Source organism: Solanum stenotomum, chromosome 5 (genome assembly GCF_019186545.1).
Source record: "Solanum stenotomum isolate F172 chromosome 5, ASM1918654v1, whole genome shotgun sequence".
Lineage (NCBI taxonomy): Eukaryota > Viridiplantae > Streptophyta > Magnoliopsida > Solanales > Solanaceae > Solanum > Solanum stenotomum.
In genome coordinates this window covers 62,283,992-62,411,932 of record NC_064286.1, presented here as the reverse complement: position 1 = coordinate 62,411,932, position 127,941 = coordinate 62,283,992, and the positions used below count along the sequence as shown (strand labels likewise).

The 127,941-nt window shown below is 32.3% G+C and overlaps 11 protein-coding genes, 1 non-coding gene and 1 pseudogene across 19 annotated transcripts; 10 read left to right on the top strand and 3 right to left on the bottom strand.

Annotated features, from left to right (window-relative positions):
* Positions 1 to 2,996: 2,996 nt before the first annotated feature.
* Positions 2,997 to 10,061, top strand: LOC125865550 (glucomannan 4-beta-mannosyltransferase 9-like). The gene is made up of 9 exons (XM_049545757.1): positions 2,997 to 3,382; positions 3,491 to 3,589; positions 4,151 to 4,403; positions 7,255 to 7,365; positions 8,261 to 8,397; positions 8,539 to 8,652; positions 8,759 to 8,958; positions 9,357 to 9,551; positions 9,652 to 10,061. Exons 1-9 carry the CDS (start codon positions 3,053 to 3,055, stop codon positions 9,812 to 9,814), a joined length of 1,602 nt encoding a protein of 533 aa, XP_049401714.1. The 5' UTR covers positions 2,997 to 3,052; the 3' UTR covers positions 9,815 to 10,061.
* A 937-nt stretch (positions 10,062 to 10,998) lies between these two features.
* LOC125865164 (peroxiredoxin-2E-2, chloroplastic-like) lies at positions 10,999 to 11,928 on the top strand. Its single transcript, XM_049545352.1, has one exon. It carries the CDS (start codon positions 11,091 to 11,093, stop codon positions 11,772 to 11,774), a length of 684 nt encoding a protein of 227 aa, XP_049401309.1. The 5' UTR covers positions 10,999 to 11,090; the 3' UTR covers positions 11,775 to 11,928.
* Positions 11,929 to 15,720: 3,792 nt separating this feature from the next.
* LOC125864336 (splicing factor U2af small subunit B-like) lies at positions 15,721 to 20,096 on the top strand. 5 transcript variants are annotated; one of them, XM_049544293.1, is made up of 6 exons: positions 15,721 to 16,064; positions 17,438 to 17,524; positions 17,607 to 17,688; positions 18,239 to 18,365; positions 18,496 to 19,057; positions 19,771 to 20,096. In XM_049544293.1, exons 1-5 carry the CDS (start codon positions 15,828 to 15,830, stop codon positions 19,013 to 19,015), a joined length of 1,053 nt encoding a protein of 350 aa, XP_049400250.1. In that variant the 5' UTR covers positions 15,721 to 15,827; the 3' UTR covers positions 19,016 to 19,057; positions 19,771 to 20,096. The 5 variants fall into 5 exon arrangements, with proteins under 5 accessions (XP_049400250.1, XP_049400252.1, XP_049400254.1 ...); XM_049544295.1 differs by having other exon boundaries at positions 19,700 to 20,096; XM_049544297.1 differs by having other exon boundaries at positions 19,691 to 20,096.
* Positions 20,097 to 21,100: 1,004 nt separating this feature from the next.
* On the top strand, positions 21,101 to 21,221 carry LOC125866446 (U1 spliceosomal RNA; annotated as a pseudogene).
* A 17,553-nt stretch (positions 21,222 to 38,774) lies between these two features.
* Positions 38,775 to 49,383, top strand: LOC125866294 (DNA glycosylase/AP lyase ROS1-like). 2 transcript variants are annotated; one of them, XM_049546633.1, is made up of 21 exons: positions 38,779 to 38,898; positions 39,001 to 39,020; positions 39,341 to 39,969; positions 40,623 to 42,506; positions 42,579 to 42,974; positions 43,328 to 43,418; positions 43,561 to 44,671; positions 44,916 to 44,995; positions 45,084 to 45,168; positions 45,254 to 45,345; positions 45,416 to 45,484; positions 45,693 to 45,729; positions 45,812 to 45,894; positions 46,422 to 46,889; positions 47,041 to 47,077; positions 47,167 to 47,224; positions 47,464 to 47,603; positions 47,702 to 47,767; positions 47,868 to 47,982; positions 48,065 to 48,103; positions 49,026 to 49,383. In XM_049546633.1, exons 3-21 carry the CDS (start codon positions 39,516 to 39,518, stop codon positions 49,157 to 49,159), a joined length of 5,439 nt encoding a protein of 1,812 aa, XP_049402590.1. In that variant the 5' UTR covers positions 38,779 to 38,898; positions 39,001 to 39,020; positions 39,341 to 39,515; the 3' UTR covers positions 49,160 to 49,383. The 2 variants fall into 2 exon arrangements, with proteins under 2 accessions (XP_049402589.1, XP_049402590.1); XM_049546632.1 differs by lacking the exon at positions 39,001 to 39,020 and having other exon boundaries at positions 38,775 to 38,898.
* Positions 49,384 to 59,403: 10,020 nt separating this feature from the next.
* On the top strand, positions 59,404 to 72,319 carry LOC125864837 (serine/threonine-protein kinase CTR1-like). Of its 3 annotated transcripts, XM_049544923.1 has the most exons (17): positions 59,404 to 60,168; positions 62,647 to 62,948; positions 63,038 to 63,182; positions 63,424 to 63,527; positions 64,607 to 64,815; positions 66,049 to 66,459; positions 66,634 to 66,674; positions 67,037 to 67,105; positions 67,262 to 67,362; positions 67,455 to 67,539; positions 67,625 to 67,723; positions 68,808 to 68,876; positions 68,983 to 69,114; positions 71,205 to 71,299; positions 71,392 to 71,589; positions 71,677 to 71,864; positions 72,078 to 72,319. In XM_049544923.1, the coding sequence occupies exons 1-15, from the start codon at positions 59,650 to 59,652 to the stop codon at positions 71,498 to 71,500; spliced, it is 2,490 nt and encodes an 829-aa protein (XP_049400880.1). In that variant the 5' UTR covers positions 59,404 to 59,649; the 3' UTR covers positions 71,501 to 71,589; positions 71,677 to 71,864; positions 72,078 to 72,319. The 3 variants fall into 3 exon arrangements, with proteins under 3 accessions (XP_049400880.1, XP_049400881.1, XP_049400879.1); XM_049544924.1 differs by lacking the exon at positions 71,677 to 71,864 and having other exon boundaries at positions 66,058 to 66,459; XM_049544922.1 differs by lacking the exon at positions 71,677 to 71,864.
* A 634-nt stretch (positions 72,320 to 72,953) lies between these two features.
* Positions 72,954 to 76,564, bottom strand: LOC125865676 (ribosome production factor 2 homolog). Its single transcript, XM_049545881.1, has 7 exons — positions 76,498 to 76,564; positions 76,336 to 76,410; positions 75,761 to 75,964; positions 74,039 to 74,284; positions 73,710 to 73,952; positions 73,555 to 73,620; positions 72,954 to 73,473 (listed from the first exon to the last, which is right to left on the bottom strand). The coding sequence occupies exons 2-7, from the start codon at positions 76,402 to 76,404 to the stop codon at positions 73,348 to 73,350; spliced, it is 954 nt and encodes a 317-aa protein (XP_049401838.1). The 5' UTR covers positions 76,405 to 76,410; positions 76,498 to 76,564; the 3' UTR covers positions 72,954 to 73,347.
* Positions 76,565 to 81,244: 4,680 nt separating this feature from the next.
* LOC125865668 (uncharacterized) lies at positions 81,245 to 91,909 on the top strand. The gene is made up of 7 exons (XM_049545874.1): positions 81,245 to 81,898; positions 84,116 to 84,217; positions 84,529 to 84,783; positions 87,258 to 87,359; positions 87,443 to 87,847; positions 88,575 to 90,491; positions 91,338 to 91,909. Exons 1-7 carry the CDS (start codon positions 81,515 to 81,517, stop codon positions 91,371 to 91,373), a joined length of 3,201 nt encoding a protein of 1,066 aa, XP_049401831.1. The 5' UTR covers positions 81,245 to 81,514; the 3' UTR covers positions 91,374 to 91,909.
* Positions 91,910 to 92,962: 1,053 nt separating this feature from the next.
* Positions 92,963 to 94,498, bottom strand: LOC125865679 (putative phytosulfokines 6). The gene is made up of 3 exons (XM_049545885.1): positions 94,319 to 94,498; positions 93,857 to 93,924; positions 92,963 to 93,269 (listed from the first exon to the last, which is right to left on the bottom strand). The coding sequence occupies exons 1-3, from the start codon at positions 94,416 to 94,418 to the stop codon at positions 93,159 to 93,161; spliced, it is 279 nt and encodes a 92-aa protein (XP_049401842.1). The 5' UTR covers positions 94,419 to 94,498; the 3' UTR covers positions 92,963 to 93,158.
* Positions 94,499 to 97,095: 2,597 nt separating this feature from the next.
* TRNAL-AAG (transfer RNA leucine (anticodon AAG)) lies at positions 97,096 to 97,176 on the top strand. Its single transcript has one exon. It is a non-coding gene; the product is annotated as a tRNA-Leu (tRNA).
* A 2,121-nt stretch (positions 97,177 to 99,297) lies between these two features.
* On the top strand, positions 99,298 to 104,260 carry LOC125865674 (fructose-bisphosphate aldolase 6, cytosolic). Its single transcript, XM_049545880.1, has 3 exons — positions 99,298 to 99,502; positions 102,832 to 103,059; positions 103,190 to 104,260. Exons 1-3 carry the CDS (start codon positions 99,475 to 99,477, stop codon positions 104,008 to 104,010), a joined length of 1,077 nt encoding a protein of 358 aa, XP_049401837.1. The 5' UTR covers positions 99,298 to 99,474; the 3' UTR covers positions 104,011 to 104,260.
* Positions 104,261 to 107,002: 2,742 nt separating this feature from the next.
* On the bottom strand, positions 107,003 to 110,188 carry LOC125865672 (trihelix transcription factor PTL-like). Its single transcript, XM_049545878.1, has 2 exons — positions 109,651 to 110,188; positions 107,003 to 108,077 (listed from the first exon to the last, which is right to left on the bottom strand). The coding sequence occupies exons 1-2, from the start codon at positions 110,058 to 110,060 to the stop codon at positions 107,261 to 107,263; spliced, it is 1,227 nt and encodes a 408-aa protein (XP_049401835.1). The 5' UTR covers positions 110,061 to 110,188; the 3' UTR covers positions 107,003 to 107,260.
* A 12,586-nt stretch (positions 110,189 to 122,774) lies between these two features.
* Positions 122,775 to 123,356, top strand: LOC125865677 (ethylene-responsive transcription factor ERF024). Its single transcript, XM_049545882.1, has one exon. The coding sequence runs from the start codon at positions 122,775 to 122,777 to the stop codon at positions 123,354 to 123,356; it is 582 nt and encodes a 193-aa protein (XP_049401839.1).
* Positions 123,357 to 127,941: the final 4,585 nt, after the last annotated feature.

Genomic DNA, 127,941 nt, shown 5'->3' with positions numbered 1-127,941 from the left:
TATATATATATATATATATATATATTATTTATGTGTTATTTATTGCTTTTTTTGGGAACTACTTGAGTGTTTGTTAATATTCCAAATCTATTAAAGTAGATGAAAAGTCTCTTAACAACCTTGACAGTATAGAAAATATTTCAAAGTATCAATTTCTTACTTTATAATATACGATTAAATCATTTCCTAGATGATTAATTTTCTTGGCTATGTGGAATTTAGTTCCTTCTATAGCTCTAGAATTTAGACCTTTTATGATAATGTTTTCCTAATGTGTGCATGTATTAGTCACTCTTTTTTAAGTAAATAGAAAACTGATACTCAAGCGTCTGAATATAGATTTGGTTGAAATTTATATATATAAAAAAGAAATAATTTTAAGTCAGAAAGATGTATTTGGAAGTTATTATAGTTGGACATAAATAAAAATCAAAAGATAGCTCATCAAATAAAAAAAATTGTTCGATCTGCTTTTGAATTATAGTCTTACCTCATCTTCACCATGATACAAACTCCAAATTTTTATGGCAAAACACGAGAAAATTTATCATATGATGATTGAAATGAAAATCAGAAGCATGACTAATATCTATGTGGTCTTCTAATATCATATAAGAAAATCAAATAATCCATCACTTGGATAATTAAATAGTGGAATAATAAAAAATTATACTAAGTTTACCATATCAGTAAAAAAAAAGTTAAATTTTATTTATAATTGAAATACCAAAAATACTATTAACCCAAAAATTTAATATGATTATGAATTCCAACCAAATCCTGGGGTACAATTGGTTTGAAATGACTTAATTATTCCTCAACTACTCCAAAAATATTGTATAAATTTGTTTTCTTTAAGAGAAAATTCAAGAGTATTATAAAATCATTACAAGTACTTAAACCATATAATTTGTTTTAGTTGATTAAAATAATGTTCCCGTAATTCCAAAATTAAGAAAACAATTTTGACTTCGACACATAAGATTGCATTTGTTATATTGATTATTTAATTATAACAAAGATTTCTTGTCGGCAAATGAGACAATTATTTTATATTACTATTATATAAAACAACTTTAGAGTCCTTAATTTTTATTTTTATTTTGTAAAAAAGGTACTAATTAAATATATATAATATGTCCAAGCAACATCATAATCATAGGATTCAGTGTGACAACAGCAATCAGACATAGATTTTTCCGAAATAAAAAATAAAAATATAAATTAAGATATTAGTATATACATAAAATTGTTTCTCAAATATAATTCATGTAATTATATTTACCGTAGATTCTCATAAACCATACAATTCAGACTGAGATAATCAACAAACAATGTCATAACTCACAAGTAAGAATTTTTATATTCTTAATTAAATATCTTAGATCTGAGTCTCGACTTCAAGTCATTTTTAAGAGGAAGAACTTTACTCCATAAAGTGATTTTTCTTTTTACATAAATTCGGATCAACCAACCCAAAGTAAGTACCAAATACTGAGTTAAGAAAAAGTCACTTTTTGAATTCTGGACATTGTTAAATTCAAAGTAGTTAAACTTTAGTTGGTTTTCTCCAAATAAATAAATAAATATATTCTAAATAACAATACAATTTATTTTGCAGAAAATGAAATCTCTATTTTTTTTTTAAAAAAAAGGAAAATAAAAATATACCACCAAAAATGCAGTTGAACTGTCATAGTCTTGCAAACTGTACAGAGTAAGCTGAGACAAATAATCAATATATCATTACTTGAATTAATCCACTTCATTTACCTAATTTTAAGAATGTAAACATTAATTACTGTTGTGTTAATGATTGATTACCAACTAATGTTGTTTTAGCTACAGAGTAGATTATATACTTAGTTTTCTTGGTTCTGCAATTTCTATATGGAGATAAGTTATGTATACTGATTGTCAGTGTAGAATTTTCTTTTCTACACTAAATAAAAATCTGTTATATTATTTTTACCATCTAATTTTAATTTTTATCGTGGAACTAATGTTTGAGTCTTACGAAGTTAAAAGAACAGAAGAAAGATTTTTAAAACCTATATTATAAAATATATTGGATTATACTGAATATACTAATTAATGGTCTATCGAATATAAGCTTTCAATTTTCACTAAGTAGAAATAAAGTTGTGTATATACTATTCTTCTTAGAGTAAGATTATAGTTAATCTGATATTGTTAATGCCATAAACTTTTTCTGTATGCGTACATTATACGTGCAAATTTTGATTTAATAAAAAACTTTTACGCTATCAGAATAGTTAGTACTCTCTTCATACTAATTTATGTGACACAATTTGACTTAATATAAAGTTATTTTTTAAAAAAGAAAAAACACTTTCAGATCTTTTGCATTTCTATAAATCATTTCATTAGGTATAAAATGAGAATTCTAAGTTAATTACTATAAAAATATAACATTATTTTTTGAAAATATGCCAGATAATTTAACACAAATATAGTAAAAATTAATTGTATCATATAAATTTTTATTTTTTAAAAATTAATTTAAACATTTCTCAATCAATTTTTTGTTTACTCCCTGTTACTCCACCAGTCCCAAACACATGAGCCAAATTATAAAAAGATGCCTTTATTCTTCTCTTTCTCATTCCACATTCTCCTGTGCTTCTTCTTTTTCTCTCTGGTTTCTTCTTTCACCGCTTATTCTCTATTCTTACTATCTCATATCTGCTTCTGCTTTCTCATTGATTGCACAAGCAGAAATCATTATTTCTTACCCCATTTTAAATTCCAAAAAAAAAAAAAAAAAATCTGTCCTCATTTGATTATGAGTTCAATTTAATCTTTTGTGTTTCTGACATTCCACCATTGTTTTGCTTCATCTAGACGCAAAAAATCCCAGAAAAAACACACATTTTTTTTCACTTTTTGCCTTAGTTAAAAGCCTCCCCTGTTTTTGTTCTGTTTTACTCTGTTTTGTTTTTATTTAAAATAGGCTCTTTTCTCTCTAATAAATCCCCTGTTTCTGCTCTGTTTTACTCTGTTTTGCTTTGTTTTGTTCTGTTTTTCTGAAATGGATCGGTTTTCGTCGACGACTCTGTTTCCTGATACACTAGCTGGTACAAGAGATGATTTAACAGAGCAATGGACGATAATTTGGGAACAGATTAAAGCTCCATTGATTGTTCCACTTCTCAGAATCGCGGTGTTTTTGTGTCTGTTAATGTCGATTTTGCTCTTCATTGAGAGAGTTTATATGGGGATTGTGATTACGCTAGTGAAAATTTTCGGTCGAAAACCAGATAAACGTTATAAATGGGAATCTTTAAAAGATGATGTTGAGATTGGAAATTCATGTTATCCTATGGTTCTTGTTCAAATTCCAATGTATAATGAAAAAGAGGTTTGTATTAATTAACTTCTGTAAATAATTGCTTTTGTTTCATAATTATTTTTTTGGTTAATGTGGAGTTATGGATAAATATTGATTGAATTTGCTGTTTTGTTATAGGTTTATCAGCTTTCAATTGGTGCTGCATGTGGACTTTCATGGCCTTCTGATCGTATTATAATCCAAGTTCTTGATGATTCAACTGATCCTATTATCAAGGTATAACCAAATTCCTTCGAGTTATATATACTGACAGTATAAAATGAATTTTATAATATCAGGTCATCTAAATAGAACTACAAGTACTTAAATGACATAGGCATCGACATAAGTTGTGGTGCAGTGGTAAGACTACTTTATACTTAACCAGAGGTCTCAGATTCGAGCCTTCTGTATGAAGAAAACCATGTTGGGAGCATTATCTCCGAATAGACCCTGTTGTGTGTGATCTGAATTTAGTCAGGCTCCAAGTAGATTCTGGACTATTGAACTTTGGACACCGCATGGAAACCAAAAAATTTGATGTGGGCAACCTACTATAAGCATGTTGAATGACAATGGATCATTGGACTCTGGACATTGAGCGGGAAACAAAATAAAATGATGCGGGCAACCTACTATAAGCATGTTGAGTGACACATATAGTGTCAACTGTCAACTATCAGTGTATATAAGTTATATTCTAAATGGCACACATAGTGTCAACTTGCTTCATTTCGTGTCATTTTTAATGAAAATTTTGACTCCGCTGCTATTTTTGCTGTTTTGGAATTGGTGTAGAATTTGGTGTCAATGGAGTGCCAGAGATGGGCAAGCAAAGGGATAGATATAAAATATGAAATAAGAGACAACAGAAATGGGTACAAAGCAGGAGCATTGAAGGAAGGATTGAAACATCCATATGTAAAACAATGTGATTATGTTGCTATATTTGATGCTGATTTTCAACCTGAGCCTGATTTTCTCTGGCGTACCATTCCATTTCTAGTCCACAATCCTCAACTCGGACTTGTTCAGGCTCGTTGGAAATTCGGTAAGTTACTCGTTACTCTATATAATAGACCCTTGTGATTTTCCCTAACTCTCGCGTAGCAAAAACTTAGTACATCGAAATGTCGTTTTCCTAATCAAAATCACACTTGTCATAACAAGAATCATTAAATTAAGGGGTCATTTGGTTGGTCTAGTGAGGAAATTTACTACTAACATATTTGGTGAAATTTTCAAAAATTATTTACTTTGAAGCATGTTACATTAGCAATTTGTGTTTGACTAATAAATTTGAAAAAATAATATTGCAATTTGTGTTTGACTAATAAATTTGAAAAAATAATATTAAAACAACAATTTATGCTTGATGTTTCAAAAATGCTTCTGAAAAAAATATACCTTTTTGGTTTCTAGAAAACAATTTCTACTACTATTAAAAAAAAACGCTTATTTTCCAAAATAAATAAATAAATTGGAAACACTTCAACCCTCTAGAATAAACATTCTTAATTTTCAAAAGTTTTTCTAAACAAGCTATTAATCTCCACATAAAATTCGAACCATTAATTAATAATAGGGATAAGGGTCTGAAAAATATCTCAATTTTGGTCGGATTTGCTGTTGCGATACTAAACTTTCATAAGGACCTATTACCTCCCTAGACTATTTAATACCGTATTTTTTACTCCCTAAACTATTTAATAGTATATTTTAAATGTATATATATGCCCACGTGGACACGTTACTATTTATAATTTTGCATTATTTTTTATGCCCACGTGGGCAAATATATATGTTTAAAATACGGTATTAAATAGTCTAGGGAGGTAATAGGTCCTCGTGAAAGTTTAGTATCGCAACAGCAAATCCGACCAAAGTTGGGGTATTTTTCAAATCTTTATCCCTTAATAATAATACCTACATAAAATACAAGAAAATCTTATATAGTATTATTTTGTCCGGAATGGAACGTAAAACAAATATGTTGGCACTTAAAACATCATAATAATAAATAAGCTTTTGTTTTATTCAAAAAGTAAACACATAAATATATAAATTTAAATTTCATATATACAATAAATAGTAACATGTAGTACTATACAAAAAAAATTAATTCGTGCATTATAAACCACGTATTCCTAATTACAGAATAAAACTTTTGTCACTAATTATTGCTTTAAAAAATCACGTGTTATAGTATCATCTTCTAGCAAAATATAAAAATTAATTTTTATAGCTGTCGGTGGCTTTAGACAGCTATTTTCTTGTTGTGTGTATGATGATTTAGGTAACAATCTTGGTTGGTCAATTTAGTTGGGCCACGTATACTCTTATTAACTTCGGTGGGACCCGAAAACAAAAATTATACCAAAAAACAATGATAGTTCGATGCACAAAATATGTCGTGTTAGTAAAGTAAAAGAGAACAAAGAAATGTAGACAATTTATGCTAATACAAATATTAATTACGATTTCTGTTATTCGAACCCGAATACCATTTAAATATAAAATTGGGATAATGGTCTAAAAATAGTTTACTATACTTACTTTAGTTAGTATTTACATTTTTCTTTTATGTGGCACAAATTTTCTTAATTAATCTATTAGAAAAAAAAATACCTTTTTTTAATATTCATTTTATTTCACTCTTATGATCTAATCTCACAATATATTTAAGACAATAAATTTCAAAAATAGCTTTTATTTTCTTAAATTTGATGCTCAATTAATTTACGCCACATAATTAAAAATGTTCTTTAAATATTTATATATTGTCTCATGATATATGCACTTTAATAATCGGTTGAACAACTATATATACTGGTGGAATGATCTTTAACGTGAGATCTCGGGTTGAAGCTCATTTTACTAGAAAAAATTCCAATAGAAAGCGCTCCCTTTAGAAATTGGTTATGCAATGCATCAATTTGAATTTAATCAAGTGTATCAATATGAATATCAAATATCAAACGTAAAATAAATATAGACCTATCCTTTTGAGCTGGAACGGTACTGAAAAAGCTGCCATGTTTTATACTTAAAATGTAAGGCTGTTATGGAGTCGTCTTGATGAAGACAAATGGTGTTTACATAATATATAGCCAGCAATTGCATGTGCCAAAAGAGTTGTGGACCTAAGCCACCTCCTACTTACTTAACCGACACTAATAAGTGCAATAAATTCCACACTACTAGGATCTATATGTTACGAATTTGAATCATGTAAGTAGCAATTAATATTTGTGTTAGGGTTCGTGTGATCTATAAGTTAAGAATTTGAATCATGCAAGTAGTAATTAATATTTGTGTTAGGTTAGTATAAGCTACATTAGAATGTGACCTTTTTTTAGACTTTATGCGTGAGTGCGAGATGTCTTTTGTAGCGAGCTACTTTTTAATATAGTTTACGTGAACGTGCGATGTTTTATGCACTGAGCTATCTTTTAATAATATAGTTTACTTGTCGTAACATGTGATCTATTAATTCATGCTTGTTTTATAGGTTTAATGAATCAACTCCCATGTTTTAATTTATTTGGCATGCTTTCCTTTTTTGTTAGTCGAAAAAAGAATGTCATATTTATATAATTAGAAATAATTTAACTTTAAACTTTTCTTTAATTTTAATAAAATGATTTATAGTCATACAGACTAAAGTTTTTTAGACCATAAAATTTTCAAAGTTTTTTTTTAAATTAAAAAAAATAAAACTTTGCTCTAATTCAAACAATGTTACATTAATCATAAGCTCACATTGGTTAGAGAATGAACTAGTGATTTGTATATCTTGACTTGAACAATCTTTCCTTTTCGAGTTTTCGGATTAGTTTTTGATATTAAGTTAGGTCCAAACGTCGTATCTTTTACGATTTTGTGGTGTATAATGGCTGCAGTGAATGCTGATGAATGCTTGATGACAAGGATGCAAGAAATGTCCTTGGATTATCATTTCACAGTGGAGCAAGAAGTGGGCTCTTCCACCTATGCTTTTTTTGGCTTTAATGGTACTATCAACAAATTGCTTCCCCATTAATCATCTTTTTCATCATCTCAGCTAATTTTATACATGTAATTAATGTTTTGAGATTGACCCTTTTGAAATCTCTAAGGAACAGACCAGATATGATTCATGTTGCTCGGACTCTTCTTTAAAAATGTCGTTGAGTGTGTGTTAGATCCTCCAAAGATAGTGTATTTTTGGAGGATTTGACACGGGTGGTGCAACAATATTTTCGAAAAGTCCGAGCTTAAAAGACAAAATAATATTGACATTACTCGTGTTCAAAAAGAAACCAAATAGACTAAAAGTCATATATAAGGTCTTTTGGAAACAGTCTCCATTCACGAGGTAGGAGTAAGGTTGGTGTACACTTTACTCTCTCCAGACTCTATTGGGGATGTTGTTGTTTAACGGACTAAAAATCATAGGAATGGCAAAATAAGTAGATATCGAGCTTGAAACATCTCACGCCATGCATACTAAATGCGGGATCTTAAAACTAGAAACTCTAGTTCGGAACAAATTAGCAGATGAGATTGACGAAGTTTAGGAAAATGTAATAGTAATGAAGTTTTGACGTTCTTTATCGTGCACGGAAGCCTGTCTGTCTCCATTAGTCGAAGCAATTTGGGACCCTCTTGGCTGCGGTGTGCTTGGATGCACTAGTCTTACACACGCCAACGCTGAGATGAAAAACTATTTTTCCTTGTCTCAGCTAATTTTATGCAGTAATTAATGTTTTAGTCTTTTGAAATCCGTAAGAGGCCAAATGGAGCAAAATGAACACTGAGGACTCATATAACCGACACCAATTTGCTTAGAATTGAGGCAAAGTAGTTGTTATTGTTGTGTTTGAATAGAAGTAAAGCTCACAATGTGTGTGTGAAAAAACAACACAGGGACAGCCGGTGTTTGGAGAATTGCCGCATTAGAGGAGGCTGGAGGTTGGAAGGATAGGACAACAGTCGAGGATATGGACCTGGCTGTCCGCGCTAGTCTCAAGGGCTGGAAATTCTTGTACCTTTCCGCTCTTAAGGTAATACTTAAATTCTCCCCTCTTAACTTATCCGAAATACGAGTGATATATCCTATTTACAAACAAATAAAATGTCATACTTACTATAGTGACATTGAGTCATGAAGTTCGAAACTTTAAGCTCTTGTTTCATTTGTATAGGTGAAAAATGAATTACCAAGTACATTCAAGGCGTATCGCTATCAACAACATCGTTGGTCCTGTGGCCCGGCCAATCTTTTCAGGAAAATGTTTATGGAGATCATAAGAAACAAGGTAAATTCCTCGTGTAATCGTTGTTATGTGAATTTTATAACTGCATAGTAATACTGAGCTAGCTAAGTCCCTGTTGAGCCTTTATGTTGCATTTGTCTTTTCGCAGAAAGTATCGTTGTGGAAGAAGATTCATGTGATCTACAGCTTTTTCTTTGTAAGAAAAGTTGTAGCCCACATTGTGACATTTGTGTTCTACTGTGTTGTACTACCTGCAACTGTATTAGTACCTGAAGTTGAAGTTCCGAAATGGGGAGCTGTTTACATTCCTTCCATTATTACAATACTCAACGCAGTTGGAACTCCACGGTCAGTTCTCATTCCATGTTAAGATTTTACTTCAAATAGTACTTACGAGAGCTATGTTGCTCGGACTCTTCAAAAATGCCTCCTGGTGCATGTCGAATCCTCCAGAAGTAGTGCATTTTTGGATGATCCGACAGGGGCGCGGTATCATTTTAGGATAGTCCGAGCAACATTGCTCGGACTGACATAAACAGAAAAGGGAAATAGGAAAGACACTGTTAGATTTTACAGATCCTTGCAAGATGATCGATAATCAAAACGTTCATGAGCTACAGAGCAAGTACTTAAACACAAATGTGTGATACTTATAGCAAGAGCTAATAATATATAGTTACTAGTCCATCATTTGAGGGTGAATAAGAAAATGCTGAGGTTTTGGGTTCGTGCCTATTTGACAACAGGTCGTTCCATCTGATAATATTTTGGATCCTTTTCGAGAATGTCATGTCACTACATCGAACAAAGGCTACGTTCATTGGATTGTTAGAGGCAGGAAGAGTCAACGAATGGATTGTCACAGAGAAACTAGGGGATGTTCTCAAGATGAAATCAGCCAGCAAAGCAGTTAAGAAACCTCGATTTAGGTTCGGTGACAGGTAAACAATCCCCCTCTAAACTCACTTCCCTTTCATCGTTTAGATCAAACAGGGCTAACCATATATCAAACTAAGTTATTCTTTGTTCTTTTGACAACAGACTTCTTTTGTTAGAGCTAGCTACTGGTGCTTACCTCTTCTTTTGTGGATGTTATGACGTCGCCTTTGGGAAAAATCACTATTTCTTGTACCTCTTCATTCAAGCGTTCGCCTTCTTCATCATCGGATTTGGTCATATTGGTACTTTTGTTCCCAACTCTTAAGGACACTACTCGTGTAAGCAACGCTGAAGCAGTAATATTTTCAGCTTCCTTTTTTTTCACACGTAAAGAGAAATCGAGTTGTTCATTCTTTTTGGTTCTAGCATAAAGTATTCGAGTTGATAACTCGAATCTGTTTTGTTCTATTTATGTATATTCCAATGAATATGTTTGAAGGTTAAACAGTACAAGAAAGAAAATTGTATTGTGAAAATGTGTATACAGAAGACAGGCAAGAAAATGAAGGATATATAATATCTTGTGCTTATTATACACCAAGTAACAGCTAAATTTGCTGCTTATTTTTTTGTTTGTTTCTCTGTATTCTGAGTTGTCTTTTTATTATGTTATATAGAAATTGAAGTGAACTTGATAATTGATCTTGTGAAAGGAAATGAAATAATTGAAGCCCTGTATATTAATTCAGAAATTCATTGAACATGCACATGTAACAAACTCGATAATCATAAACTTCAAATATTAGATCCACCACAGAACAGAATGATATTTGCTCTTATATTTTATAGGACGACTAGTTTAACTAGTGGTTTAGGAGAATTTAGTCATTGAACTAGTGTTTCAAGAGAATCTAGTCATTTAGTTTGTATATAACTATCTCGAAGGTAGCTCTTGTATAAGGTTAGGCATAGGCGCTAGCGCTTTACTAATATAATAAAAAAGTTATGTTTATCTATTAACGGAATATGCAAGTTATGAAAACAAGTTATTATTGTATGCCACTATCATGAGAGCGCTTTCGCTAAATGGATTCTACGCGGCCCAAGTATAGCAACTTGTATGTAATTATCATTGACAAGGATTGTTTCCTCCGAATGTATGCAACTATCATTAATGATAGCGCTTTTCCTATATGGGTTCTACGTGGTTTGAATACAGAAACTTGTATGTATGCTACTATCATTGATAGGTAGCGTTTCCTACGCAATGCGAATATAGTGCTTATATGTAATTATCATTGATAGAGAGTGCTTCCTCTAAATGAGATCTACGTGATGCAAACTTGAATTAGTTACGCTTCAATTGATTTATTACAAAATGATGTCACAAAAGTATACCTTTTAAAACTAAGTGGGCTTTTCATATAATAAACTAATATTAGATGGGATCAAGAATGAAAATGTCAATTACCCTAAAAATCTTTTGGCCCTCATGCAAAATTGACCCTTCATAGTTTGTTCCGTCCATTATCCTAAAAAGGGTCTCTAAAAAGGCCACAAAATCCCCAAAACCCAATCAAATTTTCTTGAGTACAACAACAATGGCTGCCACTACAGCTGCCATTTTCACCCTTCCAAAGCTCTACAAATCCTCCATTAACCCAAAAACCATTTCCCGTTTATCCCCAAAATCCACTCTTTCTTCTTCTTTTTCCATTTCATCTGTTCCATTCAAGGTACATCACTCAAAGCGCAATGCACAACCCCTTTCATACACCACTCCAAGAATCTCCGCCGAAATCTCCGTCGGAGACAAATTACCCAATTCTACACTTTCCTACTTCGATTCATCTGATGAACTCAAGACCCTTTCCGTCTCTGACCTCACATCTGGGAAAAAGGTTGTTCTTTTCGCTGTCCCAGGTGCATTTACACCAACATGTTCACAGAAACATCTTCCTGGTTTCGTGGAGAAGTCGAAGGAGCTAAAATCGAAAGGGGTTGATACAATTGCTTGTGTTTCGGTTAATGATGCTTTTGTGATGAAAGCTTGGAAGGAGAATTTGAACATTGGTGATGAAGTTTTGCTGTTGAGTGATGGAAATTTGGAGTTTACAAAGGCAATTGGGTGTGAACTTGACCTTACTGATAAGCCTATTGGACTTGGTGTTAGGTCTAGAAGATATGCTATGCTTGTGGATGATGGGGTTGTTAAGGTGTTGAATTTGGAAGAAGGTGGAGCTTTTAATGTTAGCAGTGCAGAAGATATTCTCAAGACTCTTTAGAGGTTTAGTTGTGTTTTCTTTTCTTGTTTCTTTCTTTTGAGGGAATGTTGATGATAATCATGAGGCTGAAATGTTGTTTTCAAGTGTTTGATTACTAGTCTTTGTGATGAATAATACAGATGTCTTCTAAGATTATGAACCTTATTAGTTAAAGCCCTTTTTTTGTGTGTTTCCTGTTCTATCTATTTGGAGATTATGACTATATGTGATTCTGTTTTTTGTCTTGAGCCGAGGGTCTATTGGAAACAGCCTCTCAAGGTGAGGGAGAGGTAAGGCTTGCGTACACTCTACCCTCCCCAAACTTCATTCTGTGGGAATACACTGGGTATGCTATTATTGTTGTTGACTATATGTGATCAATTTTTAAGCTGAATGAACGTGAGAATTGAGAGTAATTGAGAGAAATTTTGTTCAAAGAAATGACTTGTTGAAACTTGAAATTTGTTGATTTGGAAGAAGGTGGAGCTTGCAATGTTAGCAGTGTAGAAGATATTCTCAAGGCCCCTTTAGAGGTTTCTTCGTTTTATTTCCCCTCTTTAGAAGTAATGTGGATGATTCATGAGGCTAAAATGTTGCTTTCAACTGTTTGATTAGTAGTGTTTGTGATGAATAATACAGGTGTCTTCAAAGATTATGAAGCTACTTAGTTAAAAGTACTGTTTTTGTTTCATGTTATATAAATTTGGTTGGAGATTATGACTGTATGTGATCAATTTTTAAGCTGAGTGAACTTGGGAGTTGAGAGTCATTGAGAGAAATTTTGCTTAGACAGATGACTGCAGTTTGATTTCGACACTTTTCGCAAAGAGATGACTTGTTGAAACTTGAAATTATACATTGTAGAAATGTTTTATGCTTGTGGATGATGGGTTGTTAAGGTGTTAAATTTGGAAGAAAGTGGAGCTTTCAATGTTAGCAGTGTAGAGTTTTCTTCCTTTTTTTCCCTTTCTTTTGAGGGAATGTTGATGATTATGAGGAGGCGAACATCTTGATTTCAAGTGGTTGATTACTAATCTTGTGATTGAATAACATAACAAAGATGTCTTCAAACATTATGAAGTAATTAGTTAAAACACTGATTTTTGTTTCCTGTTCTTTCTATATGGAGATGATGACTGTATCTGATCAGTTTTTAAACTGAATGAACGTGGGAATTGAGAGTGATTGAGAGGAATGTTGCTAAGACAGATGAGTCCTGTTTAATTTCGACATTCTGCGCAAAGAAATGACTTGTTGAAACTTGAAATTATACATTGTAAAAATGTTTTATGCTTGTGGATGATGGGGTTGTTGAGGTGTTGAATTTGGAAGAAGGTGGAGCTTTCAATGTTAGCAGTGTAGAAGATATTCTCAAGGCCCTTCAGAGGTTTATTTGTCTTTTTTTTCTTGTTCCTTTCTTTTGAGGAAAATGTTGATTATAATCTTGAGGCTAACTTATGATGAATAATATCGATGTCTTCAAAGATTATGAGGCTAATTAGTTATAAGCACTGGATTTTTTTTGTTTCTTGTTCTATCTATTTGGAGATTATGACTGTATCTGATCAATTTTAACTTAATGAACTTGGAAATTGGGAGTAATTGAAAGGAATTTTGGAGCAAAGATATAATTTGTCGAAACTTGAAATATACATTGTGAAAATGTTCTATGCTTGTGGATGATGGGGTCGTTAAGATGGCGCATTCAATGTTAGGAGTGCAGAAGATATTCTCAGGATCTTTAGAGGTTTTTTCTCCTTTCTTTCTTTTGAGGCAATGTTGATGATAATCATGATGCTAAAATCTTGATTTCAAGTGTTCGATTACTAGTCTTTGTGATGAATAATACGGTCAAAGATTCTGAAGCTAGTTAGTTATAAGAACTGTTTTTTGTTTTGTTTCTTGTTCTATCTATTTGGAGATTATGATTGTATCTGGTCCATTTACTTGGGAATTGGGAGGAAGTTTGCTATGACAGATGAGTACTGTTTGATTGTGATGCATGTAACTGGTGTCACTTCCCGGTGCAAATCCAGATTTAGTTCGGGCTCCAACTGGTGGGAAACCCGAAGAACTCCTTTTCTAAAGACTATTGTGTGAATAACTTCTACTTAGTTTGTTCCTAAATTGCAGCAAAGTCTAGCCATTTCACTTGATTCAGTTAGTAAAAATGTCTTTTTGAACTGAATTTAAGTTGAAGACAACAACTTTGCAACTAATTGTACAGAATGATTTTGAAATTTTAAGCTGTGGGTATACTGTTGTAAATCATTTTAAGTGAAACTAGTGGGAAATTGTGATGCTTGCACCTAAAGATTGTTTAGTTTCAAGATTTTATTTTTTTTGACCACACAATCCTTAGGACCAATTGCAGTGCTCGATTCTTGGGGATAATGGATCTGCCCCTTGCCCTTCTCCACTTAAGTATCAGGCTGAGTTTGCACGCCTTGGTGTTCGAACATGTGAACTAAGTCACAAGTCCCTCAACCTTTGTCACTTGAACTAATACCCGGGGCAGAAATTTTTTCTGCAAACATTTTCCACTAAAAAGAAAGTATGCATACATGTTAGTAGGGGTGTACATAGTCGGTTTGATTTGGTTTTTAATTGAAAAAAAAACTAAATCAATTATATTGGTTTATTAAATCTAAAAATCAAATCAAACCACATAATAAAGCTACATTGATAAAGTCTCATTAGAGATAGGAATTCAATTTGATCATGTAATTTATTGTTGTTTGAGCTTTATATTAATTTATTTGACACTTGAATAAGGTTAATTTGAGCTTACAATATCTCTACGTGACTATTGGAGCTTTTGAGCATGGAATAAAATAGTAATATTGTGTTTGAAACTGTAATAGTATTCTTAAATTTTTCATAGAAAATTTTAACAATTTTGCACTATTCAAAATAAATTCAGCCTATTTTCAGAATTATAAAAGTAGCTCCGACTCAACTATTAACTAAAGATAAATCATGGAGTAACAATTTCTTAAAATTTTAAGAACAAATCTGACATTTTTTCTAAAGTATTTAATATTACTACATCTAGAGGTGTTCATGGTTCGGTTTGAATAGGTTATCGGCTAAAACCAAACCAATTTAGTCGGTTGTTAAATTCCTAAAACCAAACCAAATCAAATTTAAAAAAAATGTCAGTTTGGTTCGGTCTTTTTGGTTCTTTCGGTTGAAAGTAATAAATATTTTGAGGACATACGAATCTCGATAGACACACACCTAATTCATGAACAATTCACAAGAAAGCCATTGTGGATTCAATGAAGTAATACTAGAGTTATTATTATATAAATAAAGTGATTCAATTAAGAGAAAGTGTGACTATCTTATGTAAGGTACGGTAGGTAAAGATTAAGTAATGAATTTTGACTTAGGATTGTAATAGTTGGGCCAAAATTTAAGTGTTGGATTTGAGAAAATGATAAATTTAAAAGACTTAAGTTAATTAAAATTTAATAAAATATATATAATTTATTTATGAATAATATATAATAATTATAAAAAATTTATATATAATTTATCGATTCATTTTGGTTATATTTGCAGATTTTTTTAGTAAAACTAATACCAAACCAAATAATATCGATTTTCAAACTTTAAAACCAAACCGAACCAAATATCAATTTTTTAATCGATTTGATTCAGATGACCGTTCAGTTTGATTTTTTTTTAACTATAACCATGAACAACCCTAACTACATCCCAATAAAAGATCACGAGTATGTTTTAGACATCATTTTTATTCTATAAAAAACTAAATTATCTATGAAAATAAATATATTTATACTATGTAACGCTTCAAAAGGTACTTATTATTTTCCCCTCCCCCTTTTTTTTTTGGTCAAACCTCGAGAATATAAGGAGGAAAAAAAAACTAAAGGGAAAAAATTATTTGTCAAATTTTTAGCGATAATTACAATTTTACCATTGTATCCCAAAAATCCACATTAGAAAACCCCTCTTCAGCCGAAATCAGAAACCCTAGTTTTCACAATAAATTGTAATCGGGGCGGTGCTGGAGAAGAAGAAGAAGAAGAACAAAGCTAGAGAATCATGGCGGAGCATTTGGCTTCTATATTTGGTACAGAGAAAGACAGGGTGAATTGCCCTTTCTACTTTAAGATCGGTGCGTGTCGGCATGGTGACCGCTGTTCCAGGCTTCACACAAAGCCTAGCATCAGTCCGACCTTAGTTCTGTCTAACATGTACCAGCGTCCTGATATGATCACCCCTGGTGTTGACCCTCAAGGCCAGCCCCTTGACCCTCGCCAGATCCAGCGCCACTTCGAGGTATATATATATGTGTGTATATGTATGTGTTTATATGGATCTAACTATGGCGAAGCCAGTATTTTTAATTTATGGTTTCTGAGCGTGAGTAGTAAGGTGGAAGCACAAAAACTAGCTCAGATACGAAGAAATTGAAGATTTAGTTACGATTAGAAATCATTCAATTGTTATTTAATTTAAAATTTTAGAATAATGGAATTGCTAGATTGTGCAAGCCGAATTGCTATTATCTGTTGCCTATGGTTGTGGATGAGTAAGTTGGAAGCACAAAAGCTAGCTCAGACACTGCTATCATTAAAAAAAACATATACTTGTGTATGTGTGATATTAGTAGGTTGGAAGCCCTAAAGATAGCTCAGACACCGCTATCATTACATAAAACATAGACTTGTGCGTGAACGATACAGTGTTCCTTCTGCTTCTGTATGTATATATGGATTGGGTGGATACTTGTTTATTTTTGTTTTTATGGATTGACTGTCTTAGGAAGTGCTATTATCTGTTGGGTTACTACATGATTATCAGAGTCTTTGGTTACAGGAATAGAACTTCAAACACTAATAAACAAAGAAAAGTTGAAGTTTCAAACTAGTTATCATGAAGAAATTTTGTTTTTGATTGTTGGCTAATTTTGCTAGGTGCTGTTCTATTGTCCACTGGGAGGTTGGGAGCGACTTTTTTGTGAAACTACAGAAAGTTAACTCATAACTGTGTTGCATGTTGTGTAGTATGCACAAGTTTAGCATTGTCATTGAATGGGTTTTACGGATTTGTTAAAAGTGAACTTGGTGTTGAGACCTCCACGAGGTAGGGGTACGGTCTTGCGTACACTCTACCCTCCCCAAACCCACTTGTGGGATTTCACCGGGAATACTGTTGTTGTTGAACTTAGTTTTGAGAGCTCGTATACAGACCGTAGCATTTTCTGTTTCCATCTGCTGTAAGAACTTAGAACAATGAAAAAGCAAAACAGTGTGTTGTTGAAAACATTAAGCCCTTTTCTTACGTTTGTGTGCTGTGATGTAATTGCATGTTTAAATGGAATTCATGTCAATTTTTATTCAAAAGACTGCTGTCCTCGTTTTTAGCTTCTGTTTTCTAGCTGTGGTGTCATCTTTGAGGAAATCTGAGGTTTGTTTTATGTATAGGTAATTTGTTTTTGAAGTTCCTAATGGGTAAGATAAGGTTTGCTTACATCTTACCCTCACTAGACTCCACTTGTGGGATTACACTCGGTTCATTGTTGTTGTTGTTGTTGTTGTTGTAAGTTTCTAATAGGGATCCTGTCCTAGTAAAAGTAGGTAGATTTATTATCCTGTGTTTCCTCTGATTTCGTGAGTATGAAATATGTGTGATCACCATTGAACATGCAGGACTTCTATGAAGATTTGTTTGAAGAGCTTAGCAAGTATGGAGAGATTGAAAACCTTAACATCTGTGACAATTTAGCTGACCACATGGTATGTCCACTTCTCTGATATGAACTTTGCGATAGTGATTTGATCTCATCTGACCTGAGTGATATTGTGCCTCTTTCCGCAGGTTGGTAATGTTTATGTCCAATTCAGAGAGGAAGATCATGCTGCAAGTGCTCTTCAGAATCTTACAGGAAGATTTTATGCAGGTTAGTTCACTCATTTTGGTTGAATGATGTTTATTTTTAGTTTTGATTGTGTTAGCAGTTAGTTTTGGTGTGGGTTTTCTGGTCAACTTTGTTGGTTCTATAGAAATAACCCAAGGAACTCAGTGTGTATCTTATACAAATATAAGTGATTTTTGGTTATATTTATCTCAAGTACGGCGCAATTGACCCGTAGTGTGTCTCTACTAGACAGATATCTTTCAAGCTGTTGCTCCCTCATCTCCTTCAATTTTTGGAGATTATGTACAGTATTATGCTGATGGTTGCACTTGTCAGTTGTTTTACACGTGTCAGTGTGTTTAAGCCTACATTATTTCAGTTTTTAGATCATATATATCCCAAATGAGGTTGAAGGAAATTTAGGTTTTGGACTATGGAATGTTTTATTTTGCAGGGAGCTTAGTTTATTTCAATGCGGATGCTATTATTTATAATGGAAATCAAATCCTTTTTTTGTTATATACTTTTGTTTCTCTTTTGTGCCTTAAACTCATTCTCTATGGCTGACAATCATGAAATTTGAAAATTTTAGGACGTCCAATCATTGTTGACTTCTCCCCAGTGACTGATTTTCGGGAAGCCACGTGTAGGCAGTATGAGGAAAATGTATGTAACCGAGGCGGCTATTGCAACTTCATGCATCTGAAAAAGATAAGCAGGTTTTCATCTCCCCATCCCTCCTTTTCCTCTCCTGTCACACAGACATCCCCAAAACTCTGTGCTTTTGACCTTGCTAATCTTGGTATTTGGTGGCTGATGCATTTGTGTTTTTTTTTTTTTTTGTTGAAGGGAGTTGAGGCGGCAATTATTTGGGAAGAGTAGTAGGCGAAGGCGCAGCCATAGTAGAAGCCGAAGTCCGCGTGGTAATCGCAATTATGAAGAGCCGCGCCCACAGGGAGGCCGTGGTTTTGGTAGAAGAGGAGGTGGAGGAGGTGGTGATCGCTACCATGATAGAGGTAGGAGGCCTAGAAGCAGAAGTCCTGGACGAAGGAGTGGACAGAGCAGAAGTCCTGGGGGTAGGAGAAATAGAAGTCCAAATAGGGAAGGAAGTGAGGAGAGAAGAGCAAAGATTGAACAATGGAACAGAGAAAAGGAAGAGACAGGTTCTGGGAGGAATCATGGTGGTGGGACACGTAGGGAAGACAGGGAAGGCAGTGCTGAGAGGAGGGCAAAGATTGATCAATGGAATAGGGAGAAAGAAGAGGCAGATTCTGCTAAATATGATAATTTTGATGCTGATAATGGCAGGAATGATGGTGGTGATCACTATGGAGAACAGTTTGATGATGATTACCCGAAGCAGCAGTAGGTAGAAAATGGAAGTGATGGCTGCTATAGTATTGTTGCTCTGGTTAGTGGTACTTCCATCATACTTATTGTTTCACCTGAATGTCTTTCAATCTTAGTGGCACATTGCAGAAGTATAGCTCACTGTCCATTTTCCACTGTGCAGGGTGGAGTACAGGTCCACTGTCCTATGATTTTGAAAAATGCATTACCCATCTTTTGTCTTCTTTTTACCAAATTTTTAAAGTACAGGACTTTGTTTAACAGGGATCATAGTGAGGCCTACTTAGGAACACTGCCATTTTTCCCGACTCTGATGCATCCGTTGCTTGCACAGTGAAGCTTGCAGTGCTCAATTTTTCTTGTTAATATTTCCAATGTCCTTTTTCCTGTCTCCTATTGACAACTATTTATTTCTTATATAGGGAACCAGCCAACAGTAATATAGCACCTGTTAATTGATAGAACATCTTTTTAACTTTAGGGTCTCTGGTCAAATGATTTTTTTTCTCTCCCTGGTTCATTTTTCCTGAAAATGGAACATTTGATTAAAGTGATTGGGAGTTAAAAACATAGCCCTTCCAAGATTTCTGCCCACCTTAGATTTGTTAGTTGTCTACAGTCTAAGGGCTTCTCTCTTTCTAGGATAATTCATAGAGTTTGTCATTCTTATAAGATTGATGTTATCTATTCCAAGGTTTTGCAGGTTAAAAGGTTCCTGCTTTGCAGTGGTCGTGCCTACCTTTACATAGCAGCTTACAATGGTCTTGTATACAGGTTTTCTCTGCTGCAGACGAGTCCATGGGACTTTTAACATGCTAGGGATGACGAGAAGTGAAGGAACCAAGTCCATGAACCTATGAAGTTCTTCTTTCCGTTTTGGAGTTTTACCATTTGTTAGGCATTACAGGTTTATATCCTCAAAGACAATAGTGCTGTGTATAACTGTACTGGTATGTGACCTGTTGGGTTGAGTTTCATTTCAGTATTTAATCGTGTTTACTTTCAGTGGTTTGGAGGTTTCTGTTGAAACAAGTTTGCTGAAGAGAGCAGGATTTTTATGTGGTAATTGCTAGACTGCAGTATAAACTCCTTTTGCAGTTCCTTTCATTTCATTTATGTAGCCATCTTTATCATGTAGTCGAAATGATCACTGCATCTTCTCTTTCATGTTGTGTGATTCCGATGTAATATTATGCATTGGTGTGAATATAGGCTTGTGGCTTCTTGACATGGAAGCTGAAATCATGAATGTTTGACATTTGGTAATTTTCTAGCCATTTTGAAGTAATGGTGAGAGAAAAAACCTTGGAATAGATAACATCCTTTGCACCTAACGGCATGATTTGCAGTTGAGAGGAAAAGAAACCTGTGCTAAAAAAACTAGATGCATCATTAAAACAACTTCATCACATAAGCATTTTCAAATGGGTACATATAGCTAACTAACTCTTTGTTTATGTTGGGATGGGGTTGGGTAATGGACAATTACTTGACTAGAACAATAACATTTCCATGGCAATTCCACCGGTGGGGTTTGAGGATGGTAAGATATACAAAGATCTTATCCCTACTTTAGTGAGGTAGAGAGACCATTCCCGATGAACCCTTGGCTCAAAAGAGAGTTATTCGATGTGAGATTGTACGAAAATAGGCAACAAAATAGCAAGATACAATTTTTCACATCATTCAATCTAATGATGTGATCCATTTTGACTCGTCCAATATATAAGCAGCAATCTGCTGATTAAACACCTCTAATTTATCCCCTATACTTGCCACGAACTTGAATCATCACATGGTTGCTAAAGTAAGCTAAGTTTCACATAGCCGAAGAAGCGAAAAGACACTCTCACTTTGTTCGAGCTAAATTACATTCACCAAAATCATTCTCAAGTGGGTAACCTGGGAAATGAACAATATCTAAATAATTCTAATTTGAAATACAAAACTATGAAAACTTAATTACTTGTTAATAGTATCTGTAAATGCGTTGTATATTTCTTTTGGACTGAAGATTACTAATAAAATAGAACTATAATTAACGATTCCGTACCACATCGTAAATACAACGGAAAATATGAACACTACTGGGCTTTTGAGAAATGTATTTACCTGGACGGGGTCAATGGGTGATCAATAAGACTTGTGGCTTAGGCTGGTGAATTTTATTGCACTTTAAAGGGTTCTAGCCTAAGGTCGGCCCAAGTGGTCGAGCCTATGTCTGTGAAAATTCGCGCGGCCCCTGCCAAATCTTAGTCTAAGCATTTTGGCCCAATATGAATATTCTTTTGTTAAAATTTTTTTAAAAAATGAAACTTTGTGTAAATAAAATCAAATTAGTGGAGAATTGTTCTTTTCTCATTTGTCAGCATCATCACTAGAATCATAACTTAGGTAAAAGAATTGACGTCTCAACTAACAACTCTATTTTAATCTTAAATTCACAAGCACTCGAGAGTCGCAAGGCATGGAAAAAAGGTTTTCGGGATAAGATCAGACTCGAGAAATATTGTATTTCTCATGTCACGAAGGAATTTTGGCTTGTTTTAGAACGAAATTGTGGAGGGAAAGATTTACGTGGTTGTTACTCCTACTTTTGTGGAGGTAGAGATATTGTTTTTCATTAGACCTTGACTCAAAAAACGTGTAATCAAAGCAGTTATAAAAATTTTGTTTTAAAAGGTGATGATCAATGAAATTCGATAAAGACCTGACATACATTTTGACTATTTGAGAGAGGAGGATTAGTTCGAATCTTCCTCAAATAGAAGTTATCTAATTTCTATTGTCTTGCTATAACCTAATCTTACTCGAACCGATAATAATTGAACAATGCTGAATTAAAAGAAAGGAAAAACATAAAGATGATTCTGATTTTTTTTTCTCTTAACAAAACCTTTTGCTTTGAAAATACACTTTTGTTGAATAGTTCATAATTCCATATAAATGTCACTGCGTAATAAAATTGCCCTCATATTTACTAGGACCACAAATTTTAGGATTATTTTGCTCAACCCTTATATTAAAAATATATTGTTTTTTTTAATCATGGTGTCCTTAATATTATTAAATAATTATACACAATAATACTAATCAAATTTAAAATTCTGAATTAGAGTATCATTAATAAAATATATTTTTAGTTAAAAAAAATACTATATCAGATCAATATGAGCCAAGTAATATGAGTCGGACGGACAAAATGGTTTGGGTTGGGGTTAGGGGAGGGGGGGGGGTGGGGGTTTGGAACAAAATTAAAAGTGGTTGATGCAATGTTTGTTCAGAGGTAGCTTGGAAGTTGTGGCAGAATAATTCCAATGTATAGGGCCTTAGACAAGACATTTACTGTTCTTTCTTGTCAACTCTCCTCGTATTTATCGATTCTTTCAAATTTTTACTTAAAATTTTACTCCTATATATATACACACACCCTCCTCATGTTATATTACTTGATCTTTATTAACTTTGACGTGTTTTTTAATAAAAATTTCTAATAATATTTTATTTTTTTTAATCAATATTAAGTGAATTATTGAGGTATAACATACTCGTTTTAGAAATATATTTGAGGACATAAAATAGACGCTATTTTTCACTGTTAAGTATATATATATATTTTTTTTTTAAATTAGTCTCCGAGAAAATGTAAAGTAATATAGAAACCTCATGAAGGATAAATATAAAAAAAAAAAATTGAACTTTGAATAGGCCACTTATTTTGATTTACACAAAAATACCAATAATTTACTTGAAATAGATTAGAGGGGGTACTAAGCTAATTTTTGTAACGATGTTTTGTAACTCTAAATTTACTACTATTACTATTTTATATGATTATTCATTACTAAGGATAGATTGGAAAAAAAATAATTACTCTTTTAATACTAAAATGAATAATTAAAATAGAATATTTATTTTTAATATATGACCAAATAAAATGAAACGGACAAATTCAAACATGAAAAGCGGTAGTACCGATAGTGACGCAACAGCACTGAAGACCTGGACATGTAAAAAAAAATTATTATTTTTCTAAAAAAACCATAGAGATTAGTGAAATGAGTAATAAAAAATAGTTAAAAAGTTATTTTTACTCGTTTATCCATACATATTATTTTTTAAAACAAATTTAAAAATATTGTAAGCATATGACTTTCATGAAAATAAAATCACATTTTAATTCAGAAAATATCAAGCCTAAATTGAAATTAGTAAAAGTTGAAGACATGAATTTGAAGTAAGTCCAATTTTATTGGGCTATTTCATTTAATGGGCCCACTATATTAGCTCGAGGTCCACAATGTGTTAACTAACATGGCACGCCAAGTCAAAATAAAGATTGTTAAGATTATGTCACGTGCGTAAATGATGCAATAAATTTAGTCAATATAAGATTAATTAAAGTCATTAAATGTCTAAAATGACATATTTTAACTAATTAAATATGATTTAATAATCAGATAATTTGTTATAGATTTGATGACTTACACGTATTATTTAAAATCAAGCAAAACAGCTCATATATTACTGAATTATCTATACTCTACAATTATAAATAGGGGTACTACATAACTCTCTTGTCTCATCCAAAATTAGAGAGGGGGACCATAAATTTTAGAAGGCATCCACAATGTAGCCATAAGATCATAAGTTTTTCTCTTTATCAGTGATACGTATCGACAAATCTTTCTTTAGTGGTGATCCAGAAGTCCTTCCCAAATCAAGAAGACATTTATATTTAAGATTTTTGACTCCAAAATTAACGAGACTTTGGTATAAAAATGGGCCAACTACTCCCTCCAACCATTTCTATTTGTTCTTTCCAATTTTACACATCCGTTTAAAAAGTAATAATTGATATCAGTATTTTACCACAATATTTATACTAATTTATATATATGCTTAGCTTTTAGAAAATGGTGAGGGCCTTTCGAAAATAATATCTCTACCTTCCCGAGATAGTAGTAGCACCTGCATACACTCTATCCCTTCCCTGACTCCATTATATGAGATTTCAATGAATATGTTATTATTATTTTTAAAACGTGCAATTCATAATATTTGTAATAAGTTTTATAAATTAGTTAACCAAAAATAATAAATGAAGATAAGTGTACTTTCTAATAGTTCTTGTTCTTGATAAGAACAAAAGAAACTTAATAAGAAGGGCAATACGAAAGGAAATTGCTAATCATGATAACAATTTTATATACTATGCTCAACTCCAAAATTAGCAAGTTTTAGAGTACTTGGAAAAGTCGTATTGTTATTTTTTAAAAAGTTACATATATTATTTGTGTGAATTCGATTTTTCATATTAAGTTTTTCTCAAAGAAGTTGTGTGGAAAATATATTTTTAAATTAAAGTGTTTTGCAAGGTGAGAAATGAAAAATATTATTGTCTAGTATCATTATTTATGAAATAATAACATTCTTATTAACGTTACGTGTGCTATTTGTTCTTCGCATAAAAAGTATAATTTTTTAATTGACGTTACATGCACTTTTTGTCATTTGCATAAAAAGCAGAAGGAATTTCATCTTACAAAAATTATGAAATTAAAAAAGTGAGATAACATATAAATTGTCCAGAATCTTGTCCCACTTTAGCTTATAGTATGATAATAGCGTGTATGATCAAGTTTCAACAAGCTAAGAGTGATAGTTTCTCTTTAAAATGTATATTTCTTTTAATCATTAAATTGTTTAGCTAAGTTTTAAGAAAAAATCTTTTTATAATAGTAAAAGTAATTTTTGAAGTTTCTCGATATGAAGTGAAAATTGAGGATTGCTCAATAAAAAGAAGCGTCAAATGATTTGGACAATTATCACGCTAGCAAAATTAGAAGCATGTAAAAAAGATTTAAGCACATAATGTTCTAATATTATTAAAATCAAATTTCAAATTAATTAGTCAATACAAATTTTTATTTTATTTTACATTTTTTTTTAATTAAATTATTTTTAAAAATAATTAACTTTAAAAGATTGATCAAACAGACTATAAGACAAGATATCGCTTTTTGATTACGTTAGTACCAAAAAGTTAATGCGACAGTTAGAACAACAATAACAACAACAATGATTGTGTTGTCTTTTTCAACTGAAATTTGGAAAAATAAAATAAAAGTTGCACCAATAAAATATTACTATTAATGGCAATCAAAATTACCTAGACAATCGGTTGCCTATACTCCTTAGTCCTACCAATGGTCCACTGTTGGCTTTTTCCAAGCATTTATTTTTTCATATGATGTTTGAATATATATATTAAGATTTTAATTAATTTAAGTTTGTGTTACATAAGACACATATAAGAAGAAAGTGTTATTTAACATAATTTTTTTAGTATTTAAGGCTGAAATCTAAAACTTTACTAAAGGATGGGAGAATTAGATTTATTTCGTCATAATTCTTATTGATATATAAAATTCGCTCCTATGCAAAATTGAAATCATGATAAGTCTTATAAATTAATTTTAAGGACAAAGAGAGAATGTTGATTATAAATTCAATTGAACTCAATAATTTTAGTTTAAATTCTATATTTATTTTAATCGTTCATTAAATATTTACAGATTATTATTTTAGAATCCACTAATTTGACAAATTTAAAAAAATTAGAGTGTATATATTATATAAGAAATAAGAAAAAACAAAATTAACTAGTAATTCAAAAGTTAGATTGATGGAAATGTGATAGGTAATAATGTTCCAATATACCAAGCTTCACATAAATGTAGGGGAAAAAGAATTTGTCTTCGACCTTATACATACCAATGACAATATTCAAGTAAAAATTAGTTTTACTTATACGAATTGTGTGAGCCTTCAAAAAACTCGTATGAAAACAATATTATTGTCGTTTTCGGAGGTTAAGAGTTTTCACTATATATAAGAACGTTTTAGTGACGATAAATCTGTTTCTTGTTCTAAAAAGTACGAGATATTTTTTTTTTTAATTAACGCAATATATGTTCTTGTCATTCACAAAAAAAGCGTGAATATTTATCTTGAAAAGATTATGAAATAAAATATGTAAATTATTAGAAATTTCCATCTACTTTTAACTCGTCTTATAAGACAAGATGTCATTTTTTTATTACAGTATGACTGAAAAGATTAATGTGTCAGAATAACAATAAAAACATAAAAAAAAAAAGGTTAAAATTGTCTCTAATGTATTGAAACTAGTTTAAACTTATCCCTATGTCATCCCGTGGACCATAATTTGAACTTTTGAAAATAGATGTTTAGGAATTTTCAAGTTTTCCTAAATTTACATCGGCAAAATTTCAATAGTATTTGTGTTCAGATAATAAAACATCAATTCTAGATATCATTTTTTAACTTAGACATCAAATACTATATTTTTTCGAATATCATTTAATTCATGTTCAAACGCCTTCTAATCAAAAATTAATATTCATATATATACGAATCAACAAATTTTCCTATGCTTATGATAAAATTTATTCATTACTAGCTTACCTATTTAATAATCAACAAATTAAAGTGAGAATGCATAGTGTTAAAATATATAAGACATTATCTTATTAATTTAATAAATTTTGTAGGTGAATATAATTAACCAAAAAAGAAAGAAAAAAAGAAAGCGACAACGGGAAAATAAAAGATTCTCTACCTAGGAAATAACGAATGTTCAGGTTTGAAAAATGGATTAATTATTTGTTTGTTTCTACGATAAAGTTGAGTTTATCGTTAAATTTTTTTAAAATATTTTATGTAAACACTTGTATTAAGCTATATTATAATCGAATACGTCTATCTTTTAGTGAAATGTTTCAATAAAATATTTTCAATTTGAATTTTTTTAGTGTGTGTTCTCATTCGTTTATTAAATAGTTAAGTTTTATGTTATATATTTTAGTTACACATATTTGCCTGAATAAGCCATAAAATCTCATGGGATTTCGACTAAAATTTGATGAGAAATGACATATTTAGTGTGGTTAATTTAAGTATTTAATAAACAAATAAAAAACACTTGTAAAAGCTTCTCAAATTTAAAATTGAAACTTATTAAGCTCGTTTAATTTGCAAAATTAATGATAATTGTGATAAGATTTATAAATAAATTAGTTCAATGTTTACCAATAAAAATAAATGATGATAATGATATTTTCCAGCAAATTCTTGATAATAACAAAAGAATTTGATAAGAAGGGCAATACGCATGGAAATTACTGATATAATAACAATTTTATATATAACGTTTAATTCCAAAAATAGCAAATATTTTAAGCGTATAGTCTTCGTCCTCATTGACTAATTTATTCTTATTAACGTCTTAAATATACTTCTTTCGTTCATTTTTACTTATCACATTTTACTTGTGAAATTCAATTTGACTAATCTTTGAAACTAAAATAGATTAAGTTGATGTTTTAAATTTAAAATTTAGATATTTGAAAACTATACGAAAAATACTATGAGTTGCAATTTTTCTCATGTTAAAATGATGAAAAAAATATAAAATTAAGTATAGATCAAAGTTCATGTAGTTTGACTTTCAAAAAAACAAACATAACAAGTATAATGTCATATTTTTTCATATTTCAAAGTTTAACAGTTTTTCACGAGATATTAACTTTCTTATTAACGTTACGTTACGCATGTTGCTTATTCTTCGCATAAAAAGTAGAAGTTATTGACTTTATTTTTTCATTGACCTTACGTAAGTTTTTTGTTACTAGCTTAAAAGGCGCAATATTTACTTGAAAAGATTATGAAATATAAAAAAGGTTAAATATAACATATAAATTGTTTAGGCCTTTCATTTATTTTTACTTCTTGTATAATAGTGTGTTGAGTCAAGTTTTTGAGTACTCCATCCATCTACTTTTAATTGTCATGCTGTGATTTTTGAAAGTCAATTTGATTAATTTTCAAAGTTAAATTAGATTACATTAATTTGATATTTTTTAAAAAATAATTAGATATTCAAAAACTATACAAAAAGTACTATAAATTGCAATTTTTTGCATATCAATATGATGAAAAAATACGTCATAAAATATTAGTCAAAGTTCTTATTGACTCTAAAAAAGAAAATCATGACAATTAAAAGTGGACGGAGATAGCTGGAAGTAATTTTTGAAATATATATTGAAATTTGAGTTTTTCAAGTAAACTTTTCGGGAAAATTAAGTGATTTTGAAAACTAGTAGAAATTATATTTTAAAAGTTGATTTTTTAAAAAAGTATTTTTGAAATCTTGATTAAATTCTTTTAAAAAAAAAATTGATCAACTTTAATAATAGTAAAAATGGATTTCAAATTGATGATCCAATAAAAATCTTTACTCTTCGAAAATATTGGTAATTTTTCTATTTCAATTTGTTTGTCTTACTCTTTTTTTTGTGTGTTTAGAAAAAATAAAAAAATCTAACTTCGTAACTCTTTAATGTTATATTTCACATGACATTTTTAACAATACTCCATCTGTCCACTATTGTTTGTCAGGGTAAAGATCATGCACAACCTTTAAGAAAAATTTAATATAAGGTACAATTTGACTAATATAACCCTACTATCAATCATTATTAAAAGGGAAAAGGGACGGATTTACCCCCGAACTTTAATAAATGGTACGTATATGCCGTCCGTTATACTTTGCGTCCACATAAGCCCATGCCGTCCAATTATAGGTACACATATACCCCTCTCACTAACGGACCCCTAATTTCTTACACTGTCTTAATCCTATTGAACTACCCGTTTGACCCTTTTTTTAACCCATAACCCAACTATTCGCCCCATAACCCAATACCCACCCAATTTCCTCTAAAAGGAATCCTAATTAAAACACCCATATTAACACACCAAAATCCATCCCTATTCCCTAGTCGGAGGATCCACTAACTGCTCTTTGATTTGATTGCTTCCATAACAGTAGCAATAGAGAGTTTATATCCCTTCTCATTTTGTCGAGCAGGATCCACTAACTGCACTTTAATTTGATTGCTTCCAGGCACGACCTTTGCTTGGTAATGCACTTGAAAAAGAGGAATTTGATCGGTTGACATATCCTCGCCTTGGGAATAATTATATTGACAGTGAGATGTTTCGAATGATTTAGATCGCTGCAGCTTGTGTGCATTACTCAGCTGCAAAGAGACCAGGGATGGGACAGGTAAATTCATTTACTTTACTTGAAAACTAATCCCCAAACGACCTCAAGTTTTTTTTCACAAAAGAGCAATTACATTCTCATCATGCTTATGCTTTCGCAGATCATGAGAGCTTTTGATAGTATGTTAATGTCTGATTTGACAAACGGGATGAAAGTTGGTGAAAGTGCAATATATAACTTTGTTGAGCAATCTGCACAGATAAGATTGTTTCGGAGGATGGCATTTCCTAGTCAAGATATTAATTCAAATTTTTCGAGTCAAAGCACCAATTATAGTAGAGAGTTATCTGAACATGTTTAGATGAAACATCTGCTAATATATCAAAGGCTGCTTTAGCTGAGAGGTACACTGATTAAGTTTTGTAAAGTAGGTCTCTTTTTAGCTTGACATACAACATGTAGTCTCTGCAATTTGACAGCAATTTTTTCTGTAAGTAACTGGTACAACTGATCAAGAGTTCATTCATTTTCTTTCTTGTTCAAGAAGTCCACAATGCAAGTCTTGATGAAATGTACAGGTCCTCCAGTTCCTTCGCAGACAAATAAGGGACAGATTTTGGTGTGTTAATTTGGGTGTTTTAATTAGGATTCCTTTTAGAGGAAATTGGGTGGGTATTAGGTTATGGGGCGGATAGTTGGGTTATGGGTTAAAGAAAAGGGACAAACGGATAGTTCAATAGGATTAAGACAAGTGTAAGAAATTAGGGGTCTGTTAGTGAGAGGGGTATATGTGTACCTATAATTGGACTGCAGGGGCTTATGTGGACGCAAAGTATAACGGATGGCATATACGTACCGTTTATTAAAGTTCAGGGGTAAATCTGTCCCTTTTCCCTTATTAAAATGGTTTGTACTTTTTGAAAACTGTAAAAACAACTTTTTTCACATTAAAGTAGTCTTGTAACTTTAAAATGACTACTTTTTGAAACTAATAGTTATGTAATTATTAAGGATAGAATTGGAAAAAAAATAACTAATTGTTTCTTGATTGTTTAAATTGACAATTAATTTTGGACATCTATCTTTACTATACCTGACAAACAATAGTGAACGAGAATACAAGATAAAAATATATTTTGATAAATTATATATATCTTTACTTTAAGATCACCAAAATAAGAAATCTTTTTTACTTTTTTAATTATATTTTAAATCAAATTAAGATACATAAATTTTAAAAGATTAATCAAACAGACTACGAGACAAGATATAACTTTTTGGGTATAGTCTGACCAAAATGTTGATGCGACAGTTAGAATAACAATAACAATAGTAATAACTGTCACATGGTTTTCAACAAAATTTTATTTCTATTTTAAAGAAATGAACCAATTATATACTATCAATAGTTGACAAACTACTTGATGAATCGGTTGCCTATACTCTCAGTGACCCACATTGGCTATTTCCAAGCATTAGAGCATCTTCAACCCAATCCTCTATTTTACTCTCCAAATATAAAGTTTTCTATTTTTTCAAACAACCAATTTCAACCCAATTCTCTATTTTACTCTTTAAAAAGGAATCTTTTTTTCTCTCCTCAATATTATATTATTATTTCTATTTCATTCTTATTTTCTTATTTCATAATATAAATCTTTTTTTTTTCCCAGATAATTACTTTATATAATTTTTAATGTGATATGAAATTATATTTTATTCTAAATTTTTAAATAACATAAATTGCAAGAAAATACAATATAATACATTTTAAACCACGCTGCTCACCAATGTGTAGAAGCCTCGCAACATCATTAGGTGTTGGTGATCTCAAATATCACTCACCAAAAACCTCTACAGTAGCTCGACAAAATCTCTTCATACTTTCAATAGTAGTTGACTCTCCAATTTTCACGTATTCATTAGTGGCATCCGCTGACAAACCGTATGCCAACATTCTAAACACAACGGTAATTTTTTGCAAAGTAGATAATCTGAATCTACCCAACGTATTAATGTGTTGTTCGAAGTACGTATCGTGATCTTTAATTGCATCAACGATACGAAGAAACAAATTGCGGGACATTCGATAACGACAGCAAAATATTGCATCATTAAATCGTGGTGTGGCTGAAAAATAATCACGAAATAAATTATCATCAGCCGCCTCATGATCACGATTGATTACCACATGACCTGGAATGGAGCCACCTATGAAAACTTCATTAGTATGATTTTGTAGAACTTGTTGGAACATGTAGTTGTTCATACATAGCTTATTTTCTAAATTATTGTTGTGATCAATTAATTATTATGTTATGTATTGTATTTTATCTTGTATTTTAATTATTATGTTATGTATTGTATTTTATCTTGTATTTTAATTATTATGTTATGTATTGTATTGTTATCTTGTATTTAAATTATCATATCATGTATTGTATTTTAAAATTAAATTTTTTCATCTTGCCATTTTAATTTTGCGTATTCTTTATAATGAAAATTAATAATAAAATAAACAAAAATTAGAAAAAAAATTAAAATACTATTAATTTCAAATTAAAACAGTATATATTAACTAATATATTTTTAAAATATTATATTACATTTAAAAAAGAATTATGAATATTAGATATTTAATTAATGGAATTATATGTAAAATAATATGTTAATTAGAAAGTAATAGAAATAATAATAAAATAATGAAAAAGTGAAATAGAGAGTGTGAATAGTAGTTCTCCAAATTTGGAGAACTATTATTCAACTCTCTAAATTTGAAGAATAGAGGGTGATTTGGAGGTGGGTTGGAGTGTCCATTCTCTATTTTACTCTTCAAATATAGAGAATGGAGAGTAAAATAGAGGTGGGTTGGAGATGGTCTTAGGACATCAATTAATTTAAAATTTTGTATATTTAAAAAGAGCACATTTTTTAATGTGAAATTTTTTTATTTATCTCACCAAAATCTTTATTGATGCATAAGATCCGCTTCTAAACAAATTGAAATCGTAATAAGTTTAGCAAATTAATTCCAGGGGACGAAGGGAAAGTGTGGGGATGAACTGAATCGAATAAGTTTAGTTCAAATTTTAACCTTGCCTCTAACTAATTCTACCGTTAGCATAAATAACAAATAAAGATAATGGTATCTTAAAACATGTTTTTAATAACAAATAAAGATAACAACTAACAAAGTCTAACATTAACTATATACTAAAATATCTCCGAGGAACAATCGACACATGTTTATTTTGTTCAAATGACTTCATTTCATCATTAATTGGTTACGCAAATATACGATATTTGTTTGATTTATGTAAAATTAAATTTTAAATAGACTATGCATTTATATATAGAGTTAAACCTATATCATGTCCATCAACAAAATAGACTATAATTGCTACTTCTTAAAGTCAAACAAAAATCATTTTCATTCATGAAGCGGGTCACAATGTATTTGATTGAAATCAATAATTGTATAGAGATTTTCCAAGACATTGAATAAATCAACTAAAAGAAGTATACATTAAAGGAGAGAATAAATTTTACTAAAATTTTTTACATTCGAGATCTTCAATGGTGAAATAAATGTTCAACAAGTTTGCTTAAAAGAAAATATGGTAAATATATCCACTAAAATATTTGAAAAGTTTATTCACAAGATTGACATGTATTGCCTTCGAGACTTTTATATACAGTGTAATTTATGGGCCTCCATAAGACAAGTTAAATTTTGTTAGGATATTTAGATGCTATCCTATCTTAAATCATAACTCATACCTATATAAGGATAACATATATCTTTACAAAAAGGTTCGAATCCCATTAGATCCTAAGATATTCAAAAAGAAATTAAAACATTAAATATTATTTTTTTGAAAGTCATTGCACAACACTTCAAACTATCAAATAAATCATAAGTAAATTTAATTTTATATAAATTTAAATAGATAATTATATATACAAAAATTATAAAATATAAATATTTGAAATCAAATTAAATAACATATTTATGTATGATGCCGTCTTATAACATACGACAAGATATCACTTTTTGGTTGACGAAGAAGATTGAAGGCATCCAATTAAAATTACAGTAGCAACAATAATGATTACATTATCATTTTCAATTGAGTATTTTCGAAGAAATGAATCACTAACATAATATCACCTAGAGAACCGGTGCCTATACTCAAACGGATGGCCCAGTATTGACTTTTCCTAACATAGTACTTCTTCTGACAATTTTTAAGAGTTAATATCTCATATGATCACTCTATTTTTAATAGTTTACTAAGAAAATCATTTAATTTTGAGTTGTTTATTTTGAAATTTATTTAATTTTGTTTTATAATTTAAAAATCACATAACTATTTATATTTTACTTAAAAAGTCACCCAATTAATTTAAATTAATTTTTCATTAAATTTTGTAAAATAAAAAAAATAAATAACTATTTTTAAAAAATAATAATAAGATGCTTATTTTAATTATTTTATTGAATTTTTTTGAAGTATAATTTTTCTTTTTACCTATTTTTTTTATTAAAAAAATGGTACTGTGCTGCGTCTTTTTTTTTATTGTACTTCTTATCAATTCCAACTTCTTCTTTTTTGGATCATTTTTTAACATATTTAATTCCAGTAATTGATAAAACGGAAAAAGTTTTTTTTGGGTCAATTGCTAGGGTACGTTTTCCAAAAAATTATAATTAAATAATTTAGATTAACAAAATAATTAAAATAAATATTCTTATTATTTCTTTGAAAAAGTAGTTTAACATAAAAATTAAATTTCAATAAAATTTTATGAATTTTTTTTTTAAAATTGATTGACTTTTTAAGTGAACTATCAATAGTTAAGTGACATTCTAAATAAAACAACAATAGTTGAATGACTTTTGAGTTATAAAACAAAGTTGAGTGACTTTCTCAAAGAACAACTCAAAATTGAGTGACTTTCTAAGTGAACAATTCAAAGTTGAGTGACTATATGAGATATTAACTCTCATTTTTAATTATTATAGTTTACTTTTATAGAGTCAAACGATAATAATTTTGATTAATATTTTATAATGTATTTTTTCATCATATTAATATGCAAAAAATTGCAATTTATAGTACTTTTTATATAGTTTTTAAATATCTAATTTTTTTGTTTAAAATATCAAATTAATGTAATTTAATTAACTTGGAAAATTAGTCAAATTGACTTTCAAAAAGCGCAAGTTCAAATATACTTCAAACCTTTTCCTCAAAAAATATCATCCTTTTTTTATTATGTTATTTTGCTATTTTTCTAAGCAATTTTAGTAATACATCATCATACAAAAAGTCTATTGAAAACAATCTTCTATTCCACAAAAATAGAAGTACAGTCCATGTAGATCATACTTCCTTCAAATGAAATTATATTGAATATATTGCTATTGTATTACTTTTTTCATTTTAATTTGTTTGCCCTACATTTTTTTTAAGTCTAGTTCATATAGAATAGTTTATTTTTTAACAACATTTCAGTTTCAATATTTTACGTAATTTGTTTAAAATTACAAAATTAAAAGATATTATAATATATTTAACATGTTATTAACTTAATACCACAAATTTCAAGAAAAAATTACATTCTTATATTTTGTACCTAATCAAAATAAAACAATTAAATTAAATAAAAATAATCATGAAATACATATAAGTTGTTCAAGACTTTCATCTCACTTTAAGTTATCATATAAGATAAGATATTACTTTTTAGTTACAATGAGATCAATAAAATATATGACGTACATATAATCAAAATAACAATGATTATAATTATACTATACCATTTTCAAATGAATTTCATAGAAATGATTCATTATATGTTACCAGCACGAGATGACATGACCTACTCCACAACAGCAGGGGTATAATTTATGTATATTATATTTTCTTCAAATAAAAATATATAGAATATATAGTTAACATAATTCTTCATCTATTTTTATTTGTTGATTCTATTTTTTTAGTTTATTCAAAAAAAATATTTTTTTTGATAATTTTTTAATTTTAATTTTTTACATAGCATGTATAAAATCACAAGATTAAAAAGTATCTTGCTAATTTTGACATATCTTTATAACTCCCTCGATCTCTTTTTACTTGTCAAATTTTGACTTAACACACCTATTAAAAAAATAACTATTAATATAGTTAGTTTATTATTGATAGGGTCCCAAATAGATATACTCACTACATTTTTTAAAGACATTCAATGTTAAAAAGATTGAGGATATAATAATAAAAGTTGTTCTTTCTTCTTTGGTTAAAAATGACAAATAAAAAAAGAAATCAAATTAAAAAATATTTGACAAATAAATAGAAATGGAGGAAGTATAACATCACAAAATTCAAAAAAAATCTTTACTTTCTTAAACATTTTATTATGTTAAAAAAAAATAATTTACAACGAAAGAACTATAAAAAAAATCAAAAAATATACAAATTATCGAAACTTTTGTCTCATTCTAACTTCAATACAATATAAGACAAGATGTCACTTTTTGGTTGTACTACAATTAAGAAGATTGGTGATGTCCAATCAGAATAACAATAACAATGATTATAATACCATATTCAATGAGTTTCTGAGAAATGAATCATTAAAATACTATCACCACAATATGACACCAAATATATAAAAGCAATAAGCTATTCATAATTGTATTTTGTACCGAATAAAAAATAAATACAGTAGATTACAACCCCCACCACCATCTCATTAAAACTTTATACTAAATTCAGCAAATTCTTTACGTGCATCATTGTACTACTGAAACGGGGCCACTAACGGCGAAACTGACGGCACCGTCAATTACGCAATGAAAGGACAAAAAAAATAAAAATTAACGCCATCAAAACATATTAATAATAACCTCTTTCGCCAAAATTCTAAAACTTTGCTTATCTTTTTTTTTAAAATTGGCTTTTGAAATAATTTTTTTGAAGAATAATAATTTGAATTTAATTAATCAATTCTAAAACATTTATCGATATAAGAACTGAAAAAACAAATTACTCTTTTCAATTTTTTAAAAAAATCTCGTTACAATTCAAACACTTTTTTAAAAAAAAAACTAAAATCCTATTTGGATAGGCTTAAAACCTACTTTTAACATATTTTTAGTTTTTGAGTGTGTTTGGCAAAGTTAAAAATAACTTAACATAAGTTAAAAATAACTTAATATAAGTTAAAAACTAAATGCAGTACTCCACTACTTTTTATTTTTTTGACTTAACAAGTCATTTAAAGTATAACTTTTTTTTTTATTTAAAAGCTATTTTTTTAGCCTATACAAATGGGCTCTGAATATCTCAATTCTATAAAATAAATACTTTTCTTAAGAAAATAAATATTTTTTACTTCTCAAAAGCTTGACTAATGGAAATTGTGATGAAGAGTTAAAACAATTGAATTTGCAACAAACCATCTAAATCGGGGTGCACAAACCACTTTCTGCCTTCTTATAAAAAAAAGTTATTAATTCTACTTTTGAAAAAAAAAAAAACTTCCATAAAATAAATTTATCTTTAAAGAATAAAATACAAAACAAACTAACCACAAAAAAAAAACAAGGAGGAAGTTTCGGAGAAGATGTACTTTAATTAATTTCTTTAATAGATGCTTTGATATAAAAATTACAATTCCTATTTCTAAATTGATTATTTGAAAAATTAACTTGTGACATATTATATGCTTAACACTCATAAAACAACAGTTATAACTCTCACTTCCTTAACTATATATGATAATAAATATTTATTTGTACAAAGTGTTTACAGTAGATATAATTTATCATGTAATTGATTTAATATAGTGAACATATATATTAATTAATAATGATTAAGTTATTTTTATAATTATGATTAAGTAATAGTTCAGAGTTCAGACATATGAAAAGGAGAATGCACAGAATGACAGTGGTAGGTTTAAAGAAAGATAGACAGAAGTCAAAAAAAGTATTAAAGAGAACTGATTAAATAGGACATACACATCTTCAATTTATCTAAAACATGTATGACCTTAGATGAGAAAAAGTGGAAGTCAACAATTAAAATAAGAGCAAGAAGATAGTTGAGTGTTATCTCAATTTACTATGAATAGTCTTAGTACCCTGTACATATTTCTCTATACACACCATTAACGTTAGTACTTGTCTCGTAGTTTCTTGTTTTCAATTTCAGTTAATGTCAGTTGTTTCTTTGCTTGAAGTATCACTTTATTTTGTTGTTGTCATTGTTTCTTATTTCTATGCTTTAAGTATTACTTTATTTTATTATTGTTATTGTTTCTTTTTCTAAATGCTATATAATGAATTTTTAAATATTATTTGTCTGCTTTACTTCAATAGTTTACTTCCTCTTTAAAAAAAATTGCATTGACAAGCATTGCTAAAGCCAATTTTTTTTTTAAGATTGTAAGAACAAAGTCTATTTATACTTTATTCTCTTTAAATTTCATTTATGAAATTACACTAGATATATTATTATTTTTATTGTAAGTGATAAAAGCATATGTATGAACACATGTTCTATATCTAATATAGGCCTATTTGTACATTATTTGACAGTAGATTGGTTTAAAGTTGAAATTTTGTTAAGACATGCAATTTGAATTTCTCAAATTATATTTTTTTCACAAAATGAAAACTCCACAAGTTGTGAAAACTATAAAAAAAAATCACTTATATAATCTTATCAAATGAATAAATCGTAGGTCAAAAACAAGATATCAAAATATCTTTAAGATACCACATTGATAAATCAAATATCTCTATGTTCTTTTAATAAATAAATATTTGTGATTACAAATTTTAAAATACACATAATTTTATGAAAATTCACTAATCAATATAATAATAATTAGCTATTATTTAATATAATCTTTCCATATGATACATGCAATCCCTTCACTCCAAAAACATTCTCTTTCTTTGACAAAATTTAAAATAATAAATCTTTTTAATAAAATTTAAATTTATGAATCAAATTTTTAAAAAATAAAATCATAATTTTAAATTGCATACTCAAAAGCATCTACTTAACATAAACAATATATATATATATATATATGCCGCTTATTCACAACAACTTTTGACTAAACCTGTGTACCTATATGACAAAAGTCTATTAAAATAATATTAAAAATGTATAAGTTTTAAATTCTGAATTCGCCTCCAAAGTTAGTTATAACTACCACTTCCCTAACGGCTAACTTTAACAATATAAGTAGCATGAAAACATGCGAAACAGGACCACTCTCCTTACACGGCACGTGGTCAAGACCCAAATTAAACGAATTCACAGAGATTTAATACTTTAACTGCAGTTAATACTTTTTAACTTTAAACCCTTTTTCTCAATAACTTTTTTTCCACCCAGTATTCAGTATCCATATTATAGTCAGATTAAATTTAAATTCGTATTAGTAAGTTTAGAGTAAAATGAATTTGAATTTAATCAAATTAAATTTATATGCATAAAACTCTAACTCAAAATCTTTTAATTAAAAATAAAAAAATATTTATCATTCTACCTGATTAACTTTAAGAACACATAAGTACAATTAAAATAACACAAAATCATTTAAAGTTTTTTTAACAGCTTACGGAGAAAAACATATTTATCGGTAAAATGAGGTTTATTCCAGTCTATGAATAATCCCTTGTGTATTTCTGTTTTCAGCTTCTTTCCTATTTTCTCTCACCCACCCACAGGAATATCTCTTCTACCATTCTGTGAGATCTCCTTCAAAGATCCATTTTTCAGGTGAGTAAAATTCAGCTGAGATTTCTACAATTAAGTTACACTTCTTTACCAGTTATATATACAAAAAAAAATATCTAAATTTTTGACATTATGAAATTGCAGAACAAAATGGGATTTTTGAGGTAAGGTTTGATGTAGAATTTATTGTTCTGTCGGTTTGCTGAAATTTTCACTGATCAAGACCTAATTTTTGCTAATCATTTCTTGAATTTGACAAAAAATTGAGATTTATTGTTTTGATGTAGAATCTACATTCTGATTTTGGTCTTTGGGGATCTGTGATAAAATGAATCATTTGATGTAAATTCACAAATTTGAATGGAAGTGTTGATAAATTCGGATTCTGGTAGAGTTTCTGAAATTCTGTTTATGTTTTTCTGTGATTTCTGGGATTTTTTTTTAATCTGGGTCATTTCATCTTTGATTCTTGTTTTTTTTGCAGGATGATTTCATAAAACAGATTTGGTACAGTAAAATTAATAACCTTACCTAAGTCCCGCATCTTTATCTATGCTGGAATTGGTTGAGTTTTTCTCATAAGAAATTCATTATGTCAAACTGAAGAAAATAAAAAGGGAAAAAAAGATTGGATTTTTACCAGTTTGCAGAGCTGCAGAATGGAAATAGGCCAAGGCAGTTCATGGATCCCAGCAACTCCTGGGAAGCCAAATTTTACAGAATCGCCACCAATTTGCAGTAACGGGCAGGAAAACCAGCAAGCTCAAGTTGATTGGTCAGATTTGCAAAGAAAACAAGCACTAGAACATGCTACTGGCAGCACGGCTGAAGCTCAAAATGCTGCTGCACATCGCGGTTCAACAAGTTCAGTAGAAGAAGATCAGTGCTTCATGACCTCGGAAGCAGCAGTGGGAGAAAAGTCTGAAATGAGTGGAGGTGGTATAAATATGTACAATAACTTCCCTAGTGATAATGTAGACTTGTGGAGTAGTGTGTCTTTCGGGGATCTGTTGGCGATGGCACATGCTGGTGGAAGTGGCACCACGCCAGCTGACGAAACAGCTTATAGTGTGAAGAGTTCTTTCCAACCGCTCATCAATACTCAGAATGCAGGTAGACAAATGAAGTAGTCATTGATACATTCATTACTACTAATTGTAATGACCCTACTGCTTGGAGGATTTTCAGATTACAATAATTGCATTCCATGTATATGTCAAGAGCTTCTTTTTACCTGCCTCATTAACACAGCAGTGTCTTTGTGCATTGTAAGACCTGCAAAATGTTTGACAATGAAATATAACAAGTTTAGTATCATTCTTTGGTAATTTGAAACTTACATCTACTAACAATTTGAATGCACAGCATGCACGAATCAGCTCATGTTGAATTGAACAACCCTGTGAATACTTACTGAAGTTCCAATTTGGACTAAAAACAATGTATCCTAGAACAAAATCAGTGGAAACAAAAGGTCACATATAAGATCCATGATACTGTGTTTCTCTGATTGAGTGTTCTACTGTTAAAGAGTGTCATTCCAAGTCAAATTATTCTATTGTTATCTACAAGTAATTCGATATTTAACGTGTAGCACATGCTCCAACATGTTTTGTTTTGGTTTCGTTTCCATGAAAACAAGTCGGCTAAGCATCAAACAGTATCATGATTTAGGTGACATGTCAAAATCTTAAGAAATTTGTCACTTCAAGTTTGTGATTATTTCCTTGATAAACTAATATGACATAAGAGAACTCATCATGCAGATGAAAGCTCTATTTTATCCAGCTTCCCTTTCAACTTGAATTCACCACCAAAAATGACGGGTGCAACCTTGAGCAGCAACATCCCGTTCCAGTTCGAACCAGTAACACCAGATATGATGAAGATTAAAGGGCAAGCATCTAATGCATCAAACCTAGATATTAATGTGACAACAGCAAGTGTTATACAGTCAAATCAAGATATAATAAAGAGAGCTGAAGCAAATGAACTCCAACAGAATAAAGAGCAGTCAGTGCTGATCTTGGAAGGAAAACTGGATACTGAACTGAATAATACACCAGAGCAAAAACCAAGACGAAGAAAGCACAGGCCCAAAGTGGTTGTAGAAGGCAAGCCTAAAAGGACTCCTAAACCAAGAATCCAAAAGCAGCCTGATTCAGAGGAGACAAAGACAGAAAAGAGGAAGTATGTCCGAAGAAACAAGGTTGGCGAACCTGCAGCCACTTTGGCAGAAGAGGTAAACAATACAATTTGTCACGAGGGAAAGCCTCCTAGTTCTGAGAAAACCCCAACAGCAAAAAGGAAGTATGTCAGAAGAAATCAAGTGAACAAGAGCACGGAAAAACCTTCTGAAGAAGGAAGCAGTGGAACAACTGGCAGACCTGTAGCCACCTCCGCAGAAGAGGTAAAGAATACAACTTTTCACGAGGGAAAGACTCCTAGTTCCGAAGAAACTCCAACAGCAAAAAGGAATGTCAGAACAAATCAAGTTAACATGAGCATGGAAAAACTCTCTGAAGAGGGAAGCAGTGGAACAATTGACCCGACAGAAGTTCCTCATTCTAGAAAAACCTGCAGGAAATCGTTGAGTTTTGAATTGGAAAGCCAAGCAAGTGATGAGTATTCATCATACAGGCCCTCAACTTTGGATTTGCATGCAAATAATTCCGGGTCAACAGCACAGTCTGTTCAGCTTGGACAAGGTAAAGAAGCCACAAGTGAAGAAACAGAAGTGGGCATAACTCATAACATCACCGGTTCCCTGAACCAGGAGGTGAGAAATTACTTATCACAGCATGGAATGCAGTACCCTGGTCCTCCAACTCCGGACAAGGTTGGCTGGAATCATGACAAAGCCATGGTTGGGAATCACAATGAAAGCACAAGAGGAAATAGCAGAATCATTTTTTCAGATTTAACTCATGATAAACAGGCAAGCATACTACAAATGACACCACAGAGCCTGAATTTTTCTAACTGCAGCAGCAGTTCATGCTTACCACATGGGAAAAGCTTGAAAAGACAGCATTCATGTAGAACTGATGAAGCACAATTCTACAGCATAAATTCCAGAGGGGCGTATTTCAATTCTATGCAGGCTTATCAAGCAATCCTTCCAGCAAATAAACCTGATGTTTATAGTAATGTAGGGATGCATTTTCCTGCTATTTACAAGAAAATGAGAGCAGAAAAGGGCCACATCTCAACATCATCTTACATCAAACTTTTTACTGGTGAAACTAACTACGTGCCTTCATCTCAGTGCAATATCAATGGTTCCCCTAGCAACAATTCTGCAACCAATATAGGCAATTACGGAATGTGGAATTCCAATGTTATGCCAGCATTTGTGGAAGCAGAGATGTTAAGGAAGAAGAGATCAAACGGCGCAACTCAAGTACATGACATTGCATCTCTGCGTGAAATTTACAAACAATTTCCAACTTCCACATCTAAAGAAGCAACAATATATGGATTTGGAGAAAGATATAAAACTTCACATCTATCCAGTGCATGCATGGGAACTCCAATTGCAGACACCCAAGCAGCAATGAAGAAAAAAAGGCAGTCAAAGAAGAGCATCCTTGTCAGCTCAGCAGCTTCCAACTTATATACCCATCAACATCTCACAAAAAATGCAAGAGGTACTTAAAGGCATAAACTTAAAACTACCAATTATATCATAACTCTTTTCTTGCTAACAACATTGAATGCAGGTTCTCTGCCAGCTTTAACATGGAGAGGCATGTCTCCAATCGATGAAATTGCAGAACACTTGCGGCATCTTGATTTAAATAGAGAAAGCAGCCAAAATCAAGGTCAACATGGAATCACCTACCACACCAAGTTTCAAAAGGAGAGTGCCCTTGTTCTTTATCAAAGAGATGGAAGTATTGTCCCTTTTGGAAGTTCGTTAGTTAGAAAACGAAAACCACGACCAAAAGTTGATGTTGATGATGAGACTGATAGGGTATGGAAGCTTTTGCTGCAAGATATAAACAGTGAAGGCATTGATGGAACAGATGAAGACAAGGCAAAATGGTGGGAGGAAGAACGTCGAGTGTTTAATAGTAGAGCAGACTCATTTATTGCACGCATGCGTCTTGTCCAAGGTAATTGTGCAAAGTCTTCAACCTTTCCTAGTGGCTAAGTCAAATTCCCAGCTAGATTCCTTCACTAGAAACATAGGTAGAAGAAAATATTGCTAGTTTAAATAAGATAAAAATGGCTATGCTAATATCTTCAATCTGTGACTCAGCATGTGGTAATATAAAACAATTGAAAAGTGAGGCATCAACTAAATGTTGATCTTGCACACCAAGATTCCACATACCCTTACTATATTTCCGTAGGAATGCTGTAGGAGTTTAAACATGCCATATTAAAAGAAAAAAAATATCAGTGACCTGTTTTCTTCTATTGTAATAACCATAAATTTTATTTTCTTCTTTTTTGGGTGAGTCAGGAGACAGGCGTTTCTCACCTTGGAAGGGATCTGTTGTGGACTCTGTAGTTGGGGTATATCTTACACAGAATGTTTCAGATCACCTTTCTAGGTTAGCTGAAACAATAAACTTCTACAGTTTTGGAATTTTTTTTCTGTCTTCCGGCAAATTCCTAAACATTCAAAGATGGAGTGCCAACATATTACTTAGCCCACTTTTGTACCTAAAATTATTTATTTTATCCTATTTACAGTTCTGCATTCATGTCACTCGCTGCCCACTTTCCTCTGAAGACAGACAGTAGTCAGAAGCATGAAGGAAACACAGGTATTATAATTGAAGAACCTGAAGAGTGTGCAACGGACCCCAATGTTTCTATCAGATGGTATGAAGATCAGCCAAATCAGTCAACCCATTGTCAGGATTCTTCAGGAGTCTATAATACAGATTCAAATGAAGAAAAAGCAGCTGTCAATGACTCTGAATCAAGTGAATATAGCACACAATGCATAAAGTCAGCAGAATGTTCTGTAATTCTGCAATCAGATTCTTCTAGAGAAGGCTCAGATCTGTATCATGGATCAACAGTTACAAGTTTCCAAGATCAAAAAGAGTTGAATGATTTGCCTTCTTCTCCGAGTTCTGTAGTTTCTTCTGAGAATTCTGCAGTTATTCAAGCTTCAGAAGGAACTGACTCAAGCAACTTTTGCAGCTCCACTTCTTTTTTGAAGCTATTACAGATGGCAGGAACCTCAGGAGCACGAGGAACCAGGTGCACTGAACATTTACAAGAAGGTGAAAACGTTCCATTCCTTGGCAAGGAACTTATTGCCCCCCAAAAAAGTGTGTTGTCAGCAGAATCTGCACATTCAGCACTGTGCACAATGAACCCTCAAAATAAGTTGGACATAGAGACAGTGACTGATGCAGAAGACAATGTTGAACTACAATTTCCAACTGAAGATAGCAATTGCAATGTCCAGCAAGTTCCAGAAGCCCCAACCAATTCAGAAACCATTGTAAATGTCACAGAAAGGGCCAGCGTAGTTTTTGATTCATGCAAGCCTGAGCAAAGAGGTTTGGAGTCAAACTTGAAAAATGACAGTAATCATGTCCGTAGCAAAGTAGACAAAGTAAATGACAGTCCTTCTAAAGCAAAAAATGGACGGCTTGGGAAGGAGAAAGAGAACATTGATTGGGACAGCTTACGGTTACAGGCCCAGGCAAACGGCAAGAAAAGAGAAAAATCAGCAAACTCAATGGATTCATTGGACTATGAAGCAGTGAGGTGTGCAAATGTCAATGAGATAGCCCATACAATTAGAGAACGAGGAATGAACAACAAACTGGCAGAGAGAATCCAGGTACACACATGAGTATTGCATTGCATAACCTTCTTTGCAATATCTGAGGACAAGAGAACATATGCAAGACAGCCCATAGGACTAAGCTCCTGCTATGTGTGGGGTCCACAGAAGGACCAAACTACATTGGGTCTATTGTACACAATCTTCCCTTACATACTGTAGAACATATACATCTACAGTATTTATTTTGCCTGAAATCCCCATGATTGCTCTATTTTACAAAATAAACTTGCTATTGCAGGCTTTTCTTAACCGGATTGTTAGTGATCATGGAAGCATTGATCTTGAATGGCTGAGAGATGTTCCACCAGACAAAGCAAAGTAAGCCAGCAATTATTCCAAATAATCTCCCTTGTGTAAGATTCTATTCATATTCAAACTATAACAAATTTCGAATGTATGGTTTCAGAGAGTATCTACTGAGCATAAGGGGATTGGGTCTAAAGAGCGTGGAGTGTGTGAGACTTTTAACACTTCACCACCTTGCTTTCCCTGTAAGACCTAAAACCAATTTTGGAAGAGTTAAATATATGAGAAATAGTCATTCAATCACACTAATTTCTGTGTTTCTGTGATAAGGTTGACGTAAATGTAGGGCGTATAGCTGTTAGACTAGGGTGGGTACCCCTGCAGCCATTGCCTGAGTCACTACAGTTGCATCTTCTGGAACTGTGAGTATTCCTGAATCTAAATCTCTAATTGCATACATAGTGCAAGGCTAACTCTGTGGTATTCCTACAGGTACCCAATACTGGAGTCAATTCAACAGTACCTATGGCCACGTCTCTGCAAGCTTGATCAAAGAACATTGTAAGTAGCATCTATTAAACAATTACATATATACAGACAGACAGATGTCGAGCTCTGAGTTGTAACTAAAAGTAAGTAGTCCAATGACAATCTTTTGGTAATAATCAAATGATAAAAAGTATTGTCTACTCATACTAAGATTGTTTAGAAACTATTTTATTTTTTCTTCCAATCAGTAATGGTCCATTAATTAAGATCTTACTTACAGATATGAGCTACATTATCATATGATCACCTTTGGGAAGGTATGTCAATATATTAGATGATATCTCCTAAAAGTAGTAGATATCTAGAATCAAAGGCTAAAGACACTTACAATTCATGTAGGTCTTCTGTACAAAAAGCAAACCCAATTGCAATGCATGTCCATTGAGAGGAGAATGCAGACACTTTGCAAGTGCATTTGCCAGGTTAGCATATTACGATTTACACTTTCTGCAGCTAAAATACTTCTGTCCTGTTTGTCCAACTATCTTCTTTCTAGTGTAGAATTAGGTCTTGGGCCTAAAACTCACACCCCAAAAGCTAGCTCAAAGGGAGGAGGGTTGCCCAAGCCTTGTAAGGAGTCCACCCATCTCATTAACCACCAATGTGGGACTGTTGTCATTCTTTAACATCTAGTACATAAACTATTCTACTCAAACCCAAAGGATCATAGTTCTACTATGTTTTTGGTATGAAAAATCTACTATGTGGCAGTAAATCGCTTGTCCGTTGCAAACTAACCCTCCATATCCATGATGCATTCTAGTAAATAAAATTTCAGTCACTGATAAAGCAATTTCATGCTAAAAATTTTAGATGCATCCATTTTTGAGATGGCTTCTTAAATTAACCAGCTTATTGATGATATCCATTCTGCAAGCACCATTATCTGTTTAAACATTCAGATACATTGTATTTCACAAACTTGACCTAATAAAAATGCCTCATTCAGTGCAAGGCTTGCCCTTCCCGCGCCGGAAGAGAAAAGCATTGTCAGTGCAACAGAACACAAAGCCACTAACAACAATCCAAGGGAAAATTTCACGCACCTGCCTCTGCCATTAGCTCCGGGTAATCAACAACCAGTGGAGAATCAGAAATTGATCAAATCAGGTCCTATTATTGAAGTGCCAGCAACACCAGAGCCCATTGTTGAAGTTCCTTCCACACCTGAGCAAGAGCAAATACAAGCACCAGAAATTGACATAGAAGACGCTTACTTTGAAGATCCTAATGAAATTCCTATGATTGAATTGAATATGGCAGAGTTTACTCAAAATGTAAAGAAGTATGTGGAAAACAATATGGAGCTTCATCAGGTAGAAATGTCGAATGCCTTAGTAGCCTTGACTTCAGAAGCTGCATCAATTCCCACGCCTAAACTTAAGAATGTTAGCCGGCTCAGAACTGAACATCAAGTGTAAGTAAACAATCCTGATTTTATATCATAAAAATAGAATTATGCTGCCAAAGAAGCACTAACAAGAGTCAAGGATAGACTGTACTTTTCAAGGTAATACAATGTTTAAAGAACTTTGTGTACTAACTATCAATTGTTTTTCCTCCTACAGCTATGAACTTCCAGATTCTCATCCTCTTTTGGAAGGGGTTAGTATTAGTTTTATGTCTAGCATATAACCAGCGGCCAAGCAGATATAAAACTAATCCTCCAAAGAATTACATTTTTCATTTTGCAGTTGGACAAAAGAGAACCAGATGATCCTTCTTCCTATCTTCTTGCTATTTGGACACCGGGTAGGATCACAAGAACTGTAATGCTATATATTGAAGAATTTTATTTTGGAAGGCTTCCTTCCACTAGTTCTTGTAATGTGGAAAATAGATGAATTAGCTAGGCCATGCTTAAGGAACTATTGATATAGATATCACGTTGGTAAATATAGAATACAAATTTCATGGGTTAGTTTTAGTTGTAGGTAATATCAGTTAACTTTCGTTGACTGATTTCACGACTTGTATCAAATTCATATCAGGTGAAACAGCAAATTCAATGCAACCTCCAGAAACTCAGTGCAACTCTCAAGAATCTGGCCAACTATGTGAAGATGAGACTTGTTCCTCATGCAACAGCACACGTGAAGCACAATCTCAAACAGTAAGAGGGACTCTTCTGGTAAGAAAATCCATAGAGACTCTAATAGTGGTCATTTCATATGAGTAAACGGCCAAAAAGATACATACAGTATGATTAATCATTGTTCTTGTCAATAGATACCATGTCGAACAGCTATGAGAGGAAGCTTTCCACTCAATGGTACATACTTTCAGGTCAATGAGGTGAATATAACCAACTTTTAGCTCATTTATAGTTCCACATGTCAAAGACTAGATTTTGCATCAAATATTGTGGTTTTCATTGATAGAAATTACTTTGCAGGTGTTCGCGGACCATGACTCCAGCCTTAACCCAATCAATGTCCCAAGGGATTGGCTGTGGAATCTCCCACGGCGGACTGTCTACTTTGGAACCTCAATACCCACGATATTCAAAGGTGAAAGAACCACTAAACTGATAGAACCTCATTTAGAAAGTTTTGGAAGTAAAATAACATTGAAATTTGTTGTGTTCATCAGGTTTAAACACAGAAAGTATCCAACACTGCTTTTGGAGAGGTATGTAAATGGAAAATCCTTCAGATATTTGCAGTGAAAAGCTAGCTTCTTATCCATTTCAACAAAGTAAACCCCTGAAAATTACATGTTAAACTAGCTTTATGTTGAGTTGCCATCCTGTTAAACACAGAGATAAAATGGATCACAGTCTAGCTGTTTAACATTTAACATGCCATTGTCAAAATTTAAAATGAAAAGAAGCATCAGAAGACCAAGGAAAAAAGGATTATATAACCACTCATTGTCAGGAGCAAACCCTAAAACATAGGAAACAAGGATCAACAATGCTCACCTTTGTTGAGAATCCTATTTATTTTCTGTTTGCCTTCTACCTTTCACAACATTGAGTCCCCCGGCCCTCACCTTCACCAATCTGATCCCTAAAAAAAAGGTCCCCCTGGCTAGGGGCTAGAATATACAATCGTTGTACTTTTAGCTTAGGACCATGGTAGTCTACAATGACGATTTATGTTGTTCTATTCTTTGTTTAATTCATGTGATGATTGATTTCAATGCAAACATGACTTCTTTACACTCTATGAACAAGAATCTTGTTTTCAACATTATCTATTCAATTTGAAGTGTGAGACCCTTTGGAAAATAAGCATTCCTAGGACTCCTTTTTTGGTATATATGAAGCAGGAACACAAACATGAGGTACACACACACGTAGCTGTAAGATTCATTTGAAAAAGGACACTGGTTTTGAACATATGTTACAAAAGGTCTGAGATAAGTACTAAAAGTATACAATAATAGTAAAAATGCACCATTTTTGACAATTAATATTTTGTTCCACAAGTATTTGGACAAATGGGGAAATTTGGCTATGACAATAGAATATTAGTTAACAAGAAGAGTTTGACGTCCCTGCTGCAAAACCTTTTTGCTTTTCTGATGAATAGATATTGCATTTTTTCAGGGTTTGTTTGTGTGCGAGGATTTGATCATAAGACGCGAGCACCTCGACCGCTATTGGCAAGGTTCCATTTTCCAGCCAGCAAGTTAAATAGGACTAATGGGAAAACAAATGAAGACAAAGGAGTAGCCTCCTGAATATAGCTACCCAAGTACTCATGCCAAAGCCAAAATTATCTAACAACATTCAATATCATGCAGTTCTAAACCAGTTGGTAAAAAGAAGATAGGTGTATCTGGTTAACTTGTAAATGAGATAATAAGTTTTTTTTAGGTAAAAGTTATGGAGTTTCTTTAGTTAGCAACAATTTATTGAATTATTCAATCAGTTTATTCCCAACTAGTTCGCTTGAATTCCGCAATTTACATCTCCTTTCTCTTTCAAGTCAAGGGAAAGAAAACTACATCGACACCAATAGGAAAATCAGATTTATATATTGGCATGTATAACAGACTTACAGAGCCCCATTATCTTTCTTCAGGTAGCCACAACACCACATTGAGTTACGTAATAGCCTAAACTGGACAGCATTGTGGTATTTTATGTTCTTTGCTACACATAGTTTGAACCTTGAAGTAATAGTAATACTCAAAAGTGAACATGTTAATGCACCTGCTACTGCTGATGGTAACTTAACGTACTGAAATCTCATTAAAACTACGTGAGTTAACTGGAAAAAGAGGACTTTTTAGCTTGCAACTTTGTGAAGCTGAGAAAAGTCTACATTCAATCTCAGCAATTTTGATGACAAATTCTTAACCTGAACAAGTACATAGGTAGATTCAACATTTACAACGATCGAGTTGGTTCAAAAGTGGTTACTGCACACAGATACTATTCGTAACTTTTTTCGCATATTTACATATACATGATTCGAGTCAAACGAAATGCACTCAACCATCTATACAACAACAATATATCAAGTGTATGCAGATTTTATGCTTACCTCATTAAGATAGAACGATTATTTCCGTTAGACGTTCTTCTTAAATAAAACATTTTCAAACAAGTTTGAAAAATGGGAATACAAAATGAGAACAGTAACAATAATGTGCAATTGTTGAGCACCAGAATTATCAACAATTCACCCAGATGAAGCTTCACAATTAATCATAACCACATAAATAGGCGATACTAATGCTTTTTTCAGGACTAACAATTATAAAAGAAACTACACACAATCACGAATCATCACATATTAATTTCAGCCATATACGTGAACGTTACAAGTTACAACTTCAATTTGACAACAAATTACACATTAATCATCACGCATAATTGGTAAACATTACTCAATATCAAAATAGTACACACAGCATAAATACCTTAGTATTCAGATATCTGCATCCTCTCGCCTCAAATGTAACTCAATCCATTAGTGCAAATCTCTGCATACTCTCTTCTACGAGTTCAATTGAACTCATAACTTTCAACTACAATAAATAATAGACATGAGAAACGTAAGAGTTTGAATCCATCCTGAATCCGCCTCGGCTTAGCTACAAGGTAACTCGATCCATTAATCAAAAAAGTATCCGGAATTCAAAATTTATGAGTTTAGAATTCAAAATTCTAGTATGATTTGATAATAATGGAAGAGAAGAAGAGAAAAAATGTGAATAAATGCAGAGTCTCTGTGTTTTAATTGCATTTACTTATTGGCAATTGTTTTCCCTCCTTGTAGCTTTTAGAGTTCCCTCCATTTTTGGGTCTGCGTATTTTGAGCAAACGCGCCATTCGCGAGTCTGGGTTGCACCGTTACCCGACTCGATTAGTTGATGGGCTCTAATAACTCGACCCAATTAAAAATGATGAAGTTTTGGAGTACCTACTAGGGTACTACCTTTGATGGAGACTTTATATTTTACGAAAACTTAAATAAATTGATTAACTTTAATATTTTGTCATTTTTTCCTATAAAATAGCTTTTTGAATAAATTCAAGGAAAATGTGGGTTTCCTCTTATGAGTACTTATTGATCTTCTTTTTTGTATTTTAATTTTATCAAGTGTTTTTTATGTGCTCATTGGGTAGATTAGCTTATGATTGAGATTCCTGAAATAAATTTGTAGAGAAAGGAGGTTGGGAATCAATTTTCATTTATTTAATTTTGTAAATATGACATCTAAATTCTGGTAGATCTAGGATGCAAACATGACACAAAAGAACACATCAATCCCCAAACATATGGTTCTTTTTATATGCATGTATCTCAAAGACATCAATTATAGATAAGCAATGAACATGTTTGTGACAAAATATTGGGATCTGAATGTGAAGGGAGTGTTAGAGTAGGTAAAAGTCTCACAATGTTTGAAAAATAGACGGGTGGTCTCTTCATATGGACTGGAGAAATTTTCTCTTCGTGAGCTAATTTTTAAAGTTAAATTAGAACCAAATATCATATCTTTGCCTTATCATACAAGGGAGGTTGAGGAGATTCTCTTTAGAAATATGAACCCTAAATTATGATATATAAATCATGAAAACACAAAAGGCATAACATGAGATAAAAGAAAAGAATAATCAAACCTCTTATATCCAGAATTTTAACCAAAAAAGTGCTTCGAGATCCTTCTCTTCTTTCTTTTGTCGTGTCATAATGAGAATTAATAACAATTTCCTTTTTCTTTACCCTTAAAAGTGAAAATTAAAAAAAAAATAACTTTAAAAGCTAGCTCGAAGAAAATGAATTAAATCGTAATGTATGGTGGTGTAAATATTTTGAATCCGACTCATTGATCTTTCGTTTAAGCCTCGTTACACATAATGAAGGTTTGAATATAAATCTATTAAATGGTAACGTGTGGTGGTGTAAATATTTTGGATCCAACTCTTTGATCTTACGTTTAAATCTCGTTTATCTACACATAATGAAGGTTTGAATATAAAACTAATAAATTGTAATGTGTGGTGGTGGAAGTATTTTGGATCCGACTCATTGATCTTACGTTTAAACCTCGTTTGTCTACACATAATGAAGGCTTGAATAGTAATCATTCAGGTCTCAGTTATTACGTACACTTATTTTTTATTTAAGTTTGAATCTTTGATCATTTAGATCTCAATCATTAACACCTGGTTTGGATGATTGACATGTATTATTTCATCATGTATCGTATTGTATTGTGTTGTATTGATCATATTGTATTGTTTTAATGAATAAAGTGTTTGGATAGATTGCATTGTTCTCTATCGTTAAATGATGTCACACATTCATAATTTAAATGATAAACCTATAAGACAAGTAGGGATGAGGTAGAGCTACCATAAAAAGGTAGGGTAAAAGATAAAACACAATTATTAAATAATGAATAAAGACAAAATGAGAAGAAAATAGTAAGGTGACGACGTGATCACACCAAATCAGTCGTGGCATAAAACCAATCTTTTCATTGTTACCTAACGATAGATTTAAAAATACAATACGATACAATAAAATTTAAGTAACAATCAAAGTAAATATTATATTTAAACTAACAATATATATAATATAATACAATAAGTATCAAGTAACAACCATCCAAATAAGTCTGTTTTTTCCTTTACATTCCAACCACTTCATTGGTTTGAATAGATCTGGACAATTGAGACCCGTCACAAGGTCTTGATATCTACATAATTAATAAGCATTTGAATATAAATGCATATACGAATATTAAAATTAAAGTGTCTAAATCTAAATTTATGTTTTTATATTATGATTTTGTATTAAAATATGAATACTAAATAATTAAGACTGATTATTTTGTATTCACATTTAAATGAATTTAATTTATCTAAAAATTAATAAATAAAATTTCCATAAAAAAATACAAGCTCATTTATTACTATATCAATAAAAGATTTTTTTAAAAAATATATATTATATGGTGGTTGATGTAGATGATGACTAACAATAGAGGTTGTGGTTGTCGATCGATAATGGTGGTTAGCAGTGATGATGGTTGCCAAAGGCGATGAATAATAGTGGTGGTTATGATTGTCGTTTATGAGTTGTGGTTGGTAGTGATGTCGACCGATGATAGACAGAGGTGATGAATAATAGTGGTGGTTATGATTGTCGTTTATGAGTTATGGTTGATAGTGATGTTGACCGATGGTAATGATTGTGGATTGTGGTCAACATAAATCGTATCTAACAATAGTGATTATATGTAAGAGGTGATGATGGATTGAGAATGTGGTGGATCATAGTAATAGTAATAATAATATGACTAATAACATTTGTTGGTAACATATAATGATGATTGATAGTGATACTGATAGGAATGGTAGTTTGACTAATAGCAATTGTTAGTGACATATAGCGGTGAAGGATGATGGTGAATATCAATAGTGGTCGGTGACTGACATGATAATAATTACTCAATATGTTCCTAATTACTTGTCCAATTTTTCTTTTTTACTTGTCCAAGAATAGGGTTCTTTAATAATATTTTAATTAGGAAGAAAACGTGTTTTAAAAAGAAAAGAAATAATATATTTATTCAGAAAATAACATTTTTTTACGATGTTAGTAAATATAGGAGCATTTCTGGACCAAAGTAATGACTGCAAGTACATTTTTAAACCAAAATATTAACGACAAGAACATTTTTTAACCAACCTAAAGGACATTTTTGTTCATTTCACACAATTTAAGGACATTTTTGTTCATTTCACACAATTTAAGGACATTTTTTTACCCTTTTCCCTAATAATAATAATAATATGCCGTTTAACTTGGTCTTAACTCATATTTATACCCTTTAATTTTGGGTGTGTAAAAGTAAACATTTAAACTTGTATAAAGTTAAACAAATAGACACACACTCTTACATAGTATCCTATTTGACAATTTGTGTCCTAAGGGGTCGTTTGGTAGGCCGCTGTCACGCCCAAAATCCCATTAAGGCGAACCGGCACCCGTTGCCGAGAAGGCTCGGGAGAACCAACCTGTAATCATGCTTTATCTATGAACATTTAAAGGTGTTGCCATAGTGGATAACATGTTTTCATGAAAGTAGACAGTATTAACAAGCCAAGAGAAAGTGCACATGACTTGGCCGTTAGGACCATGATGTCTAAGACACGAGGCACAACCACACTTCACTATATCTACAAAGCCTCTAAATGATAAAACATTATGGGGTTAAGGTTGGGATAGGCTCCGCCTTACACTCAACTACTATACAATACCAAAATACATGTTATACACTCGGAAAGCTCCGAATCAACCTGGAGCTCACCAATAGCCATTGGATGTCCTGTTCTCCTACTGGAGAGATCTACTAGCTCTTGTACCTATAGCATGAATTGCAGGTCCCCCGAGAGAAACGTCAGTACGGGAGAATGTATTGAGTATGAAAGGCATAAAGTACTGTATGTGAAATAAGAACTCTAATGAAATCATATACCAATGTAAGGATACAAGACCACCTTTTTCTCATATTATGGAATCAGGTACTTTACATTTTTTTCTTTACTTTATCATTCTTTACTTTACACTATGTACACAACATATAATACAAATGATCAGCTAATCAGTGGTAGACATATAAATCGGGAACGATCCATGCTAGGCTTTCATTTAACCCCTGGGATACCACCCGTAATATTGGGATCAACCCATGCTAGGTGATTCTTCCACCCCTGGGATACCACCCATCAATAAGCAGATTCATTTAATATCTTTCCATTAACATTTGAGATGATTCTTTTGGTGGTCACAACATTTTGAGTTGTGGGACTATGTAGTCAACACGTGACGTGTAATAATCATATAATGCAGGAACAACAACGTAGAGAGTAGTTACACAATTAATGAAATGCATAGGAGCTGAAATAATATATGGACCTTATTTAGTTAAAGGAGAACTCATACAGGGTATTCAATGTATATGTACAGATTTGACAATGAACATATATTAGAACGTGCAAACATGTTAAAGAGTGATGAGAACAAGGTCATAAGTCGTGTTGGAGCTGGTAGGCTGCCTCTATGTGTCGAGGACGAGTCTAGATTTCATGTCAATTAGTAGGAAATCGAAAAGTCTTACATACCTTGTTGTACCACCTTGTAGTTACCTTGAAGTACCTTCCTTTCTTTTCAAATACTTTTCTACAATAGAGTAGGTGATAAACTAGTATTAGTAGTTACTAAACATGCTTAGGCAGTCCAATCTTACTCAATAATAATGCTCGGGCAGCAAACCCGTAATTACTAAACTAAGGGTGTTCTTTCAATCCCCGCCTTCTTTTATTACATTTGTACACTACACAACTACATTTCAATTTCGATAATTTACACCCTTTCCAGGCATCAACCAAGCTGTCCCCAATATGTTTACACATCAACTTGTCTTAAAACAGTCCTAACAATCCAACATACAATAGAGGACGTGAAACCATAGTTTCCCATCATCATCCCACGAGTTCTTATCAACAGTATACTTAAAATATCATACTTAGACTCGTGTTTAAGAAAGACAAAGATAGGGCAGTCACTTTACCTTAATTCTTATAACTCGTTTTCTTTTAACTTTAACTCTTCAATAACTTGAGCTTCCCTTGCCAGGGCTTGGGTTTATCCAAGAACCCTAAGAAACTTGTGGCTGCTGCTATGTTTTGAAAGAGAGAGGAAAAGCTTAGAGAGAAATCTGATTTTTTTTATCTATTCTTAAAAGTGAGGAAATGGCCAGCAACTTGGGTAAGGTCTTATTTTTCCCTACCTCTTAAGTTTTAATATCAGCCACTAATTTGTCAAAGTGGTCCAAGTAGGTGATGCATCTGCTTGGAATTATATATACACAAAATGGGCCCTTTATGTACTCATCTTGGGCTGCAATCTTTCTCCTTTCTAATATTAAGACATGGGCCAGAATTATACCCTTAGTTTGGGCCTTAATCTTTATCGGGCTCAAGTAGTTGGACTTGGACAGATTGGTGTGAGGCCTCATCTCCATTCTATTTTCCTTTTTATTTAATTTGGGCCTCAAGTGAGCCCACTAATGCATAAACTAATCTTCCCCATCTACCTAGCCCATTTGAGATAAGCAAGTAGGTGACACCTGCTAGCTTTATAAAGTCCAACAAGCACCTCAATTCTTTTATTCGTTTTCCGAGCGTAATCTTCTTAGTTTAACTCAAAACTTATATACACTTGAGCACCTTAACTTTTAGACTTACATATAGCCCTTCAATCCAGAATTTAAATACTTCTAAAATTTAACGTTCACTCGATCGTGCAATATTGCAATGTACGGGAGTTACCCTTATAGCTTCTTTATTGTCACCACTCATCTAGGAAATCAAGTTTATTACTTATACCACCAAGCTAAATCAAGTTTCATATGTGTAGAACTTGTACACGTAAAATACGGGGTGTTACAGCCGCATTAGAAGAAATAGTCCATGTATTATGTAAGGTATTATTTAGTCCTATGTTTGGTAGGAATTTGAGCCTACGTATAACTAATTCATGGATTAGTTATATCTCCTACATGGTACTATAGGATGTATTACTAATACCTTCCAATTGGAGGTATTAGTAATACATAGAATATAATACCATGGGTTAAGTCTATGTAAAGACAAAATATCCATCAAATCATTTTAATTATTTTGTTTATTTTATGATTTATATTTGTACTAGTAAATTTATTTAAATAAATTAGCTTACAAATTATTTAGAGAGANGTAAAATACGGGGTGTTACAGCCGCATTAGAAGAAATAGTCCATGTATTATGTAAGGTATTATTTAGTACTATGTTTGGTAGGAATTTGAGCCTATGTATAACTAATTCATGGATTAGTTATATCTCCTACATGGTACTATGGGATGTATTACTAATACCTTCCAATTGGAGGTATTAGTAATACATAGAATATAATACCATGGGTTAAGTCTATGTAAAGACAAAATATCCATCAAATCATTTTAATTATTTTGTTTATTTTATGATTTATATTTGTACTAGTAAATTTATTTAAATAAATTAGCTTACAAATTATTTAGAGAGAGTTGTTTGTTACTAAATAAATCTAATACAAATCAATACAAATTTGAAATGTGAGTTGTTTATTTGTAATATGACGTTTGTGATCTTAATTGAATGTGTGTGTATATATATATATATATATATATATATTTGTGTGGTTTTCTAATTATTTATATTTTGAACAATTTAAAAAATTACATACATATTAAAACTACAACTTGCAATTTTTATGTGTAAATGTAGATGATTTATTCAACTTTACCATTGCTGATTGCCTTTTCGATTTTAAAAGTAGATGATTTATTTTTTAAAAATTTAAAAATGACATTTTGTGAGTGATCAATTTATTAAGATGACAATTATTTATCCTCAAATAATTCAAGTGAAAATATAGCAAACATGACAACAAAATTGTTCTTCTCATAGCTAATTAGAAAGGCCATAAAATAATAATATTGTCCGCTAATTATCTATCTTGACCCAATTACGTAATAATTCAAGGGTATAATTGGAAAGAAGCTTTTTATAGAATTTTAATCTAAACACAAGATGAGGTGGGAAACAATGAACCAAACACTTGATATAAATAAACTCTGCATTACTAATTCCTGCGCTACTAATCCCTGCATTACTAATACCTGCATTACTAATCCACGCGTTATTAATTTTTGTACCAAACGACCCCTAAATGTATTTTGACACATAAGACTCATGTGTATACTAGTTCAACTTTATATAAGTTTAAGAGTCTACTTGTGCTTTATCAAAACTAAAAAAACATAAATATAAATGAGATTAAATCAAAAGATTTATTTATATATATCATACATTTTATTATCGAGGTCATGTAAAATTAGAGGTGCGCATCGGTCGGTTCGGTTCGGTTTTATGTGTTATTGGTTTGGTTTATCGGTTTGTAAATATGTCAAATCGATAACCAAACCAATAACATATTTCTTATCGATTTTTGGTTAATCGGTTTATGATACTTAACGGTTCGGTTTTCAGTTTAACCAATAAGAAAATACTCATATATATTAATATACACGATAAGAAAATTTTCATACAAACCATATGATTTTTCCAGCATTTGGCATGAAAGTAATAATCACAAAAGAACAATCATTTTTCTTGCAAGTTTAGACACATTCAAAGAAAAAGTGTGAAAGTAACAATCATTTTTTAGCAAGTCTAGGCAATTGGCACATTCAAGTTAGAAGTGTGCTTGCAATTACAAATGAAACAATAATTAGGGTTTTAAGTAATACTGAGATTAAAGTAATATGGTTTGTAAAATGTTATATAATTAGGGTTTACTGGTCTAGGGATAAAATAGTAAATTTAGTCTAGTCTTATTGGGTTATCGGTAGGGGTGTTCACGGGTCGGTTTGGATTGGTTATTGGTCAAAACCAAAACCAAATCAACTTAATCGGTTTTAAAATTATCAAAACCAAACCAAACCAAATATAATATACATTTATCGGTTTGGTGGTTATCGATTTCGGTTTGGTTTGGTTCGGTTATTAACCATACACAAAAATAAAAGAAACAATTCATTCAAAATGTGAAAAAAGTGACAACAATCCATTCAAAACAAAAAATAGTTAGAGTGACTTAAATTATCGAACTTTCGATCACTGAATTTACTATCAATAAAGCTTTAAAATTCACTATATTGGCCTAGAAGGAAGAGACAAAAACATTTTCAGTCTCACATAGAATTGTCACAGACACTCATATACATGAAATCAATAAGATAAATGTTTCACCTTGGACATTCTTGCTTTCAATAAATAAAGTATAAGGAGATTTTAATGAAAACATATATAAGATCTTCAAAATTGTTTATAAAACAATATATTAAGTATGTATATTAATAAAATATATGTATATAATTTATCGGTTCGGTTTGGTTATTTCTTTGGTTTTTTCGAATAAAATCATAACCAAACCAAATACTACCGGTTTTCAAAAATCTAAAACCAAACCAAACCAAACCAAACCCAAATAAAATTGGTTTTATTTTATCGATTTGGTTTGGTTTTTCGGTTTGGATTGGTTTTTATCCAAACCGTGAACACCCCTAGTTATCGGTTTAACTATTAACAAAAATCATAAAATCGGAAACCGAACCAATAACCCAATAAAAAATTTTGCGAAATTGTTTAAAAAACGTTAACTCAATAACCCAATATTAATAAATCAATAATATTTTTTCCAATTTAATTTATTGGTTAAATCAATTTTTGCACACTCCTACCTAAAATGACACGGATGGAGTAGTAGAGCATGCGTTTGTCTACGTAGAGGCTAAAAGTCATGGGTTAAGTTCAGCTCACCAGAAGAGGAAAAAACAAGTGAAAGGTCAGAAGCCGGAAACCTTCACGTTTCACGCACAAAATTCTATGCATCTTTCCGCCTCATGACCAAACAGCCCCACTTGCTATAATTAATTAAGTAAAGCCCACAATTCTACTTTACTTTTTTACACCTCAAAAATTCTCAGAATATTACAAATACATCCATTTTCTCCTTCCTCTTTCTTAGTGTGAGAAAAGTTAGAGAGAGAAGCGTTTTTTGAGCTGAAAATTGCACAGTTACAGAGTAATGGCAGTTGGTAATTGAACATTTTATACAGGGAAATGTCTGGTAGACGATCGAGTTATACTTTGTTGAATCAAATTCCTGATGATAATTTTTTCCAGCCGCCGGCGCCGAAGTTCTCTGCCGGAGCTGGTGTAACGCCGTACGGTGAGTCTAATTCCCTCGAGAAGAACAGAGGTAAAGTATTTGATTGGGACTTGATTGATCACCGCATGATACAATCACAAAACCGGGTCGGATCATTTCTGGTACCTAGTTCGATCGGGTCGCAGAGGCAATCAAGCGAGGGTAGCTTCGGTGGTAGCTCGCTGTCTGGGGAGAACTACGTGGGGACCTCCTTTGGGAATAAGAATGACGGCTGCGGCTCGTCGGTGGCAAGGAGCTGGGCGCAGCAGACGGAAGAGAGTTATCAGCTGCAGTTAGCTTTGGCAATAAGGCTCTCTTCAGAAGCAACCTGTGCTGATAGTCCAAACTTCTTGGATCCTGTGACTGATGTATTGGCATCCCGAGACTCAGATTCTACTGCATCAGCGGAAACAATGTCACATCGATTGTGGGTATGGCATTTATTGCTTGACGTTTGTATGATTTAGGAATCCTTTGATCATTTCATATTGGTAAAAGAGAGAATTAAAAGTAATTGTTTTGCAATGATTTTCAACTTTACCAACATTGAAGGGTGTAGTGTAGAAGCTAGTTGGTTCAAACTGGTGTATGCTTTAAAAATTCATTTTATAAGTACAAATAGTAGACTTTGAACTTACTCAATCGATATAATTGTGAACTCGAACTCATAAAGTTCAATCCTGGATCCACATATGATTACAAATGTCTTAGCTGATTAAGTGGTGGATTGTGAGAGGCTTTGAGTTTCCAACCCAAAACTTAAGGTAATAGGTGAAATGGTCAACACCTTTATAATCACGTAGAACAACTAATGACTAGATATAATCCCACACATGATCTACAATATGGCCATATGGGTGTTAGGATGGGCGTTCCAAATGTTGGCTCTGATATGTCATATCAAAAAATTGATCATCCAACCTAAATTCTTTTGACATTAAGTGAAATTATCTGGGACCTTTTTAAACTCTTTAAGAAATTCTTAGACAACCTATGCAGGTCAACAAAATAACTCAGTTTAGGATTTGGTTTAGACTATAAATGTCTCCATGCATAAAGTAGGCGATTAAGCGAGGAATGAATGTGCTTTTCAAATGCAAATACACGCATAATTATTATATATTGTGAGTGGTGGATCCTTTGTTAGAGTCCCACGTTGATTGAGTATTTTATATTAAAGTCTTTCTATATGGTTTTGGACAATTGTCACATCATAAACTAGCTTTTGGGGTGAGTTAGACCCAAAGTATATTCATCGTGTTACAACCAGACCCATCCTTTTTTTATCATGATAAAATTTTATTAATTATTCTTGTAGTGTCTTTATTTTGATTTCTAGCATCATCTATTATTTATTGGGTTTCTGTTATCGCACTATTTTGTTATTGTTAATGATTCCTTATTAGTTGCTATGGTTTCTTCAGTGCTTTTCCTTTTCCTACTTTAATTTGTTGTACTCTAGTTGAGAGTCCTCCTGAAACAACCTCTCTGCTCCTATGAGATATGAGTAAGATTTGCATACACTCTAACCTCCCAAACCTCACTTGTGGTATTTCACTGGGTTTGTTGTTGTTGTAATAAATTTTTATTAATAATGGACAAAAATACCAATATACAAGAAGTATACCAAAAGTAGAACCTTACAAAAATATAACAAGGACCTCGTGGGTGCATGAAATAAGGGATAAGGACTATTATCAAATGAACAAAGTTCTTCTCTACTCTATCAAATGCTCTCCTATTTCTCTCTTTATACCGTCCACATAAGAGTAAGTGGAGCAACAATCCATACCTTTCGTCTTCTCTTCCGTCTTATAAAGGTCCAGCTAAACAATGCTTCTTTGACAATGCCTGACAATTGACATCACCCATTGAAGACCAAATCAACACAGTATTTTCCACCAAAAGGGAGAGTTATTTGACGATATGAAAGAAAGTGATTCAGGTCTTGCCCGAACTTTTACACATGAAACTCCACAAAATAAAAAGCTTATTTTACGAATCGTAGTGCCATAATTTTTTTTCAAATCCTCCTAGCCCTTATCCTACTACAATAATTCTTGCTAAGAAAAATGCGCATGTTGTGGCAATTCCACCCAGTAGGTAATGGGTTACTCCCACAACAAGTCCTTGTATAATGCTCAAGGCTCTCAGCTGAGTAGCAGGAGCAACTTTTTATTAATTATGAGCCCAACCGATGGATTCAATAATTTCTTGCCAATAGCCTTGTCCGCTGAATAGAAATATTAATCACATGTTCCATAGTCCTATAGTCCTGGGGCTATTTACAACTAGCCAAGCACATGGAATCCTGCTCTTCCATAAATTCTCAGTTGTCAGACCCCATCCCTTAAGGTTGGAGGTCAAGTCACTAAAGGAGCGAAGTGGGAATGGACAACTGATGGGCTCTTGCCTCTTGGGTAGGGCCGTAGGGGAATGGAGTGAGTCAAACTTTTTTAAGTGCTAATCTCGATCACCCCTATTCTTCTTTCTACTTTTCTATTTCTCCTTTCGTTGTTGTCAAATACAATGAGGCTGAGCTGTTTACACTACCTCAAAAGTTTTAAGCCTTTCTTGTAGTCAAAATGTTATCTCGGCACTGACAAGCCCCTTCCTTGTTTCTGCAAGACCCTAGAAAATGATATGATAAAAATAGAAGTTTGATCACATATTCTTCTATTAGTTTCATGTTTTGTGGGAATTGGAGCTACTTCATACTACCTTGATGATTTTTGGAATGTAGTCATACTCACCCATTGACTAGATGTTGCCTTTCTATTGTGTTTTATCATTTTATGATCTTACAGATCTCTTCTCATTCTCAATTGAGAGTTGAGACAGTCTCCAGATTTTCCAGGTCATCATTCCTAATGTCATTTTTTTGCACTGGTCTCTTTATTTTATGCCAGATAAATGGATGTATGTCATACTTTGACAAAGTCCCTGATGGATTTTATTGGATTTATGGGATGGACCCATATGTTTGGGCTCTCTGCTCAGTTCTGCAAGAAAGTGGCCGTATCCCATCAATTGAATCATTGAAAGCAGTTGATCCCTCTAAAGCACCATCTGTTGAAGTGATTTTAATTGATCAGTGTAATGATCTCAGCTTGAAGGAACTGCAGAATAGAATTCATAGCATATCCCCTAGTTGCATCACCACAAAAGAAGCTGTTGATCAGCTTGCCAAGTTGGTTTGCGATCATATGGGGTGAGTACTGAAAGCTTTTTCTTAGAAGCTCCAACAGACCCACCTTTTTCTTTTTTCTTTTTGTAATTAGCTTTATTCTCTCTATAAAGGGGTGCAGCTCCTGCTGGAGAAGAGGAGTTGGTTTCCATGTCAAAGGGGTGCAGTGATGACCTGAAGCATCGTCTTGGAACTATCGTGCTTCCCATTGGTAGCCTGTCTGTTGGGCTTTGCAGGCATCGTGCTTTGCTTTTTAAAGTATGTACCTGTTTAGTTGGTTCTGGTATAAGTCAGTATATCTAATTTGTAAAGGAAAAATTAAGGATAAAAGTCAGACTAATGGTGTATTTATCACTAAATAGAAACCTTACTGATATTGTATTTATTTTCTATTTATTCTGCGCTTAGAGTGAATATTGTTTGCAATCCATAGTGTCTTAGCTTGGATGTCGTGTACAAGGTTAATGTTTTATCATTAACATCTATGTAATCATTACAGGTGCTAGCTGACATCATTGATTTACCATGTCGAATTGCCAAGGGATGTAAATATTGTAATAGCTCTGATGCTTCCTCATGTCTTGTTCAATTTGAACGTGACAGGTAAAAGTTCAGATTACATATGATGTGTATTATAATCTTTGGTTCATTTGAAAAGAAATCTTACTAGGATATAAAGTGGGAAAGAATACTCAATTCACCTTTTGGATACCTTTGTCCTAGATAAGTATAGTTTTGGGGATGGTGTGTTGAGTCCTTAAACGGATGGTAATTGATGCTACCACTTACTTTTATTTGGAAAACTGATACCCCTCATATATATTGTATGAAATGATCAAGATTTACTTTCCTACTGCTATTATGTGTCTGCTGATAACATTGTATATATGCTTTCTGCCTTCTTTCACCTGGTATTTTATTTATGCTATGCACAACTTCCAATTTTTCTTTTTTTGAATGTTTTCTTTGGTTTCGTAAAGCTGGTGAAGAACAAGAAATTCAAAATATGATTTATGTTTCAAAAAAAGCCGTTCAAATATATATACTGAAAATGACTATGGCAAAATTTCTTATTGTAATAACTAATATGTGACCTTTCTGATGTGATAAAATATATCTTTAGAGATTCAGTCGCTAGCAGAAGTTTGCTTCTCTTAGTACCTGCTGCAGCATTCTTAGAAATTTGAAATTAAGATATTTGAGTGGAATGGTAGTTCTTACTAATATGCAGAGATTGAATTTTTTAAAAGTATCTTGAAAAAACTGATCCACTGTTGATGAGATAGGGAATGTACCTTAATTTGTCATACGGTCTTAATCACTCAGATTCTAAATCATGATCCAAATTCCAATGCAAAGAAGATCTTTCTCTTCTTCCGTGCAGCCCCAAATGCAGATAAGAAACCAAAGTACTAGAAGCAAGTAGAATCAGATATCCAAAGCAGATGGTGTAGTGAATAACAGGAAAATATTTTTTCTCACTGCTACAATGCTACTTTAAGTTGGAATTAGATTAGTAACTGGATATGTCTGTTATCTTCATCTGTTGAGCTTTTCTGCTGGATTCAGTTTACATGATAGACATATATAGTCTTAAAATATGCTAAACATTTGTGTGCTACCTGGTTAGCCTCATATTAGGAAGGAGTGCTAGTATTGACATGTAACTCTTGACCATACAGGGAGTACCTGGTTGATTTGATCGGTAAGCCTGGAGTATTAAGCGAACCAGATTCCTTGCTGAATGGTCCATCTTCCATCTTAATCCCTTCACCTTTGCGCTTTCCGAGATACAGACAAGTTGAGCCTACAATTGATTTGAGGTCATTGGCCAAACAGTATTTCTTGGATAGTCAATCACTTAATCTACTGTTTGATGATTCTTCAGCTGGTGATTATCTAACTCTTTAACTGCTTAAAAAATGCATCGTTGGTGTTTGTTTTGAATTGTCCTTTCCCAACATCTTACTTGGCCTTTGCCATGATATGTTGAGAGATATTCAGGTTCATACCCAATTTTAAAATTGATTCAGTCTAGCATGCTGCATTCCACCAAAATACTCCCTTGTCCCAAGTTTCCTTTTATTTTGGTTCAAAAGTGTTTGGAATCTGATAATCTGTCGAACTTTTTAGAATCTCCTGAAAAGTTTGGCAGTATGTGTAGTTATTTGTCTTACTTGAATGGAGTATACTTTCAGCTTGCTTATAACTTTATTCAACACTGTAATGTCTTAAAACACAATTGATTACATTGGCAATCCAGAGTTTCAAGTTTTTTTTTTTTTTTGGAACAGGTAAAGTGGTGTATATTATAGAATAAAATTAGAAACCTGGTACTAAGCCGGTGCCTGGATAATTACAAAGTGTGAAACCCTTCTGTACAAAAACAAAAAGAAGGCTCACCAGAATAAGCATCTATTCCTGTAGTGAATCTATGAACTCTAACATACTATGTTCATCTTTAACATATTGAAAGGTACACCTCGAGCTAGTTCCAGACAACCCATAATCGTGCATCTACCTGACAATGCAATAAGAGGTGGTCCACATTTTCTCTTGAACATCTGCACATAAACTAACATATGTGATCCTCTTCTTCCTCAAGTTTCCAGAGGTCAGAACTGCTTCCTTGCTGCCAACCAAGCGAAGCACACCTTTTTACGTGTGCTAGGAATCCAAACTAATACATGCAGGAAGCCCATCCTTCCTCATCAAAAGCTTGTGGTAGTATGATTTTAATTGGAAAAACTCCATCTATCCTTGATTCCCACCTCCACAAGTCCTATCTACTGAGTGTTGAGTTTTGTTTGTAGAGAATTCGATCAACATTTGGAAATTCATCAGCATATATACATGTATATTTACATACTTCACATCTTCCTTCTTTTTTTCTGGGACAACCTATAGTTTTAGTATGCAAAGGCAAATTAATCACAATAGTGCTCTACCTTGACCTTTATCTAGGAAAGTAAGTACAAGAAAGTATGAAATCTTTTTTTTTAACTTGTGCAAATAAATATTACTACTATTTTGTTTTTGGACGATTTCTCTTCAGTTTTGTTAGTGAATACTAGATCCATCTAGTCCTGTTTCAGGGATTCATAATGATTAGTAGTTGATGCAGGAGCTGCAGCTGATGGAGATGCAGGACAATCAGACAGAAGTTGCATGGACAGAAACAATGCAGTCTCTAGTTCAAGTAATCGTGATGAAATTTCTCAGTTACCTCTGCCTCCATTAAATGCATGGAAAAAGGGACGCGACAAAGAATCTCAACTTTCTAAAATGTATAATCCTCCAAGTATGTTAAATCCAGTGAACATGGACAAGGACCTGGTTCTTGTGAAGCATGTCCCTCCATTACGGGAAGATGCTCAACCACTGATGACACGAGCAGATACAGTAAAAGATACTAGGTTTCTTGCTGGAGGAGGTCATGTCGTTTCTGCTATACCGAGTGAAGAACTTGCTTTCGATGTAGAAGAGTTCAATATTCCATGGAATGATCTGGTTCTGATGGAGAAAATCGGGGCAGGTAATCTATGTCTCCTGGATTTTAGCCATCTGAATAGTGTGAGCTGTGGTTGCTTGGTTAATTGTCAGTTATGTTCTGATGTTTTTTATCCCTTGAGGGGACACATTATATTGGGATTCTATAGTACCATAACATTCTCATTTGATTTAGCTTACACAGTTTGTCTATTTTCAGGGTCTTTTGGTACTGTTCACCGTGGTGATTGGCATGGTTCGGTAAGATACTTATCCATTTAGATTTCAGTTTTTGGAAATCTTCTTTCTGAAAAATATCTCAACGTATCTTCTACTTTGGAGATTCATTTTTGCAATGTGAATTTTTTCATCTCTATTGTACTTTTTTTTTTTGGGGGGGGACCATATTTTTATAGTTTAAACGAGTTAGCTCTGAAGCTCCCTCTCAAATATTTTTTATTGGCTTTGTTTTTTTTTCCTCTTTCAGATTTTTGCTTTTTTTATGTTGGGGAGGAGGGGTAGTCTATTTTATGTCTAGTGGAGATACAACCATGTGAAGCCTGCTATATTACGTTGGTCTTATTCCTTCCTGATTGCATCTCATGGAAGTTTGTATCATTTAGGATGTTGCCGTGAAGATTCTCATGGAACAAGATTTTCATGCAGAGAGATTCAAGGAATTTTTGAGGGAGGTAAGTCTGTACTTTCTCCCCCAACTTCTGACTAGCAATCAGGAAGAACTAAAAAGGGACCAGAATGTAAAGAGATTGAGGATCTGTGGACATCAGTTTTGTTATTTGTATTCCTTCTACACTCTTCTAATTCTGTTATTTCTTTGGTTGTCCTAGGTTGCAATTATGAAGCGGTTGCGACATCCAAATATTGTACTTTTTATGGGTGCTGTCATTCAGCCACCAAATTTGTCCATAGTCACAGAATATTTATCGAGGTCTTAGCCTATTTCTCTCTTCAGGTTATTAGAGAAAGCACTATGTTTTTCCCAATTTGGCTGACTGGTTGCCATGTTATCATGTATTTCAGAGGTAGCTTATATAGACTTATTCATAAACCTGGTGCGATAGAGGTGTTGGATGAAAGGCGTCGGCTGTGTATGGCTTACGATGTGGTATTGATAAATGCGTCCTACTTTCCTCTTCTTTCTCATTTTGCTTTTTCAACTGGGGCTGATTGCTTAATATGATCCCGTGCAGGCAAATGGGATGAATTATCTTCACAAACGCAATCCTCCCATTGTGCACCGAGATTTAAAATCTCCAAATCTTCTAGTGGACAAAAAATATACAGTGAAGGTGAGAGTAAGCTTCTTTAGCAAGCATAAAGGTTCAATCCTCTTTGTCATGATTGATGTATTCTCAGACTTGGTTGTCAGAGTAGTCAAATCTGAAGGAAGCATCATCCTGGATAGGGCATTTTTTTTCATTTGAGAGGCACCTTCAATCCCAACTTCCTCAGACATTTTCCCAAGGGTCAAGAGAAACATATAGAAGTTGTAGTTTCAGAATCTTTCTAACCTAATCAAACTTGCTGAAGAACATAAAGCAAGTGGTGAATGTGCAAGTATTTATCTGCTTTCTCTGATGAAAGTTAACTTTGCATTCCATGAAATGAGTTATTTTCCGAGAAGAGGGGATATATCTTGAAAATTCTGTGAAAAAGGGAAAATTCATTATACTTTATTTGACAATTTGGAGAAAGTTTGGTCCATAATCTTTCTTTGTGATCTTCTGGATATATGCCATCTATAGAGTGCTTTTTTCAACTGCCATGAATCCAGCATGTTTCAAGAAATTTAGTAGTCAATATGAGAAGGAAGAATCTATTTCTGGTTTAGTTTGTCTTTCAAATTTTCTTCTTATGTTTTTCCATAACATATCTTCTCCTCTTTTTTCAACCTCTTGGTGCATTAATTTCTTTCTTAACAGGAAATATTTAGGGTAGATGTGTCTCCTCTTACTCTGGAAATACGTGTGGTTCTCTTCCTTTTAATCAACTTGGACCATTGAGGGAAAAATAATAATTTCTTGATCATTCAATTTGACTTTTCAACCCAACCGAAAAAAGATTTTTTTAAAAAAAAAATTCTTGAGAGATTGAGAATTTGCTTGAGAAAGAGGAGGCGTTTTGGAATGTCCGTGATTTAAGAAGGCTCTGTCCTTTATAGCTCAGCAGTATCTATAATGTAGTGTGACTATGTCTAATATTACCTCTACTTTTAGTTGCGATTGATGCTTAATGATGAGAGAAATGTTGCAAGTTAACATAATAATTTACTCTCGAGTTTGGCCAGAATATTAAAAATAATATATGAAGCTATTTTTCTCTTTGTTCAGTAAAAGGCACTAAATGTTTTCTCCTGTCTAATGTCTTCATCAGATCTGTGATTTTGGTCTTTCTCGTTTCAAAGCGAATACATTCCTTTCATCGAAGACTGCTGCCGGAACTGTAAATTCTTGATTCGACTCTGGTGCCTTTATGTTCTGTTGATCTTTGACTTGTTTTTTGATGATTGAATTGGGGAAAAAAAATGATTTGGTGCTTATTGTGACAGCCGGAATGGATGGCGCCTGAAGTTATTCGTGATGAACCATCAAATGAGAAATCTGATGTATACAGCTTTGGTGTCATTTTGTGGGAGCTGGCAACACTTCAACAACCATGGAATAAATTGAACCCACCACAGGTTTGTATTTGTTAGTTTGAAGTATTTTAATGTTAAGAGTATTTTAGGTAAAAATGACGATTTAAACAATGCAATCTAGAGGTGAATAATTAATCAACTAAAAGGACCAAAAGCTATCTCTTGGGATGTGAAAATGAGTCGGTCTCATATGGTTCTGCCAGGAATTAGGGCACCACAAGTTGGGATGAGCCATTCCAGGAAGAGTCTTTTCAATTTGCTCTACGTCATCTACCTCTCTTTTTCATGTAGCTAATGTAGAAAGCTAGGCATTCATGAGCCATTGAATGGAAGAGTTCCAGGGATACTACTTTCTATTTCTGTGTAGGTTTTATTTTGCTTCTTGTGTAGTCTTTTAATAGTTCATATTTTGTGCAACATATATGTATACAGTTTGTCAAGATAATATTTAAGAAGAGAACTATGGAAGTAGTACAAGTATGATGAATCATCTACTATATTTGTAATGCCTGCTTATCCAGACACGTGCTATATGAGCACTGGGGTATGTGTTAAATGAGCTAGGGGTTTCATCACATCTCCCCCTAAAGTGAGACCGTGAGAGCAAATATTTTTGATTAAACAGAAAGTGAGAGCAATAAGCAAGGTTTCCCACACCATATACAGGTGTGACTAAAGAAATTAGTCCGACCACATTGACGCATGAATGTGGTGCTAGATAGAAAAAGCTTGTCGCGTGTTAGAGGATGGGGAAGAAGAAGCTAATTCAAGAGAGTAAGATTCAAATAGGTAGTTGGAATAGACTTGTTTGATGGGAAAGCAAATAGATCCAGCTCTGCTAGCATGTGGTGGAGTATCTGGAAGGAGAGGAACAGAAGATGTTAGGGGCAAAAGAGCTCAAGTTGGAAAGTTTAATCTGATTGTATTTTATGGTCTCTTCCTGGTGTAAAATGGATGTAGTTGAGGATGCTGAAACCCTGCTACAGTTCATAGATATTTTGTATAGATGGCCAGGGTTCACCTTTCTTTTTCTCTCTCTGGATGTAATCACAACACTTTCTTAGTGCTAGTGACATCAGTAATACTTGTCAGTTAAAAAAAAAAGGTGGATGGGGAAACCTAGAGAGATTGGCAACATATGTTATAAATTGTGGTATTGTGGGATAAAACTGGGAAGCAAGTGGGACTCATTGCAGTATTAGGATTTAAAGTGAAGTAGAAGTAAAGAAAATTAGCAATATGACTATCTCATTAAGTTTATTGTAGGAAAAGTATGCACTCAACATCATGAGTGTCTATGTACTACAAATAGAATTAGACAAGAAAACTAAAACGAAAATTTGGGAATATAGATAGTAGGATAACCTTGGTCGAAGAGATCCCATGGGACTAGAGGCCATAGAAGGAAGGTGAATGGGAGTTGGAAGCTGATGTAGATATTGTGGGAAGTAAATGACAAGTTGCATTATGAAAGTAAAGAGAAGTCTTTGGTGCATTTTAGGGGCTTAGGACTTGGGAGCTTGATTAGAGAAGTGTGTAAAGAGCTGTAAAATTAAAAGACAGAACAAATGGATTATGAATATCAAAAGCCTTTAAAGAGTATATCAATGTAAGAAGTCAGTTCCCTCATGTTCTTGTAGACCTCCATATGCACCAGTCTGTAGGTGCGGCAATATGCAGGTTGAAGGCGACAAAAGGGCACAAGCACATGAAGAAAAGTTGTCTCAAAAGATCAATACAAGCTTATGTAAGAATAAACATAATAGAATAAAAAAGATCCATATAGGCTACATTAGCTAGTTGGATTAACTGTTAAACTTAGCTTTTACACTTATGTTGTGTCCAATTTTGTGAGAAGTTCTCTTAATCGGGTTAGAGACTCCTATGTTCATGTAGAAATAAGTTTGATTTATGGAAGACCAAATGAGACGATACAATATCAATGCTTCATGATCATTAAAACTGTTTCTCTTTGATATTGTACATTCTAGCTTCTGCTACAAGTTTGATTTTCGAAAGATCAGATAGAGGACCATCTGTCAAGTCTCATGATTATTGAACTGTTCCCTTTTCTTTTCTTTTTTATTATTGTAAATGGCATGAAATGTGCTGTAATGAATTTGACTTTGTAGGTTATAGCAGCTGTCGGTTTTAACAGGAAGAGGCTTGACATTCCAAGTGACTTGAATCCTCAAGTGGCGATTATTATTGAAGCTTGCTGGGCTAAGTGTGTTTCTTTTACTTGTTCCATGTTTGCGCCATTTAATATCGTGATTGTTTTGATGTGTTATCTTAAAGTTACTTTTGATGCTGTTGCAGTGAGCCGTGGAAACGCCCCTCCTTTTCCACTATCATGGATATGCTGAGACCTCAAATTAAATCTCCTCTACCTCAACCAGGTCACACAGACATGCAGTTGCTCTCATGAATACATGCGATAACTAGATGCTTTCTGCACATATTCTGCATTCATTACAGGCCATGTTTCTGGGAGGAAGAACATTTGGATTATGTCAGGTTTGTCTTATCTCCAAAACTGATTCTTCATTATACTGAATTTTAAAGTTATTGCCCTTGGTTTGTCACATCTTAGTTCAATTCTAGATAAGTTAACTCTAGGTGACTGGTGCCAGCAGTAGTTGAATAATTTGGTAGAATATTTGGAATAACTTCTCTCGATGACACTTTCTTGGGTTTTGGTGGATGCTTTGGGAATTGCTGGAGCCTGGAGCATCTGAACTGTTTGTGGATTGAGAAGGCATTACTGTAGACCGCCATGCAGCTAGTATTCTGTGAGAGGCCCAGCCTAACGAACCTAGATGGGCATCAATAATACACTATCAAGCTCAGCTCGAGTGATATCGAAGTTTATTTTCAATAAAATGGGTGCAGCCCTTTGCTTTCTTGCAGTTCAACGGCACAAGTTTTATGACTATACTTCTAAGCAAGTTTCTTCCCCTGTATATGTTGGTGAAAGTCTGATGGATACATTGTATGTTTTTCAGGCCTGCATGATGTACCTGTGCATGTTAATTCAGATTGCCTTTGGAGAAAACCAAGTTTTCTTCGCAAGCTCAATCAGTGGCCACTGCCTCACAGAAGATCCTTCGCGCTGGGCGTGTCCATTTCCTCTTTGAACCATTGTTTGAGCAACTGATTTTGTTCAATTTCATTTTTTGTAATTTCTGCCCAGAATTCATGTTGTATAACTGTATGTAAAAGCATTATAATGGAAATTTGGGTCATAGAAATGTTCACATAAATCTCACCGTGTTAGTGTGTGGGTTTTATGCTGACATGTACGTTTGCTTCATATGTATTTAGTTGCTTCTCCCTTGAAGAAATAAAAAGAAAGCGCAACTTGGGAAAGAGAGTTCCTTGGTTGAGGAAAGAATGACAAATGATCGTTAAAAATGAGGAAAATAACTTCTCTAGTGAAAGTAGGAAAATAAATTTTATGGACTTTTCACATTGATTGTGTCACTGCCTTCCAACATACTTCATATTCACCCTAATCCCTCACTACCCCACACCCCTGCTCCACCTATACATGTCTAAATGATATGCAAATACTTCACAAAATACTTAACACAAGAAAATAAGTTAAAAAGAGTACACCAAAACTTTTTCAAAACATTTACTTGCATCACATCATCTTTCAACCAACCTCAGACCAACAGGCCAATGATATTTTTCATGGAAAATATTTTCTTTCATACCAAACACCCATTTTCTAGTGTGGCATTAAATTGTGCTCTGATGTAGTAATTTGACAGGACAATTAGTGTTTCATAGTTTTTTTAAACTTGAAAATATAGCTTAAGTATTTCCAAATTTCCGACTTCGACTGGTTGAACTATAAAGCTACAGAAGAGACCCTCTCAAGTTAATCATGAACTAAAAATAACTAAATAAGATTTTTTATAGTACTGATGTTTCCAAATAACTAGAAGTACATTCCATAATATACCAAATGGAGGAAAATTCATATAATGGACTTCATTCAAACATAAGAAAAAACGAAACAACAATGATAACTATGGCTCTGAGGTCAGAAAGCTCCCAGATGATATCTTTTGACAACAATCACCCGGCATTAGACTACTTTGAACGTAGTAGATCCGAAACCTACTGTGACCATCCGTTTAGTGAGGGTTAGAGCCAAATACGTTGTGTGCCTATATCTTATACAAAGGCAGATAGAACAAAATTTGATTTGATCCAGCAGGAAAGAACCCTCTTAAGGCATCACACTGCAGAAGGGTCGAATAAAAATCACTCAGAATCCAGCTTCAGCTTCTTTTCCTCGGGCAGCTCCTCTGTTGTTCCATGTTTCAACTTAGCTTCTCGACGCTCCCTTTTAACTCCTTTGGCTTTGTGAGGCAGTGCCACACTTCCAACCTACAGAAAAGAACAATTTTTCACTCGTGAACAGAGACATAATTTTTATATAAAAAATTCAACCAGGTAATGTCTTATTACCTTCTGATCAGGAATGTAAATCTTCCCAAGTTTTCCTTGAATAGCATCTTTGACAACATTTTTCTCCTGAAAATGACCGCAGGTAACATCAGTATCTCAGAACTCATGTTGGTAGAAAAGAAAAAGATTTGAAAAAGTAACTAAGCCAATCGAACCTTCTTCTTTGCTTTTTCAAGAGAAGTTTTCATAGCTTCTTTCCTTAAACTGTCATCAGGGAGACGATGTCTCCGAGTTACCAAGTCCATGGATGGCCCAACCTCCACTAATTCTATTCTTGGAACTACTGTGCCAGATTTTTTAAGACGTAATGCACAATGTGTGAAGAAAACCCTATTTGGTGACACAGCTACACATACATATACACGATCTAATCCAGCTAGGTTCAAGTTGGTCACAACCTGCATTATTGAACACACAAACATTGATGGCACTCTTTCGGATTCAAAGAAGCAAAGCAGAGAAGTTATTGAGAAAAAGAACAAACCTCGCCATGGAATAGATCGAGCAAAACTTCTTTCAAATGTTTCAACTCTTCAACACTCTCAAATCCTTCTCCCATAAAGGCGAAAAAGGGTTTTGACCCAATTTTAGGAGCCAAATTCTTATCATATTTGAAAGACTTCATGCTTTTGAACTCCTCCACTCCTACCTCTACAAGATCATAAATGTGGTGATCATAGGTTCGTCCAAGAACAAGATTGTTAGGGCGCTTCTTGGAGTGAGAACCATACTGAAAAACAACCAGACTGTAAGTGGGTACAGAAAACAAAAGGTAGGAATGTCCTGAACATAAAATCAGAAGAAGATAATCATGATGACAAGAGGAGTTGCACAGATGGTAAGCACCCTCCACCTCCAACCCAAAGGTTTTGGGTTTGAGTTGCCAATGGAGCAAAAAGGTGGGAGCTCCTGGGGAAGGATTCTAAAAAAAATATTCCTGATAAAGGGATATGTTTTTCAACAGTTTATACAAAGATAATCTATTGCTGAAATCATGGTATTCAACACGGTAACTAGAGTCGAAAAGGACTCATCTCACTCTTGAGTATCTAAAGTAAGTAACAGTAGGTGTACTTATCTGCATAAATGATTGAAATCTACTATTAATAATAATGCTAATAGATGCTTTCACAAGAGCAATAGGACTTGGAACTCTGCTATGTAGAACCTGAGACTTCGCGTCAAGTGGAAACCATAAGCAAGTGATGGTTAAGTAGTAAAATAGCAATTTCTAGCACTGAATTTCAATCAGGGTGCTCCAAAGCTACACAACATAATCTCTTATATAAGAATAAATTTTAGATAATCTAGTTCTAAATGTGCTCTCCTCCTCACTGTAAAAGAAAACCCCTTTTACCAAGAAACAGGATACCCGAAGACTATTGTTAATCACCGATTAAAATCATGTCAAGACATCTGGGTACATGAATATGGTTTTACCACTCAGACAGAACCCTCTCACAATATTTGCACTCCAAAAAGTCAATTACACAGACAATCAAATACTACATTCAAATTTGATTACAGCGAAAATTACAAAAGCATATACATCATATCTTTATTTAGTTATCTACAAATCTAGCAACTAATAACATTTAACAGTTAAAGATCCAAGGTGGACACTGGAGAAGTGCTACAACAGTAGCTAAATGATAAAATGAACTTTTTGGCAGCAACTATTAGCCACCATTCTTGTTATGTATGTATGCAAGCTACCTATCAAAAAGCATTATATGGTTTAGTCTCTGCTCCTTGTTTCTTAGGAGACAGAGGCTTAAGCCTTAACCTAATTAAGAATATAATGCACTTCCATGTCAAAGTGAGCACCTTTAAGATTTTCAGAAAGACGTAACAAATGCTCAATAGTGCACCTAATTTCTTATTCCTGTATTTGATTTAACATGTACTATCTTTTGACACAAGTTACTCTTTATCATGAAAAAAGATGACTAAGATTACTACTGTTTTGCTAGCTAGATAGTTGGAGAAGATCAGCTATGTCTAGCTTCAGAACAAACCAAACAAAAAACAACATAATAGTCAGAGAGCCACAAAAAGAAATTCAGATCAATATGAAACAAGTCATTATAGTCAGGAAGTAACAAAATAAATCCTGATTAACATGGAAACAAGTTATAAAACAGCACCTTTGTAACCATGAACCGAAAAAAAATGCTTCAAAAGTAAAAGGCCTCTACCCACTTACCACAAAAAGACTGCAATCTGTCTTAAGAGAGAAAAACTCCAGAGAAGTCTCGCCCCCGCTCTCAAATGGTCTAATGTTATCATTCTTCCGGGTATATTTAACAGAATTATCCCTCTTCAAGTGATAAATTTCGGTCATCACATCATTCAATACTTGGCTTGTTTTCGTACCGTGTAGTATCAAAGTCTTCTTCCCAGTTTCAACCTGCCAAAAACAATTGTCATCGCAGTCAAAACCCCATCTTTCAAACCCCGCCAACTCCCACACAGACAAAAAAGGTGGTCTCCTATCGCGTAACTAACTACAGGAGTACTATTGATAAAGTCCAAATACACTACTCAAATAGAAAGTCTTTACCCCAACTACAACTATGAGTCGAGGACGAATCCTACAAATCCCACATAGAACCACATAGAACAACATGTAGGCAATAAGTCTAGTTAAAAATTATGACCATATTTTTTCTTTTCTTTTTTGAAATCCAACTATATAGTAATGCCAATAAAAATCAAAAATTAGCTGAATAATGGAACAAACAAACTCAAGAACCCCAATATTCAGCTGAGCAAACTCACCAATTTCGGAGCACGCTTTTCAAGCTCCCTTCTGATTCTTCCTTTTTGTGGGGTTTTGAATTTCATCATGATTACCTAAGAAAAACGAAAAACAATTACACGATCAGCAATATGAATTCTTCATATTCATTCTATGAAGAAAAGAACTATGCATTAACTCACCTATACAAGGGGAAAAAATGGTGAAGAAAGGAAGAAGAAACAACTACTGCAAATATTAGGGTTTAAGAATTGAGGTTTTTGTGCGGGTCTTGGGCCAATAGTGATGAAAAACGCATAGGCCCAAATATATTGAGGTAATTTCATGGGCCCAAAGAGGAAAATACATTTACATTATTATAATAACTAAATAAGATCTTATATTACTAAAAATATAGAGAATTTTCTTTATTTATCAAACATAACACAATTTTACAAAATATAGCATATTTGTATCTCCTCTATTCGAATCTAAAGAACTTTAAAAGGCCATATGTATGTGTGAATAGATTGGTACTTAAATTACACATCTATATTAGGAGCAATGTAGTGAGATAAAAAAATGAATTGAGACTCTTTTATCTCTATACTTGGGTGAGATAGGAAATGAATAAATAGGTCAAAAAGAGAATTTCATTTCCTAGTCATTTTGTACATATTTTTAGTCTTTGTTTTCTCACTATTTATACTCTTTTTATACATTAAAGATGAACAAAATCAAGTCCTAATATTGTTCTTATATATTTTATATGGTTTTGAGTTATCTAGTGTTTAAATACAATAAAGATGAACAAAATCAAGTCCTAAATATTGTTCTTATATATTTTAGGGTAAAGGGTCAAATATTCCTCTAAACTATTCGAAAAGGTTTAGATATACCTTCGTTTAAAGTTTGGCTCACTCATGCCCTCGCCGTCCAACTTTTCGTCTAAATATGCCCTTATGGGCGTTAGTTGGCCTGCTAGACATATCCAACTCATTTTTCATTTCTTTAAATGCCACATGAAATTGTCATTAGGGATGGCAATGGGGCAGGGCAAAGATAGGGCGGGGTGGGGCAAGGGTTTAACGGGGAAAGATAGGGCACTACTTAAATGGGGCGGGATAGCGCGGGGCAGGTCAAAGCTAATATTTTTAAAACTTTAAAAGGGCAGGGCAGGGATGGGTTGTATTGGGCCAAAAGGCCTATTATTTTTAGTTGAGCTTTGGCTGATCCCAAAAATAAAATAATGCAGAATTGCAGATTAACATTATAAATAATTGGTGATATTTAGTTTTTATTCTCTCTTTCATTTTCATATTTTATTAGATAGACTTGGACTTTAAAAATAATTAAGATGTCGATATACAATAATGATTGATAATGCCCTATTATTAAAATGATTAAGTCACATACTTTATTAAAGTTTTTGCTTCTATTTATTGCAGAAGATATGCTAACAAAGATATAGAACAAAATATATTGAATTTTATAACTTAAAGATAAAAATGCAGACTCCAGAATTTTTTTTCTTTTTTCCCTTTTTGGTTGATTTTCTGAAGATAGAATCTTTTTGGGTGTGTTTGTGTAGGTGGAGGAAAGTTTGTTTTGGACAATTTAAATAGTAGAATATTTTAATGGTAGATTTTTCTTTCATGTGTTTTTTTTGTATTGACAATTGTTCTCCTTTGCCATTAAGAACAAGTTTAAAGAATCAATAGAACATATAAATAGTGCAAAAGTAACACTTAAACGGGGCAGGGCAGGGTGTAGCGGGGCAGGGCGAGACAGGTTACAACATTGAAAAATTCTAAATGGGGCGGGGTAGGGCGGGTTAAAATCTTTGCGGGTCGAGGCTTGCCCCGCCCTAACCCACCCCAACCCGCCTTATTGCCATTCCTAATTGTCATGTCATTTTGACTCTACCACAGGACATTTATATGAAAATGGAAAGGGGTCAATTATGCCCCTAAAAAATTCGAACCCATAAACACCTAATCCGACCCATAAATCAACCCCTTTTTTAAATAAACTACCCGACCCATTTTCAACAATTTTGTTTAAATTTTTATTTTTTTTGGTAAATCCCGAAAATGAGTAATTGATTAATAAAAAATAGGAAAAATATAAAATTAACGCCAAAAATTCACAAATAAAAATTGTAACCTTAAANATCCCGAAAATGAGTAATTGATTAATAAAAAATAGGAAAAATATAAAATTAACGCAAAAAATTCACAAATAAAAATTGTAACCTTAAATTCAACAATTTCAACAATTTTTTAAAATTTTTATTTTTTTCGGTAAATCTAAAAAATGAGTAATTGATTAATAAAATATATGAAAAATATGAAAAAATATATAAAATTAACGCCAAAAAGTCACAAATAAATATAGTAACCTTAAATTCAAAAATTTCAACAATTTTTTTTTAATTTTTTTTTATTTTTAATAAATTACTCATTTTCGGGATTTGCCAAAAAAAATAAAAAATTAAAAAAAATGTTGAAATTTTTTAATTTAAGTTTACTATGTTTATTTGTGATTTTTTGACGTTAATTTTATTTTTTTTCATATTTTTTATTAATCAATTACTCATTTTCGGGATTTACCGAAAAAAAATTGTTGAAATTGTTGAATTTAAGGTTACAATATTTATTTGTGAATTTTTGGCGTTAGTTTTATATTTTTTTCATATTTTTTCTATTTTTTGTTAATCAATTACTAATTTTTTGGATTTACCGAAAAATATAAAAATTTAAACAAAATTGTTGAAAACGGGTCTGGTAGTTTGTTTAAAAGGGAGGTTGATTTTTGGGTCGGATTAGGTGTTTATGGGTTCAAATTTTTTAGGGTCATAATTGATCCCTTTCCATTTTCATATAAATGTCATGTGGTAAAGTCAAAATGACATGACAATTTCATGTGGCATTTAAAGAAATGGAAAATGAGCTGAATATGTCCAACAGGCCAACTAACGCCCATAAGGACATAGTTAGACGAAAAATTGGACGGTGAGGACATGAGTGAGCCAAACTTTAAATGGAGGGCATATCTAGACCTTTTCGAATAGTTTAGGGGCATATTTGACCCTTTACCCTATATTTTATATTGTTCTGAGTTATCTAATGTTTAATAGCAGATTTGGATTATAATCATACTTTAAGCCAAAAAATGTTAATTAACCTTATTTGTCATTTTATTTATTTATTTTTCGAAAAATTACATGAATTTTATACAAATTTTATATATTTATATACATGTTTCATATCAATTTTATACAATTTTCATGCAAGAAAATTGTGAGCGAAATTTTGTATACGTTTTGAAAAAAAAAAATCATGTTATGTTTGGCAAGAAAATTCCCCTACATTTCATAAATATGAGTTTAATTTATATATAGGGTGGGTTTGAATCTTCCTTTGACAAAAAGACATTGATTTTAGGTGAATTCCATTAGGAATCTTTTAATTAGATTGATTCAAAATAAATCAATGGAAAGTTAATGAATCAATTAATATCATTTTATGAAATGAGCTATTAGAAATAGGGATACTGTTGATTCAAAAAAGTTGCCGTCAAACATTTTTAGCTCAATATGGATGGAGAATAATATTATACCAAATTTCATAGTTCAAGATCTTTTTAGATTCTTTTTCAAATTCTAAATTAACTATGAAAACCTTTGTGTATTATGTAAGATTCAATGAGATTATTTCAAATCGGGTGTGTATTGGTCGGTTCGATTCGGTTTATCAGTTTTTGATTTTTAAATATGTTAAATCGATAATCAAATCAATAAGATATTTGTTATGGTTTTCGATTTATCGATTTTTGTTCTTTAACAGTTCGGTTTTAACCAATAAGAAAATGCTTTCAAATCAAATATATAACTTGTCCAACAATTTGGCGCGAAATAAAAAAGAGAGAAATCAAATTACTCGTTGAGTCCAAAAATTATGCTTAGTGTAGTAAAAGTATAGCAAATACTCACAATTCACAACCCTAGTCGTTGTCTAACCCTTGCCATCGTTGTTGCAAACTCTAGCCATCGTCGTTCTTAGTTCTTTAGGTTTTGACGTTGTGAACCTAAAGACTAAAGTAATACTAAAATCAAAAGGGTAAATGCAGATAGTAAAGTGTAGTTTCAATTGTGTAGGATCCTTATAGTTATAGTCTAATATAATGATTATATTAATATATTTTGTGTAATATTTATGCATGACTAAAAATTAAAATAATAAATTATTATATTCTTAATGAGTTATCGGTTAACCCAGTAACCCAATATTAAAAAAACCAATAACCCAATAATTATTTTCATAAAACCATTAAATAACCAATAACAATAAATCAATAACACTTTTTTCGGTTCGATTTATCCATCGGTACAATTTTGCACACCCCTAGTTCTAATGGGCTTGAGATAATTTACGCTAGATCCAATGTGAAATAAGTGAATTTATCCGGTTAAGATATTCTTCATTGATTGAAATAAAATGATCTCCTCAATCAACTTAACTCTGTCAAGTATGTACGAACAGTGAACAACAACAACAACATACCCAGTGAAATCCCACTAGGTAGGGTCTGAGGAGGGTAGAGTGTACGCAGACAAACAGTAAAGAAGTACAAAACACTTTAGTTGATTGCTGACCACGAAAAACATGGGGGAAAAAGGAGAAGAAGAATTTCGATTTTTTTTTTTTTTTTATATTTTTTGTTTCCTTAACCAGAGAATTTACGAGTAGGGCATTTTCATAATTTTTGTACTTAAATATAGTTTGTCATTTTTTTTTTTTTTTTAAAAAGTAGATCAAATTTAAGTTTTGGGTTATTTTTGCCATTTACCAATCCAAATGGTCAAAAAATGTCAATTTCTCAATTTAGAAACCAGGACTCTTCTCAGGCATATATAAGAGCTAGTACTCTTTTTCTCAAGCTAAAATCAATTGAAACCATATGAGCACCCCCACTCCCTCTGCCCACCCCCAAAATTCCCCAAATTCCCTCCGATTGCTCCGTTTTTGAATCGCCGATCAAGCTCCGAACTCTCAAATTTTCGATTCAATGTTTGTTGTAATTCTGATATCATAGATGTTGAAAAGTAGTATATGTTTGTTTAATTTCGGTTTTTTTGTTTGCCAATTTGTGATGTAATCGGTGTAAAATAGTTTAAATTTTAGGGTTAGGGTTTGGGCTTGGTTTTTGTTCATAGAGATGAAGAGTTCTCGTAGATCATGTCTGGAATCAGGTACAAAAAAGCCCAGATTAAACGAAGATTCTATTGGAATCAATCGCATTTCAAATGAAGGGAGTTTTATCCCTCAACGGGCTGTGAATTCAGGCTCTGTTGCCCCGAGATTTAGGGCAATTGACAGTTGGGAAGATCCCGAGAACAGTGATTCACTCTGTGAACCTTACCAGCCGCAACAGCCGCAGCAACATCAGCAGCAACAACAGCTTATCAGCGAATATAAGAGAGCCTTAGCAGAGCTTACCATTAATTCCAAGCCGATAATCACGAATTTGACTATAATTGCTGGTGAAAATATGCGCGATGCGAAGGCCATTGCTGCTATTATCTGCGCGAACATTCTCGAGGTGATATTCCAGTCTAAGTGCTGTTCTGTATGTTAATTGACTTCAATTAGTTTTCAGTAGACTTTATGGTTCTAAATTATTGAGATTAGTGTAGCTGGTTCGTTGTAAATGTGAGTGCATAGTGAAAAGTGGAGTACACAATTTGTAACAAATGTGGATTTCAGTGAAAGAAATTTGGTTGTGGAAGCAATTCGGTCTTTTACTATAATATATGGTTGTTTCTGTATGGTGATTGTGATGGTATGCTTATGAGATCAGTAGTCAGTCACGATGATTTCTTTGCTGTGTTTACAAACGTTGAGTGATGAGCACAAACAAAATTTTAACTGTGGTTATTTTCAGTGATCAATTGTGTAAGCTCTTGTGGATCCAATTTAGAGTTGTTCGTCCCGACTTGCAAAGCTATCTCATCTGCTGAATTTCAAGTACTATTTGTCACAGCTTGGTTTTAGACAACTCAAGGTCCCTTCAACTCTATTAATCTTGTTAGATATTGAAAGGACAGTTCCCAACAAGAAACACTAGGTGATTTCCTTTCATATGTCCAAGCACCTGGTAGTTTGTGCTGGTGGGAGGTAGCAGGTACCCGTGGAATTAGTTGGGGTATGGGCAAGCTGGCCTGGAGAACTACGGTTATCAAAAAGAAAAAAAGCAGCTTCCAGTCTTGCTTTACTTCAAACAGTGAAAGGGATGCTCCAGTCGCATAATCGTGAAACAGTTCTTATTACTTGTCTAGTAATTGAACTTGTTGGAAGGGTGTCTATAAATAATTCATCTATGCAGAGCATCATTGGAGTCGGTTTTACACACTTAACCTGTATGAAGGATATGCAGGATTTAACCTGTATGAATGATGCATGCAGGATAAATTCCTTTCTTTTATTATTTGTTCAAAAAAGTATTGAAGTGCTCTCCATGTTAAAGGGGCATATTGTCTCAAATAATTTTGCTTTTCTCAGCCCATTTATTTTTTAAAGAAGTTGATTCCTATGTTTATCTTGGTTCTTTGGGTTTTAAAGGGTAACTAGGGGATCTAATTTCAAGCTGTCTTATGGTACATGTTAGTAAGATACAGAGATGGAATCTTGTTGGGACAATAACATATGATAATTATAAGATCTTTCAAATCAGTGTCTCGCTGCAGAAAATCTTCTTTGTGTACATGTTTTATTGAGATCTCAGAGCCTTAGTTTCACTAGGAGCAAAGTTTTACCTTTTTTTCACCAAAGACAGAAAACGTCATAGTTGCTAAACATTTCGACGAAGAGGTCGTTCTTTCGTTACATTCTCGAATCATGCTATCTCACTATTTTTTCTGATACGGCTCATGACCTACAAAAATACCTCCAACTCAATCACTGTTCAATGGTTGCTGGACTATTGCTAAGTTTTGGATCGATTAAACGCACACTCACCCTCTAGATTAGAAGAATAAGAATAAACGCACACTCAGCCCCTATCAACTCTGATACTGTTTTCCGCATAACCCTTTTAGCAAGAGCTGAAGTTGTCTTGAAGAATCTACTTCCAATCTCTGGATGGTGTCTCAAGTCCTCTAACTTAGCATAAAAGTAGGTGTCTCTTATCTTTTATTCCATTTTCCTATTTATGGTCGAAGGTATGTCTGAAAGAAGTTACAGCTGCTTCATGACAAGTTTCAATAGGCAGGTTTCTCACTCTACTGCTCATCAAAACTCTTGGATTCTTTGAATGGTTGTTCTCCTTGCGACATTAAATTGCATTGGTAAAATAAAGACTATGCAGGTAAAACTAGTTTACGATGCAGTTTTAGTTCGTTCGGGATTGAGGTGTAGTTGTTCTTCTGGTTTTAGGTAGTGGATTCAGTTGTTTCCTATGTTAACATGAGTAAGTCTCCGTTCATATAGGGTCCATCCTTCTGAATATTAGATGGTTGTATATGGTGATTCTTCAGCCATGTTACTGCTCAGTTTCTGTACGCTGTTTATATAGACATGTATGAGTGTCCAGTAACTCCTTCCTTCATTTTAGACTGTCCTGTGGGACTTCACATTTGAAAGGGCATAACAGTTTTCTCTGTACTTCTTTGACTGATTATGCTGTCTTACTTGCTGTTTGCCTTTTGTCATCATTTTGAGAATTTGCTTTCATGCTCTTTCTTTGCTTTTACTCTGTATCACCTGACTGTTGATGGCTATGGCAAGCTCATGTTAATCTACCTTTGAACATCATTTACAGATTCCTAGTGAGCAAAAGCTGCCATCTCTCTATCTTTTGGACAGTATTGTGAAGAATATCGGGAGGGATTATATCAAGTATTTTGCTGCCAGGCTGCCTGAGGTCAGAATTTGATCTATATGCACTTCATTGAGATTCTATTTTTTCTCTCTAAATTTTGTAGTTTCTTATGTCTTGCCTCTTTTCCTGAGAAAGGCTTTGTTGCTATTCTTATCCGCTTTCTATTTTTTCAAATTTCCCCCCTATGATGTAACACACATCTGAATGGATGAAGATGTAGAAATGAAACCCATTCTGTCATCTACTCATCTCTTATATAAGTAAATACGTGTAGTTTGGTAAGTGTGCTAATTGGTGCATAATAGCCTGTTAAGTTTTTTCGTCATTATTGGTTTTCCTTTTTATGTTTTTAGGTTTTCTGCAAGGCTTATAGACAGGTAGAACCTTCGGTACACTCTGGGATGCAGCGTCTTTTTGTAACCTGGAGAAAAGTATTCCCTCCTCAGCAACTTCAACTTATTGAGAAGGAGCTTGGATTTACAACTGGTGTCAATGGCTCTTCATCAGGAGCACGTAGAGATGATTCGAAGGCTCAACAGACTGCACATAGCATTCATGTAAATCCCAAGTATTTAGAGGCAAGGCAGTGCCTACAGCAATCAACCAGAGTTAGTATTTTCTATGCTTGGTTTGAAAAAGTTTGTAAATTCTGTTTGTTTTAACGATCAGATTTTGTTTTTGAAACACTTATCCGGAGAAAAAGATTTTCTTTCCTTTGTGTTTATGTTTGCGGAGCACATATGATAGTGCCTGTAGTTCTAATTTTGTTTTGGAGTTGGGATGAATTGTTAGGTAAGTGAACTATAGACCACTTATGTAGTGGAGTCTAAATGGTAAAATATTAGTGGTCTTGCCGAGTGCAAAACCGGTGTTTAAATTGAGGTCGTGCTTGTCAAAGATAGTATAGATAATGTTGATCCCACGAGGATTGAGTTTCTAATATGCTAATTAGTATTGCTTGAATACTATTTGGGAAATCTAATAATTTTAGAAATATAATTCAAAACTTGATAATGATTGGAAAAAGAAATAACCAACCCAATTAGAACAAGCCCTTATAACATAGGGAGATAAATGAGTTGAATCAAGAATCCACATATGGAATAACTGACGATTTTCACTTCCTTTCATCAAACCTGGTTAAAATATGAATGTTTCTCACGAATACATTCATTCCCTCTAATCCTTTATAATTATTGTACTCCTTTCGGTTATACAATTAATAGAAAGAAAAAGATGTATAAAGATGTGAAATTAGTGTTGAATGATTCTCTAAAGATAGAAATATATAGATTTCTCTCGAATATCTATCACTGTTATCGAAGGCGAAAAGCACAAAAAAACTCTAAGGTCCGTTGGGATTTTAGCACAAATAAAGCGTGGGCTTAATGAAAAAAGGCTCAATGTGAGAAGATATATATGTTTAGTCTAAGACTAATAATTATAAACATGAATGACAAATATATGACCAAAGAATGCCCCCAAGGCCTAGCTCAAGTGGTAAAAGGTGGAGGATTTGTGGCTTAGGTCGCAGGTTCAAGCCCCACACCATGCAAAGCGAAGCCCGGTATTTAAGTGGAGAAGGGTAGAGGGGCGGGCCCATTATCCATCGAGTTTAGAAGGCTGTGATTGGTCCAAAGGGCGGGTCACAGACGGATTTCTCGGTTATCAAAAAAAAAATAAAATATATGACCAAAGAAATTGAAAATAATTTTTTTTTGAGAATTAAAAGATTACAAACTGTCTAAGTTTGCTCTCGTTGAGAGTCGAACTCAAGACCTACCGCTTACTAAATGGGTGCTCTAACCAACTGAGCTACGGGAGCTTAAAAGTAAAATTATGATAAAGTGAAGTATCAATTGTTTAGTGTCACCTCTTCAGAACAGGTTCATTGGCAAGGAAAAACACGCCTTAGAACCTAGATAATGACACTGAAGCGCGCATAAAGTAAGGCGAAGCGCTCAACACATTTTGAACCTCGCTTCAGGGCTTAAGCGCACCTTTGACAACACTGATATCTATGTGACACAACTAAGTTAAAATACTAATCCCTTCTCGCAAATAGAATCAATTAATATTCAACAAAAGAATATCATACACCCAATCAAATCAATGGGGAAATTGATATCTTGCGAGTAATAAATCAATGAACTCCTCAAGAAGTCAAATAAGCACATGCAATGAAAGGTAAAATCAAACACTAATCAAACCATAGGTTTTAACAAACCTCAACTACGAGAAAGCCATTCCATAAATGAAGTAAAAACAACCATAGAAAAGTTAAGATTCATCGGGTTCATTACAAAAAATTAAGAGATGAAGGTTTAGAAGAAACTCTAAAGTCTAAATCTCTTGAATACTCCTTAAAAATCTTGAGTTTTCTCTTCTTTTCTCTCCTCTTTCTCCTAGAAGTTCCGTTGTCCAAAGTGTGCGGGCTCCTCCCCATTTTGTACTCAAGTCACAGCGACAGAAACTTTGACTGCTGTGACGGTCAGGACTGCCTAACAAATTCTGAAGGAGCATCACAGTGATCAAAACTTTGACTGCTGCGATGGTTGGGGCTGTTTTGTGCCCAATTATTCTTCACCTGTTTTTTCTCCATTTCTTGCATCTCTTTCGCTTGAATCTTGTGTATTTCCTCCTCATCTCCTTCATTGCATATCTATCATAAAAACTATACAAATATGTGAGGAATTACATCATGTAATACTTAAATTCACTAATTCAAACACGAGAAAAGGCATAAATACACATATAAATGCGCCTCATCAGGTCTCAATACTCATATCCTCATTGATGGGTGTACTCATTGTAATTGTTGAAGAATGACAAAAGTCCCACATTAGTGGTTAATGAGGTGGGTGGACTTAACGCTTGAGCAATCCTCCTCCCTTTGAGCTAGCTTTTGGGGTTGAGTTAGGCCCAAGATCCATCTTTACATGATGTTTTGCCAACTTGTAATGTAAACTGGTTCAAGCAAGTAGTATCAATGCTTTGGTTATAAATGATGCTCTGAGGATTTTCCTTACGCATATATCTCCTGGTCAATTATCCTTATTATTGTTGTTTATTATGATTTAAGGCAAAAGGATCAGCTGATGACATCACTCCACGGGACATACAGAAACCAGAGAGAGCAACCAGTGTAGGTTCTGAAAGATCTTGGTTCGATATATCTGCTAAGGTGTGTGGTATATATGTGTTTCTAACATATACATGCATGATTCTTCTATGAGTCTAAGCCAGTTGATAGTGCAATATATGTAGTGTGTTCAGAAAGAGCAGTTGAATGAGCGAATCCGCGAGAAAACTACAAGTGCAGCATATGGAGATCCTGAATATGTTTCTGATTTGTCAAGGAGTTCTGGATTTGGATTAAGAATAACAGGTGAAAAGCTAAAGGAAGAGGGACGTGATAAATCTTGGTACAATCCTGCAAATGGTAAGATATTAAGTCAAAGAAATGGCTTGGACCTTAAGCATGGAGTCCAAAGTCCATCCCAGAATACGGCAAATTCTGATGCATATCCACAATCGACACACTCCTTCGCCAATCAAAGTGGTACTTTGATGGATCGGAGTTGGCAGAGTTCTGATGAAGAGGAGTATATGTGGGATGATGTCAATTGTGCAGATAAAGATCAACGGGCATCCGAAGATCCATATAAAACTGTAAGTGTAAATGTTTACCTGATTCTGCCCCTCACCTTCCTTCCCAAAAGAAAAAGTAAGTAACCTGTTTGTACATCATGTGCAGTGCATCTCCCTTATAGATTATGTTCTGGTAGAGTATCCCTTCTAAATTGAAAATATTGCTGATTATATCTATAAATATTTTCAGCAATATCTAACCTGCTAGTGTGGTTTTTACGGCCAATTCAAAATGTTCACTTATATAATTTTCACATTATACCAGCCAACTACTTCTCATTCTCAAAAAACTAACTTCAGTTTTGAGTAAGACTACTAGTTGTCAAACATGAAAAGGAACTTCCATCCCCATCTTTCTGATCCTTGTTGGCCTCTCTCTCTCTCTCACTCCCTCCATCCCTCTCTCTCTCTATTGAGATCTCAAAGCACCTATTGTATACCTCTCTACCCTACCAATCTTCTTATTATATGATATATATCAGCTTTCTTCTCACCTAGGGTGAACTGAGGATGGATACTTAAGTAGTTCCCCAGAATAAAAATTAGCTACCTTTGTTATAATGATATAATCATGCTTTAATTTGTGGAGAGGTTTTAATTCATTTGCAATTGGATGTTTTGTCTGACTTTTTATATGAACCTCCTCCTCCATGGTTTCTTGTCTTGTTCTTTGGTTGTTTAGTCTGGTGTTTCTGCAATATGAATAGAGAACCTCATGCTTCATCTTGTTATTTGCATGAATGTGCAGGGCTTAGATAATCAACATCCGAGACCCCAAAACATATTTAGGTTAAAGGCTGAAAGTGAAGCCTTGGCTGACTCTCTTTCCAGAGAAGACAATGGCCAAGCATCTTCCAAGAATCAAATATCATCGATGTGGTCAGATGAAGCTAGGCATTTGGCTTCTGTTCAAAGTACTCCAGATCATCCAAGAGGTCATCTAACCTCTTTCAGTGGGTTGCCAACAGCTACAAACTCCATAGTTGGGAAATCTTTCCAGTCACAGAAAGATTCAAGTCATGTGGGGACACCAAGTTATGGAATAGCAAAGACTGCAAATGGATCCAGGGGAACTATAATGCAACCACGAGAAACTCGAGGAGCTGCCCCTCCATCTTTAGAGTCAGCGATGCGTCAGCTTCCTCCGTCTCCATCAATCTCGACCGGCAATTTTAGTCAAGTAGTTAACAGTCTCACTAGAGATTATCATACACAGACTGAATCTCATGCAGACCCAAGAATGTCTCAATTTTCAAGGAGGTCAAATTTAGATCCCCGTAAGCAAGTCCCCCAGGACTCTCTGCCAATGACATCTCAGAGTGCTCATTTGGTTAGTTCACAGATATCACAGACTCCAAGATATAATCCATCTTCCATGATGTCATCTTTTCAAGAAGAACATCACGTCTCTTTTCCTGAAAAAATCCAACAAGAAAGTCCTGAATCTGAATTTTCCATTCCCAGCCAAAAGTCAATAGTCACTCAGCTTTCTGGTTTTGCTGATCATTCTGGCACCGTGCCTTCCATTCTTCAAGGCTCTGAATCCTCAGGTCAAACGAGTATGAGTAGTCTGTTGGCTGCTGTTATGAAGAGTGGAGTACTTAATAGTAGCTCTAGTGTCGGCACACCACTGAATTCTTGTGATAAGGGGCCTCTGTCATCCCAAGCCGGTGCACAGCCTCCTATACCCAGTGGTTCTCCTATCCAACTTTTGTCATCTGGACCAAAGGCTCCACATTCTGTTGTGAGCGTACAATCGGACAGAAATGTTTCAAATCCCCCAAGTTATTCCCAGAGAAATGGAGAACGACCACGACTGCCACCTGACCCTGCTCCAACTCCGGTAGGTAGTGAATCATTGCAGGCTCCAAATGTGGTAAATGCTGCTTCTAATCCTGTTGCAAAACTTTTGAATTCATTGATGGCAAAGGGATTGATATCTGCGTCAAAGGAGGAGTCTCCAACTTCAACTCCTCCACCGACACCTCCACAAACTCGGTTCCAGTGTCCTCCTGCAAGCATCAGTTCAACTCCTGGTGTATCTGCTCCAATTTCCTCATCCACTTGCTCGTCTCAAAAGGATGAGCTGTCTCTCTCTAAACCTGCTGCTAAAATCCCTGATGCATTACCTCAGTCCAACAAAGAAGAGAGAGAAGATGCATTTAAACCAGGTGTAATTCGGGAGTCCAATCCTGGTGTCATCAGTGAACTTCTTGATGACGTTCCACATCAATGTGGCATATGTGGTCTTCGACTTAAGCTCCGAGTGCAACTTGATAGACACTTGGAATGGCATGCATTAAGGAATCCAGATGGGAAACTGTTGCATAGTGAAAGGAGGTGGTATTTAAATTCGGGGGAATGGTTTGCTGGAACCGGTAGCGTCCCACACTGTGGTATATTGGCAGTACCAACTGGAGGTTCTAGCAAACTATCAGAATGCACTGAGGTTATGGTTCCTGCTGATGAAAGTCAGTGTGTATGTGTCTTGTGTGGTCAGGTTTTTGAAGATTTTTATGATGAAAAGAGTGACAAGTGGATGTTCAAAGGAGCTGTTTACATGGATGATTCATTGAACGAAAGCGGTATTCAGAATCCTATAGTCCACAAGAACTGTACATCAGAAGATTCTCAAAATTGGATGCTTAAGGATGATATAAAACAGGTACGTCAACTGTATCCATAAGTTTTTCCTTTGACATGTCTGATCTATAAAATAAATGAGAATGGTTATGTAGATTCAATTCCAAGTTACCGGTCTGATTTAGTTTGTGTTGTATTAACTATATTAAGTATAACATTTTTGTGCTTGATTGAACTGTGTATAAACAAAATGGGAATAATTGTTGTGTTGAATCAACACGGTGAAAGGGTGTCATATAGTTTATGTTGGAGTTTTTGTGACTTTTTGGTGTTTGATGTACTTTGTATTTGTCATAAATAAGCTTGTTGAGTTATTTCACTATATGCTATTGAATAAAGACAGATTTGTCATGTCAGCATGCATCAGGTACAGTTAAATGCACGTAATATCTATTTCTATGAGGATATATGTGGGTATTGATGGATGATGTTGATATTCTGGTTTTAACTCTGCTTATAGTTGAATATGATTCTCTAAGTGTTTGAATTGAGGTTTAAATGGTTAGCTCCCTTACTTTAAGTCTTTGTTTTTATCTTCTCATTCAGTTCTCGGTGCTTATTGGTTAAGATATTGGTTGAGTTCTCCTAAATAGATGACTTCTGTGGCCTAAGTTGAAAACTGAAACTCAGTGGACTGACATAAAGAAGAGGAATCTTAATGCAGAGAATTTCTGGGGATCGATCATTCCTTTAATTATGCATAGGAATTGCCAACTTGCTTTATTATGCTTATTATAGTTGATATATTGTTCTTTGGTATTTTTTTTCTCTTTGAACAAGTTACTGCTAGCTGTGATTACTTACGTGCTTGATTGGATTAGTTGTCATTACTTGACTTATATTTGATACCACTGTTTCAATTTTGCAGGAGTCGGAAGACTGGTTTACTGAGTTCATGGATTAAAAGGAATTGCACAGGGGTATGTTAGTTCAAGGTGGATAGGTTCAGTACAATTTACTTGTACTGCTTGTGCATCTTCCTTGTTAAGCCTCTTCTAGGCTTTGCTTTTAAGTTATAATGTGATGACAATCTTACATTTTTGGCATCATGTTATCCAATTTCGGTTGAATCCTTTGTATCTTACATTGTCCTGAGCAACATGGAGGCGGTAGAAGCTCATATGCGGTTCGGCTGAACCCATTAGCCTTTGCTCAAACAATGTTTGTTTCAGAAAATTCATAAAATATGTACAACATTAAATTTAGAAACCAAGTGCTAGTTATTAGCACTTGAAGTTGTCGTTCAAAAACTCAAAACCCATAAAGCTGAAATAACAGCTTCGCCTCTGCTGAGCAACTGTTGCCATTGAACCAAAATCATCGAGCTGCATTTCCATTCGAACTGCAACATCAGAGTTATGACCTAAGCAAGCTACTGCATCACCTTCTCTATGAGCTATGGATTTAAGTTTTAAGTAAAGCATTACATCTTGCTACTGATTTGAGGCTGGAAAATAGTTGGAATTCCTTTCTTTATTTCGGTGTTCGTGCCATTATCCCTTTTTATAGATGGTGTACTATGTGTATTTTGGATGTGAGATGAAAACATAGTTAAACTTGCGATGCATTCTCCTTGTAAGTTCTTGCTTGATGCTGTTTCAAGCTGTTGGTTCTATAACTATGGTCCCGAATAGAGCAAAATCAAAACAGATGATTATTCATATAGCCGACTCCAATTAATTGCAACTCAATTGTAGTTGATTGATTATTGATATTATCTGTTGTTTGTTGTGACATAAATGAAAAACCTAGGTGGGATTTTTCAGTGCGAATTCGGATTTAGTCGGGCTGAAATGTGGGTACTGAACACCTGGGAAACCAAAAAAAAGGGGACAAAAGTGCAAATGACCCTTATGAAGTCCTCTTGTCTCAACATCTGATACTCGTGCTTCCAACTTTAATAGCAATTATTGTCCATAAAAAGCTGTATATTGCAATTCGTAACTAATTGGTTAAAGTTGGAAACACGAGTATTAGATGTTAAGAGGTTTAGAAAAGAGGACTTCTTAACGGTCATTTGCACATTTGTCCCTATTTTGTGCTGGTCTTAATTTATGTCAAAACAAACAACCTTTTCTTGCGAGAAGTAAGTATATATTTTTGTATTATGATATTTCTCCAGTTATGTTCAGGCATGACTTTAGTTCCTAGAGAATTTATGTCTCACTAGCCATAGTACAATTTTATGACTTCTTAAAGGTTTAAGTGGCGAGACTGAAATGATTTGGACATGTGAAGAGGAGGTGCATAGACGCCCCAATGAGGAGATGTGAGAGGTTGATTGTAAGGGATAGACAGAGGGGTAGAGGTAGGCCGAAAATGTATTGAGAGAGGTGATTAGACAACATATTGCACAATTTCATATTATTGAGGACATGACTCTAGATAAAAAAGAGTGGAGATCGCTTATTAATAAGATTGATGTTCAAACATAAAAAAATATGCCTCTTAAGTGAAACATCTCAAATCACCATATACTTGTGAAGACGCATAAAAGAGTAATTAAAAGTTTCCACTACTCATTAATAGCTCATAAAACATATACTCCATTATTAATAGACAAATGCTACATCTTATGATAAATTAATTAAAAATACTTTTGTTGGTATAAAATATCATATCTAAACTTCTTCTACATGTAGATAAGCTTTGTAGTTTAATGTAGAGATAATTAATCCCTCTTTAGCCTTTAGGGCTTAGGTTTGTTTTGAGTATATATGTAATCCAAGTGAGCCTCAGCTACCATCCTTCTATTTAAACAAACTTCATCTCTGTCTTCACATTCCTCCATCCCCATGAGCTGTCAAGAACCATAAAAGACAATATATTAAAAAAAAAAAAAGGAAGAAGTTTCATTAAAGTTAAAATCTTTTGAATTGCGTGATTATCTCATCTCATACATCTCCTCATATTCAAAATAAATCTTCGTTTTAGCTTTTTTCATGTTCACGTAGAAAAATAATAAATACAAGGTAATCATTTACTATAACATGTCTGGCCCTATTTATTGGATCTTTTTTAGAATTGAACATAAGAGGAAGTAATTTATTAATATGAGGATATAGTTGGAAATAATTACTAATTATAGTCTTGAATTTTTTAAGCGGCAATTATTTTAGGAGGAGGGTGTAAAAGCTACTTTCTATTTATTAATTATGTCTTTTTAACATGTCTCTCGTGTTAACCTGATTTTTGACAGTGAACTCAAATTCAGAATATATGTTATGTTGCGTTGCTGCAGTGTCAAACAAATGGCTTAAGCTTTAGAAATGACATATTTTTATGTAATTAATTATGTCTTTCAACAAAATTAATGGGAATTGAATCTTCTAATTCACACACATCGAAATCATTTAAAGCAAAATCAAAGTTGAAAAAAGAACTTACATTGGTGAAGTCTTCTTCTTGTGTGGGAATTGAATGAATAATCCCATTAGCTTCAATCTTGTTGATATCTATATGAAAAGCATATTAATCATTAATGATAATTTACCTCTAGACGATCCATAATTGGACCTTAATTATAAGCGTTACAAAATAAATAAAGGGACTATACACAAACAAAACAAAAAGACAGAGAGAAAAGGAATTAGCAACGAAATTCATTGTTAATCTATCACTCAAAAACATGTAATTAATAATTTTTAGTAATTCATCGCTAAATAGAATTAGCAAGAAATGGACTACACACAAACAAAAAAAAAGATAGAAAGAAAATGAATTAGCAACGAAATTCATTGTTAATCTATCGCTCAAAAACATGTAATTAACATTTTTTTAGTAATTTATCGCTAAATAAAATTAACGAAATTTTTTTACTGTTTAGCAATAGAATTAAATTGTCCGTACCTCGATTATTTATAGGAGAAAGACGAGCCGATATTGTTTGGGAAATGAGTAGTAGTATAATGAAAGATGAAATAAGAGATAAATTAATCATAGGCTTCATAGAGATTGATCTTCTTCTTTAAATTTCTTGTGTGAGAGAAAGAAATGAGTGAATATTTGAAGAGAAAAATTATAATGTATAGTATTAATGGTGAAGGGAGTATGTATAAATAGCAAACAATAATTTAGAGAGAATGGCATTAAAGAGTTTGGCAAAAGTCACATGAACGAAAATAAGTATTTTGCTTTCTTTTCCATTTAAAAAAGAAGAAGTAAATAATGGTTTCACTTTTTAGATAAAAGAAAATGCATTTCTGCAAGAAAAGTAAAAAAGGTTACGTTTTTGCTAATTCTAGAAAGGGAGTCAACCAGTCATAAATGAAGTCTGCCAAATGGTTGAAAATCCTATATTATTACTTGCTGCGTTTTAATTTATATAATATTGTCTAACTTAAAACATAATTTAAGAATTTTTTTTAAAAAAATTTGTATAACTATAAATATTTTATTAAGAATAAAATGAAAAATTTAAAATTAAATAATTTCGATTATGAAAAGGTTACATTCTTTTTTATACAAACTAAAAAAAATGTGTCACAAAATGTAAGAAAACTAAAGAATTTTAGAAATTTTATATGACTATAAATATTTTTTTAGGAATAAAAGGAAAATTTTAAAATTAAATATTTCGAATTATGAAAAGGTTACATTCTTTTTTATACGAACTAAAAAAAGTGTCACAATTTTATTTTTTTAAAAAAGAATTTTAAAAATTTAGATGACTATAAACATTTTATGAAGAATAAAAGGAAAAAATTAAAATTAAATATTTCCAATTATGAAAAGGTTACATTCTTTTTTATACGAACTAAAAAAATGTGTCACATAAATTGAGACAGAATGAAGATTACTTTTACTTTTTTGTTTTGTTTTGTTTGGTGAATCGAGATAATTAGATTTGTTCGTTGAATAAAGTATTTTTCTAAGATACCTTAATTAGTTTGGTAAAATCCATTTTAACGTTGAATAATCCATGACGTTTGAAATTTATTGAGAATATCCACTTTCAAATCAATTAATAACTCCTTTTTTTTTAAAGTACTTGTTAAAAGTCAAAAATGAAACAGGACCAAGAACAATTTATAAAGACCGTATTGTCAAGTGTTAATCACGAAGTTTGAATTGTAGTTATTTATATTGTATTGACACGATTCAAAATCATGATATGTATTGTTTACTTTGAGCCTCTAAATTCACATCGAATTGTCTTTTAGTTTATGTCAGTCACACCAAATTCTGATTAAAAGTGTGTGTATCATGTGAACTTGAGTTATGTCTTATAAAACTCTTCACTTTTTTTATGCCAATATTTCAATGTGAGATTCGTCTAAAATATCATGTAAATCTCATCTTCAGAAGTCTATCCATCCTATTTGATCCGTCTTCATCAGTCTGCCCTCCATAAGAAACGTCACATGTATGTGTTGTGGAGATATGAATTATGAAAGAATTTTCCTACTTATATACATACGTGTTAAAATAAGAAATAGCTTGGAAATTAAAGAGATTAAATGTACCATATCAATTTTCTTTTATTGATACATACATTGCATATTTGATTTTTCATAATTAGATTTTAGAATATTACTCCTATAAAAGATAAAAAGTAGTAGTCCTAATACATGACAGGTGAATGAATTAAAACTGCTAATACATGATCGTTAAATGAAGCTAATTAATTGTAGTGTTTTTTTTTTTGTAATAACTAATGGTAATGTAATTAATTAGTAGTCACTCCAAGCTTCTTTCTAATCTTAGGATGATCAGGTCGGTAATATATGGATGGAGGATTGCTACAAGGTCTTCTCGTGCGCTTGACTAGAAAGGTAATTTTGTAGGCGAACGAAATACGTTTTTGTAGGCGAGCGGAGTGAGGCAATGAAATTGTTTAGGCGAAAGAAAGGTTGAGCGAAAAGATTTCGTTGTATCGGATCTCGAGACATTAATAACCGGTGAAGGGGACGGGATACGCACAAGCCGTATGCAGCGGGTCTCATGCTTGTTCCCGGTGAAGGGGACGGGATACGCACAAGTTGTATGCAGCGGGTCTCATGCTTGTTCTCCCTAAGGAGCCTGTCAAGTACAATAGGGTGAAAACCTAGTTCAGCGATGACTACATATAACAATAAAATGCTTTGATGATAGAAATAGTAAGTTGATGGACGACTTTCTATCTAGAATTGAGCATATATCTAAGGGGTTTAGAAGGTTTTTTTGGGTCTAAATTCATCAAAGGAGAAGTGCATGAGATACAAACTTCTTTCAAAAGCTGAAATTATTTTTTAGTGTATAATTTAATTTTTCGCTTATTAAGGTCTTTCTAAAGTAACCTTTTTATCGTCACAAGATAGAAATAATGTTGTATGCATACTATTCTTTTGGACTTTATTTTATAAAGTTATACTGAATATTATGTTATTATTGATTTTTTCAGCTTAAAATTCGTATTATGACTAGCTAGTTATTATGTAGTAACATCGTTATTTTTTCAATAATTCAGTGTGTGCTTGATATGAATTTTTTTAGAAATTTGCTTATTTGAAAAGATGCGCTTCTATAATCTATGTAACTCATGAAATATACAAAGAAATTTATTTAGTTTTTCTACTATACGCAGAAAAAGAAGATTTAAAGTAGTTGTTTATGTTTAATATTATAAGAGGAAGTATTAATAATATGTTGAGATGGCCGAGTTGGTCTAAGGCGCCAGATTAAGGTTCTGGTCCGAAAGGGCGTGGGTTCAAATCCCACTCTCAACAGTGTTTTTCTTTTATTTTTTGTTTCACATATCACGCAACTTAATTACTCTGTCTCAACAGTATTTTTCTTTTATTTTTTGTTTCACATATCGCGCAACTTAATTACTCTGTCTCAACAATATTTTTCTTTTATTTTTTGTTTCACATATCGCACAACTTAATTACTCTGCCTCAACAGTATTTTTCTTTTATTTTTTGTTTCACATATCGCGCAACTTAATTACTCTTTCCTACTTGTTTAACTTTTTTTTTGTTGTTTCACATAACGCACAACTTAAGTACTCTTTCCTACTCGTTTACATTATTTTTCTTTTATTTTTTGTTTCACATATCGCACAACTTAATTACTCTTTCCTACTCGTTCACATTGTTTTTCTTTTATTTTTTGTTTCACATATCGCGCAACATAATTACTCTTTCCTAATCGTTTTACTTTTTTTTGTTTCACATAACGCACAACTTAAGTACTCTTTTCTACTCGTTTACATTATTTTTCTTTTATTTTTTGTTTCACATATCGCGCAACTTAATTACTCTTTCCTACTCGTTTAACTTTTTTGTCTATCATCCTCGATACCTCGACAATCCTGTTTTGTTCACGAAAAACATGCTTAATTACTACATTCCCTAATTTTCTGATGAACAACCTTGCACTCAACGAAAACGAAATTATAAACCTTGTGTCCTTTCTTGATCATTTCAATTACCATCGTATTTTAGCCTTCAATATATGTTTGGGTTATTTGTTTTAATTATGAATATAGAGTGATTGTTGGCTCTTAGTCAATTAATCATCACTTATGTGAGTTGTTGTTTCTGAATAAATAAATAAATTAGTACTACTATATATATTATTAAAATCTTCACTTTATTCTTCTATGCACAAAATCTGACTATGACTTCGAAATCTTCACACATGGTCAATATTTTTGTGCAAATAAAACTAGAAGTACAAAAAAAGATGCTTCCAATTGTACTGCTTCTGGAATGTTGAGAAGTATATTACTTGATGCATTTCAAATTGAATAACCTGTTTTGAATTTTGATGCATCGCAAAGTTTAAGAACGTAAAAAAAAATTTAAATTTTATTATAATTTAAAATTATTTAATTTTAAATATATTAAAATATTTTTTAATTTTATAATCTTAAATATGAGTGAAAAGTTAAAATTAAAAAAGTTATTTTTTTTAATGAACTAAAAAAAAGTTAAACAAATTGAAACACATAAAATTACATTATTACTTCCTCACTTTATTCTTCCTGGTGCACATAGTTTGACTTTTGACTTCTAAATTGTTCTAAAAAAAGCCTCTAATAACTTCAAGCATATTGGGCTATTGACAACTAATTAATTAGTTTTAGTTAATCTAGCTATTGTTTGTTTGAAATTTGGAGCTTAAATCGCCTTTAAACTATATACTATCAGCCTTAAATATTTTAATACAGATTGAATTTCCATAATTAATGTTTATTTGCATGTAATGGAGGTTTAATTTTCAACCACAACATCACATGTAATCTCACAAAATAAACTCTAAGAACCTTAATATTTGTTCAAATACTATATTCATTAAAATAATATTTCATTTCATATTACTTATCTTTTTACACACATATTAAGAAATCATTATAAATAAAAAAATAATTTTATAATTCATAGCTTATAAAATTCTTGGCAATTATACAAACAAATATGAACAGTCTTAAAAATAATTAATTATAAAGGTAATATAGAAAAAATTTAATTAATATTTTCTTAATTTAGTAAGATAATCAACTAATATGAAACAACTATTTTCAATAAGATGAATATGAGACAATGAGAGTATACTACTGTAACAAGTAACAACCATCAAAACAAAAATGTAATACATGAATTTGTCTGTATTTTTTGTTTTTTAAACGATTTTAAAAGAGGCAAACAACACGAGCTTTTAAAGAAAAAAATAAGAATTATATTGGTACAGTAGATTTTTTATTTTTAACCAAAGATCTTAGATTCAAGTCTACATAGTAATTGCTTTTGCTTCACCCGGTATATGAATTCAAATTTAGTCGAAAAGCTATTCGAATATTAAATATCGAATTAAAAAAAATAAAAAAATAAACACCAGTTTGTAGAGGGCATAAAGGGTAAAAAATCCTCAATTTTCGTGCAGAAGGGGTCGCAAATTGGCGATAGCACCGACGCGCATGCTATATTAAACCTAAAATTTTTCTCACTCATCCATTTGTCTTTGATCTCTCTCTGCAAAACTTCTCTTCTACACTCTTCTTCATCGTCCAAGCAATAACAATGTCGTGCTACCAGGGAAAATACGCCGGTAAAATTTCACACTCAATCCTCATTCCTTCTCAAATAATGAACTGATTTTTAATTTTGCTTATTTTGATCCTAAATCTGTGTCTGCTGCTCATAGATCCCAGATCTGGTTGGTCTCCATTTTATTTTTCAGATCGTGGTGGTTGAAGAGTTTTTTTGCTATTTCTAGTTGTGCTCATTTTGTTTTGTTTGATTTAGTTTAGTTTCTTCCTAGATCTCTTGTGTTAGAGTGTTTATACGAGTTCGAAACCAAAAGTGCAACTAAATTATTTAGCAAATCAAAAGGATAATAAATTTTAACAGCGTTTAAATCAGAGTTTTCGGCGTGGAAATCCACGAGGCTTACGAGGCACAACAACTTTTAGCCTTGTAAGTCTCAGCCGCCATGAACCTTACAAGGCGCAAGGCTGTCTGCCCTCTGCAGACTTTTTTTTAAAATTTTGGTTTTATTTTCTTGAGCTATTATTAATTTATTTATTGATTTTATTTTATTTTAAATTAAACTACTGTTCCTAGTTATTTTCATTTCCTTGCAAGCATAAGTGGAAAAATATTTAATGTTAGTTGTGTTCTATTTTTTAGAATTTTGTACACTAATTACATGACAAGTTAGAGACTTCTTGCTAGATAAATGAGAACAAACGAGTATTAAAAATACTATATTAAAATACTTCAATTAGTAGTAAAAAATTATTAGATAAAGTGATAAAAAATATTATATTAAAATAACAAACAAACAAAATTTTAAAAAAATTAATTAAAAACTATACATATAAAAATGAAAAACTAAAAGTTTTGAAGAAAACAAATAAAAAAAAATTAAAAATTAACAAGGCTACTTGCCCCTTGTGCTTGGTAAGTCCTTACATATTTTCACTTTCACGTGAAACTTTCAGTGTTGAATCAAATCATCACTGTTAGTTTTTAATTTTTAATTTTTATTTTCATTGAAACANGTAAAATTTCACACTCAATCTTCATTCCTTCTCAAATAATGAACTGATTTTTAATTTTGCTTATTTTGATCCTAAATCTGTGTCTGCTGCTCATAGATCCCAGATCTGGTTGGTCTCCATTTTATTTTTCAGATCGTGGTGGTTGAAGATGTTTTTTGCTATTTCTAGTTGTGCTCATTTTGTTTTGTTTGATTTAGTTGTTTAGTTTCTTCCTAGATCTCTTGTGTTAGAGTGTTTATACGAGTTCGGAACCAAAAGTGCAACTAAATTATTTATCAAATCAAAAGGATAACAAATTTTAACAGCGTTTAAATCAGGGTTTTCGATGTGAAAATCCACGAGGCTTACGAGGCACAACAACTTTTTGCCTTGTAAGGCTCAGCCGCCATGAGCCTTGTCCCTAGTTATTTTCATTTCCTTGCAAGCATAAGTGGAAAAATATTTAATGTAAGTTGTGTTCGACTTTTTAGAATTTTGTACACTAATTACATGACAAGTTAGAGATTTCTTGCTAGATAAATGAGAACAAACGAGTATTAAAATACTATATTAAGATACTTCAATTAGTAGTAAAAAATTATTAGATAAAGTGATAAAAAAAATATTATATTAAAATAACAAACAAACAAAATTTAAAAAAAATTAATTAAAAACTATACATATAAAAATAAAAAACTAAAAGTTTTGAAGAAAACAAATAATTTTTTTTTTTAAAACTAACAAGGCTACTTGCCCCTTGTGCTTGGTAAGTCCTTGCATATTTTTCACTTTCACGTGAAACTTTCAGTGTTGAATCAAATCATCACTGTTAGTTTTTAATTTTTAATTTTTATTTTCATTGAAACATATACCGCATGAAACTTTTACTGTGTTGATTTAATTCAATACTGTAAAAATAAATCACGCAAAACTACAGTGTTGATTTGATTCAACACTGAAAGTTTCACGTGAAAGTGAAAATGTGTAAAGAAGACTTACAAGGCACAAGGGGCAAGTAGCCTTGTTAGTTCTTTAATTCTTTTTTTATTTGTTTTTTTCAAGGCGGCTGAGCCTTACAAGGCTAAAGGCTAGGCGCATGGGTTTCTGCGCCTTGCGGCGGAAATCCTGATTTAGATGCCGTTAAAATTTGTTATCCTTTTGGTTTGATAAATAATTTAGTTGCTCTTTTGGAATTTTCGAAAAAATTAGTTGCCCTTTTGGTTCCGGACTCGTGTTTATACTCTTTCCAACTATGAATTATCTAGTGCTATGCATGTATTTGGACATTTTTCTAGTTGTGCTGTTTTTGTTTTGTTTTGTTGGAGTTTGATCTAGTTGTTTAGCCCTTCCCTTCTTGGATCTCGTGTGAGAGTGTTTTATACTCTTTCCAATACTCTATCGTTTAAATTAGAATGAATTATTCAGTGCGAGGGCGATTTTACTTAGTTTTCTACATGTATTTGGACATTTTTTTTGGTTGTGCTCTTTTTGTTTTGGTTTGTTGGAGTTTGATCTAGTTATTTAGCTCTTCATTAGCGAGGTCCCTTACTGGATTTCTTGCGCGAGAGTGTTGTGTATACTCTTTCTACTGTATCCTTTCAATTAGAATGAATAGTCCAGTGCCAAGGCTAACGAACTTCAATTTCTGCACGCATTCGGCCGTTTAATTTTAAAAAATTCAAAATTAAAATTTCAATTTGTTGAAATTTATATTAAAAATGTCATTTTTATGATGAAATATGTTGAAAAATTTCTCTTTGAACACATCCTCAGAAAAGTGTCAATATTTGTTCTTTTTTCCTTTTTATAATGTTGTGATTCCTTGTCTATTGAGTAGTACTCTGTTATCAGAAGTAGATTTAGTTACTTTTTGAGGTAAAAAGCCAAAGCCTTTTAGGTCTTTGACTTGTTGAAAAAATAAGGGAAGTGAACAGTTCAACTTTTGAGGGGTTTGATAGTTGATATGCTCATCTTTAAGAAAGATATTTGAAAAATTGAAGGAGTGAATGTTATTAAGTGGTAAGTGTATTATGTTTGTTTTTGCGCCATTAGCTCCAATTGTAGATCGTTGCTATTCAATTTATCTGCAGCTCACTCGGCTATGTTTGAATAGCACCATTAGTTCCAGTTTTATTATGTTAGATTTGTTTGCTCTAGGGTGTTATTAATCTGGATTCTGGAATGCTTTCTTGGAATGAAGATTGTTTCAATTCTGAATGTTGTTTCCTGCTAATTGGTGTTTATTGATTAATTCATATATTAGTGTTGATGTACCTGCCTTCTGTAGTTGATGCTTTAGTTTTCTATTTTGAATGATGTTTATTCATTAACTGATCTGTTAGTGTCGAGTACCTTTTTTGTTGCTGACGTACAATGGATATTGGAATTGATGCAGATGAACTGATCAAGAATGCTGCATATATAGCTACCCCTGGTAAGGGTATCCTTGCTGCTGACGAATCTACTGGCACAATTGGCAAGCGTCTATCTAGCATTAATGTTGAGAATGTCGAGTCAAACAGGAGGGCTCTCCGAGAGCTGCTCTTCTGCGCACCTGGTGCTCTTCAGTACCTTAGTGGAATTATCTTGTTTGAGGAAACCCTTTATCAGAAGACTGCAGCTGGTATGTTAATATGATTGTAATGTGTATTTTTCGTGTGTGGAAATTGGATTAATGATCTTCGGCTTATCTGGTAATTGCACTTGAGTATTTTACATCATGATATTCTGACAGTTTTTACTTGCATCTGCAGGCAAGCCTTTTGTTGATGTTATGAAGGAGGGTGGAGTCCTCCCTGGAATTAAAGTCGACAAGGGTACCGTAGAGCTTCCCGGAACCAATGGTGAGACAACTACCCAGGGTCTTGATGGCCTTGCGGAGCGCTGTCAAAAGTACTATGAAGCTGGTGCTAGGTTTGCCAAATGGCGTGCAGTGCTCAAGATTGGTGCCAACGAGCCATCTCAGCTCGCTATCAATGACAATGCCAATGGCCTTGCCAGATATGCCATCATCTGCCAGCAGAACGGTCTTGTCCCCATTGTTGAGCCTGAGATCCTTGTTGATGGATCCCATGACATTAAAAAATGTGCTGATGTCACAGAGCGTGTTCTTGCTGCTTGCTACAAGGCTCTCAATGACCACCATGTCCTCCTAGAAGGTACATTGTTGAAGCCCAACATGGTCACTCCCGGATCTGATGCCCCTAAAGTTGCACCAGAGGTGATTGCAGAGTACACTGTACGTGCCTTGCAGCGAACAATGCCAGCTGCTGTTCCTGCTGTGGTTTTCTTGTCTGGTGGTCAGAGTGAGGAAGAGGCCACCCGCAACCTCAACGCCATGAACAAACTTCAAACCAAGAAGCCCTGGACCCTCTCCTTCTCCTTCGGACGTGCTCTCCAGCAGAGCACCCTCAAGGCCTGGTCAGGAAAGGAGGAGAATATTGGGAAGGCCCAAGCTGCACTCCTCACAAGGTGCAAGGCCAACTCTGAAGCTACCCTCGGAAAGTATGCCGGTAGTTCCAACTTGGGCGACGGTGCTTCCGAGAGCCTTCACGTCAAGGACTACAAGTATTAGGACATTATTCTGTTTGGTTTCTGTTTTGATGATGAGGTTTTGCAGGATGGTTTACTAGAAGTGTCTTTTAATGGTCATAGTGTGCTAGTCTTTTCTTTTTGTCACAATATTTGTTCAATAAAAGCTTGAGAAACGTCGGCTTTGTGACATTGTAGGGGTCTTTAATCTTATATTAGTGTGTTAATCTAGATTATGTTATCGAATTTATGCCCTGTTGATGGGGTTTTACATATTAAACTTTGGTTTTGCATGTCATTATCTTTATTTTACTTCATTTTCAAATAATTCTAGTGTGAGATCATAGATCTACAATGAACATACCCTGTATCTCAAGTCCCTTCTCTTAAGGCCAATCCTACAGACGATCAGGCAAACTCAAGCTCACTTCAAGTGCATAATGGACTTGTTGTACCTGAAATGGAATTGGCTATCCATCGAAAGAAATAACTCCAGGCTAGTATGGCTTTGAGGTTCACTCAAGATTCGGATTCCCTCTGCAATTATTAGTTACATATACATAAGGAATATTTGTGAGTCATGTATCGGATACAGTGTATCTCGAAGAAAATTAATACATAGTAATTTGTAATTGAGCAAACTATCGCCCCCCTTAAGTAATTGAACTCTATAATAGAGAGTTTTCTAGCTAAAACGCAGACTTTGTGAAATCATATTGAATATGTTATTATTATTATTATCATCGTGGACACTACATCCATAATTAGATGAATAGTGTGAGAAACTATTGTTTGCAGAGATCTGTTTCTGAGTAGTGTAAGATGTTGGCAAATCAAACAATATTACATACTCCCTCCGTCCCTTTTTAGTTGTCCACTTTAGAAATGGCACACAGATTTAGTACTGAATTTACTGATAGCGTTTCTGATCAGTCTTCTTGTGGACAGTCTGTTACTCTCCATTTCAATTTATTCGTGTTATGTTTTTTTAGTCTATTTAATTTTGTTTTATTTTCTTTTTTGGTAATTATTTCAATTCTATCTTTTTCCATGATAGATTTAAAACTATAAAATTAAAGAATATTTTTTCAAGTTCAACACCACAAAATTTGAAAGTTTCTTTGTATTTTCTTAAAACTTCGTACGTAGCTCAAATCAGATAAACAAACTGAAACGACGAATGTAGTAAAATAATACCTCCCCTATTCCAATTTATGTGACACTTTTTATTTTTTCGAGAGTAAACAATTTATGCTAATTGGAAATTTGCGCATGAAATCTTCAAATTTTTGAAATAAAATTTATATATTTGTAAACTACGTAAAAAGTACTATAAGTCACAATGATTAACAATTCAAAATATTCAAAAGCTATATGAAAAATTTACGATCAGAAATAAACTTATTTGAATCTCAAAATTTGAAAAGTATCACATAAATTGANNTTTCTGATCAGTCTTCTTGTGGACAGTCTGTTACTCTCCGTTTCAATTTATTCATGTTATGTTTTTTAGTCTATTTAATTTAATTTAATTTTCTTTTTTGGTAATTCTTTCAATTCTATCTTTTTCCATGATGGATTTAAAACCATAAGATTAAAGAATATTTTTTCAAGTTTAACACCACAAAATTTGAAAGTTTCTTTGTATTTTCTTAAAACTTCGTGCGTAGCTCAAACCAGACAAACAAACTGAAACAACGAATGTAGTAAAATAATACCTCCCCTGTTCCAATTTATGTGACACTTTTTATTTTTTCGAGAGTAAACAATTTATGCTTAATTGAAAATTTGCACATGAAATCTTCAAGTTTTTGAAATAAAATTTATATATTTGTAAACTACGTAAAAAAGTACTATAAGTCACAATGATTAACAATTCAAAATATTCAAAAGCTATATGAAAAATTTACGATTAGAAATAAACTTATTTGAATCTCGAAATTTGAAAAGTATCACATAAATTGAGACGGAGGAGGGAGTAAGAAGCTTCCCCTCTAGACTCACAAGATGACTAGAAATGGCAAAACTGATCAATCCGTTTCCTAGCTTTATTCTCTGTTTAATTCTTTTCTCATGAAATAAATTGTCTTCTTCCAATGTTTTTCTAAAATCTCCAAAACAATTTATATTCACTCCAAACAAGTTATTAAACAAATCTTCATGAAAATTTGATGAATTGTTGTGTCATAAAAAAAGAAAGAAATATTATATATGCATGGATGATGGCATTGATTTGACAAGTAACTGTGATATACTATAACAAAGGTACTTGTCTAGTTTTCACCTCATTATCCAAATTGGAAAATCTGACCATGTATGTAAATAAGCCCTGCAAACCATAGTATAAATGGGTAAATATTTACTCCACGTTAAATCATATTGATTTATCATGATTAAACGATTCATTGAGGTGAGAATATATATAGTAATATTTGTGTTGTAATTATAAACTTAAAGACATTTGTGGTGAAATGGAATGTGAGTTTGAGTTGTGGACAGGGGCGGACCTACTCAAGGGGTGTCAAGCGATATCCTTTCGTAAAAATATTATATTATATATAAATGTTAAATTTTAATTTAATATATATCATGTAACTACGATTATTAAGAAATTGTGATACAAATACACTATTATGTCATCTTTATCTGTTACATATATAGGTAACAAATCTCATTTGTAAGATTTCAATTTCCATATTTTAAAGAAACTTTCCTAAAAATATTTTATGGACAATCTGATAGCTAGTGTAAAAAATTTATAAATAATGTGTAGAAAAGTTATAAGAAACTAAAGCTTACTGTAAATATTGTGTTATGTGTTTCACCACTACAAAGTCCTTAAAAATTAGGGATATTAATTAAGGAAAAATACCAAATTATTCCAGCATGTTCAAGTTAGAAAATGAATATTACAAGGCATTTGATGATTAATTATATGATTAGCAAATCCAAGTAGAAGCCAGGAGGAAATTAAACCAACAAATTAAAGAGAGAAAAAAATTAAAGAAATATTAAGCACATCAGACCAGCATATATGAAGAAAGAAATCTCAAAAGAATATCTAGAAATAATTAAAAATTAAGATATAAATAGATCCAAATCTAATCTCCTAGGATTAGTCAACTTCAATCCCACTAAATTCCACAAGAAAATAGTAATTAATCAACTAGCAGCCTCAATAAAACAAAAATACCATAGTCAAATTTAAACCACTTACCTCCTACCACAAATTCTTCTCTTTTCTCGTTCAGACTCTTCAGAAATATTATTGTGAAACATGCAATACTACACTTTTAAAGAATTCGAGCAACATAGCCATCATCAATTGTATCATGAATATTTGGCACATGTCTTGATGTTTCACAATATGATATTCTCCCTTCTTCTTCATTCTTGATTTGGAAATTATTATAACATGATGAACTCAATGAATTCATTTCCTTTTGCTTCTTGTTGCAATAACACATTGAACCATTTTCATCATTATAATTTGTAGTACTACTCTTCATGATTTTTTCTCCATTTAATTTACGTAATGTATTGATTAAAACTGCATCGCGCGCTTCAATCCATGCTCTCTCATCAGCCCAAAATTTTTGTTGTTTTTCTAACCTAATTTCCTCTTTTTTCCTCCATTCTTCTTCCCTTAAAATCCTCTCTTGCTCCTTATCTTCAATTGTCTTCATCATTTTCTCTAACCAAATATCTTGTTTTTCCATTAATTTCCTCATTTGTATATCCATAAAGTCTCTTATCTTACCTTTCCAACTCCTTTTCCCTTTTTTCTTAATATTCTTCCTCTTTGAATCATCATTAGACGAATTATCTGAGTCATCAGAATCAGAGGAATCATAGAGATTGTTGTCAGAGAGCTTAGGACAATGATGAGGTTCTTCATTGTAGTGTACTTGATGATGAAATGTGTTTGTATTAAATGTGTTGCTTGTTTTACCATAAAGAGCTTCAAGTTGTCTAAAGTATCTATAATGTTTACCATCTTGTCTACCAGCTTTCCCATCTTTAGTCTTCTTGTAGTATTTGTACAAATTCTCAAATTTCTCCCTACACTTTTTCCCACTCCTTTGATATCCATATTCCTCAGACATAATCCTAAAAAAGAAGAAGAGGAAACTAAATAAGTAGCATAATTATAGAATATTATGATATACTTAATATCTTGTCTATTTTATTCTATATAACGTTATTTGACTAGATACGAAGTTTCAATCCAAAAAGAAAGACTTGTCACACATAAACAAAACCCATAGAACTTATAAACCGGTCAGGTAGGTGTGTTCATGCAAAAATCGAAAAATTGAACCAAATCATAAAGATAACTTTTTTTTAAAAAAAAAATTGGTTTTGTTTTAAACCAAAAAAATAAAAAGAATCGAATCAAACCGACCATGATTATAAAAGCATGTTATTAAGGGTACACCCCATGAATATTTTGGTTTTATTTTAGTTTTAAGTAATTGTTTTTTTTTTTTAAAAAAAAGAACGGAATTTAGTTTAATGTGGTTATAAGAGTAAAACGAGACATTTAAAGTTATTCGTTTAGAAAATATAGTGTCATATAAATTAAAACAGAGACGAAGATGAAGAAATTAAGGAAGGAGCCCTAAAACCAATTGATGCAACAAGTTCAAGTGATATTGACATAAGCATGATAAAATAGGGTACTTGGCCTTCCAAAAGATATTCTGCCATTTTTTCTTTAACTAAAATGAAGTAAAAAAGTGTCCTTTAAATTAATAGGACTACTCATTCTCAAATTATGTGCTGATGAATTATCAGGAAAAAAGATGAAAATAAGTACACCTCATTCTTCAACTCAAGTGTCATTTTCTTACACAAAAATAGTAACCAAATTAATAAATTCACTCAAGAGGTTGCTTTCCTATCCAGAAATTAAAAACCCTCACATAAAAGAATCTCATAATTTGAAAATACATGAGGAAGAAGAAGTAATTAAACTAGTTTATAGTTAAATTTTGGTGCTCTAACATGTATAAAAAAATAGTGAATTACTTTTATCGAAAAATTATAAAGTGTGCAGAGGATTATTTACTTTTTGTACATGTATATTACTACGGTATATTTTAAGTATCCTGAGTAAAATTCCTGACTTTGGCTATGATGGTTTCAACAAGCTATAATTCCATGAAAAATACGACTGTTTTGTAGTAGTATTAGTAATAATAATAATCATTAGACATAATATAATTAAGTAATTCAAAATACACTGTCACACAATTTGTTCATCGAAAGTGTGTTTTTTAAGAGAATTAGGTTATATAAATAGTGATTTAAGTATCAGAAATCTGCGGAATTTCCAAGAATGTTCAGAATACTGTTGGAAATAGTGAAGAGTAATTAGTTGAAAATCTTAATCGAAAAATTATACCGTGAATATAGAAGATTATACTAAATATATGGTCCAAAATTTACTTTTTGTACATGTATATTACTACTACGGTATATTTTAAGGCACATATCCTTAGTAAAATTTGTGACTTCACCTCTGTTAGTTTCTACAAGCTATTTCTAACATATTTCATTAAGAAAATAAATATTTTTTAGTAATAGCAATCGTGAGAAATAATATAATTAAGTAATCAAAAGTACTCTGTCACGCAATTTGTTTTAAAAGAATTAGGTTAAGAATTTGTGAGAGATGTACCTAGAGACTTCATCCCAAAGTGGACCTTTTTGAATAGCTTCTTTGAACTTAGAATCAAGCTGTGATCTAACTTCAAGTAGTGTAACTGTCTCTTGCCTTGGCCACCTCCCATTTCCACCCTCCATCTCCATCGCGCTTAACGTGCACCCACCACTAACACTAGCTCCAGTGGCAGCTGCCACAGTGCTAGATTCGGGAAGAAACCCGTGATGATAATGATAATGATGATGATGAGGAAGATAGTTGTCGTGTTGAGGCACATGAGTAGTAGTAGTAGTAGCCATTAACATATCGAAATGTTGGTTACCACATAATAAATCTGGTGTCAGATTTGATGAAACTGAAGGAAATAAAGGCCTTCCATCTAGGTACTGCGTTAGATCCATCATACCATACTGATGATCATCCATTTCTTTCTCCCAAAAAGCTGCAGCGCAGTAGTTTGGTTACGAAGATGGATGAGGAGGAATTAAAATTAGTGGCTTAAAATCAAATACTAATAAGAAAAGTGACAGAAAGCAAGAGTAATGAGATGATAATAGAAGCGGCCAACCCGGATCGTGTCGAATTAAAAAAGTTTTTTATTTTTTAGTATTTGAGACTATATAAAAAGGGTAGCTATAAAGGAATGAATATATATGGACCCATTTCTCACTGTTCACAGGCAGCTGGAATGTAAAAGCTTGTTCACTTTTTTTTTTCTTTCTGTTGCTTCTGGACGTACATGCAGAGGTGGAGCTAGTAAGGTCTCGGGGTTCATCTTAATCTTTTTTGATGGAAAATTATTGAAAACATCTTTGAATTTGAAGTAAATTATTAGTTTTATCTCTGAACTATTGACAGTCTAATTAAAAAACATCCATCTACTTGACTAACTAAACTTAAATACATTTCTGATCTGCCACATGACATAGCAAGTGGTCTCAAATAGCGAGATCATAGTGTATTTAAGTTCAATTAGTCAAGTAAATAATATTTTTAAGACTGTCAATAGTTCAAGAACCAAACTAACACCAAGTTTAGGAATGTTTTCAATACTTCTATCTTATTTAAATTTTGTTAAAATTGTTTTTTATATAAAAATATCTTGAACCTATTTAATGAAAATTTTGATTGTGCCATTACGTACATGAATAAATATTAATGCACTACTCATATATAAATTCAGCATTAATTTGTTCAATTACATTTTTTTGTTTTTTCTACTATTAATAAGAAAAATAAATAAAGGAAATGCTTAGGGTTTTGGAGGTAGCTGAGACAATGAAAGTGATAGAAGAAGCAGAGTACTTTCTATTTTGTATAGTTACGTTACGCCTTATTGTAGTAGTGTCCTTGTATATAATTAATCACACAAAATGTAAAGTACAAGTTGTTGAAGAAAATACACAAATAAGAGCGAAAAAGTTACTATATTTTATTTAGGAGGAATTTTCGCATATAGCCACTCAAAATAACTTAATTAGGCTCCATAGCTATAGTTTGCTAATTACATCTCGTAGCTACATGTTAGAGGGAGGAGAGAGGCGAGCGACAGAGGGCAGAGAGTGGAGAAAGGTGATTTGTATTTGTACATCGGTTAGATAATTGTATATATGCAACTAGTATGTATATGTATCAATGATTGTATTTGTACATCTGCATAGAATTTGTATCGGTATACAATTGAATCGAGTTCAAACATTTGTATTTATATATTCAGTCTCTCTCTCGCTTTATACAAACACAAATTATATATTTGTATTTGCTTAATCTTTATTAGCAACATATATACATGTGGTGCTGATGTAACACACAATGAGATCTAAAATAACCTATACAAAAATATTCTTATCGTTAACTATATAAGCAGCTCATATCGATCGTTAGTAATTCAAAAATGCTTTCCAAACTAATGGTTGCTCCAACTCAAAAGAAAATTGATAAATTTTGCCCCTAAACTATTTGAAATGAGAGACTTTTATTCCCGATCATTAGTTATTATCAACCTCAAACATTTGAAACCAATGAAATTGTGTCGCTAGTCATTTTTAACATATCATAAATCATCCCTAACAATTTTTTTCTATTTGTTTTGTGATCATTCTAAAGTCATCCAGCTTGACAATGTCAAGGAAAGGTTCTTGAAATTTGAAGTGACGTTTGAACATGAATTATATTTTTTTTTAAATTAAAATTTTGTGAATGAAAGTAATTTAGGTCGGATTTTGGTAAATTTTCAAAAGCTAATCAAATTTTACAAAGAAATAATATTTCGAATTGTTTTTTTGAAAATCAACCTCAAAATCTATAAGCTACAAATAAAGAAGAGTGACCACACAAAGAGGATTTATGTAGCATATCTATAGAGAATTCATTTGAATCCAATATTTTCAATCCTAAATATAAACTTAAATATAAGTTTCCTAAAAATTACAAATACTAACTCATAACTTTAAAAATATAATAATTTTAATTCCAAAATTCTTAAATGTTAAACTCATAAATAATTAAATTCTGAATATGCTCCCGAGTGGACCTGCTTCCCTACTTGAAAGTAAATCTCCCCCAAAAGAAGAATCCAAACCGCCCAAAATCCATGGCCAATCAAAAGTAACCACCCACCCACCAAGTGTAGTACTCAAAGCTACCTTTGTCTCCCTTTCATCAAACACATGAATGAAAACAAAAACGAAATTGAATTTCTTAAAATAAATACAATGTATGTCAATAGAAACTTTGATGGATTGATTTGTTGGTGCTGTCTCAGTATAGGAAAAAGAATAAGGATAAGTTGTTTCAAGCTATGAAGTCTGGATACATATATAGAAGTGCTTCACATCAAACGAGTTAAATAAGACTTCAAAATAAACGTGATTAATGTAATAAGTAGACAAATAGCACCTCGTGTAGATGGTTGTTTTCTTATAAAAAACATGAACACTGTCATAATTTCAGTTCCCGCTAAAACAATTTTATTTGATCTTCATTCATAAATAACATAAACAGACATCATCTAAGTTCAAAGCTATTTCTTAAAATATTAATTTTTGAATAAGTTATTTATATCAAATACAAAATTTTGGCCTAAACTACTATCCCCTCCGTCTCCATTTTATGTGACGCCTTTGACTTGACACATTGTTTAAGAAAAGAATGAAGAGTTTTTGAAACTTATGATCTAAAACAATCCTTGAATATTTGTGCGATAGTAATTCATTTCATTAAGGGTAAAAGGGAAATTTTCAAGTTAAATCATTTTCAATTATAGCAAGATGACATTCTTTTTGAGACAGACTAAAAAAAATGTCACATAAAATGAGACGAAAGAATTAAAATATATCGAATTTGTAACTAAAACTCTAACTACGTTCTGAATGAAAAACTTCACATCTCTGATGACTTCTTGTTGAAGAGAAAGTTGTTACATAAATTACATCCATGCATTGACATTGTGATAAACATGTGGACAATGTACTTGGCTTTAACTTGCAGAAGACAGAGCTAGCTAGCACAAGTAATCAGTAGTTACTTTTGAGTACTGGTCCATATTCACTATTACGTACGATAACAACATACTCCGTAAAATTTCATATATAATATAAAAATAAAATAAAATACTATATACAAATTTTATCCATACCTCGTTAGGTACGTAGAAAGATTATTTGCACTAAACTAAATTCCACATCACCTTTTCTCCATAGTTAATTATTAAAGTTGAAATGAAATTTAAAATATTATAGTACAAAGATGGTGCTATTGAAAATAATAATAACGTTGCATAATTGAGGGCCTACTATGTGACATAGAAAGGCTTATTATTTTATTATATACATCGATAAAAAACGGGTAAGAATTTTGAAAGCTGTGGGAGGGGACTATGTGCTTGTTTTTGCATAATAGGAAAGTATACCCTACTCACTTAGCTGGCTTTATCTGTATTTTTCATTTCAATTTGTGTGATGATATTAGATAGATTAAGAAATTTAAGAAAGAAAAGTGTGTTTTTTTTTTGAAAAATTATCGTTTAAAACAAGTCATAAATATTTCCGGGCTATAACTCATTTTATTAAAGATAAAAGAAAAATGTAAGGTTAAATTGTACTGTATACAATATATAAATAGATGATATTCAAGGTTTAACATTATAGTGTATGGTTTTTAGGTTTGGATAGATAGATAGTTTTACATTGTAAATGTTTAGCTTCGTTAATTGATATTAATTAAGTGATTTTATTGATATAAAATAAATATAAATGATTTTAATGGATAATTTATTAATTTGGACGACCATATAAGTTATTATAAATTTGATCGAAAGAATCGAGTTGATGGTGTTTGTAGTACATATATAGAGTATTAGTGAAGTTGTTGGAATTCCCTTGCTTTAAATAAGATATCTCGAATTCAAATTTCAAGCATGCACTATAAATAAATAAAAAAATCGATAGAAATCGAATTACTCTCTTTTGTAGACTCACTTAGCGTGAGGTTAAATTATTCGAGTTAGTAAGTTTTGAATATCAGATAATTGAAAAGAATTGGTTAAGTCTATGACAAATGGCTTGTCTAAAAGAGGACTCACTTCGTTCAATTCCCTAACACCAAATTAACTAACTACCTCATGTATTTTGGACATTGATTAATCTAATTTTCTTATATGAAACATTTACATTAGGAAATTTAGAAGAAGAAGAAGAAGAAAAAAAATACTTCATGAGAGTTTGTTTGGTCATAATTTTTAGAAGAAATTGGAGGACTTTGTCTGCCATTTAGAGCTTAATCAAGAGCCTTGCCCTTCTTAATATAATGAAAAATTGACAATGATAAGGATCATTGACCAAAAATTAAAAAAAGATACACCTTCATAATAACTTTTTACCAACAAATATACAAACATTATATATGTTAAATCCATTTCAATTTATCTGACATATTTAACTTTCAGTTTATTTATAAAACAAATAACACATTTATAATTTTAAAATAATTAAATTTACACATTTTATTTCATCGTTAATGAACTTTTATAACCATAAAACATAACATGTCAAGTTTAAAATTACAAAATTACCTATATAGCTATATAACTATAAGACTTCGATCTTTAAAACCATAAATTTTATAAATCTGTATTTTTTTAAACTCCATACTAATTCAACAAAATCATATCACATAAATTGGACTAAAATGAATATCAAGCAAAATTAACATTTTTTTTTAATTTTGTATTCACCGTCCAGTATCCATTTGGAGCCAGTAAATTCAAATTGTATCGAAAAATCCATATTAAAGATAAAATGCTTCTTAATAAAGATGATTACATATCAGAAATTTAGTTTGGCAGGTCTATATCAACACATGTTTCGTGGGTCCAAATTAATATGAGATTAAGAATTTCTAAATATTTAGGACCCACAAAATCAAGACTCCACCAAATTAAAGATGCTACTAATTAATCAAACAATAAGTATGTTTATTGAAAAAGTTTAAAAGTTAATAAACAAACCTTAGTTCTTATGTATCGATCGGATTATTCAGATTCATCCAGAAATATTTGGTAGGGCCCTCTTGTACAAATTTCATAATGGATTAAGATTTAATCAAGACCCTATCAATTCATAATAAAAGTTAATTTTCTAATTATTCTTTCAATGGAAGCTGAATAATTACCAATATTAAAAGTGAGTGAGTCACAACTCACAACTATTGGAGTAATTACTAGTGAAATGCCAATGTCACATGAAACTTACATTATTATTATTATTAATAATAATAATAATAATAATAATAATAATAATAATAATAATAATAATAATAAAACTTTTATTCATATATACATGGAGGAGAAAAATTCATATATATTATATTATACATGGTCAAAATATTACGAAGAATATTGTGAAATTAGAGCCTGAACTAGAATTTTGAGTTTGTAAATTCTAAATATTGTATGAAAAATGTTGAATTTTGTCAAACTCGTAATTCGAAAGCTAGGTCCTTCCCAATGTGACATTTCTACGAGTAAAATAAAAATATTTTTAACAGTAATAAATGTACACATTAATTAATAAAAAGTGCAAAAGTCGTTTCGACATTAGTTAATTGTTATTAGATCAATATCGATAAAGGTTATAGAGACATTTACAAAAAATGCTAATTGCAGTGAAAAATATATATTTAATACAATTAAGCTATTATCATTAAAAATTATTTTTAATGCAATAATCCTTAAATTAAAATTAGGATATTCAAAAAGTTTTTGTATTTTTTTTTAAATTTCATACAAAAAATAAATAAATATAACAAACAAATTGAAACACATATGCATAAGCAATTTGGAATGTTAAAGAAAAAAAAATGGGGGAAAAGAAGATTTGATTGGTGGCCAGAAATAAAGCAGCCGCAACAAAAAGTGGTTGGGTACTTCCATTTTAATTTGGTGAAGTGTGATTCATTGTATTTTAAAATTGTCTTTATCATTTGATATGGGAATCAAAAGTTGTCACCCCAAAGAGGAGAAAAAAAAGAGATACTTAATCATCATACTTAAGAACTAATGTTACAAGATTATTCTTTGTTTATCGTCCCAAAAATATCTTATTATAATTAGAAAAAAATTATTTTAATTATTTTTATCCTTTAACGAAATGATTTCAGCAACACAAATATTTAAGAGTTGTTTTGAACCACAAGTTTCAATAGTTTTTCTTAAACACCATGCCAAGTCAAATGATATTTCAAAATGAGACGGAGAGAGTACTATTTTCCACGAAAAAATGTTCGGCGGATATTCTCATACAATTCACATATTAATGACACACTTCATCATATACAAAAATTATAGGAACCACATATTATAAGTACTAAATAACATCCTATCCCTTCTAGTTTTCTATTTACCAAAAATCCCTTAAAAATGATGTTTGCGGGATACATAGCATTGTGCACGGGATACATTAGGTTTGATACATTCCACATAGCGGGATACATAGCGTTATGCACGGGATACATTAGGTTTGATACATTCCACATAGCGGGATACATAGCGTTGTGCACGGGATACATGCGGGATACATAGCGTTGTGCACGGGATACATGAGGGATACATTGGTAAATAAGGGATTTTTGAAAATTTTGAAATAAGTAGGGATAAATGGATATTAAGGTAAGTAAAGGAGTGTAGTTAAGTAATTTGTCCAAAAGTTTTGAAGGCCTGAAATTGTTGGCCCAACTAAAGTTAGTGTCTGGGCATCTTCTCGCCAGGACAAAGTGATTGAAAACAGGCCCATTTAGGTGGGCCTTAATTGTAACTTGAGGCCCATCTACATTCTGAATTGGGCTGAATTGACGATGAAATTGCGCTCCCAATGGTTTCTAATTTTAAAAAGGAAAAATTACAGAAATCCACCTTTTAATTTACTTATTACGATTATCCCTTATAAGTTTTACAAATCTTCAAAATTCCTCATTTTCGTGCATCAGATTAATGTATCTCGCGCATCAGATTAGTGTATCTCGCGCATCAGATTAGTGTATCATGTTTAAAATGTAATGTATCTTACTTAACAATTAATGTATCTCGCGCACCATATGAATTTATCATCGCTTATATTATTGTATCCGTTTGAGGAATTTCTGTAATTATAAACTTTTAATGGATAGATTGTAATTTTACCTTAAAAGTATGTGATTTCTGTAATTTGCTCTTTTAAAAAATAGCTAGTGCCATGGAGTTTCAAGTTTTACGGGTGAAAATTTATGGAATATCTTCACTTGTCAACGACTATTTTTCAATTACGGAGACCGAAAATGACTACTTATAAATTTTTACCTAATTTGACTTGTCCTTGTAAATATATTTACCTATGAATGAGAGTAAGATGTTTGATTTATAAATCAAATCAAATTAGTTTTGAAAAAAAAGTAGTTTGATTTATAAGTCAAATCAAATTAGTTCAGACAAAAAAAAAACATGTTTGATTTAAAAGCTATTACGTACTCTAATTGGTTTCTAACCACATGTTTTCTAAAAATGAAGAGTAATGGAAGCAAAGGTGCATACAGTTTCTTCGGACCTCATTTGTGGAATTATAGATAAAACAAACCTAATTAATATTCAACTTCTCTACACATATCTAGCAAATATATATATATATATATATATATATATATATATATATATATATATNAGTAACATATATTTTAGTAGTTGAAGTGAAGGTGTAAAGTAAAGTCAAGATGTTAGCGTCATGTGAATTATAGTAACCAAATAGGTGAAAAATAGTGCGGTAAGCTCTCATTGGTGGTTCATTATGTCCACATAGTATTTTTTTCGTTTTAATTTATTTGATCCACTCTTTTTTGCAGTTCGTTTGAAGGAGAATGTATTTTTTTTTTTAACAATTTTTTAATTTGAACTTTCTACATAACACTTATAACACCACAAGATCACCAAAAATATTTTGATGCATTTGATGTATTTTAAATTTATAACCACAAGAATAAAAACTATTTTTTATTTTTCTTAAAACTCGCTACTGAATTTTACACAAAAGTACAGATTTTCGAGAGGATATGTGTACTATTATGAAGAGGTAGATCTAATATATAAATTTGATCAACTTGAACTTTAGGTTTTATCACTTGAACTCATTAAACATTTAAAATTATAGGTTCAATTTTTTTTTTTTAATATATGTGAGAGGTGTTATCCAATTATAGAACTAAAAAGACAAGATAGATATAACATTTAAATCTTTATCCTCACTTAGAAAAGTGCATCCAATAATCATCACATTATATAATAATTCGAGTGTAGGTTCACACATGATCTATATTTAAATAATTATAATAATATTCTACATGATCTCAAGAGAAGAGTCTGAGTTCACATGAACCCGATAAACTCCTCTTACATACACCCCTGCTGAATAAAATAGACTAAATAAATTGAAACGAAAAGTGGATATAAAGATTAGATATCAATTGATGTGAAGTTTTTACATTGCAACTAACCGGGAAACGCCGCAGACGGCAGGCGGCAACGCGCTGAATTTATATATATTTTACACGGCATTCTGATTTCTCAAAATTCAACCCCCCCATCTCTTTCTTATGAATCAAAATTTCTACATTTTATTTTTTAGTACTATGATTTGATTTATTTCTTCATTTAATCATGCCCCTTTCTGAATATTATTATACTCTTTCTTACTTTTTTTTTTTTTTTTTTGCGCGTATGTTTGGGAGGAAGGAAATTTCATGAATAAGTGGATTTGTTATTTAGTTTTTTTTGTGTTAGTTGTATATAAGCAAAAAAATATTATTTTAGAAATACTTTTATATAATTTAGATAAATTGAACGTATGAGAGATGGAGGTGGAGGGTAGGGTGGTGCTGTGGTGGAATGGGAGCTACGGAAGTGAAATAAGAACGGGGAATTTTCGCAAATAACCATTATAATAAATTTAATTATGTGTCATAACTATAGTTTACATATTTATGGGTTGTATCTACAGTTTAAGCTTCCTCGTTTGTATAATTTGTAGGTTTGTATAATTTGCGGGTGAGTTTGTATAATTCACGGTATGTTTGTATAATTGAACTATTTATGTATAAACTCGAAATAACAAATTTATATAAACATCCGAACTTTACACAGTTATACAAATTATATTATACAAAATTACCTTATACAAAAGTTATACAAATTTCACAGACGTGCGAATTATACAAACTCGAAATCTCAGCCTACGTAATTATCATTGAATGTTGATCGCAAGTGGTAATTAGCTAAAACTATAACTATAATGACTAATTAACTAATATATATTTACTTAACCATGTAATTTTCCCAAAATGGGATGAAATGTGTTAAGAGCCGGGAGAACAAAATAGGGAGAATATAAATGAGGGCGCGCTCTTATTTTGTGACGATATTTAATTTATACTCTTTATTAAAGTTAACTTTTTTTCGGTTTATATTTTCATATTATATTATCTCACAAATTATGTTACAATATAACTTCAATTTCTAAAATGATTATATCTAATTAGACATAAATTTTATTACCAAGAGTGAAAATTAAAGATTAGCTAATTTTGAAGAAAGACGCGCAATTTTATGGAGACTTTAGGGGTAGTCATGTTGTTGAACCATTGCTTTTCTTCTCATATTTACTCCTTATAACATGTCTAGGGTGGATGTTCAATTCTTTTGTTTGATTTTATTAAATTTTAATTTATTTTTTGATTTTCAGTTTTGAAAAAAATATGTGTCGAGAGTCAATTTAATTTTAGTTCGAGATTTTTGAAATATTTTTTCTTGATATAAATGGGAAATAAAATGAGCATCAAACCAAACGATTTAATTTTTCTAAAAAAATTAAAGTATTTTCCCTGAAAACATACATTTTTATTGACAAAGCATACATTGAATAGATGCAATTTGATTCTTTATCAAATAACCAGTTACATTATCAAGAAGTTTATCTATATATTTATTAGAGAATTTAAACTCATAACTTCAATAATTATTGGATATAGAACAACTGATTAAAAACTTCTTGTTAAAATATGGTGGAATTAGAAAATAGTATTATTTACATTATTTGGATATAAGAGTTATATTATATGTTAATAAAAATATAAGTTACAAGTGGAATTGGTAAAGATAACTTACTGGTGAAAATTTGAAAATGACATTTTTGATAGCTCCAGCTGTAGACTATAAAAGGATCTTTGATAATATAAAATATTACTGCAAGAGATATTTTTAGTACTTCTACTATTCGAGTAAACAGTTCATTCTTAATTACATCATTACATCTAAAAGTACGAAAAACAATTTTATAATTAACTACTCTTATTCATGAGGGAATTGCCCTTCGATTTTTGTTTTATATTTTATAATTGTGGTATTCAAATTAGGTTGTGCGTACGTCTAGTAAAGTTAAAATATATGATAAGAAATCATCTAATGTATTCTATCTATTTATCAAAATTTGATCATAAAAGTGGTCAACCAACTTTATGACCACTAGTCCCCACACCCTTGGGTGTTGATTAATTGTCAAAACTCGTATCTAAATAAGTAGCGTTTAATTTTTTCTTTTAATATTCTGTTCGCCTCAAAATATTTATGTGTTTTTTGTTTACATGTTTTTTAAGAAGTGAGTTTTGTTTGTCTATTTTACCCTTATTTATGTTTTAACATATAGTTTTCCTTCATTTGAATAATATTGGAGTCTTAAAGTTATTAGTAAAATCATTTCAGTGACCTATATGTTAAAAGTTTGAATCGTGAAAGCATATATTGATGCTTGCATTGGTCATACTGATAACTCTAGACCCAAGTTTCATTCTCTTAACATGGAATCAAAGTTAGACCCACCTAATTTTTGTTTCATGATGTTAGGCTCTCATATTATATTTTGTTCACACTTCAGTCACCTGGCTTGGACGTGTGGGGATGGGTTGTGTATTAGTGTTTCCATATCGGTGGTGGGACGATAGTTTCTTCTGACGTGATTTTAACAATTCTGACTTCTTGAGCCAACTTTTGTGATTAAGTTAAGCTCAAGTTTCACTTTCTTAATAAAAGTAAAAGAGACTTATAAATTTTGTATTGTGAACCAAATGTGTGTTATTATGTACAAAAGCTGAAACCTTTTAAATCGTATGATCTTAAATATATTAAGTAAGCATTGAAATTAAAGAGTTACTTACTAATTATAAAAAATGTACTCTCTCGATCCCAAAAGATTGTATTGATATGAAATACAAGGGTCAAACTAATATATGTATGGTGTGGATTTGGTCATAGATTTTTAATTTTATTTGAATTAAAATTTACATATTTAGAAACTACATAAAAAGTATGATAAGTCACAATAATTAAAAATAATTAAAAAATATTTTAAGAAAATTATGATCAAAGAAAAAATATCTTTTAACTGTCCAATTAGTAACTAATTAAGACAATCTTTTTAGGATGAAGGAAATAACATATATGTTTATTTTTTTTAAAAAAAGCAGATCGATTAAAAAGACAAGAAAGGGCAGAGGCTATCTAGGATTTTGAGATGATGGGTGCACTATTACGAAAAGGTGGATCTACGATATAAATTTGATCGGTTTAACATTTAGGTTCTTATCATTGAAAATAATTAAAAATTTAAAATTATAGGTCCAAAATTATTTTTTATCTATCCAAACCACTTAGAGAGGCGTTACCCAATTTTAGGAAGGAAAATAAAACAAGATAAATAAAATATTCAAATTTCTAGCCTCAATTAGAGAGGTGTATCCAATCATTATCACATGACATTATATGATACTTCAAGCGTGGGTTCACACATCTATGTTTAAATATTTTTTAAAAAATATATCACTACTATATATGATCTCAGGAGGGGAGCACGGGCTCAGGTGAACCCGGTTACCCTATACTCCTCTGTTTAATGGTCGTTTGATATGAAAGATAGATAAATAATATTATCTCATTGATTGTGATATCTCAATATCAAATTAGTTATCCCAACACACACGTATATATATATATATATCAAAGTACTCAAAATAAAATAGTTTTGTATTTTATTCTAAAATTATTATTCATTATCCGTCGTACCAAACAGATGGAGTAATAACAAATAAAGTATGTGCAAACACTTGTAAATAATCAAGTAAGACACCTAATTTGCCTATTTGAATACATGAATGCAATGATTCTAACATCATATGGCCAACGTAACGTCGTATCAACGTCTCACATTATATTCTATGACATTCTTCCACCTTTGCACTATAAAAAAAAAAAAAAAAAAAAAAACACACTACTATTACATCTTTTTGAACTTGTAAATATTTCACTATTCTAATTAACACTTGTATATATGCGCGGTTTTTTTATTTCCTTCCAACCCATTTTATCTATCCAGCACAATATTTCTGGCTTTCACCCAAAAATTTCCTAGCAGTTCATTCACAACTGGTTGCCACTTCTATCCAATTTCATTTTGGCTGCTCAAGGCTTATTCTTCCTCTTCCATAAATGGCTTCCGTAATCCAATGGAATCTTACACTCATTTCGAAATACTATAATCATATATTGATACAATATATTATAATTCCATATGATGTCTGGTTCTGGGGAGAATAATGGATCAGGATCAGGATTAGGATCAGGACGACACCCGGTATACAAAGGGATAAGAAGAAGGAAAAGTAGCGGAAAATGGGTGTCCGAAATTCGGGAACCGCGGTCCCCTAATCGGATTTGGCTCGGTACATTCCCGACCCCGGAAATGGCTGCGGTCGCTTATGACGTGGCAGCACTTGCACTCAAGGGTCGGGATGCCGAGCTTAATTTTCCGAACTCGGCCCCCTCGTTACCTGTCCCGGCTACTAACTCACCCCAGGATATCCAGACTGCTGCTGCCTGTGCGGCCGCAGCACTCGGGGCAGCCGGGGATGCGTTAGTAGGGGGGCGGAGTAGTAATAGTAATAGTAGAGCGGTTTCAAGAGAAGTGGAGAATAATTATTTGATGCCTAATAATAATGAGTATAATTTTATGGATGAAGATTTGATATTTGATATGCCAAATGTTATTATGAATATGGCTGAAGGGATGCTACTTAGTCCACCACGTCTCAACCACCTTCCTCCAGATGATGATTATATTGGTGGTGCTGACCAAAATCTATGGAATTATCCATAGTTTCATCTACAACAAATAAAGCTAAAAATTCTACTTTCAAGTTTTAATTAATATATATATATATGTCTATCCTACTCTCGTTATTCTGACCTATAGGTAACAGGTTTCGAGATATTAAAGCAGACATTATTACACTAATGCTTGCATCAAGTTAGGCTGTCTACATTACGTTCCTTGGAGTTCAGCCCTCTCCTGGATCCTGCTAATACGGGATGGGATGCTATGTGCGCTGAACTTTTTATATATATATATATATATATATATACACACTAGTTATAATGAGTAAAATAAGATGGAAATTAGTGACTAAATATTAACATCAGCTTGGAAGGCTACTGCAGATGAAAGGATATGGGGATGGATTTGTGTTTTGCATGTTCTTGAAGTCTAGTTCTGTTAGTAAATAATGGGTTTTTACTGTTGTAATTTAAGCTTTGTCACACTTGGTATATATATATATATATATATTTTCGTACTTTTGTTTTCGGCCTGTCTAAAAAAGATGTTATATTTCTTTATTTAGAAATAATATCTGTAAACTTCTTACTTTATCCTTGATGAAATGTTGGGATATAGCCATATATAGTTTATGGTTTGTTTTTTCCTATCATGGATTTCAAAAAAGAAATTTTGTGTTCAGTCAAATTGATATATAAATTGGAACACAGAGAATAAACAGTTTCAAAGAAAGCATATATAGTCTTACTTTGATTCCATAAGTTACTCTAAGCTTTCCGTATACGCGGAATTCAGAAATAGCCAAGATATATAGAGTATAAATTTATTATTACTAAAACGCTTTAAAATAAAAGACGGTTATCATGATTAAGGTTTTAGTGAAAGCTATAGCACATGATGTATATATTTTTTTTCTTTTTGAAGGTGGTTTGAAATATGAACTAATAAGGTATCAAATCAAAAGAATTAATTAGCAGCAAAGCAAAGATTCTTGATGTTAGGTAGAGCAAGATATGATAAAAATTGGAAAAATTTTAGTCAATTAGAATCATTAAAACGTTGACCTAAGTAGTGTTTTGTCAAACCAACCATCTTATATAATCCACTATATATTATCCTCTTTTATTTAATTATACTCTAAGAATATTCTAAAAGGTGTTGTATTCGAAAAAAGTGATATAGGGCTTCACTTGACCTCAATACAACACAAGCTACAAAAGAGTTGAAAGATGCCTTATAGCATTCCAAGAAGTTGGTTGAATACACTTATGAATTAACAACTTATTTTATCAATCAAATCTCTTGGACTCTTAGGTTCGAGTCTTGAATATGAAAAAATTCTTAGTAAAAAATGTTTTCCTACGTGATGCGAATCTGAATTAGTTGAACTTCAATGCAAATATCCAAGTTTTGTCAATAGAGTTCAACTCCTATACATTTTGAGTTGTGAAGAATTTTTATAATATTTTAAATCAACTTAAAAAATAGCGCCAACACATATTCATATATGTTTTCAACAAATTAAAGATATGTTAGGATCAAAATAATTAAGTGTAAAAGTTCTTAGGATGAAAACTTAGATTCATTATAAAGCATTATATAATTATAATCAACGCATTACTATAACCTATAATTGATGAGAGCACCGAATACGAAGAGATATAAAATCGAATTTGTTGCCTTACTCTTTGTTGACACGTTTTAAAAAAAAAAACAAGATACTGATATTCATTACTAATATTAGTTCATGCAAGATACTCTTCGTTGACACTTGACACATTATGTATATAAATAATATTCATTCATGTAAGATAATCTTCGTTGACACTTGAGTCATCATGTATATAAATAATATACGGTATATATTAATCTTTTGCGATCATATTTCATAATTATCTAACTAATTCTGTGCCTTTATGGCAATTTTGTTTTTTGCTTTATAATTACATATAAGTCCAAGAATATTTATTTTTTTCATGTTAAATTAATATAGCTTGTCATTAATTCATGAGTATAATTGGCGTCTCTATACCCAAAATATTTCAATAGTAAATAGATATCCAATGGCACCCAAATTATTTCACTAATGTACTTAAAATATTTCAACAGTAATAATACCCAATGATACCTAATTCTTAAATAATTACTTTAATATTACAAATTACTATATATAATAACTCCTAAGGCATTGTTGTACCTTTTTTGTGAAAAAATATATATTCATAATTATGCCCCTACTAAAGTTTCTGATAATGCCTTTTCTGGTAAAAACTATAATTATGACCAAAGTGTATTGTTAACTCAGAAGTAGAGTAGCTAATTTGCTATAAAATGTCAATTATAATTTGGATTTGTACTTAAAAGCAACAATATGCTTTTAACTCCTCAAAATGGAAAGGATTAAAATATAAAAAATTAAAGGAGAACATATATATAAGTTGATAAGAAGAATACTTTAGTAATATAGATAATTATATTATTTTAATTTACTCAGTGTAGTGCAAATTCCCAACAAAGTGCATTATAGTAGTAGTAAAAAGGAAGAGGGATATATTAATTAATTAATATTAAAGGCAGTCAAGATATGTGATAATTAGAGATTAAGCAAGAGTATTAAGCTCCACAATAAGTTTAATAATCACCTTCATTGACTGTCTCTTATCAAAATTAAAATAAAATGGGTGTTATATGAAGATGGATATACTGTTCATCCACAATTATGAAACAAGATTTACCACTAATAAAACAACTGTCCCCACTAAGGGTAAAGGGAAAAGACTCCAATAATATTAGAAACTTTAGATAGCCAAAGAAATAACGGTCGTCGTTCCATTTTTAATCAGAGGTCTGGAAATAGTGTCACCCTCAAAATAAATTTTATAGTGCGCGATCCATTTAGTCGAAGCTCTAATACAAACACCAACCAGAATAGAAAACCAAAAAAAACAAAAACAACTGTCACTAAGAGTTGTGAGACGATAGATATAGCTTTTTATCCCTGATTAAATTTTTTGAAGTCGGGTTACAAAAATAATTAAAAGATTATTATTAAGAGTAGCATTTTTCTTATAATTAACCTTTCATTGCGTAGATAAAAATTAATCAAAGGTTCAAAACGAATGATGAACACCATATGATAAACAATAGCTAGGAATAGAGTTGTCAAAAAGGGTCACTCCAGCCGGTCAAGGAATTTGATGGGTTAGGATTAGGGCTGGGCGTTCGGTCGGTTCGGTTCGGTTTGTAAGTTTCGGTTCGGTTTTTCGGTTTTTGATTTGGCAAAAATGTGAAACCAAACCAAACTGAAATAAATTCGGTTCGATTCGGTTTTTACAATTTCGGTTCGGTTTAATTCGGTTCGGTTTCGGTTTAACCAAATTTAATTAACAGTGGCCTGTGGGCTGTGCCATCTGGATAATTTTAGTAAAATGAAATAATAGGGCTTCAAAAATGATCATGTTCTTTTGCATATTCCAGAAGAGGTATTGAAACAAGTGCAGGACACTGCTCTTTATAACTGGGATACTAACAGTATATACAAACAAATGAAACATTCACCACTAATCTATATGTATCTATCTTCAAGATCAGCTAAACATTTCAAACTCAACAAACTGGAGATTATCAGATCTGTTAAGACACCCAATATTGTTAACATATTGAAATTTTCGAAGCAGAATTGTGTTTCTATTATAAGCAAACATCCTCGGAGTTTCATGGCCAACATCCATTGCTGGCTATAACGAACTAAATATATGTTGTTACATACTTACATTTTCAGGTTATGACAATTACAACTTACAAGCACACCCCTCAATACTTACTACTCATCTCGTATTTGAAATTGAATATAACATATATAAGGATTTCTAGATGAAGTTAATACTTAAGACGCGATGAGCAGTGGCCACTGGCAGTGAGCACCGACCTTCGACTTTCGAGTCGCGAGCACTGAGCAGTTGCGGGCTGCGAGGCGCGAGCACTCAGCCAGAAGCCAGGAGCAGCGGCTGGCCGGAGGCTTAAGAGACGACGGACGACGAGCTGAGAGATGAGAGTTAAGAGACAAGCTGCGGCGTAAGTCTGAAACGAGAGTTGAGAGTTTTACGGTGGTCTGTGTTAGGAAAATCAATTTAGGGATTTCTGATAGGAATTTGGGCCTAATTTGAATATGGGCCGGCTGGGCATGGGCTAACATTTAATTAAGGGGTACATATAATTTCGGTTTTTTCGGTTAACCGGATTTTTTTAGCTAAAAACCGAAAACCGAACCGAAAAACTGAAATATTGGAAACTGAAACCGAAACCGACCGAAATAACCGAAAAACCGAAATCGAAATTTAAAAAAAATCGGTTCGGTCGATTTTTTCGGTTTAAACCATATTATGCCCAGCCCTACTCCAAATGACTCGAAAAAGCACTTTTTAACCAATTTTCACTCATAAAACTCAACTTCTCAAAAACTCAACTTTTTACCAACTTTTCCTCAAACCAACTTTACAACCACAAAACATGGGACTCGGGGCAACTACCGAAAGGGCAAAATAGTCATTTCCACGAAAAATTACCAAAATGACCTTTCGAGTCATTACAGTATACCAAATTTCTACGTCTTAGTTAGAAACAAGAA

Excerpts from the sequence above, each read along its gene's own strand:
- LOC125865550 (XM_049545757.1), top strand. The coding sequence starts at position 3,053 with ATGGATCGGTTTTCGTCGACGACTCTGTTTCCTGATACACTAGCTGGT. Across the intron at positions 3,590-4,150 it reads CAACTGATCCTATTATCAAG|AATTTGGTGTCAATGGAGTG; the intron begins GTATAACCAAAT and ends GAATTGGTGTAG. Across the intron at positions 9,552-9,651 it reads CGATTTAGGTTCGGTGACAG|ACTTCTTTTGTTAGAGCTAG; the intron begins GTAAACAATCCC and ends TTTTGACAACAG.
- LOC125865164 (XM_049545352.1), top strand. The coding sequence starts at position 11,091 with ATGGCTGCCACTACAGCTGCCATTTTCACCCTTCCAAAGCTCTACAAA.
- LOC125864336 (XM_049544293.1), top strand. The coding sequence starts at position 15,828 with ATGGCGGAGCATTTGGCTTCTATATTTGGTACAGAGAAAGACAGGGTG. Across the intron at positions 16,065-17,437 it reads AGATCCAGCGCCACTTCGAG|GACTTCTATGAAGATTTGTT; the intron begins GTATATATATAT and ends TTGAACATGCAG. Across the intron at positions 17,689-18,238 it reads TACAGGAAGATTTTATGCAG|GACGTCCAATCATTGTTGAC; the intron begins GTTAGTTCACTC and ends TGAAAATTTTAG.
- LOC125866294 (XM_049546632.1), top strand. The coding sequence starts at position 39,516 with ATGGAAATAGGCCAAGGCAGTTCATGGATCCCAGCAACTCCTGGGAAG. Across the intron at positions 39,970-40,622 it reads CATCAATACTCAGAATGCAG|ATGAAAGCTCTATTTTATCC; the intron begins GTAGACAAATGA and ends CTCATCATGCAG. Across the intron at positions 48,104-49,025 it reads CCAACACTGCTTTTGGAGAG|GGTTTGTTTGTGTGCGAGGA; the intron begins GTATGTAAATGG and ends GCATTTTTTCAG.
- LOC125864837 (XM_049544922.1), top strand. The coding sequence starts at position 59,650 with ATGTCTGGTAGACGATCGAGTTATACTTTGTTGAATCAAATTCCTGAT. Across the intron at positions 66,460-66,633 it reads GATGGAGAAAATCGGGGCAG|GGTCTTTTGGTACTGTTCAC; the intron begins GTAATCTATGTC and ends GTCTATTTTCAG. Across the intron at positions 67,540-67,624 it reads TGTGTATGGCTTACGATGTG|GCAAATGGGATGAATTATCT; the intron begins GTATTGATAAAT and ends GATCCCGTGCAG.
- LOC125865676 (XM_049545881.1), bottom strand. The coding sequence starts at position 76,404 with ATGATGAAATTCAAAACCCCACAAAAAGGAAGAATCAGAAGGGAGCTT. Across the intron at positions 74,285-75,760 it reads CAGATTGCAGTCTTTTTGTG|TATGGTTCTCACTCCAAGAA; the intron begins GTAAGTGGGTAG and ends GTTGTTTTTCAG. Across the intron at positions 73,621-73,709 it reads TTGAAAAAGCAAAGAAGAAG|GAGAAAAATGTTGTCAAAGA; the intron begins GTTCGATTGGCT and ends GGTCATTTTCAG.
- LOC125865668 (XM_049545874.1), top strand. The coding sequence starts at position 81,515 with ATGAAGAGTTCTCGTAGATCATGTCTGGAATCAGGTACAAAAAAGCCC. Across the intron at positions 81,899-84,115 it reads TCTGCGCGAACATTCTCGAG|ATTCCTAGTGAGCAAAAGCT; the intron begins GTGATATTCCAG and ends CATCATTTACAG. Across the intron at positions 87,848-88,574 it reads CCGAAGATCCATATAAAACT|GGCTTAGATAATCAACATCC; the intron begins GTAAGTGTAAAT and ends ATGAATGTGCAG.
- LOC125865679 (XM_049545885.1), bottom strand. The coding sequence starts at position 94,418 with ATGAAGCCTATGATTAATTTATCTCTTATTTCATCTTTCATTATACTA. Across the intron at positions 93,925-94,318 it reads TTCTCCTATAAATAATCGAG|ATATCAACAAGATTGAAGCT; the intron begins GTACGGACAATT and ends CTTTTCATATAG. Across the intron at positions 93,270-93,856 it reads AAGAAGAAGACTTCACCAAT|CTCATGGGGATGGAGGAATG; the intron begins GTAAGTTCTTTT and ends GGTTCTTGACAG.
- LOC125865674 (XM_049545880.1), top strand. The coding sequence starts at position 99,475 with ATGTCGTGCTACCAGGGAAAATACGCCG. Across the intron at positions 99,503-102,831 it reads CTACCAGGGAAAATACGCCG|ATGAACTGATCAAGAATGCT; the intron begins GTAAAATTTCAC and ends GAATTGATGCAG. Across the intron at positions 103,060-103,189 it reads TTATCAGAAGACTGCAGCTG|GCAAGCCTTTTGTTGATGTT; the intron begins GTATGTTAATAT and ends TTGCATCTGCAG.
- LOC125865672 (XM_049545878.1), bottom strand. The coding sequence starts at position 110,060 with ATGGATGATCATCAGTATGGTATGATGGATCTAACGCAGTACCTAGAT. Across the intron at positions 108,078-109,650 it reads CTTTGGGATGAAGTCTCTAG|GATTATGTCTGAGGAATATG; the intron begins GTACATCTCTCA and ends CTTCTTTTTTAG.
- LOC125865677 (XM_049545882.1), top strand. The coding sequence starts at position 122,775 with ATGTCTGGTTCTGGGGAGAATAATGGATCAGGATCAGGATTAGGATCA.